General features: G+C 39.9%; 5 protein-coding genes across 9 annotated transcripts in view; all 5 read right to left on the reverse strand.

Annotated features, from left to right (window-relative positions):
- Positions 1 to 16,503, reverse strand: part of LOC121871326 (mucin-5AC-like) — a 99,850-nt gene extending 83,347 nt beyond the window's left edge. Inside the window, 9 exon segments of the mRNA XM_042373546.1 lie at positions 8,462 to 8,641; positions 8,644 to 8,904; positions 8,906 to 9,076; positions 9,079 to 9,449; positions 11,020 to 11,213; positions 11,516 to 11,870; positions 12,862 to 13,110; positions 13,307 to 14,606; positions 16,369 to 16,503. Coding sequence (XP_042229480.1) covers positions 8,462 to 8,641; positions 8,644 to 8,904; positions 8,906 to 9,076; positions 9,079 to 9,449; positions 11,020 to 11,213; positions 11,516 to 11,870; positions 12,862 to 13,110; positions 13,307 to 14,606; positions 16,369 to 16,422 — 3,135 coding nt within the window. The 5' untranslated portion in view covers positions 16,423 to 16,503.
- Positions 16,504 to 31,420: 14,917 nt separating this feature from the next.
- LOC121871478 (XK-related protein 7-like) lies at positions 31,421 to 73,123 on the reverse strand. Of its 5 annotated transcripts, none has more exons than XM_042373828.1 (11): positions 73,076 to 73,123; positions 56,342 to 56,706; positions 54,278 to 54,381; positions 50,168 to 50,348; positions 49,060 to 49,222; positions 45,947 to 46,092; positions 41,621 to 41,824; positions 39,848 to 40,011; positions 35,172 to 35,270; positions 33,805 to 34,022; positions 31,421 to 33,456 (listed from the first exon to the last, which is right to left on the reverse strand). In XM_042373828.1, exons 2-11 carry the CDS (start codon positions 56,583 to 56,585, stop codon positions 33,312 to 33,314), a joined length of 1,668 nt encoding a protein of 555 aa, XP_042229762.1. In that variant the 5' UTR covers positions 56,586 to 56,706; positions 73,076 to 73,123; the 3' UTR covers positions 31,421 to 33,311. The 5 variants fall into 5 exon arrangements, with proteins under 5 accessions (XP_042229762.1, XP_042229761.1, XP_042229763.1 ...); XM_042373827.1 differs by having other exon boundaries at positions 73,025 to 73,111; XM_042373829.1 differs by lacking the exon at positions 73,076 to 73,123 and adding an exon at positions 71,912 to 71,931.
- Positions 73,124 to 77,934: 4,811 nt separating this feature from the next.
- Positions 77,935 to 90,013, reverse strand: LOC121871479 (G patch domain-containing protein 3-like). Its single transcript, XM_042373831.1, has 8 exons — positions 89,005 to 90,013; positions 86,529 to 86,733; positions 84,413 to 84,620; positions 81,838 to 81,939; positions 81,105 to 81,237; positions 79,095 to 79,259; positions 78,668 to 78,842; positions 77,935 to 78,245 (listed from the first exon to the last, which is right to left on the reverse strand). The coding sequence occupies exons 1-8, from the start codon at positions 89,756 to 89,758 to the stop codon at positions 78,017 to 78,019; spliced, it is 1,971 nt and encodes a 656-aa protein (XP_042229765.1). The 5' UTR covers positions 89,759 to 90,013; the 3' UTR covers positions 77,935 to 78,016.
- Positions 90,014 to 93,259: 3,246 nt separating this feature from the next.
- Positions 93,260 to 108,013, reverse strand: LOC121871327 (putative methyltransferase DDB_G0268948). Its single transcript, XM_042373547.1, has 7 exons — positions 108,008 to 108,013; positions 107,514 to 107,674; positions 107,124 to 107,248; positions 105,962 to 106,047; positions 98,554 to 98,657; positions 93,869 to 94,009; positions 93,260 to 93,739 (listed from the first exon to the last, which is right to left on the reverse strand). The coding sequence occupies exons 1-7, from the start codon at positions 108,011 to 108,013 to the stop codon at positions 93,640 to 93,642; spliced, it is 723 nt and encodes a 240-aa protein (XP_042229481.1). The 3' UTR covers positions 93,260 to 93,639.
- Positions 108,014 to 122,151: 14,138 nt separating this feature from the next.
- Positions 122,152 to 130,000, reverse strand: part of LOC121871480 (ras-associated and pleckstrin homology domains-containing protein 1-like) — a 71,736-nt gene continuing 63,887 nt past the window's right edge. The window contains exon 2 of the mRNA XM_042373832.1: positions 122,152 to 126,139. Within this exon, the coding sequence (XP_042229766.1) occupies positions 124,829 to 126,139 (1,311 nt within the window). The 3' untranslated portion in view covers positions 122,152 to 124,828. The remainder of the gene's footprint in view (positions 126,140 to 130,000) is intronic.

Consider the following 130,000-nt stretch of genomic DNA (forward strand, 5'->3'; position numbering starts at 1 on the left):
AGGTCATCGTAAATGGCGTCGTACACCCAACGACTGTTTTTGCAATTGGCCCTTTGGCCTAATGGCACACCAACACCTCCCTCCCTGCCTAGACGACAGCGCATATGGCAGTAATAATCTAAATGAACTAATATTGAATTACCATTGTATTGTAACAATTAATAATAAGAAGTAACATTGAGCTGTCAAAGTAAAGTTTAAATTTAATAATTTGAGTGTCAACGTGTTACAGTGACGTGACGTTTGGTGAGCTTTTCAGCAGTGAGAGCGGCGAGCGGCTCAAAACTAAGAGTCCAGAAATGTTTACACGACCGGAGCGAGTACACCTTCGCTTTCGCAAGCAAGAAATTGTGTTTTACTTATCGTTCCGTTTAGCGCCTCAACGTAACAGTACACATATCCGTTGAGACACTGTTACATAACTATTTGACAAATTTCATAACCGAATGACAGAACACATATCGAGTGACAATCTAAAATAACTGTTGGTGGTATGTCATTCTCCAATTGTTCCATTCTCAAACTACTGTATATGTAGACTGTCGGTTTATTGTTCACGTCTGTCAACCTCATAACTTATGTCAATCACTTCCGTTAGCATGAACGAACAGTTATTTTAGATTGTCATTCGATATGTGTTCTGTCATTCGGTTATGAAATTTGTCAAATAGTTATGTAACAATGTCTCAACGGATATGTGAAAAGGTGTATTACAGACTGGCTTAAGTCTTCGGAGAACGTCATTAAAGATTCATAACCCCGTCCTATGAAAAGCTAAGTATATGAAAGTACTGTAGGAGAAAGGTGATTTCATAGGAGAGGGTGGAGGAGGAGGTAAGTCGACATTCTTCAAGTTATCATGTTAAAATTTTTATTGTGTGTTTTTTTCTGGGGGGTAGACGGCAATTAATCTCAACTGGATTTTTCCTTTTTTTCCAGGTAAGTGTGAAATAAAACAGCTCTTCGAGGGACAATAACACACCATATCTCAGGTACGTCCAAGTTATCATATTCAATGGCAATCGTTTTAGTCATCTGTTAAGTCTGGAGTCCCTCGCATCCCCAACAGCTTTAAAGGAACGTTTCGCTTTTCCCCTCCATCTTTGAGGTCGTCGATGTCCCTCCCTTATCAATGAGACAACGTGATGCCCCCACTCGTTTACACGGACGTCGGACCCACTCCTCCTTACACTGTCTTTGAGGTCGCCTGTGGTCCGTCGCTGTCTATATAAAAGTCTCCCCTTCCCTCACGCCGCCTATGAGGGGGTATCGAGAGTCCTCCCCCTCCCACTTTCTTCCCGTCAGAACCTCACTTCTTCCATTCAAGTGGGTACAGTGATCACACTCACCTGTTTTAGAGACATCCGTATCTCTCCTGGAAAGTTTTTGCTACACTGAGATAAAATAACCCTCACCATGTTGTCATGGTTTCATTATCCAGCTTTACAGGCTGTTACCTAATCGGCTTCGTGTTTTGGAGGCGTCATGTCCTCGATCAACCTATTGATTCATCAAACAGGTCCCAGCCTTAATTGGTAACAACCTAACCTAACCATTGGGACTGGAGCATAGTAATAACGAGTCCTAATCTCAGTAAGTACTATTTCCAATAGATCCCAATTTTAATGGGCTCCACCCAATGCTCGCGACCGTAATGCCTCAGGAGCATTAAGGATTAAGGTCTTTTTGGGTAGAGAACCATTTGATCTTGAAGTTTTCACTGTTGATCCTATCACAGCTTAGCATCAGAGACCAATGTTTTCGGTGAGTTGGGTCTTTCCTCTTGTTTGAGATGTGTGGGAGCGTCCTCACACTCATGCCTCAGGAACGTCCTCACACCTCGTGGGGATCATTAGAACACCTCCTCGTGTTTCATGAACATCAAAGTATTTTACGAAGTAATTTTTAGGGACGCCACGTTTTCCTAAGCTTGCATCAAACACCATTTTTTCTAAGTTTTATGAAAATAGAAAGTCATTCGTTTTACTGTACTGGAAGCGTCAGTCCTTGTTAACCGTCTGTCCATTAATCCGTCCGTTCACCCGCTCGTCCGTCCGTCCATCTATCCGTGCGTCCATCCTCCCGTCCGTGATAGATTTCGTATCCACTAGGTAACTCGTAACAGACGTGATGGATTAATTTCAGTATCAGTGTGAGAAGTAAATTATGGCAGTGTCCTTCTGGACGTGTTTTGTTACTTCAGGGACGCCATAGATCAAGCTAGTAATTCAAATATTCAATGTTATCTTATTTTTTTTTTCTTGGGGGGGAGGGGGGCAAACTACTTATATTGTTTTATTATATTTATATTAAGATTCTAACCACTTATAAGCCATACGGACTGGCGGCCTCGAAATTCCTAACTGGTAAATTCGCTACGTGCATCCCTTCCCCTCCCCCACCTCCAGAAACACACAAAACCAAAGGTAGAAATTTTATAATAATAAACTGTTCATCATTATTTTAGATCATGAGAATCTTCCAAATTTCGTATATTTTTTTTTTAAATAATGAAGAAAATTTGATGAGAATCTTGTGGCAGCTGTGGTTGTAGTTGAGTAGCCAATTAATTATCTTCATTAATTATTTAAACAAATATACGAAAATTTGGAAACTTCTCATGACCTTAAATAACAATGAATAGTTTATTATTATAACATTTTTACCTTTGGTTTGTTTAATAATTATCCTGACAGTGATACAGCCGAAAACAGATCCACCAATCACAGTCACCTTTACATACAGCCTCCCTTTACCAAGTATTACCAGGCACAACTGCGAGCACAAGACCCAGGGTGGGGTCGTTGGATGACTGTACATGAAAGGCTATAGGTAGGGAGTCTTCCGACCAGAGATTAGATTGTTCTAGCCAAATATCAATTGAGAGATAAAAAAAAAATCTGACTTCTTTGCATGCTTACAGCTTTTGCTTTAAGATGTAATATGAGAAATACATTATAATATATGATTAAGAAGTGTAAGGTATAGTGGTTACTGTTATATAAACGTAAAACTTCACAGGAATACCAACCAACTAAACTGTGCCTTGTGAGCCACCTGCTAGACCAGGGGTTCTCAACCAGGGGGGAACTTACCCCCTCAGGTTTTCAGGGGGAGGGGGGGGGGGAAACTGATACTAATATGGAAAAAATAAAGGATTTTCAGTAATATATGCATATTATTTGGAATGCACTTTTTGAGGCAGACAATCTTGGAAAGGAGGGGGGAATGACATTCTGACATATGATGAAAGGGGTGCATGGGGCAAACAAGGTTGAGAACCACTGTGCTAGACAATAGCTGGGATTGAAGGTGAACGTGCTGGTACTATATATTTACTAAAGTGGTAAGACCAATAATATATGCTATGGTAAATATTGTATAAACGCTTCTCATTATCCGTCCACCATTAATCTGTCGGTGCTGTGAGATATATGCGACAGGGTTACAATACAGCTGCTGTGAATATTGTCATGCGGTGTCCTTTTTTCTTTGGATGGGAAATGTTTATATTCATCTAGTAATTCGTACACCAATGGGATTTTGGGATGATATATTGTATTGACACTTGTGTTTCTCTGTTTATGCATTTATACATATCAGGATAATTAATGTACACGTACACATTGTTCACTGTACTAGAGTGTTTCCTAGATCCACGTGTCAGCACTGATAGAGTCAAAAGGTACTCATGCTTAAGACAATATAGGATAGAGTTCTACCAGTAACAACAGACAGTGAAGGCAGGCAAAGATCCTTTAGAATATATGTTGATGTATTTTGTTGGTGTGCTGTATACTGTATAACACACGCCTTCGTTCATCTGTTACCGGTCAAATATAGAGTGTGGATTCTTGAGACTACAGACTAAGAGACCGGGATCCTATTTAAAAAATTTCTCTAAAACGACGTGTGAAAATATGTGTGTGTGTGCGTGTGTGTGTGCGAGCGCGCTAGTGTTCTTATCATAAGTTATCATGTGTTTATTTGTGTGTGGGAGGGGTATATACTCGTACACACATATGCAAGCGATACATTCAGGAGAATCAACAAGTTTTATATGAATATAGAAATCACCTCATCAACTTCGAATCATACATAAGGTGTAAACAAACCAAAGAAATTACAAAACTCGCGGTTATTTGGTAAGATAGATATTTCTGGTTATATGTTGCCCAGCAGATGGTCCATGGCACGAGCCCGTATAACATTATATGGTAGATTCATCACCCGTCGCTGAACAGCTGTAGATACTAGGTACATACAGCCTAGTGTTAATGGTGATATAGGGCGTACATTATATATACACACACATATATATATATATATATATATATATATATATATATATATATATATATATATATATATATATATATATATATATATATATATATATCGCAACCACTAAGAATGGAGGAAACTGCAGCGGGCTTATTGAGGTCCGGACAAAGCACCCGCAGGACAAAACCCCCAAGGACAATAACCCCCCTAGGACAATAACCCCCCTAGGCCAAAGCCCCCCTAGGACAAAAAGCCCTCAAGTAAAGTGCAAAATAGGACAAAAACCCCTTATTGAGAGTAAAAAATTTGACAAAAGTCCCCATTATTTCTATTTTCAGACTACAGTAAGTCCATTTTAATAATTCTAAACAGGTGAAGAACACCATAAAGTCAGCTGCTTTGACCAACAGAGTCAGACCTGCACAAATCGTTACAGACAACCCCCAACTCTGAGGACAAATTATAATAAGAAATATTTAAATCATAATTTTTTTTATTTATAGTTCATGAGCACTTCTCTTACATGTAAAATATTACATTTATTATATCATAAGACTACAATAAAGAAGGCATTATAAGTATTATACAGTAGAACACATTAACACTTGCATTATAAATTTATAGCTCATTCTTTTACAGGAGCACAAAATTATTTACACATTCATAAAAATCAACATTTTAAAGGTAACATCATATCACATCGAAGAAAAATCAAACAAATAAAGCACAATAGTGAACATTTCATTAAGTAATAAGGTTCATTTAAAGTACCACCTCAACAACCTCAACAAGTACCACATCAACAACTTCAACAAACACCACCTCAATGACATCAAGAAGTTTAAGTAGTAGGATATTAATCTCAACAATTTCTCCCACGAACAAGCTCAGTATGTACGAGTGCATCTTCCTAGTGACTGCTTTGGGAAGGAAATATTGGTAGAATTTTATATAATGGGTGTATTATTTTGTTTTTCATTTATAGTTGCCTCTTAAGAATCTCTAAGGATTAACTATTTAACAACTTATAAGAAACACCTATTGGAGGATTGTGAGAAGTACTTTCAACAACTTTGAGAGAGAGATAGAGAGAGAGTGTAGGAAGTACTCAACTCTCCTTTCATTTCCAGTTGTTGTAGAAGCTGCAGAATGATTGGCTGTCATTCTTCCATTGTAGATAATGAGTATTGTAAGAATAGGTGGCGGGAACTTTTCCAGCGGTTGTTTTCAACCTTTTTTTAACTGAACGCACCATCGACTCATATCATATTCCCAGCACCCTGATCCCAGTATCTATTATTGCAGTTACCTAAAGAAGGCATATTGAAATATAATAAGCAGCCTTGATATTTGGTTACTTTTCATGCATGTTTATCACTATAAAGTACTCTAATTATTATTGTTTCTTTTTCACACACATATTAACCTACGTCCATCTTTTTAACATCACCGCTGTTCATTTTTTTATGTTCTGAATGATTATCTTGTTCATTGGAACTTTTAGGAAAATATTGTATGTATTTTACACTGTGATCATTACAAGTGAAAACTCCAATATTAACACATCAACTGACGTGAAACGTTTGGCTATTGTACAACCCGTGAACCTATATGTAGTAAAAATCTGTTTATAGGCATTTTTATACAGAAAAGGACCAGTACTGTATATGCAAGTACTGTCACATTTCTGTGACACCTCTGGGAGATGTCTATTCTACCCTCATTAGAAATCACTTGATTTTCATCTTTGTTTTTGTTTTTCATTTGGATTGTTGCGTGTGTTCTTGCACCTGTCATATTAATCTTGGTCCGTATAATGCAAATTGGTCATAGACACGTAAGTTTTTGGTACTACGAGGAAAGTGATTGTTTACTAATGGACTTTATTTTGTTTGTACTTCCAAAATATTAATGTCTCTAGCTATACTATATATGAAAACAATATAGAAAAGACGAGAAGATTAAATGGGGTTTTCTCTTTTCTACTAAGTAAGATTATTTAAGTCACGACATTGGCAGAAAACTGTAATGGGTTGGTGGTTTTGTTGTCAGTAAAAATAACATGATGAAGCGGTTTTCCAAATGGTAAAATTGAACGTATATAATGATATTAAGACATTAATATGAAGAAAATTTGCTGAAGATATCAATATGAGATGAAGGGTTGTGTTCCAAATGAGATTATGGTTAGCTGAGTATTCCCCTACAGTAAGCGCTATAAAAGTAGTGAAAGAAGCCTCGTATGGACTACAAATCTGCGAATAAAGGGGTGGAGCAATTGGGAAAAAATTGATATTGAATGTGAATTGTGAACTGCATTAAGTATTGAAGATATACGACAAAAATGACAAGGGGAAAATAGTGATAAGGTTAATGGAGAAGAATGGAAGAATTGAAGTATTACAGATACCTGGTAATTACAATCTAGAAATGGAATCATAGAGTACCGGAAGAAAGATCTGAAGACCGTAAAGTTACTGAGGGGTGCGTAAAGGATGAACCGTAACAATGGAGGCAAAATGGAGGTGCGGAGGAGAATCGATCATCTGACATGTCTTGATTGTTGTAAAAAATCAACTGTGGGTGCAATAACGTCCTTCAGAAAATAGCTGAGGATAACACATTGCACAGAATAAATAACAAAGACAAGAGGGAAGATGGGAAATTAAAGAAGTGTTGGCCAGAAAATAGAGCAGAATTTCTCCAGGTGGAGTTGATATACTAAGAGAATGAGAAGTGAAAGATTGGTGAAAAGATTATATGACCAAAGAGTAAGAGGGTAACACTAAGAACGCGATGGACAGTGGGCGCTAGAACTGAGGGAGATGGAACACTGAGGCAGCGACATTGTACAGTGCGTACTTCATTAACTGGATAGGATGACGTTGATTGTCTGTTGTTTGGGTTTTACTTTTCTCTTATTTTTGAGAAAACGACAGAAGTAAACTTGATGAGCGTCAAGGGCATTGTTCTAGTAGTTAATCACCACAGCAGAAAACATAAATTTTATTAATAAGAAAGAATGATTGACAGAGAAGAAGAGGAATCTGTGTGTTCGATTTATTTCTGGGTTACTGCCACCCTACAATAAGCAGTAGGGAGACCGAAGAATGGAAATGTAAGATATATTAAGATTCCATTATTAACTGCAGAGAAAGATGTTTCTCTTTTTTTTTCTTTCTTATGCCATGATATCTTGTACTTTAAAATAAAACACTCATTTGTGGATAGTTATAAACTTTTATTTCAGTGCACAATCGATGTTAATGCAAAATATAATTATAACAAACAAAATAAGATTCTTATCTTTTAGGTAAAGTGTTTGGTTAGGCTACTTGAGATGATACAATAAAGCATATTTTTTTTTTCAGGCTAAAAACAAAAATAAGCAATACTTTGCTTCTAACCCTATTTTGGAAAATCGATTTGATCAATAAATAAAACTTGGAATTATATTATTTCCTTTTATATCCCTTTTATTTCATTGTAATATTGACAAAGATTACTATATAATTCCAAGTGCAAGAAAACACGTAACAATATAAAAAGATAAATCAAACGAAATTCAAGCTAGGCTACATAATATGACAGATATTCGTGTCACCATTCTTGAAACTTCAAGAGCAACTGGAAGTGAGAAGATAGATAGAACATCAATAAGGTACAGAACTTTCTAATATGACTGCATACATTTTCCTTAAAGTACTTGAAAAAGGACTTCTTAAAGTTATTAAAGAGGTAATTTTAAAATTGTAGAAGACATAATTGTTAAAGGTGCCGAAGATGAACTTAATGAAGTTGAAGAGTAAAAACAAACTTTACAAAGTTCTGTAATATTTGCCTCAACAAGTTGAAAATGAGGCACATGAAAATACAGTGTATTATGGGTAAGTGTAGATAATTCTACGTTACTTAATGTGTGATGAGTGATCTTAACCTCTTCCCGGCCACTGGAAACATCCTGTTGATGTGGTACTTGTTGAAGTTGTTTTGTAGTACTTGTTGAAGTTGATGTGGTACTTGTTGAAGTTGTAGTACTTGTTGAAGTTGTTGATGTGTACTTGTTGAAGTTGTTGATGTGTACTTGTTGAAGTTGTTGATGTGGTACTTGTTGAAGTTGTTGATGTGTTTGTTGAAGTTGTTGATGTAGTACTTGTTGAAGTTGTTGATGTAGTACTTGTTGAAGTTGTTGATGTGTTGAAGTGTTGGTACTTGTTGAAGTTGTTGATGTAGTACTTGTTGAAGTTGTTGATGTAGTACTTGTTGAAGTTGTTGATGTAGTACTTGTTGGTAGTCTTGTTGAAGTTGTTGTAGTAGTGTTGAAGTGTTGATGTGTACTTGTTGAAGTTGTTGATGTGGTGGTTGTTGAAGTGTGTTACTTGTTGAAGTTGTTGATGTGGTACTTGTTGAAGTTGTTGATGTGGTTGTTGAAGTTGTTGAAGTGGTGCTTGTTGAAGTTGTTGATGTGGTACTTGTTGAAGTTGTTGTACTTGTTGAAGTTGTTGATGTGGTACTTGTTGAAGTTGTTGATGTGGTGCTTGTTGAAGTTGTTGATGTAGTACTTGTTGATGTGGTGCTTGTTGAAGTTGTTGATGTGGTACTTGTTGAAGTTGTTGATGTTACTTGTTCAAGTTGTTGATGTACTTGTTGAAGTGGTGCTTGTTGAAGTTGTTGATGTGGTACTTGTTGAAGTTGTTGATGTGGTACTCGTTGAAGTTGTTGATGTGGTACTTGTTGAAGTTGTTGAAGTGGTACTTGTTGAAGTGGTGCTTGTTGAAGTTGTTGATGTGGTGTTGAAGTGGTGCTTGTCGAAGTTGTTGATGTGGTACTTGTTGAAGTGGTGCTAGTTGAAGATGTCGATGTGGTACTTGTTGAAGTTGTTGATGTGGTACTTGTTGAAGTTGTTGATGTGGTACTTGTTGAAGTTGTTGATGTGGTACTTGTTGAAGTTGTTGATGTGGTACTTGTTGAAGTTGTTGATGTGGTACTTGTTGAAGTTGTTGATGTGGAACTTGTTGAGGTGGTGCTTGTTGAAGTTGTTGATGTGGTACTTGTTGAAGTTGTTGATGTCGTACTAGTTGAAGTGGTGCTTGTTGAAGTTGTTGATGTGGTACTTGTTGAAGTTGTTGATGTGGTACTTGTTGAAGTTGTTGATGTGGTACTTGTTGAAGTTGTTGATGTGGTACTTGTTGAAGTTGTTGATGTGGTACTTGTTGAAGTGGTGCTTGTTGAAGTTGTTGATGTGGTACTTGTTGAAGTAGTGGTTGTTGAAGTTGTTGATGTCGTACTTGTTGAAGTTGTTGATGTGGTACTTGTTGAAGTTGTTGATGTGGTACTTGTTGAAGTTGTTGATGTGGAACTAGTTGAAGTGGTGCTTGTTGAAGTTGTTGAAGTCGTGCTTGTTGAAGTTGTTGATGTGGTACTTGTTGAAGTTGTTGATGTGGTACTTGTTGAAGTTGTTGATGTGGAACTAGTTGAAGTGGTGCTTGTTGAAGTTGTTGATGTGGTACTTGTTGAAGTTGTTGAAGTGGTGCTTGTTGAAGTTGTTGATGTGGTACTTGTTGAAGTGGTGCTTGTTGAAGTTGTTGATGTGGTACTTGTTGAAGTGGTGCTTGTTGAAGTTGTTGATGTGGTACTTGTTGAAGTTGTTGAAGTGGTGCTTGTCGAAGTTGTTGATGTGGGCACTTGTTGAAGTGGTGCTTGTTGAAGTTGTTGATGTGGTACTTGTTGAAGTGGTGCTTGTTGAAGTTGTTGATGTAATTTACTTGTTGAGGTGGTGCTTGTTGAAGTTGTTGATGTGGTACTTGTTGAAGTGGTGCTTGTTGAAGTTGTTGATGTCGTACTAGTTGAAGTGGTGCTTGTTGAAGTTGTTGATGTACTTGTTGAAGTTGTTGATGTGGTACTTGTTGAAGTGGTGCTTGTTGAAGTTGTTGATGTGGTACTTGTTGAAGTGGTGCTAGTTGAAGTTGTTGATGTGGTAGTTGTTGAAGTGGTGCTTGTTGAAGTTGTTGATGTGGTACTTGTTGAAGTTGTTGTTGTGGTACTTGTTGAAGTGGTGCTTGTTGAAGTTGTTGTTGTGGTACTTGTTGAAGTTGTTGATGTGGTGCTTGTTGAAGTTGTTAATGTGGAACTTGTTGAAGTGGTGCTTGTTGAAGTTGTTGATGAGGTACTTGTTGAAGTGGTGCTTGTTGAAGTTGTTGATGTGGTTCTTGTTGACGTGGTGCTTGTTGAAGTTGTTGATGTGGTACTTGTTGAAAGTGTTGATGTGGTACTTGTGGTCCTTGTTGAAGTTGTTGAAGTGGTGCTTGTTGAAGTTGTTGATGTGGTACCTATTGATGTGGTGCTTGTTGAAGTTGTTGATGTGGTGCTTGTTGAAGTTGTCGGGGTGTTAATTGTTGAAGTGGTGCTTGTTGAAGTTGTTGAAGTGGTGCGTGTTGAAGTTGTTGACGTGGTGCGTGTTGAAGTTGTTGATGTGGTACTTATTGATGTGGTGCTTGTTGAAGTGGGGTTTGTTGAAGTTGTTGATGTGGAACTTGTTGAAGTGGTGCTTATTAAAGTTGTTGATGTGGTGCTTGTTGAAGTTGTTGATGTAGTACTTATTGATGTGGGTCTTGTTGAAATTGTTGATGTGGTGCCTGTTGAAGTTGTTGATGTTGAGGCTCTTACTGGTGTTGTGGTTAAAGGTTGTGTTGTGGTGCTGGGCTGTGTAGTAGTGGTGCTTGTTTGTGTCTGTACTGGTGTTGAGGTTACTGGGGGTTGTGTTGACGTCACTGAAGGTTGTGTTGGAGGTTGTGTTGACGTCGCTGGAGGTTGTGTTGACGTCGTTGGAGGTTGTGTTGACGTTACTGGAGGTTGTGTTGACGTCGCTGGAGGTTGTGTTGACGTTACTGGAGGTTGTGTTGACGTTATTGGAGGTTGTGTTGACGTCGCTGGAGGTTGTGTTGACGTCACGGAGGTTGTGTTGACGTTACTGGAGGTTGTGTTGACGTCGCTGGAGGTTGTGTTGACGTCGCTGGAGGTTGTGTTGACGTTGCTGGAGGTTGTGTTGACGTCGCTGGAGGTTGTGTTGACGTCGCTGGGGTTGTGTTGACGTCACTGAAGGTTGAGTTACCACTGAAGATGGTGTTGGAGGTTGTGTTGATGTTACTGGAGGTTGATTTGACGTTACTGGAGGTTGTGTTGACGTTACTGGAGGTTGTGTTGATGTTACTGGAGGTTGTGTTGACGTTACTGGACGTTACTGGAGTGTGTTGACGTTATTGGAGGTTGTGTTGACGTCGCTGGAGGTTGTGTTGACGTCACTGGAGGTTGTGTTGACGTCGCTGGAGGCTGTGTTGACGTCGCTGGAGGTTGTGTTGACGTCGCTGGGGGTTGTGTTGACGTCACTGAAGGTTGAGTTACCATTGAATATTGTGTTGGAGGTTGTGTTGATGTTACTGGGGGTTGTGTTGACGTTACTGGAGGTTGTGGTGACGTCACTGGAGGTTGTGTTGATGTTACTGGAGGTTGCATTGACGTTACTGGAGGTTGTGTTGACGTTACTGGAGGTTGTGTTGGGGCTTGTGTTGACGTCACTGGAAGTATTTCTGAAAGTATATATTTTGTGACAATTTAATCGTAACAAGTCTTTGTCCCTGAAGTAGTAAATGCATTTACGGTGTTACCTCACACACAGAAACACTCAATTTATTTCTTAATTCAGGTTCTTAACATCTCTAATTTTAGCAAGAAACTAAGGATTGCTCTTTTTTCTTCGTAGGCTATCATATTTTTTTCAGTGTGTATTTATGCATGTTTGGGCGAGTATACCAGATATGACGGAAAATGCTCTCTCTACAGGTGATATCTGTACTTCTTCAAAGGGTTACCTTTACGAATATTTAGCAAGCAAGTTTGTTCTATATATAGTGCATAGTTTTTTCTTACATCTTAGTATTTATGCAATAATATATATTTTTTTTATCCTCATTTTGAAAAGGGCATTTATTAGCAATTGTCATTCAGCAATTGGAATGCTTACATGAGGCTCGACCTTAAATAGAATAGTAATTACAGAAGCACAAACACAAGCGAGATATATTAATTTAAAAATTATAGAAGCAGAGTCCGAAATGTTAGACGGAAATAATTTAGATAGAACTACAGCGCATAAAGTGTTAAAGGTATCGTCTATGTAAATTCGTAAAGAGGTTAAAAGGCTAACAGGAACTTCCTAAATGATTCACGGTTACTGTACAAACCCTAAAAGATAAACGCTTAAAAGATTCATAAGCTACAACGAAAAATTTTATCTTTACAAACTACACTTTAATACCTTGGTCACTTCACGTTAGACAGATACAGTGAAGGTTCAAAGTATACAGAACATTTTAATTGAGTTATTCATCTTCCTTTGAGGAGAATCAAGGTGGAAAGATTATGGGTTGGCAGACAAACTACAATTCTCCTATGGCCCTGGTGACCCGAGAGATAAATATGAACACACTGATTAGGTTCATTGATTAAAAAAGACAAAATGGTGAAGAATAGATCATTACAGAAACAAATAAAGAAATTAAATTATGGACAGGCACTTACTCGGTATACAACAGAAACATTGGGATCCTTTACACCAACTCTTCTTCAACTTCCCATTGCAGTCACGCTTACTTGCAACACAGCTTCCTTTTGCATTCTTGCAGTTCTTTTTTGGCTTACATTGTTTGGCGCAGCAGAGACATTTCTTGCCCTTACATCCGCCAGGTATCACTCGGTCTTTCGAGCCACATTTGCTTTTACATACGCCTTGGAACTTATTACATTTAGGTCTGATCTTTACTGCACATGCTTGAAGAAAAGAGAGTTAGGTTATATATATATATATAGAGAGCGCTGAGGCCTAAAATAATATTTTAGTTATAGTAATTAAAGTCGGACTGTAATGTCTTACTTGTTGCAGTAATATTTTAATTAAATTACACTGTTATCTTATTTAAGTTAGCTTTAGTAGGTGTAGCACTATATTGAATCATTTCACACTTACCAGATAAACAACAGCCACAGGAAGCTCCCTTACATCCTTCGACCAATTTTGTTTTGCATGATTTTGTACTCTTGCACTGTCCTCCTTGATTCGTACATTTTTTAAATTGTTTTTTACATTTTCTTTTAGATTGATCAGCTTTCTTGGCTTTTATAACGCTTTGTATCTGTTTTGGTTTAGTATCGATATTTTCCTTTTTATCTTGTTTATTCTTCGTGTCTTTCTTTTCCTTTTTAACATACTTCTTGCGGGTTTTTTCATCCTGCTTTGACTTTTCCTTCTCATTGTTCATTTTACTATCGTCGTTATTCTTGCTCTCCTTTTCCTTTCCCATTTTCTCTAACTTTTTTCGATAATTGCTTTTCTTTCCACCTTGTACTTTCTTTTTGTTTCTTTTCTTCTTTTTCTTTTCATCTTTTGCTTGGTTTTCATTCTTACCAGGTTTCGTTTTTTCTGAATTTTGTTTACTTGAGCCTTTTGATTTTTGTTGTTTGCGTTTTTTCTTGGACTTTTCTTTCTTAGATAATGATTTTGTGTTTTTGCCTGTAACTTTCTCTCCGTTGCCTTCCCCCGTTTGTTTCTGTCTATTTTTATCTGTTTGTTTTAGTTCTTTATATTCGTTAATATTAGTTGGATCTTTGTATTTACTGTTGTTTCCATTATTTTGTTTTTTGTTTTTCCTAACCTGCCCTTTTGTGTCTATTGCTTTCTTTGGACTTTTATTTATTGCTTCCTTATTCTTTTTGTTTGCATATTTATTTTTTTCTTGATCTCCACGTGTTTTTATTTCTTTCTTTTCGCTTTGCTTTTCTCTGTTTCTGTGATTTTTGTTTTGTTTTCTCCTTTTGCTATTGCTCTCATGCCTTTCCTTTTTGCCTATTTCATTCTTGGCATTTTCCTTTGTTTCTTTTATGTCCTTTTTCCTTTCAAGTTTTTTATTCGATTTCTTGTTCATGTTATTTTTATTTGGGTGTTTCTTTCTTTTCTCATCTACCTTTGAAAGTCTTTGTTCCCCATTTATCTTGTTCCCTTTAGTAACCACGCAACAAACAGGTTGAGAGATGGGGCAGGATGCATCCCGTCGAACTCTCAGGCATGATTTGCGTTCCTTCTCATCAACACATTTTCCACCACCAGACAGACACGGTCCCTCTCTCATTGTCCTCGTTCTTTTCTTATCGCGTCGGCCATCTCTTCCACCACCCTTGATTGGGTGAGATGTTACGCCATTACTGTTGCCAAGCTTGCCATCTTCATGACCACGTTCAACCTTACTTCTTCCTTGCCCACCGGTACTCCCCTACAAATATGAAATATTTGATTGATGTTTATATATGGTTAATGAATGTTTGCCATATAAGGTTTCACACATAAGTTGCGGCAAAAAATTCTTAGTCCACTCGAGGTGGAGGATGCGAGTCACAGTCTAGACGCCACCTAACAAGCAACAGTGTAGTTAATAATTGGTTTTTAGCAATTTTAACTATGCAGAAGGCCTTAAATAAACATAAACTTATTACTGTTGAGGTATGTGTCTGATGATGGGATAATAATTTGAAAAAATGTAATCATACAACTGATTGTATCCACATTGCTCAACACTCCACCCCGTATACACACAGACACCCTTTGGGGTTTTGTGTGTGTGTGTGTGTTTGTTTTGATGGAGGGGGCAGTGGTAATAGTCGTTAGAACATCAAGTGTGACATCAACAGTAACTCGCAGTCCACTGTAGTGAGGGTGGGACAGGCTCCATCGCGTCCAGCTCGGGTGGATCACGAAATTCTGGCCGCAACTGTACGTACTGTATGTTACATCTAAAATCATACACTCATTTGTAAATTATTGTTAGTAACAGCGTGAAGGTTATCGTTCAGCAGGTCAACACCAGCTGACTTTTTTTATAATCATAGAATAAATTAATTTGATTATTGTACTGCACAACCTGAACATATTGTTTACTTTACAAGAGGAAAATATCAACTTTATTGTTTATTACAAAAGCCCTTATGGGTCAGCATCTCAATGTTTAGACTCGTTTTACAAAGGTGATATTTTCTACAAAAAAAATCATACAATAAATATAAATATATATATATATATATATATATATATATATATATATATATATATATATATATATATATATATATATATATATTATTTATATATGCAAGTAAATCACTGTAGGTGCGTGTGATATATATGAAAAAAAAAACACGAACTTCGTGTTTTTTCTTTTTCCTTATATATATATATATATATATATATATATATATATATATATATATATATATATATATATATATATATATATATATATATATATATATATATATATATATATATATATATATATATATATATATTTTTTTTTTTTTTTTTTTAATAAATAAATATTCATATCCCTAATATATTCTGTACTTGGAATCAAGCTTTGGAGTCGTGAAAACTTCCTATTTTCCAATTTAAAGTGAAAAGAGTTTTCCAACTTGAGACACCCTAAACAAATAACTATGCTTTACACCAAAATTTATTAACAGTTCAATTTTGTTGAAAAATTTGCAATACAATAGTTCCTTGAGAACATGCTGATCAGAGATATGGTTTTAAAAAAACTATGTTTTCTCCAATATATGCACTAACGCACGTTTTAAACACTATTATAAACCGTTTTCCTCCGTGCCTTCCAGTATGTGACAACATGTAAGCTTTGGTATATTAATAATCACTTCTTCACATACACACTAATCTTTTTTTTCATCTGATGATCTTCACTCCGTTTTCGACACTCTTTTTTTTATTTTATTGTTTTGTAAAATGGTAAGACATTCACAGTGGCAACTTTCTTTGATTTAAAAAAATATCCATCAATCGGACTTCCTAATAACGTTAGTCTAACACTGGTTCTCAGAGAGACCAGTCTCTTACCATCAGGGTCAGATATTTTTCCTAAAATGTTCCAGATATACATTGTACACGTTACTAATATGCTCTAACTGTATCAACGTTTAATATCTATCCAGTTTTACGTAAGAAATTAAATACTAAAACACATTTACTTGAGCAAGGATGAGGACGACGAACACCACGACAACAACTATGACTGCCCTCATGGCGGTGGTTCTCCACAGTTGTTTGTGTTGCTACAGGTGTAAGTCACTGGTGCCGCACTCCCTCACAACCTCTGGCTGAGGCTGCTCAACTGGTAGTGAGGAATAGGACTGTTACTAAACGCTAAGACAACTACCACTATAATCAAAGGGTCGACCAGCTGAGCGTCACACAGTACCTGCTGTCCATTTTGTTTATTATGCGCCACATACCTGTCCCTACCATAGTAAGTGTAGCGACACATGATTATCTTTGTGATTTATAGAAATCATAAATAGTGATGATTATCATTCATACATGGATATAATTTCTAGTGAGTTCAGTCTACTGCCTCCCGAAGCCATTTCAGTACTAATACTGAGAGGAATAGCAAGTGTAGATAATATAAAACGTGGAACATAAAAAACAAATCTGTAATTTTCTTAAAACAACGACCCACAGTACTATGCGTGTTTAGCTAATATGTACACTATCAACAAAAACTTATCGAATACATGGGCACGATTGATGTGAGAATGAGCAGAATGGGGCTTGTCATCTCGGAATGGTTTCAGATTCTTCTTTCGTTTTTCAGATTGTACAGTGCTTATAGCGTTCGAAAAGTTTTTGGTGAGAGTGTACGTGACTTTTATGTTTTCATAGGACATAGTGCCTCAAGCACTGTGAACTGTATGTGAAGTAGCAGTGTGCTTGATATGAACGAATCGGCCCACTTCTTTAGTGATCTCCACAACTCGTATTGACCTTCTCTATATTAAAAAGCAAGTGTAAAAGTTTTGTTTTCCATGGGCGACAGTAGATTGCCAAAGCAGTTACTTTATACTCACCTAACGAATTGTAAACGTAATGCTGGCGGTCAACGGAAAAGGTATATGGATAGTCTTAAGACGAACCTGAAAAAGTGCCAAATCGACCCTCTCAACTGGGAGACGATCACTCCACACCGTAACACTCGGAGGAGCATACCGACTGCATAACGAGGCAGACGAGCCGCCCCACCGCACTAGATGTAGCCCTCCACACGTGCAACATCTGTGGACGGCCCTGTCGATCCCGTATCGGCCTCTTGAGTCACCTCGGAACTCACCAACGAAGGTGACAAACTTAACAACTCATATCATTGTATCATAGCTGGATATCCGTCATACTCGATTCCGAGTGACAACAAAGTATTATTTGATGTCACCGAAAATACTGGCATTTGTCATCCTATCTTCCCAGCGAACTTGGAGGATGGAACGTAGACTACGTTGGTGAAAGTTTTCAAGAGACTTGAAATGCCTCCTTTATGTGACCCCTGTGTCGCTGCCATACAACAGGGTGAGGAGGACCTCTGATCGATATATGTGCAGCTTGTAGATAATTTCAACTCCTTACAGCTGAAGACACGGGTACCGAGTCTGCCAAAGGGTTAAGATGTACATCTGATCCGATGTTGAATCTCTTCACTGATGTTCGCGGTGGTGGACAGGTGGGAGCCAAGATACTGAATGTGGATAACATTAGAGAGGGTAATACCGTTAAGCTGGATGGATGGTGGAGGTGTGACTGAACCAGGGGCAGGCTGAAAGATAATCTGATTCTTACAGACACTCACCTCAAGGCCGAAGTGTGTATACGCATCTGCAGAGGTGTGAGCGACGAGGGTGAGGCCATCTTCATACTAAAGTTCAGTGATGGAAGCGGCTGACACCATTGTTCCTGCCTGGAGTAGCCTTATGTTGAAAAGTATTGGATGTCCACCCTGCCGACTAAATTGGCACTGGCATGAGTAACGAAGGCAGCCAAGAAAATGGAAAAGAGAACTGATGCTAATACGCATCCTTGTTTTACCCCCGTTTGGATGGTGAAGAACTCATGCTGGGTGCCATTGTGCAGGACACTGCCGTTCATGCCATCGTGGAGTTGCTTCACAATGGCGATGAATATTGGTGGACAAACGAAACGGCTGAGGGTCCGCCAGAGGGCTTCCCTGTCGACCGAGTCGAAGGCCTTAGTATGGTTGATGAAGTCCATGTGCAACTTGTCGGCCTGTCTAAACAAGGTGTTGCTGATAGTGAGGTTGTGTTCTCTCTATGGTTCTCAGCCATAAGTTAGCATCTCTGCCAACTCTGGCATTGACGTCACCTAGGAGCCCAACCTTATTTTCTCTGGAGTTAGAGGTTAGCACTCTGTCAAGGTCGGAATAAAAGGCCTCCTTGATGTCATCCTCTGCATCCAGTGTTGGGGGCGTATGCACTGATGAAGAAGGCATGACGTAAGTAAATCAGTGGGACTCGGAGCGTCATGGGGCACTCGTTGACCCCATCAGGTATTTCAGTTACCCTGTGTAGGATGGATAGGAGAATGACAACGCCATCACCATAAAAGCAGTTTCTCTCCTCAGCAGACTTGCCTTTCCAGAAGAAGGTTTAGCCAGACCCCAGTTCTGTGAGTCTACCCTCGTCTGGTAGCTGGGACTCACTAATGGCTGCTATCTCGATGTTATACCTAAGCAGCTCTTTTGCCACAAGGGCAGTTCTTCTCTCAGGATGTTCATTCGTGCCAGTATCCAGAGGGTTCTGATATTCCATGCAACGACCATAAGAGGCTATATAGTTTGTTTTTGCTTTCATCGATGATTAATTTTGTTTTCGACCGCATTAGAATCCCCTTACTGGGTGTGGTTACCCAGTCAGGTTGGTTTTTAGGCAGGCAGTGTTTATGGCACATGGGGATGAGGGTGAGCAGAGTGGCTCCTGGAAAAGGCTGCTCAGTCGCACAAACAGGAGTGGATTGCACTGCTGCCTAGATCTCAGTGCATAAACGACCATCTTATCTATGCCGCCCATGTGCAGAGTTGTGACTAGAAACTCCCAGCAGTCACCTCTGCCTGTCCCATCGCCACTCGTCTGACACCATAGATCTTTTGGGGGCTTAGGGTTTCTGGCGAAGATGAAAAGTATAATGAGCTGGATGATGGCTGTGCAGAGTTGATTTATGTGGTGAGGCAGGAGCGCAGGCTGCATCCATATATCTTGGTTCTCCCTTTTCCTGATCCAGTGGTGCAGGTAGCTGCAACAACTGGGGAAAGGGAGAATTGCAATAGACTGCCGATAGCCCTGTTTGTTGGGTTTCGCCTTAGTAGCCTGTCCATCTTACATTGCCTTCATCCGCCGGTGTAGTCGTTGAGTACCCGTGTTGGTCACCTCTTCCGCCTATACCGCCGTTGGGGTCTTACTGGAGTTCTGTAAGCATGTCTGCCTGATGCGGGGCTCCATCGCAGATTTTTCGTTCGGTTTTACTCCTGTAGCCTTATACCTACCAAGGTTAATCCGCATGGCAGCGGGGCAGTGACTGGTAGGCGCACAGGCGTGTCCACATGCCGGTGGGTCTATGCTTCGTTCCTCTGTGGCCCACTGCTGTACTGAGATCCCCTGCTGGTCTAGCCTGGGCCCACGAGACACCCAGTTACTGTGCGTTGCCACGAGAAGGCACAGCAGGAGTCTTGATAGTGAAAAGACTGTGTACTGGCAGGGGAATACTTATGCAAGGCTGCTTCTCTGTTCACCACGAGGGCTAGCACCTTAACACTAACATAATGCTGCCACACTAGACACATTACACTACCCTGTGCACACACACACACTGTCAGTAATTTGGAACTAATGATTTATGCATACACATAGGTGGTAGTGTAATGGTCATGATAAGAGCTAACCTGAAAACCTTAAGGATTCATATTACGCTCAAACGTCCACAAAACCTTCCGAGTCCCCCAGTGGAAACGTCCCCCGTTTTCTCTGTTTCCCCCGCCTTTGTCTATGGGAGCAGACGCTGTATGCTGGGACCTGTTGCCATCCATTCCTTTGTAATCAATTTAATTCTGCTTTCGATAGCTGAGTCAGAGCATTGTTAGTGAAGATAATAGTAGAGAATGAAAAGGAGTTCATAGTCTCAATTTCAACGTCAGAGGGTACCGTAAATTAATTCATTGGAATAGGAGTAGCTGGACTCCCTGGCCTAGTTTGAGTGAGGGCGCCGCGGGCATTTTAACCGTTAGTAAGTGCCCGTCCCTTCATCCATACAGGTATGCCATTCCACGCTGTGTTGTAATTTGCCCTTCTTTAAGTGATTTGACCCAATTAATAGTTGATTGTGCAAGTGTTACAGTAACGTAGTTGATATGCTCTGAGTAAAGTCATATTTACGTCTTTAACGTCCCCTGAAACGTGTTGTTGTTGTCACCAGTTAGTAAGTGCCCGTCCCTTCATCCATACAGGTCCCTAACGCAGCCTAGGCCGTGTCTGTAGGGTGGATGTTGTATCCACTATGTCTGGGGACATGTCCGAGGTCCAGTAGGATCAGTTACCTTCGTGAGACCCGGCCGTCAGACACTTCAGACCACCTATAGCCCCCATAGCTGGCTCGTCTGGCCCTAACGCTCGGTCCACGAGGTGACCCTGGACCACCAAGCCACACACCACTACCAGCCCCCATCATTGGTGGATGAAGTCTACCTCAGTAGGGCTATATTTGTGTGGTGGAATTAACCCACTGGGATCTCCAGAGTTCGTCGGATAGTACTCCATGGTGGCTGGACCCCATGGCTGTTGCTTGAGTATCACTCCTGACGACTGAGTGTTGTAGTGGCAGTTGCTCTAATATGTATGGTGCTAAGTGACTATCCTAGTTGTGCTATTGAGTATGTCCACCCAGTAGGGTTGGAAGTGTATTGAATATGTCCACCCAGTAATGGTGTGAGTATGTTGAGCCTGAGGGCCTAGTAATAGATTTCGTCTGTTAGTACAAACCAATTTTTTCTTCTAATTTCATATTCATGTTTAAATAAACTTTGTATCGTATAATTGTGTATATTATTTACCTACAGTATCTACCGTTATTTCTTCCCTATTGCTTGATACTATCATTACACCTACCCACGAGCCTCCTATCGTCACGCTACCAATGGTGATATATAAGAGTAAAAGGAATTGTTACTGGCACACAGGCCCTCATGAAGGGTGGCAGTAGCAGCCCTCATAAATGGTGGCAGCTCAAGCCCTCATAAATGGTGGCAGCGGTGGGATGTAATGAACATAGTATCGAGTTGGGAGGAATGACTGTGATACTGTAGTTTAACTGAGTTATAACCATTTCTCTGTACGGGTATTTAATAACCATTCCACTGTAACTAATGAGTATTTCAGATTGCTAATAATTTTGTTCCATATTTTTCCGAGGTACAGCTTTTTGTGGTGGTTTGCAGAGAGAGTGAAATAAGTTCAAAGAAATACCTTGGAGTTAGGTTAGAAAAGTCTTGTTTAAAGTAAAAGGAAACCTGCAACAATAACTTGTAGAGTGTGAATAAGGTTCATTAATAGTGGAAGAATTTTGATATGTAACAATCTGCCCAAATTTTTTTTTCTGTTGTTAACTCAGTATTACTTACAGACAGTGAATACATGTTTGGGCCGTGGCACTAGTTGTGAAATGTTCCATCGTGGGAGTGCCCAGTGTTTTAATTCTGAGTGCTAACAGAAGCATTGCACTATATCTCGGGGCATTTTACAGTTCCTACTATTAATATTCCTATGTATACGCTATAATTTAAAGTTATTTTAACCAGGTGCTAACGGGTCATTATTTTGTGTAACGTATGTTATGTGAACTCTAATGCCAGTATACTTTCAGAATACAGTATTATATATGTGAGGACCTTATGGTGATACGGTATATGGAAAATGTTATACAAGTGTATGGACCCAGAATTGTGAGTACGGAAATTCGTGAAGTGTTCACGCAGTGTTGCACCATACTGAGTCTGTGAATGGCAAAGTGTCTAAGTGAATTTTTGATGCCATAATATTATCTTTGGGGAGATTAATAATCTGAACAGTAGTTTGAATAGTTGATTCATGGAGTGTTAGTCGTATTGCAGAAAATCCGTACCAGTCCTTGGGTCTTGAGTGAGCACTGTGCATGTATTGTATTTACAGTGGGATATACCTGTAGTATTGATTTGTTGTAACACAATGGCAGATGCTAACGCAAATAAGGGGACCATGACGGCCAAAGCCGCTGTTGATTTAGCAACAAAAGTCCCAGCACTTCTGGCTAAACTCGCTAAAGCCATGGGTAAAGGAGGAGAAAACCAGTGGTTAGACTGGATCTTTAAGAAACAGTGGGCTTTGTAAGTGAACCTCCTTGGTTGTTGATGGGTAGTGAAGTGCACAATCTGTTGTAGGTAACTTTTGGTAATTGAAGAAGAAAAAAAAAATGGAGGATGTTTTTTTTGGGGGGGTTAAAAGTATTTTGCAGAGGAAGGGTCAATTTGCAGTAAAGACAGAGATTGGAAGATGTATTGGCAGTTATGCAATCATCTGAAGGGTATCTGTTACTAGTATGAGTAAAGATACCAGTGGTGAATTCTCAAGTTCCGGTTGGTAAGTCCTACGTAGGCTGGGTGTTGTTGGTATATAGGTGTAGAGTTCGTGACTTTCAGGGAGTATTCGGGCATATAAATATGGTGCTATTACTTCTACATGGCAAATGCCATAAGTACAGACAGTTTTTGGTTTGGTGGTGTTCTCATGAGGACCGTTTCGTTAGCATTGAATTCTTGGGAATACCCGCTCGTTCGGAGTCCCTTGAAGGGTGCTGCCTCTCGCGAGTGCGACATAACTCTTAAGATTAAGGGCAACAAATCATTCCTTTGACTTGATGGGGTCCGTTCGTCTATGTCCTAGCTTGAGAAATCTATGTTAAATCTCAGTGTGTCCTGTCAGCATTTGACCAATCGCGTAAAAGAAACTTTCATAATCTATGAACATTGAAATTTGAGTTCTGTAAGGAATTTTGAGTGTGCATTTTATCTACCGATGTGAGGGTGTATTTTGTAACATGTAACACCATTTATTATTATTATTATATGATATGAGGTATCTAACTCAAATCATTATTATTCTATGATGATGTACTTGACCCCATTTATTATTATATGATATGATGTATGTAACACCATTTATTATTATATGATATGATGTATGTAACACCATTTATTATTATATGATATGATGTATTTACCGCCATTCAGTATTATTATGACATGATGTACCTAACCCCATGTGCTATTATTTTTGGTGCTATTTTGTAATATGTATCCCAATATATTTTTTATGAAGGTGTGTCACATTCTAATTGTATGTTAACAGATTTCCATTTCTTGTACCTAATCCTGACCACCGGTAGGGAATTATTTTTCTATTTTTATTGATATAATTTGTGCAATGTTTTGTATGAGGATTTATACTTTATATTAATGATTTAATATGCATGTCACTACTTACGTGTTTTCTGAACGTTACCGCATAATGATGAATCTTGGGGAAGGAGGAAGCTTTGTAATGGTCATGATAAGAGCTAACCTGAAAACCTTAAGGATTCATATTACGCTCAAACGTCCACAAAACCTTCCGAGTCCCCCAGTGGAAACGTCCCCCGTTTTCTCTGTTTCCCCCGCCTTTGTCTATGGGAGCAGACGCTGTATGCTGGGACCTGTTGCCATCCATTCCTTTGTAATCAATTTAATTCTGCTTTCGATAGCTGAGTCAGAGCATTGTTAGTGAAGATAATAGTAGAGAATGAAAAGGAGTTCATAGTCTCAATTTCAACGTCAGAGGGTACCGTAAATTAATTCATTGGAATAGGAGTAGCTGGACTCCCTGGCCTAGTTTGAGTGAGGGCGCCGCGGGCATTTTAACCGTTAGTAAGTGCCCGTCCCTTCATCCATACAGGTATGCCATTCCACGCTGTGTTGTAATTTGCCCTTCTTTAAGTGATTTGACCCAATTAATAGTTGATTGTGCAAGTGTTACAGTAACGTAGTTGATATGCTCTGAGTAAAGTCATATTTACGTCTTTAACGTCCCCTGAAACGTGTTGTTGTTGTCACCAGTTAGTAAGTGCCCGTCCCTTCATCCATACAGGTCCCTAACGCAGCCTAGGCCGTGTCTGTAGGGTGGATGTTGTATCCACTATGTCTGGGGACATGTCCGAGGTCCAGTAGGATCAGTTACCTTCGTGAGACCCGGCCGTCAGACACTTCAGACCACCTATAGCCCCCATAGCTGGCTCGTCTGGCCCTAACGCTCGGTCCACGAGGTGACCCTGGACCACCAAGCCACACACCACTACCAGCCCCCATCATTGGTGGATGAATGTCTACCTCAGTAGGGCTATATTTGTGTGGTGGAATTAACCCACTGGGATCTCCAGAGTTCGTCGGATAGTACTCCATGGTGGCTGGACCCCATGGCTGTTGCTTGAGTATCACTCCTGACGACTGAGTGTTGTAGTGGCAGTTGCTCTAATATGTATGGTGCTAAGTGACTATCCTAGTTGTGCTATTGAGTATGTCCACCCAGTAGGGTTGGAAGTGTATTGAATATGTCCACCCAGTAATGGTGTGAGTATGTTGAGCCTGAGGGCCTAGTAATAGATTTCGTCTGTTAGTACAAACCAATTTTTTCTTCTAATTTCATATTCATGTTTAAATAAACTTTGTATCGGTATAATTGTGTATATTATTTACCTACAGTATCTACCGTTATTTCTTCCCTATTGCTTGATACTATCATTACACCTACCCACGAGCCTCCTATCGTCACGCTACCAATGGTGATATATAAGAGTAAAAGGAATTGTTACTGGCACACAGGCCCTCATGAAGGGTGGCAGTAGCAGCCCTCATAAATGGTGGTCAAGGAATGCGGATCCTGTGGTATTACACGAGATAAAAACACGAGACCCTACCCCATAGCAGTTAATAAACTTACTACGGCTACTCTACCCAAACTCTAAAAGATTACGTGTGATTGCTGTCTAATTATAATAATGGGAGTAACCTATGCATTAATACAATCGCTATCCTGGTATAAGAGAATAACAAAGGTATTATAAGATTTAAACCGTGCTACTATCAGTTAATGACAACTGATGATGTTGTAAGTCGTCTCAATACATGTTTTCGCTCGAGTTTTCTTTTACACCATCATAAGATGTATTGGCCAAAACATTGTCCCAACTAATTGTACCTGCGCATTAACACAGTCGGAATTTATTAGTATAAATTCTACTTTAAGATTTAACAAATATGTGTTTCTTAGCTTGATGATGGTTGAGACGGAGGATCATGTGGACCACGGGTGCTTCTTGATATAATTGCGTCATGATGATTTCTACGTCTTGAGATTCACAACTAATATAAACTGAAATGGTGAGTATAAATAGCTGACAGAAGTTACTACAACATCTAGAAGTTTTCAGGTCTTTCGCTCCCGAGGGTTGGTGCTGGCTCTCCTCTAAGAAGGCTGGTGTTTGGTGCTCGTCTGGGTGACTTACGCCACCCAGTCGCTCAACTTGGTGTTACCACCACCGGCGATAAGTGATTGTTTACGCAACGCAAACGATCCAGTCCTCACTAGGCATTGGTAACTGTGGTTTTCATTCGAAATAATTATGGAAATTGTTGATTATTACAATCGACGCAAACTGATACGTAATAACATGCGCCAGAGGTAAAGGTATGTATCAACAGTAACATCAGGCGAGATAATATACTACGAACATTATAATAATGTGTGTTACGGAGAGTTGTCAGGTGAGTCTGGTCACCCATACAGGTATGTGATTTATTCCCCATCAAGTAACACGAACCTCCACATATCAATAAATTCTGATACGTTCATAGATAATGTATTCATGACATTAATATATTCAGGGAGATTACTGCCGCTATCAGTATTTTTGTTTATGACGTTATGAGAGACAGAAGTAATAGATTATATATATATATATATATATATATATATATATATATATATATATATATATATATATATATATATATATATATATATATATACAGTATCTAAGTCTTCATTAAACATACCGAAGCATTCAACATGAATTTGAGTAATGGCCTGTACAAACTGGACAATTTTGTAATTAAGAAGATTTGTAACCAGGTGAGAAAGTTGGGTCACCTTACCCTCTGACCTGACCACCAACCGTTGTGTGCTATTTAAAGATTAGTAGGGTCATTACCTAATACCTGACCATTGTGGACCTGGTCTCACCCTCCTCTGTATATATACACCTTGGTTTGTATTTCTCTTTAGTCTGTACTCACCCCTGAAGATGTGAATTACACGAAAGCGCTTGGGAACTTCGTGTTTTCTTCTTTCCTTGTGGTTATCAGCATATACCTAGATATACAGTGATTTACTATATATATATATATATATATATATATATATATATATATATATATATATATATATATATATATATATATATATATATATATATATATATATATATATATATATATATATATATATATATACCCCGTTTCCTTCTCGACCTGCTTTACGCTGTTTCTGTATTTTTTTCGTGTTCTAATTCTCTGTCAAGCTTGACAAGCTTATACAACCTATTAGACGTGAGCATCGCTTTGTTAGGCAGCTACTTCTGCAATGCCATCTTCTAAACCCCTGTCCATCGTAGATACCTACTCTGTGCGATAACTATTTCCCGAATACTTGGTTTTTCCTGAAGAACATCATCTGGTTTAACACCACCGAAGCTCACAAACTCCACTTGATTTCGCGCAAGTTTGCATTTTATTCTTCCACTCCTTGCACAGTTGCGGAAATGTGTTACTCGGGGCCGGATCCAGATCTCAAATTTGACAAATGTAATCCGCCAGTTTTTGTGGTGCAGCCAAGATTTCAAAAAGGTCTATGGAAATTTTACACCTCAATCCGTAATGCTGTACAATATTTTAATCAATATTTAATTAATATTTACTTGGATAAATGTATGTTTAGACAGATATTTCAGTCTATGTTTTGTCATAAAATAAAACAAAGACTGTATAACGTATAGTGTTATTGATTTATAATACAGTGTACAATATGTATACAGACACTGACACACATACACAAGAGGAAGTTGTGTCTTACTGCTGTTGTCTGTGGCCTCGTCTGCCACAATTATTGCTGCTGTCTGTGGTCTCGTCTGCCACAATTATTGCTGCTGTCCGTGGCCTCGTCTACCACAATTATTGCTGCTGTTTGTAGTCTCGTCTGCCACAATTATTGCTGCTGTCTGTAGTCTCGTCTACCACAATTATTGCTGCTGTCTGAAGTCTCGTCTACCACAATTATTGCTGCTGTCCGTGGCCTCGTCTACCACAATTATTGCTGCTGTCTGTAGTCTCGTCTACCACAATTATTACTGCTGTATGTGGCCTCGTCTGCCAGAATTCAGAAGAAACGGTTTTTTATGTACCTTCTACCAGCTTGGTCTGAATATGTTCTCCAATTCCGTTAATGATCTCATTCTGAATGATCATCTCGGAGTGCAATGTTCTGCTTTGCACTCAGTATCACAGTCTTAACCAAACACACCATCTTTCTTTTCAGCAACTCATGCACTCAGTGTTGATACAATCTTCATGTGCACTGGCTGTATCTCCCCCCCCCCCAATAAAGCAGAAACCATGAGCTGCCAGACAAACTCCTGCCTCCACACATGAAAAAACATATCGTACGATGGTACTCCATCTCATAATCTCACACCTCCCCCCAAGTTAAAGGGAAATGACAATGCACATTTGAACTAACGAAAGGAAAGCAATGCAGTCATAAAAAACAATAATGCAAGAAAAAAACCAGTCAAACAGAAAGACAAAAAAACAAACAAACAAAACTCTAAACTAATTTTACACCATATAGTCAGCCAACCAACCTGGGGACCTGTGGCCTCTCCTGGACCTGGCCACGCCCGACTGGGAAGAGGCCTGGGGGTGCGAGCGAGGGCGCGGGTATGGAGGGCACCGCAGAAGGGGGGCCAGGAGGCATAGCGTGGTGCACCACAGGAGTGGTAGGCACAGGGGTGGCGCCGCATCGCAGGTGGCATCTGTTGCGGATGGACACCCTGCCACTGCCAGTCAACCTGACGGCATACTGCCTGTGAGGGCGGGCTTCCACCATTGTGTCCGTCCTGTCCCAGAGCTTGGTAGCGGCGTCCTGCACACGCACCTGCGTGCCCACAGCTAGGGGAGCCAGCTGGTGGAACACCTCCCCCCACAACAGAAGGATCCCGTCCTGGGTTTCAGCCAAGCGCACCTCCCTCATACGAAGCGCTCGCCGCCAGTGCTGCTCCACCTTATAGTGCAAGTGCTGTCTGGCCATGGGAACGCCGTCACGGAGCTGACGGCAGGGGGCAAGGTGGGCTGGCGACTTGTTTACCCCCCGCAGAGGCGTGTTCAGGTACTGGAGGAGGGCCTGGGATGTCATATCACAGTCCAGGCTACCCCCGGGCCCAGTGTTATCCCTGAGGAGCCTCTTGGCGGCCTTGACCCCAGCTTCTGCCCTGCCATTGGACTGGGGAAGTGGGCCGACGAGAGCCGCACCTCGACCCCCCATGACTTGAAGAAATCCGTCATCTCACCGCTGGCAAGGTTGGTACCTCCATTTGTGGAGATCTGCTCAGGTGCCCCCACCTCGTGAAGTAACCCCGCAGACGGGCGATGATCTTGCCAGAGGTGGCCTCGTTGGGGAAGTGGGCGATCTACAGCAGACCTGTGAGTTGATCAGCATATGCTAGGTACGTGTGGCCCTGCAGGTGGAGCAAATCGGCCACCAGTTGTTGAAAGGGATAGTCCGGCGCTGGGGTCAAGACCAACGAATCCAGAGGCTGGGAAGGGGCGTGGGTCTCAAGCAGCACACCGGGACCAATGATACTGCAGGTCACCCTCCATGCCAGGCCAATAGACAGACTGCCAGGCCCACCTGAGCATGGAGTCAAGGCCCTGGTGCCCCACATGCAGGTTAACGGCGACCCGGTGGCGGAGGGAATCGGGCATGACAAGACGCACGTAGCCCTAGTCAAGGTGTAGGTGACCAAACCTCTGAACACAGCCAACCTGTCCCTCACCGAGAAGTACGGCCGCAGACAGGCCACCTCCTGTGACTTGTGGAAGCGCCAGTCGCCCGCCAGCACCCTCGACACTAGAATCTGGTACACTGGGTCGTCCGCAGCCACTTTGCACACGGTGTCTTCGTCCATAGTGATGCACCCATCCTGATCCAGTGCTGCGATTGTGACCGAACACACTGCAGCGCACAGGTCCTCCTCTTGGTCCATGTCCTCCGTGTCAGGCGCCACCCTGAGGGAGAGGAAGCGGGATAGGGCGTCAGCTGCACAGGTCCGCTTCCCTGGCAAGTACTTGACCGTGAACCGGAACTGCAGGGTCTTCTCCTTGAGCCTGAAAAGGTGCGGATTCGCCTCATCCATGAGGTCTTTGTCCCCTAGCAAGCCAACTAAGGGGCGGTGGTCTGTCACCATAATGAGGTTCGGGCAGCCAAGGAGGAACAGCCTGGCCTTGCGCAGGCACCATACCACCGCCAGGGCCTCCCCTTCTACTGCAGCATAGCCGGCCTCGGCCGTGCTCAGATGTCAGCTACCACACAGAGCCAACCACCACCCTACCCTGCAGCAGAAGGGCATCTCTGACAAGGCACAGGCACAGTATTGCTGCAGGACGACGAAGCCGATGCCCTCCCTGCTCCAATCCGTGACAGCTGTCGTAGGCCTGGATTTGTCGTCGTACGCCAAGCCGTCCCGGGCCAACTGACAGATGGTGTCCTGGGCCTGGCGAAACTTGAGCCGCAGCTGGTCATCCCAATACACCCGCTTGCCCACTGGCTTCTTGAGGAGCTCACGGAAGAGCTCCATCACAGGTGCAGTGGCAAGGAAGGGAGCCAACTGGTTAACCAGGCCGTGCCAGGACCTGATGTCAGTGATTGATGGCTGATCAGGCATGGGGAAATCCTTGAAGGCTGACAGACATTGGGCAGAGGGCCCCATGGCGTGATGAATGTGGTCAGGTGTCTACTCTCCTCCTCCAACTCCACCTGGTGAAATCCCCAGTAAGGTGCTTCCCCACCTGCAGTACTGTCACCTTGTCTGGTCCCTGAGATGTGCTAGTGATTGTCAGTTGACTGAAAATGTCCAAAGGAGGGCCACCAGACTGGTGCCTGCACTTCAGCACCTCAGTTATCCAGAGAGATTAGAGTGCCTGCAACTACCTAGCTTATACTACAAACGGACAAGAGGTGACCTAACTGAGGTGTATAAACATCTCAGAGGGCACTACTCAGTCAAGTGTCCATACCTGGAGCTGGCAGATGCCCACCCCACAAGGGGTCACAATTCAAGGTTGAAGAAGCCACAAGTCCAGAAAACTGTGAAGGCAAACTTTTTGGGAGTAATAATTGTGAACTCTTGGAACAACCTGCCAGAGTGTTACTTTTACTTTACTTTTATCGTCTTTGCCATTGATTGGCTCACCTTAGGAATAGCCCCCTGCTTATTTCACCTGATGATTAGCCACCCTAATACTACTTGGAGGTTGTGTTACCATTAGGGTGATTAATCTTAAGGTGATATAAGAATAGTATAATTAATCAGATTCATTACCTACTGCAAGTCGTAATCCTCTTTCATAAACTGGTGTTATTCAGGTTAGTACAGTACAGTATTATACTTTTATCCTCTTTGCATCACCAGTAATGTTCCCAGTTAATATTTGTAGTGATTTAACAGCCTTTTCATTGAACAACTGTCAGTTAAATTGCTCCTCTACTTTTTTAAGCTGGGTCATTTATTTTACCAATTTTAGAGAATATTTTCCAGTGATAGTGTCCTTCATTGACAACTATTTACTGCGACAATTGTTTTCTAGTGAAACAATGGCAATTTTGCAGAGTTACTAAACTTTATCAGTAAAGTTTGTTCCAACATTCCTGCTGGGGGGTTGTCTCTCCTACTTTCTGGCATTCCTGTCTACCTACTGTATTAATCTATCCTATGGTAGTTAATGATTTACTACACTAAATGATAACTATTTTCTAACCAAAATTCACATGTTTGGTTACATAAAAGCAAATAGTAAATTCAGATTAGAATTTTATTGGACTATGAGTAAATTTTATTAACAATTTAAATTTAAATAACTTTCTTTTAGTTATATCTAACTACTAATCCAAAACAAACGGACCAGCCATATAAGTTCATTCTGAATAAGTAGCGAACCAAAAACCATGAAACTAAGAGTATAGTACTATATATATTTACAAGTACTGTACTGTACTGTACTGTATTTGTGTGTAACATCTTGCCATCAACCGTGCGAGATCATTACCACTTTATTACAGGTTACACATGAATCCGCAGCAGTGAGGACAGCTAACCTACATCACCAACACTAATGAGAACTGAGTTTTAAGGCAACGGTATGCTGGGCACTTTCCTCTCAACATGTTGGCCATTTTTGCTGGTCACTGGCCTGACGGCCCAGCAAGGAGCAGGATTTAGCCTACTGAGAAAAATGGACAACAGTTTGGAGGCGAGCTTTGCTGGTCGAATTAGTGCAAAAATATACAGTACTGTACAAGTACTTCATATTAAGTGTTGAATATTTAAGTAAAATTGAAATAAATCATGAAACAATAATAATTTAAAATATAACACAAAACAATGACGTGTTTCTATTTATCTGTCACTTTAAAGCTTATTTAGTATTATCAAATTATTATTCAGGGTCTTCTTTGACTAGCCAGCCAACACCACTTGTAACAAACTTCACGACGCACCCATTGTCTTTTTTTTAGCTTTTACAGATGCCTCACTTGCTTCAGCAATTGAAGAACTAGAGCATAATCATGCAAGGCCTCAACTGTTGTAACGGGATCCATTGCGAACCTTAACTAGACGCCTTGTTATTGTTTTGTTGTGTTTTGGCTGACATGCCAGTATGACAAAAACTTCGCTTTGTTTTGCTATCCGGACCATGTTGGCCCAGCACAGTTGGGAGGAAAAGTGCCCAGTGTGCTGCTGCCTTTAGACTTATTACAGAACCATCATCTGTTAACTGAGTTGTATGTGTCCAGTTCAGTCATTATTTTGCCCAAACTTTACAGCTACATGTATTTTGCTATGCATGTAACCCACACAATATAAAATATCGTGTAATAAGTGGAATATTTGTCAGTAAGTCCTTTAAACAACAATGTAACTCTCTAAATATAACAACACTAAAGAAACTTGGTTATACATATAAAAAAGTATGTGTTGCAATTGTTGTATAAGAACTGAAGAAATGTATCACTGAATAATTCTTACATCATCCTTGAGAACCTTAACTTGAGAATATTCCACCATTTAAATAAGACTACACACCTACTACTGTACAGACTACACCCTCCTCCCAGTTTCTGAGAGTTATTCCTCATAATATAACACAGGACAGGAATCTGTTGCTGACACAATTCAGCAGATCAAAAACATTATACAATATTGTCCTGAATATATTTTCATAATAGTTCTTCATACTGTCATATCTTCTTTATTATCAGTAAGGAAAGTTTATACCTGTAACAAACAATGTTCAGAATTAATTGTTTCATTTGACTGATTTAAGGCATGGGTTAATCTTTCTGTTTTTTGCTGTACAATATAAAACCTTAAACTGTGTGCCAAGATGAGTGTATCATGTCAAAGATGATCATTTACCTGCAGCATAAAAAAATAACTAGGTTGTCTAAGATAACAGAGTCCATGGTTTTTTTTTGGCAGCAATCATTTAATAACACTGGACAAAAAGACATTCATAGTTCACATGTCTAACTGGTAGGATCATTGTTTGGTACCCAATACTGTACTTACTGTAATGCTTCAGTAACACCTCTACCTAATCTGTATGATGCTGAGACAAAGAAATTCTTTGAGCAAAGATCAAATGTTACTTCATAATTCCCTAGCTAGCCAGAGCTTCCTGCCATCACACACTAAGGTATCGCCTGTCACGGTCTGGGTTAACACAGCAGTAGTAGAGCGAGAAGAAGATGATGCCCAGAACACAAGAGAGAGACACCAACACTAGTGGCAGCCAGTGGTACCACATGTCACCATCTGTGGCAAGATACCTGGAAGTACACATATTATGTCAACCGATAATGAGTCAAGAATTGTGAGTTTACTATACTGTATACCATTACTGTATTATAAAATCATGAGGAAAAAACGATTATATATTTAACAGGTAGTATTGGAAAAATAAATTCAAAAAGTCAAATTGGCATGTTATTAAAAAAATAATACACGTACTGTGCTGTACTGTATTACCGGCAGTATGAATCTTTTTATACTGTGTCACCATTACATCCAGAATGCCAGCGACTAAAATTGCTATGTCCGTTACCCAGGTCAATAACTACTGTATATCCTCCAAAGGTAGAACACCACCACCACCTGCCCTCCAGTACATTACTCACCAGAATGCAAGCATACAAGCCTCCTCCACCAGTCTGAAGAAATGATACACTCCAAACTGGATCTTAGGAGCTCTCCCACCAACATTCATAAAGGTATAGAGTAAGATCAGCCCAAAGACTGCACTGAAGGCTATGTCATCCAGCCTGTTGCACGGACCCCTCTTAATGTCATGGCTGAAGGTCGTTCCCATGAGACGTGGGTCTGGACTGCAGACGAGCTATCAAGAAGAGAGAAACTGATTAACTGATTATTGTCATGAGAGACAACAAAATAGATGTGGCAGCCACACAGCCTCTAAAACTACTGCCTCTCACATACTTACTACCATTTATCCACTTCACCACTAGTCGGCTTTCTAGCTATTCAATCTCACTCTTATCCTCCAGTGGTAATTTCTCTGTTACACACTTTTGGCAAGTACAGTACTTGTCATGCACAGATTCTTGAATGTACAGTTGCCCACAGGTATAGTGTTCCAACCCTCAACAGCCTTTCCGAACATATGACCAACAACATATTTTTTCGGTAATATTTGTACTCGAGATTTGTGCTAAGAAATTGATAGATGTAATATCTGTAAAGAGGATTGGACTATGATTCCAATGTTGCTACATGTTCAGAAAGGCTACCAAGGGGTGGAACACTATACCTGAACAATGACCAGCATTGGTCAAGTTTAGTCTTTATGAAACAGTGGAGAGGTCTTACTATGATTAATTTTTCCAGCAATGTAAAATGATTATAAAATATTGTATGACATAAATATAACTAATGGATACATATACAGCATTGACGATGATTCTGAAGAGGAAAATTTAGAAGGTATTCACAGGACTGTATGCAAATAAATAAAAGAGAAAACCACTAAAATGCAACCGGCCCATGAAGTCATACCACTTGGTGGCCTTAGCTACCCCAAGATCCTATGCCAAATATCTCGGAACCCAAGTACCATACAGAAGTGAAATTGTGTTTATTCATTCTACCCTATAAGAGAAACACATTAATTTTACAACTGTTATCTTCCCTCAAAATATGCCATCTGTGAGAGTTGATTAGCTTAAACCCTGTAGGAGTGTAAGGGTTAACTATCTCATATGCACTGAGTGCGAGCTTATTTAAGGCCAGACTTGACAAAAACTAGCATATGTTCAGGTACAAACAAGAGACAGTATGTACACTACAGTACATGCCCAGTACAGTACGTGTGAACAGTGTGTATCAGAGAAATGAACAACCACCCAAACAGCTGGCATGTCAACGAAAGACAAAGAGAATAAAGGATGACCTACATACATTACAATGTCTCATTTGATCCATGTAATACTGAATATGTAAAATAGGAATAATTAACTACGTACTGTACCTGTATAAGGATGAAGACACTACTAGCCAGCCAGTGACAAGACACCAATGCCAGGAATACTATCAGGTATTTGCTGGCAAAGAGGGCAAAACACAACACCTGAAAAAAAAGTTATTCCAGTTACCTCTGTACATATATCAATGAGTGATACCAGTATATATTAATGAAAGGGATACACACATGAAATTACTGTATATGGTGAGTGGTATTAATTATATGATATTTTGGAAACTTAAGAACTTCTGTCCATTAACATCAGCAATTAATTATTCAACTTTATTTGTATTTTGTAATTTATTTATCATTTCTCCACCACTTATCAGCTTACTAACCATTTAGGCAATCAGTCTCTTCTTTTATGACCTTTTTTGCCCAGTGTTAGTACAGGAGGAAACTGGAGTCCTAATAAATCTTAAGGCTACCCCTGTCAAATTTTACTAATCACACCTTAAATTGTCTAGAGAGCATAATTTAATGAAAAGAACCTTAGGATAAAAGAAAAGGAAAAGTAATCAGAGACGTGACCGATTGCCCAAGCGGCTAACGAGCCGATCAGTGGTGAAGAGGATAAAAGTAAAAGTTAAAACCTTCTGCAGCTCACCATGTTGAGTATCACCCAAAAACCAAATTTGGGTTTCAGACTATACGGGAGTGATGTGGCTACAGTGACAACTGATGAGTTGAACTGGCAACAATGCTACCAGCAATGTAAGCAGACACAAACAAAATAACATTTACCAGGGCAAACTTTTTGGGGGTTAATTGTGAACTCTTGGTGTAAGAGGGCAAATCTTTAATGTTTGATTGTTGCCACTTTATTGTATATCTTCCACCTTCTTGGTTATATCTCTCTTGGTTCTTGTTGCTAAGTTTTTATTTTCTTTAATTTCTAATTAATTTTCTCAAAGTACTTACTGTATTTCTTTGAGTGTCTCTTACTTATTTGTTTATTTCTATCTTGTTTAATTAGATTCTTTCTGGAGGTTAACCTGGGAGAATCACATACTTGTCTATTATTACATACTCCTGTAATTACTGTACTTACATCTCCAAGCTTCCACCAACCAAGCCTTATTTTTAGAATTTAACATTCGAAATGAACCTCTCAATTAAGTTGGTCGCGTGGTATACATGAGAGGTTAGGCATAGGAGTTATCAAGTGTATTTTCAGGGATGGCCATTGTTAGAAGGAATGAGAGGCGATACAGTATGCACATTATACTGAATCAATATTTATTAAAATCAAATATGGATACTGTGACAATTTGAACTTTCACTCACAACAACAAAACTTAGGTTCAATTAAGACTTTTTTTACTTTTATCCTCTTCGCCACTGGTCAGCTTGTTAGCCGCTTGGGTCACGTCTCTGTTACACACTGTTGGCAAGTACTGTACTGGGCATGCACTGGCTCCTGAATGTATCTAGACCTGCTCCACTGCTGGTCAAGTTTGGTTTTGAAAGAGCTCACAGTCAGTGCCATCACAACACTCTCTGGCAGGTTGTTCCAAAAGTTCACAACTCTTAACTCCAAAAAACTTGGCCCTCACAGTTTTCTGGACTTGCAGCTTCAACCTTGAGCTGTGACCCCTTGTGGGGTGAGCGTCTCCCAGCTCCAGGTATGGACACTCGACTGAGTAGTGTCCTTTGAGATATTTATACACCTCAGTAAGTACCCCCTTGCCAGTCTGTAGTATAAGCAGCATTTTAATCTATCTGGGTAGCTGATAGTGCAGGCACCAGTCTGGTGGCCCTCCTTTGGAAATTTTCAATCAATTGACAGTCCCTTGCATATTTTGGAGACCAGATGGGATAACCGTACTCCAGGTGGGGAAGCACCTCACTCTTGAAGATCAGTACGAGGGATGGACCGTCTAGATATCTGAACGACCTTCTTATAAGAACTAATAATTTGGTTGCTTGATTCACCTTCTTCTCACAATGGCCCAAGAACTTCAGTTCATTGTCAACATACACACCCAGGTCCTTTTTGCATTCAATGTCAATTAATGCAGTTGATTACTTTACTGTGACACTTAGAAAAATAGAACTGACCAGAATGTCTTACTTCCTGGGTAGCAAAATAAATCTTCAGTTAACATTTACAACACTCAATAATTATACAACCTTCAGGGTATTATTACACAACATTGACAATAGTGAAGGTCACTCTGAACACTTGTCAATAGCACACAATGATAGTATTATTTTGTGTACCATGCTATTACTTGATTAACTAACATGAAAACTTACACCAGCATATATCAGCTGTGAGTACAGCTGGTTCACTCGCATAACAAACACAAATACTATACTAGTGATAGTAATATTTACAGTCTCAATGCTCGACCTGGGACAATTATATTCCCGATAACCCATCCACAATAAGGCACACAAGAATCATTAGCACATAGGCAGGATGATTACACCAGGCTTACATTACTGTTATTCAAAACAAATTAACCAGGGTCTTAAACATGAATCGTCATTAGTAGAACCGTCATTATCAGAGGCTTTCCTGTACTGGTTCAGATGCATTCTGGAGCCAGTCCAGGTATGAACACTCAACTGAATAATGTCCTCTGAAGAGATTATACTTTACTTTTTACTTTTATCCTCTTCGCCATGGATTGGTTTGGTATCCGGTAAATTTCTCGAAATCAATTGCTCGAAATCATTTGCGTGAAAAATAATATCTCGAACGATCAATTGCTCGAAAGGCAGATTGCTCGAAAATAGTGGTTTCGTGAAGAAAATCCAAAAATAAGATAAAAAATACAACTTTATTATTGTTAATTGAACAGTTAAAATTAAGAACGGGTACATTTCTATTATACAACAGTTCTTAAATATTCTTCTACATTGTTTGTTTCGTCATAGTTTATAATAAGAACGGGTCTATTTTTACTATTTTTGTTGTTCTTCATACTTAAAAATATAAAAAAATAAAAATGTGTGGCAAGTCAGTCCAGAGAGAAAGCCCTAGAAGACTGACTGCTAAGGTGAGTGTTGAGGCTCCTTATATAACCTGCTACGTTGACGTGTCGTTAGACGGCGCAGGCGCAGTGCTCAACTGACGTGGTGCTTCGAGCTTCGAACTGCTACAGTATTCAACCGTTAAATAATTGATTTCGAGCAATTTACTGTCGAGTTCGAGAAATTATTTCGAGCAATTTACTGTCGAGCAACTGATAATTCGAGAAATTATTTTTCGAGCAATTGATTTCAAGCAATTTACTGTCGAGCAATTGATTTCGAGAAATTTACCTAGATTCGATTGGTTTGTTAGCCACTTAGGCAGTCGGTCATGTCTCTGTTATGCACTGTTGGCAAGTACTGGGCATGCATTTGCAGTACAGTAGAACGTCGATATAACACGAGATATGTTCCAAGAGAGGTCGCTTTAAACCGAATTCGCACTAAATTGAAGTGTTGTTTCAATGGAATAATTTAGTTTGGTACTTGAAAGAAACACAAAATACTAAAAAGATTGCGGGTCTACCCAGATGCACCTCAGCCCATCTCCTATAATAAACAAAACATTGTTTTTTGTTGTATTATGCTAAAACAAGCCCTCATAAATCAACACAGCTAAAATTAAGGGATGCGAAATGGTCTGTTTACTAGCAATCAGCTGATGTGAGAGGGTGGTCACGCTGGCGCCGTGTACCACCTGCCTCTCGTCCAACTCGCCAAGCAATTTCACTTTCCTCTCAACTTACTTTTTTAATTACTTTATATTATCTAAAATAGATTTTCACTCAACTTTAGTTAGGCAAGTCATCCTCTGAAGATGCAGAACCCAACTAGACCAGCTTATTATCCACATCACTGTCCAAATTGGCGCCCCACACTTGAAGCACCATTTCCTCACTACCGTGCTTCCAGCACCTTGATTTTCTGATTCCAGTGTAATTGCTTGCCTTGATTTCTTGGTCTTTGGGGTAGTTAATGATGTAGTAGCTGGCCTCTTGGACAGTGGCGATGGTTAATGCACATGGTAGGAGATAGCGTCAAACAATATGTCCGTTTACTAGAGCATCAGTGAGAGAACTGAGGATACGTGAGGGCGTGGGAGGGTGGCGGACAGCCGTGTAGTGTGCCCAGAGACGCGTCTAGCGGTAAACATTAGACGTGAATTTTAAAATGGAGTGTATTTCCATATGATGTACCAGAATGACTCTCGTAAAATAGGAAAGATTTGCTTTAAATTAATACATTGTCCTTAATTGTGGGTGTCACTTTAAATCAATAATTTTAAATCTAATCGCTTTAAATCGACATTCTACTGTAATGTCTATTAAGTACAGTACTGTAATGTATAAAATAGGCAACTGCAGGCATTTTTATATCTCTTGAGTACCTTGGTACCAGAATACAGGCACCAGAGCGGGTGGCCCTCTTTTGAAAATTTTGGTCATGTTGGTGGTACAGTTGAAGTACACTTGCTTCTCACCATTGTAGTTAGGGTTCAAATCCCTGGGTCAGATGTGAGGTGGATATTATCTAAATGTGACCCTTCCAAACATTGCAGGTTTTCTCTGGGCACCTGTACTTCAGTCTCCTCACATACTAATGCTGAACTGTGAAAGTTTTAGTAAAATAGCCAATTAGCCTGACTGGCTGATAAATGGTGGAAATGATAAATTAAAATTAATAATTAAGTGTGTCCTTACCTGGGGGGCAATAGAACAGAAGTGAGATATTGAAAGGAAGAGGAGGCCTGCAAGACTCAGATTTCCTAAAGATGGATGAGCCAAACGTATTGCCTTTGAGAAGGCTCCCACAGACAGTGCCATGGCTACCACAGATGCTGTCACTGAGAGTATCTGCATCATCACTGGCAGAAAAAAATTATGGTACAATAATACAGTAGTATCAAATTTATTGCTCTGTCAGGTTTTGAATAATAACAACTTATAGATGTACCAGTATAGTTACTCTCGACCAGTAGGCCAAATATGCACATTAATGTCCAGTTTAAAGTTCTTTCTTTTAATAAATTTATAATTCATCAAATTCTGATACTGGCTACTCCTCAACAAGCTGATCAAGTTGAAATTTAGGAAATACAATATGTTGTGGTAATGAACCTTGACAATTCTACCCATAGTTAAGCAGTAATTACTTACTTCATGCAGGTTTTGAGGTAATTTTTAGGTGTTTGTACTGTATATTCAACTCAACCCATTAAATCAGTCAAATATATTTACATCAAATGTTTCCTGCATTTTGATTAAAATCTCAATACTGTATACTGTACTGCACTGTATACAGAAAATACTCATTTTCAAACTCGTTTAAGATACTGGTTTCAAAATTTTGTCATTGTGCTAAAAGCACTAAATATTTTCACCTGATATCAAACACTAATTATTTCTTTCCTATGTGTTTACAAATTGTATTACCTGTACTTAGTATTATGATCAACTCAAACTACCAAACCATATTAACACAAATTTTGATTTCATCCCCAAAAAATACTATAACTAGCTCCTTACTTTTCAAGAAATCCAAATTTTATTCAAATTTTATAATGTATACAGTAGATACTGTAGAGTATTGATTGTTTTAACATGTTCAATGGATACTTTTGGACTTGTTGCTGATTAAGGATCTGAGGTCAAAATTTATAAATCTCAGTACAGTACATGGTGTTAATTAATGACTCTTCAGATAATTCAACCCACTGTACTTTCACTAACTGTTTCTTATGTTTTAGATGCGACATTTATTTGATAGTACAGTACTCATATTTTGGAGTCATTTAAACCTTTTAATTTCCAAATTGAAGATACTGAATTTGTTTTTACAGGTATTTGTGAGGGGGACAAAAAATCTCCTGACTTAAAACCTTGCTTCTTCACTAGTATTTTTCAAAACTTTAAGTAGTACAGTAGCTCCAGAATTACATAAACATACTAGAAACAACTTCAAAAACAATACAGGAATACAGGAAATATCAGCCAATTTTGTTTGTGTGTAACTAGCACAATCCATTAGCAAAAGTATTACATCTTGACCCTTGATCCTTAATCAGCTGACATCTTCTGTGCCTATAATGCAAGTGTGAAGGAAATCAGATTGAAAAAAAAATATGGCAAGAATGTGTTTTTTATGGGCAAAAAATCTTTGTTTTGATTTCAAATAACATTTTTATTTATTCTAATTGAGCAATTCTAGAATTAGAGAAAAATGAGCTTCAAAAAAAATACTGTTCAGTACAGTAATCACAAACCATCTGCAATAATGGCTATCATATACTGTATCTAGGTACTGTACAGTAAAATTAATTCATGAAATGCTCAGTAAAAATGATCAAACTACAGTATTAATATACATAACACCAAATTAACAGATCATCTTGGGACAATAAATCATACAGGTATTCTGGTATACTGTACTGTACATTTTAACTGGACAAACTGACATTCAGAAATAAAACTTACATGTCTGGCTGATGTGACCTTGTAGTGCCTGATCTGGGATAGTGTGAGTCATGATATAGAGTTGCAGGATGAGCTGAGGAGCATCCTGCAACATAGATGACAAAACATCCACATTTGCAGCATCTCGTTCTGCATGGATCCATCGACTATGGTAGGAATTACATAGGGGCTCGATTGTAGGGGCAGGGTTGATGCTAGAATTACCTGATGTTGCCAAAAAAATAAGTACAAGTATTAACAATGACATTAAATGGTTATAAATCAGTCATAAGTGGCACCAATGTGTAGGCATGTCAAAATTGTTGCCTCAGGTCGTCAATCAGAACTGGAATCCATAGAGCTTTCTGGTGCAGCTAAAAAAAAAGAAAAAAAAAAATTGGTGTCCAGTAATAATCAACCTGTCTCTATCACTCTTCCTGCCTCTGTCACTATTCCTGCCTCTCACTCATCCTGCTTCTGTCACTACTCCTGCCTCTCACTCATCCTGCCTCTGTCACTATTCCTGCCTCTCTTACTCTTCCTGCCTCTCACTATTCCTGCCTCTGCTACTCTTACTGCATCTGTCACTATTCCTGTCTCTGTCAATCTTTCTGTTTCTTCAGCACACTTTGTTTGGAATCTGTAAATGTTAGCCCAACTTCTGTGGTTACATTTTGGCCATACTATTTATCATCTTCCGCCTTGTCTATGTGTAACACACTCAGAACTTCTTATCTGTACTCACTTACAGATCAAACCCCTTTTACTTCTAGCAGCCTTAACTAAGTATGATTGCTGGTATCACAAACAGCTTGTAAATCTTCCACTGTACAGTACAGCTCCTCCCCGACTTACGACGGGGTTAGGGATCCAAATCCAGGTTGTGAGTCGAAATGGTCGTGTCGAAAATGCTTAAATAATACATAGAATATCTAAAATGGGTGTCTCTTTTTCTTCTCAGCACCACAAAACTCTCACTTTTAAGCTTGCCAGCCATTTTAAAGTGAATTACAAAAGAAAATTTTCTCTGTGTACTGACGTTGGGAATCGAAAATACGTAATTTGACAAAATTTGGGTACGACTGAGGCAGGTCGTAAGTGCAAGTGGTCGTAAGTCGAGTAGGTCGTAAGTCGGGGAGGAGCTGTACAGTGATCCCTCGGTTAACGAGCGCCTCGGTTAACGAGATTTCGGTTAACGATTTACCTTCCATAAGATTCTTAACTTCGGTTAACGAGCAATCCCTCGATTAACGAGTTTTTTACGAGCCGACTTCAACATGTTTTCGCTTGCATTTGGAGGTCCACCAGCTGTAGTATTAGTCCGCCAATACAGTAATCGGTTTTAGGGCTTAAATTCCTTACTATTTTGGTAAATATCAAGAAGTTTATACTATTCAATGATTTTAAAAGTTTAATATTAACTTTTTTAGTAATTTTAACAATTATTGAACATAATTGAAGGTAAAGAAACTAGTTTCTGGCGTGCCATCCAGCCTGTTAACACACCAGACAGGCGTTAGTCTCTCTCTGTTTTCAGTGGAGGTAACATCTTGCTTGAGACTCTCTTCAACTAAATGCTTTTTTCTGTGTTTCCAAGCAAATTATTGGTCATTTTGAAATTTATTTTACAATTTGACAATATATAATGCAGTGCAGTGTTGATTTAAAGAAAATAAACTTGAATTACAACAAGAGAACTAAAATTTTATGGGTGAAATGGTGCCACGGGCTGACTTCTCTTCCACCCCAGTGCCTTCTCTTCTCCCTTCTCCTCCACCCCCATTCTAATTCCCATCATCATCATCATCATCATCATGCAGGAGCCTTCTACATACACACCTCAAAGTAAGTGTACTTTTCTACCTTTTTTGTTGAATTTAGGCAATTTTCGGTGAGCTGGAACCAATTACCCAAAAACCTATTGAAACAATGGTTTCGGTTAACGAGTTTTTCGGTTGACGAGCAACCTGCTGGAACGAATTGTGCTCGTTAACCGAGGGACCACTGTATATACAAATGTGACAACCTTATCTGAATACAGTTATCACATACATTGTTGAGTTTTCATATGGCATTAGCTGCTTAAAGGATGTAAATACCTGTATACCAATCACTGAAGCATTCTGTAGGCAAAAGTACTTGGCTCCTTATCAGTGTTTCACAAAGTTACAAGTATATATCACCTGTGACTGGCTTTGTCATTCAGTGCTCACTTAGTAAATTCAAGGAAAGGTGTTTTTATACCCCCATTCAAGACGTGGCAGAGTTGCAGCACCTAATGTCTTATGGATTTCACTTCAAGTCACCCCTGCAGTCATATATGGATATGGATTCATGCATGATATGTATCTTGACTGGGAATATCACAGGTGTATAGAAAACCCTTTCCCTCTCTGTACAGTACCAACCATATGTTGTGCTATGGTAGAAGCTCACATTTACACTTGAGTACAGGTATTGTACTATACATAAACACAACCGATGTCAAAACTTAAAACAGTTTGTCTAGTGCATAATATATTTCTGGTTCAATAAATTTTTTGGAAAAATAAGAAATTGTGTTATTCTATCACATGCTCTTGTTTCATTGAACTTTATGAAAATTATAACCTACATTAAAATTAATGGATGCATATGGTTGCCTCTTTGGAATATGCTGAATTTATAAATTAGGTAAATAATGAATGTTATTACTGGCAAGTCACACACAGGGCATCAACACAAACATCTTTCAAACACTTGTCAATTTTATTAACCAATGTTATCTTTCAACATCATAATCCCTTATATATTGATACCTTCAGGTGTGATTTATGATAATTAAGTTACTTACACATCTATACAGTATTGTGTGTGTTTTGTATTGGCTGGTTCAACTACACATTTTGGTATTTCAAAGAAAACCTCCACTAAACACATCCATATCCTAACACTACTCTATCATACTCCTCCACTAAGGCACGTTCCTCCCACACATGTACTGTGCAGTAATCATAGCTTTGGCCATCTTCCATGTACAGTATGAATTTCTATTGATTTTACTCAAATACCTATATACTGTACTCTTCTAGTGATGCTCTTGCCTTTATTCTGCAATAATCCACAACACTCCATTTTTAAGTTCATCCATCACTCTCTGTGTAGGAAACTGATACAGTATATGAAATATCTGTGATGAATACTTTCATTACACAACATGTTATCATTCAAAGTGTTGTTTCTCAAATAAGTGAAGTACAATACATGACCGCAAGCAGTTTGTGGTGATTAATGGCACTAAATCATCATGTGTACCCGTCACAAATGGGGTACCACAGGGCAGTGTATTGGGTCTACTGTTCTTTGTTTGCTTCATAAATGACATGCCTGACGCTGTACATTCCTCCATACAAATGTTTGCAGATGACACCAAGTTATTTTGGGAAATTGAGAACCAAGCAAACTGTGAAGAGCTGCAGAAGGATCTCTGTGAGCTTCAAAAATGGTCGAAAAAATGGCTGCTAAGATTCAATGTCACGAAGTGTAAGAGGATGCATCTGGGACATACCAACGGCAAGGAGGCATATCATGTGCCCCAGCAGGAAAAGGAACTGCATTAATTGAGACTAAATGTGAAAAGGACCTAGGTGTGTATGTTGACAATGAGCTGAAGTTCTCGGGCCATTGCGGGAAGAAGGTAAATCAGGCAACTAAATTATTAGGTCTTATAAGAAGGTCGTTCAGGTATCTAGACGGTCCGTCCCTCATAATGATCTTCAAGAATGAAGTGCTTCCCCATCTGGAGTACTGTACTCTCACCCCGTCTGGTCCCCGAGATATGCTAAGGACTGTCAGTCGATTGAAAATGTCCAAAGGAGGGCCACCAGACAAGTGCCTGCAATACGGTACCTCAGCTACCCTGAGAGATTAGAGCGCCTGAAATTGCCTAGCTTATACTACAGACAGGCAAGGGGAAACCTAATTGAGGTGCATAAGCATCTCAAAGGGCACTACTCAGTCGAGTGCCCCTACCAGGAGCTGGCAGATGCTCGCCCCACAAGGGATCACAGCTCAAGGTTAAAGAAGATGCTAGCCCAGAATACTGTGAGGGGTAATTTCTTCTGAGTGAGAGTTGTGAACTCTTGGAACAATCTACCAGCGAGTGTTGTGACAACACCAAGTTTGAGCTCTTTCAAGACCAGACTTGACAAGCACTGAAGCAGGTTCAGATACATTCAAGAGCCAGTGCATGCCCAATACTTGCCAACAGTGTGTAACAGAGACATGACCAACCGCCCAAGCGGCTAACGACTCTATCAGTGGTGAAGAGGATAAAATTAAGAAGTACAAAAAGAAGTTATGATATACCATTAGTGCGAGCTGTATGGTCTTCAACTTGATTCTTCTGGGCACAGCTGTTGGTTTGATGGTTGCCATTGCACCTGTAGTCATGGTTGGCAACTGATGACTCTTTCCTTTTAGTCTGAATCCCACTATAAAGCAGATCTATGTACCTGTAAGACATGACCCAGCTATAAACATTCTGCTCAAAACTAACCAAAGACTGAAATACAGTCGGCCCTTCACATACGCGGGTTTAGCATTCACGGATTCGCAAATACGCAGATTCCCCAGTCGAAGGAATATTCTGTACATTGAAGTAATTGAAATACATTCAAATCGCGCGCGGCACCGAACACTGCACACCGCCCGCTCCCGCTACCTCACACACACTCATAGCTCTCCCTCACTCGGTCAGTCTCGCTGTAACCACGCTTGTGTTGACATCAGCATTGTAGTTGCAAAAATATTACATTTCCGTGAATGTATTATATCAAGCACAGTATGAATAGAATATCACTAATATAACAGTATTTTAACCGAAAACTATTGAAAAAACGAGTAACATATCTTGAACATCGGAAGGTTAGGTAAAGTCTTTTGTTTTCATGTAGTTTATCCTAATTTACATTGAAATACATTACGTTTCAGCAAAACTACTATTTATTTCTGAGAATATGGAAATGTAATATTTTTGCTGAAATGACGTACGTATTACAGTGGAAAGTGGGATAAAATTGTGACGAAAGCAATGACTTTCGCTTTCTTTCGTTCAAAATATGTTAACGTAATCGCTTTTCAAATGGTTTTCAGTTGTGGGATTTTGAGGTTAATGATAGGATAGAATATTATTGTAATACAGTACAACAGTTTTTAACTGAAAACCATTCGAAAAGCAATTACGGTAAAATCTTTTGAACAGCGAAAGAAAGCGAAAGTCATTGTTTTCGTCATGATTTTATCCCACTTTCCACTGTAATATGTATGTCATTTCGGCCAAAATATTACATTTCCATATTTATTTCTGAGAATATATTCATTCAGTCACAGTTAAGGTAAAATATACTTCTGATATAATATTTTAATGAAAATATGGTATCGTAGTTTTCTTTTGTTTCAAATTTAATTAACAAAGATTGATGTTTCAAATGTAATGAACAAAAATTTATGTACAGTATCTATAAATAAACTTTAAAAAATTAATACTTTATGTTTTACCTCGTCCTGTGCATACCATACCATGCATTTGGCTACTTTGGGCTTGCTATGATGACGCAAGAGATCTGCCCTGGCAACTGTACCGACACTCACAGCTGGTGGTGCGTTGGTGCTTCGTTTCCATTGTTTACTGGTAGTTACTGGTAAATATTTTCAACCTAACAAAACTATTACCCATTTAGAGGTTGACCCCGAATTTTTTGCCAAATAATTTGGTCTTAAAAACTCGAACTACACACAGGTATATACGGTAAATAAGGACATGGGGGGCCAGGGTTTTTTTAGGGGGGGGGGGGCGGGGGCAGCAATAGTACACGGATTTTTAACATTCACAGGTATCTCTGTTACCTAACCCCCGCGTATGTTAAGGGCCGACTGTACTCACCTTGGTTGCCACCTGATCTAGAAGGTTTATGTTGAGATACAATGAAGGACAGAGACATGTACAAAACATAATGATCATCCCACTCAGAGTAATACTGAGATTAAAGTACATTTCACACTTGTTGTCTGAATACACCGCAATACTGTACCTTTGTTCTATATTTCTGAGAAAGAAGTAAGTCAGGAAAAATAGGAAAATGGTAAAAATGATACACTACACCAGACCCATGCCTCTCTGGGAAAGGTAGGAACGCTACAGAAATATAACAGTAGCATTAAAATGACACAAAAATACACAATGACTGGTAAAGTTAAAATTATGGAGAATAGTAGTTTCCATGTGTATTCAATTGAACATTCAATAAGTCCTTTAAAATTGTATCCAGCAATTAGTAGTTGAACTATAATATTGTACAGTACTGTAGTGTACAGTTACAGTATAATGTTGAACCTGTAAAGAAGAACTGAGAATCATTAGCTAAATATTAAATTCAACCTCAATTTTCTAAAATAAAAAGTAGTTGAACTAAGAACATCTAAACTTTAATTTGGAATGCATTAGTAAATTACATAAATAAGTGATATCCTTGATAGCTGGAACAATTGGTGCAGAGCACTTCCAGGAATGAGAGATTTCTGGGTAACAAGACGTCTCTCTCAAATGTGGAAAAAATCCCATCCCCGGAAGGGATTTTTCCCCGGTACTGTACGTACTGTTTAAAGTTTCTTGGATTTTTCTAGAAATTGCACATTATTTCATCCTCAGAATTTGCTCCCAGAACAGGAAAAAAAAATTAAAAGAGTTTCAGGAATTTTTCTCAGCATTTTCCAGAAAATGCACCTGATTTTCAACCTTGAAAAATCATTCTCAAAACTGGAATTCAGAGAAAGTTCCAGAAAAATTCCAAGCAAATTTCAATTCTGGCTATCGTAGAGTTCTGGCTAAGAGGGATTCCGGCCACCAGAGATATTACTTACCAGGAAAGACCTTTTTCATATTAACTCTGACTGAGCTACAGTATTACAGCCTCTAACCTGTAAATAGTACAGTACAGTACCTGTATTTACAGTACAGGTTGTACCTCTCTAGTCCGGCATTCTGTGGTCCGGAAACTCCCGTAGTCTGGAACGATTTTAGTTTGCCGAATAGCCAACATCCCTGATGTAGCTCAAATGTAATTTGAGTTATAGTACCCTCACTTCACTTTGGAAGCAGAATTATGGTAGCATTAAAGGTAATTGAAATAGTATTTTAACAGTATTACTTTGTCTTATTTATTTATTTCCTGTCTTATGTTTTTAGGCTTTATGTAGGGTGTTTCGAGGGTGAATTTCCATGGTCCGGAAATTACCATGGTCCGGCACCAGTCAGGTCCCGAGGTTGCTGGACTAGAGAGGTACAACCTGTACCTTTACCCATATGGCTGGAATAAGTTAATACCCTGTATTTGGATATTATGACTGAGCTCCATAGGCAGAACAATCTATCATTACCCTGAGATGGTCTTATACAGGTATTCATGACCTGCCACACTGACCTGAGAACAGTTCCCTGCAGCAGGAGGTGGGTGATGATCCTGATGCCCCACACACAGGGTGAAGCCTTGGGCAACATGTAACACATCTCCTCCGACTCACACACATGTTCATCAAACCAGTACCAGTATATGCTGAAGGCATTCACCACTAACAGAGGTATGACTGTGAGGAATGAAATGATAATTATAAAAATGTTAAGACACAACGATTATTTATACATTTTGCAGATCATTCTGAAGATTACACACCCCAGCTTACTTCACCTGAATATTAACCACCCCAATGCTATCTGTGGGGATTGGGTTCAATTACAGTAGCATTAGTGTGGTTAATCTTCAGGTAAAATAAGCTGGGGTGTCTAATCTTCAGATTGACTCGTTTTATATTGGATCCAACAAAGTAAATTTCCAGAGTTACACCTTCCCGATTATACAATAGTTTTCTTAATCTTGTAGTAAAAAACTTGCTGGTCATATCCCATTAGCGTACATACATTATATTGCCATTTAAAAATACCTTTGATGTTAGAGGAAGAAACACATTGGAAGAGATAGAAATTATGTGTTTGAGAGCAATGTGTCGGGTGAAGACAACGTGGAGATTACGAGGGTCAGATATATGAAGATGTAGAGGTGAGAGGAGTGTTGGAGAACAGCTGACTACAATTTGCTCAGATGGTGCTGACATACTGAAAGAATGAGAAATGAAAGATATGAAAATGTGTGCATATTTCAGAAGTGGATGATGGGAGAAAGAGAAGAAGTCCATGAACAAGAAGGGAGAAGGAAGGATGAGGTCAAAGAGACACAAGATGAGAGGTGAGATGGATGTCCAGAAAGCAGTGTCATGATGCCAAAGGGGTGATGCTAGCACATGAATAAACAACAATGCTAAACCTGAGGACTTTACCTTGGAAACTTGTCGTGGAAGCAAGAGGGGAAACCGTAACAAAACACATATGTTACATCACAATCAGATAATGAATGGCAGTGTATGAATAAAAATAATACATTTTGATTCTGGATACTCTTTATCAAAACACGTTATGGGATAATAAGAACGAAAAAAAAATTAGACACATACAGTAGAGTATATACATTTCCTCACCTAGGAATAGAACTGTAGAGCGGAACCAAACTTCAGTTTCAGGGTCGTCGTACATGTAATACGCCACAAAGATGTCAGATACCACATCGAAGTAGAACAACCCAATACTGAAGAGAGCCATCAGGGCATCAAGCCATCCAAACTTTGACTTTTCCATTGGCTCCATCAGTGTCTTAGTGCCCTTTAAGAGAATAACTTGAAATTATATTACTCCATAAGAGGTTGAGGGGTTGTGTATATTGTCCTGAGAAAAGTGTGTGTGTGTGTGCGTGTGTGTGTGTGTGTGTGTGTGTGTGTGTGTTCTCCAGGGGGTGAAAGAAAGCAAGACAAGACCTGACATCAGTTTATTCAAAAAGTATTAAAAAGTATAATTGAGTTCCCATATTTTTTATTGCTGTAGGATGAGCAATATCACTTATTACAGCTATCACATATTCATTACTCCCTAAAATTATCAGAGGGTTGACCTTAAGCATTAAAGACTAACGATAATTAATTTTATATCAATAATCCTGATAAACTAGGGATAGCCAATGCTAGCTACCTGTCACGATGGTAACTTGCTCAAAATACAGTCCAGGTATTAGCAACATAACGTCAATGGTTAAATAAATACAATACTTGTACTACAGGCAGAGCTTATCAGATCCAAAACGATCTATCACATCTTCAATGAAGGCTTCCTTTCTATCTAACACCTGGCATTTCACACTGACCATGCACAATCCAGACAAGCATTCATTTGGCATTGTTAACTGAAGCGGTGTCATGACACGACTCAGTGTGCTAAATGACTGCTCTACTTCACAAATGGAGGCCTGAAGTGTCATGGAGATCAATAGGGCTTCTCAAATAGCAGGAAACAAATCACACTGCTTCAGAAGATTTGTCAAGTATAAGGTTGCACTTTGGCACCTCAGCTACCCTGAGAGATTGGAGTGCCTGAACTTGCCTAGCTATTCTGCTTACAGATCTGCAATGTCTGTTCAGTCATCACATGCACTAGCGTAGCTAGGGGGGGACGGGGGGGGGCGGTCCGCCCCGGGCGGCACTTTTGGGTCAAATAGATCACGACCACGACGACATTGATAAAGAGGAGTTCCTCGTTGAGAAAAAAAGACTTCAGCATTTTGTTGCTGTTGCTGCTATAACTATTAAAGACAGAATACAGACGTGGAAAGAAGGCCCCCTTGAACTTTTGCAGTTTATTCAAAAGTATAACCTTGGGAACTCGGTTCCAAATATAGTAATAATGCTGAGGATTTTCCTCACAATTGCTGTTAGTGTTACTACCTGTGAGAGGAGTTTTTCGAAACTAAAACTGATCAAGAATTACTTAAGATCTACTATGAGCACCTTGCGGTTGAGAAATCTTGCCATACTGTCTATAGAGCGACAATTGACAGATGAAATAGTTTTTGACAATGTCATTGAAGAATTTGCCAACAAAAAAACAAGAAAAGTTACTTTGTAGAAAGTTGTAGTTTTCATTTCAGAAATAAAGATGGTCCTAATTTTTTACACTTTTTTACTTTTTTCCCTATCCTATATGTCGTTTTTGCTTTTTGTTTAACTGTTACTTATAAAGTTTAAGTATGTTTGGTGTGTATTTAAAGCATACTATATTTGAGTATGTGAAAGTACAGTAATATTATAATGGTACACAAACTATTTAATATATATATATATATATATATATATATATATATATATATATATATATATATATATATATATATATATATATATATATATATATATATATATATATATATAGAGTGAGTCACTGTGCAATATGTATTTTTTGTGGGGGCACGGGGGGGCGGCAAACTCAAGGGCCGCCCCGGGCGGCACACACTCTAGCTACGCCACTGATCACATGTCATGTACCCCATCTGGGACTTTGGTACAGAAGAACAGAGAACAAAATATCTTCCCAGACTTGCGAAAGGAGAAGTAATTGGATGCTTCGGGTTGACTGAGCTCAACCATGGGAGTGATCCAGCTGGTATGGAGACTCGTGCAAAATACGTCCCATCAGATAAAGTTTATGTTCTCAATGGTTCCTATACTACAGTCGGGCAAGGGGAGACCTAATTGATGTGTATAAGCATCTCAGGGGGCACTACTCAGACGAGTGTCCTTACTTGGAGCTGGTGGACACTCGCCCGACAAGGGGTCAGAGCTCAAGATTGAAGAAGCCGCAAGTCCAGAAAACTGTGAGGGCAAACTTTTTCGGAGTGAGAGTTGTGAACTGTTGGAACAATTTACCAGAAAGTGTTGTGACGGCACCAAGTGTGAGCCCTTTCAAGACAAGACTTGACCAACACTGGAGCAGGTTCAGGTACATTCAGGAGCCGGTGCATGCCCAGTACTTGCCAACAGTGCGTAACAAGAGACGTGACCGATCGCCCAAGCGGCTAACGAGTTGATCAGTGGTGAAGAGGATAAAAGAAAAGGAAAAGTAACAGAGACGTGACCGATCGCCCAAGTGGCTAACGAGCTGATCAGTGGTGAAGAGGGTAAAAGTAAAAGTTCAGATTAGCTCCTAGTTGAAGTTAGCCCTTAACTCATGAGACATAAAGGCAAGCATGAACGTAGCATGCTTCTCTGTTGGGCGCTGTAAACGCTTCTGCGCTTCACCTTACACAAGGATGTAGGGGGGTGCCCAATAAAAAAAAAAGGACACTCGAGTGAGTAGTGCCCTTTAGGATGTTTATAAACCTCAATTAAGTCTCTCCTTACCCGTCTGTAGTATAAGCTAGGCAATTTCAGGAGCTCTAATCTCCCAGGAACCTGCCCCAGTGTTGGTCAAGTCTGGCCTTGAAAGAGCTCACACTCAGTGACGTCACAGCACTCTGGCATTGTTCCAAGAGTTCACAATTCTCACTGTTAGGCACTATTGGCACTGTCGGTGGTTCTCTGTTATGTACTGTTGGCAACTTGAGTGTGCGGTCTTGGGGGAGTGGAGGTGTCGAGTGTGGACGTGGGAAAGTGAAATGTTGAGTGTGTGGTCGTGAGGGAGTGAGAATTTGAGTGTGTGCTTGTGAGAGAGTGAGAGGTTGAGTGTGTGATCGTGGGGGAGTGAAAGGTTGAGTGTGTGGTCGTGGGAGAGGATGAAAGACTGATAGCATCATGTAGAAGGTTCATACCAACATCCAATGTTCTTTCACCTCTCGTGCTAACGTTATAGAACTTATTATAGTGACCATTGATTCCATGGGAATTAAAGGGTTAGTTGTTGTTCTAATAATGTTATTACTGCGTTTCAACAACAAAAGCCCTTAAAACACCTCACTATGTTTGTAACACTAGGACATCAAAAATTATATCTGAAATTTTCTTTAGTTTGTAATATTAGTATTAGTGTAATGTGTTATTTTATAGTAAATGTGTTTTAATTTAATAATATAATTCATTAATACAATAAAAATATGAAAAGTGGGGAATTTAAAATGCATGATGTTATATTAGCCCATGATGGTAAGCGATTGAAAACATGCCCATGAAGAATGAAAATAATTACATGCAGTGGAGTTTTTTAATTAATACATTTTTAGCCATGAGTAATGTCTATAATTGTTTTAAAGTTTTAATACTCACCACAAGAAGAGAAGATGGCTGTTGAAAATGAAGAACATGCTTGTTACAGTGTGTTAGTTTACGTTGCTAAGTGATAGAAAACGTAGCCGTAAATGGGGGAAAGGACAAACTTATGAAATTAGTGGAGTTTGACGCACTGAACAGCTTTTAGTGATAAATAATTTTTAAATCACCATATTTTTATCCATTAGAAATATAAATAAAGTTATACAAAAGGTTTGCATACAAATATTATAGGATAAAGCAGCCTACGATTGTATGTATGATACACAAACAGACTGGAGAAAGACTGACAAGAAATATAGATTGTACTGTACAGTAGAATATTGTTGAGTACGCGCGTGGGGTTGCCAACTCTTATTTGTCTGTCATTACCATATGTGGATAAGAGTTTGGGGGAGTTTCAGCTAAGCCTGCGGGAAAGAGTTGGGGGTCATCTTAGCTAAGGTTAATGAATTTGGTGTTATTTTAGCTGAGGGGAGAGTAAGGACATTATACATAACTCACCTGTGCAGTCAAGTTCCTGACCCCAGCAGCTAACACTTTGCCAGCTCCTGAAGTGGCGGTGGCCAGCTGCGTGGTCATCTCCTCAACACGAGGTCCCAGCTCCCCTGTACAGTACATGTCCGCCGTAAACACCAAGTGTGGAACAGTTTTTTATGTAAATAAGCATTAATCCTTCCAATTGTTTAATAATAATAAAATTTGCCATTAATTATACTAATACTAATACTAAATAATAATAATAATAATAATAATAATTATTATTATTATTATTATTATTATTATTATTATTATTATTATTATTATTATTATTATTATTCATAGTAAATAAATTTATATTAAATGCAAATTTTAAAATAAAATAAAATAAAAATTATAATAACACTAACAAAGAACCATAAAGAAATACAAAACTGAAAAAAATCAAGTGAGAAACATTATATGTATGTTGTGTTGTCAATAGTAAGAGAAATAATTGAGACCCTGCAATTGTGTGTAAATGAAGCAGAAAGTCAGATCAGCAACCTGGGACTTGGTCACAATTTTCGTGTTGCCATATGGCAGCAGGGTCTACCATTAGACAACACATTATGCTTCCAATATCTTCCCAGGCGGTAGTACCTCCCTGTTTGGTACCTGCTTACTACCTACTATCCATCTATCAATAAATTTATCTATCTATCTATCTAACTGCAGCTTTCCACCAATGTGCTTCATAAGCGTCATGTTGTGGGCCCGATCTGGCCAGCATTAAGATATGCTGAGTTAAGTACTGAGGATGTCTCGCCAGCATGAAGATGTTGTTGTGTCATAAGTTCATAATATCTACTGTAATAGCTCTTCCGTATTGAGTTAATATAACGGATCGCCTGAAGATTACACCCCCTAGCTTATATCACCTTAAGTTTAACCCCCTTAATACTAACCTAACTTAACCTAAATTAACATAATTTATTAACCTAAACCGGTTTTACCTGCACCAACTTAACCTATACTAAACTAACCTACAGTAACCTACCCTAACTTTATCTAACACACCCAGGTAGCGATATGGTGGTTAATCTTCAGGTGAAATAAGCGAGGGTGTCTAATCTTCAGCTGATGCTAATCGTTCCAGGCGCATAAGACGAGGTCAGGGAAGTCACACACACAACAAGCTGGCGAGTGTGAAAATAATAATAATAATAATTAACTGTTTATTGAAAGAGCTTGGCTGAAAATATACAGTTACATATTTGGGGAATGGGTTTCGAATTACAAATAATATACAAGTAACGTAAGTGATACAAATAAGATATATAATAACTAGATGGGGAAAAGCTCAAATTACAGGGCATTTCAACATAGTGACAGTGCAAGAAGTAGTATTTACTGGGAGTGAATACACTGGTTTATTACAAGTTATTGATAATTTTTACAATGGTTGGGACTCGGCTGTTCTTATAGCGGTCAGTTCGTGCACGTATGGGCTGGATGCGGTTGTGGTGTCGAACAGCAATTCTCGGGCTGGGGATCTCAGGTGGTAGTAGGAGCCGGTGTCGAGGATTGATTTTGATTTTGCCGCTAGCAGAGGATGGTGTAGTGGTGGTGGTGGTGGTGTGTGTATGTGATAATTATCGATGACTTGACAACTTTGTACCCAAACAAGACGAGGTCAAGACGAGTTCAGACACAGGTGATAGCATGCTTCGCAGATGGGCGCTGTAAACGCTTTTGCGCCGCTTCACCTTGCACAGGATGGGGGTGCCCAATAAACTAGTCCCCTCGTGGGCAAATAAAAAAAAAAAATATATAGAGGGGAAAACAAAGGAAGAAAGATACAGGGAAGAAACGGGAGGACATTAATACAAACAAGACTAGGGGACAAAAAAAGACATGAATACAGATATAAAAGAGAATTAAAAGACAGATAATAAAGAAGGGGATAAAATAGAAGAACGGGATAATGAAGAGACGGGAAGAGAATAACAAAAGGAACTAAAAATCACAATAACACAGTTGCTGCACGACGCACCCTGCCACGTCTAGCTGTCTGCCCCGTGATCCAGGGTATTCATGAATACTCACGTAGGCGGCGCGCTGTGAGGGGGCTGAGGGGTGCGGTGCTGGGAGTGGCCATGCCCGTGTCACCGCCGCTCTTGTTGGTTACATTGCTGCGACGGGAACCTGGCGGTGTGCCGAGGTTCATGTTCTCCAGACAAGGATAGAGGTTGAGGCTGCCTTCATTTTGAGAGGAAGCAATGTTCTTCATGTTAGGGTAAGATTGGGATTCCTCACCCTCCCTCGTTGGACCACTACGGGGTGAGGTCATACAGGTCGGAAGGTATCTCAGGTCAACGTAAAAAACTTGGTGACACCGACAGTTCTCCCGTGGATAAGTTTCTCATATCTTCCTCACTCCATTACTTGACACATTCAGCCTTGTGTCGTATCTGAAAGGTAAATTAATTAATCAATAAATAGTTATCACAAGACTTTAAATATTACGGTTTATTTTGTCAAGGAAATGCGCTACATAACTCTTGTAAAACTTGACCATGGCAATATTACTAGTTTGACCAGAGAAAGATTTTCGCCACCGCACACCGCCATCACACACCACCATCACCGCACACCGCCATCACCGCACACCGCCATCACCGCACACCGCCATCACCGCACACCACCACTGCACACACTTACCCAGGCTCAGGCAGGCAGCGGCAGGCACCATTTGTCACACCACACTACCCAGACACCATCTGTTACACCACACACGGGACTTCACCACACACAAAAAAAAAAAAAACCATGCATGAAAGTAAGACCAAATTGTAGCCTGACCAAATCATGATCAATACAAAAAATAAACAAAAAAACAATGCGAAACAAATTTACATTCATTTCACTATAACTCGTCATAGGGGGTTATTACGAATCGAAAAATTTTCATAAAACACACGAAATTGTGGCTTATTTAACACAAAATTCATAACGATTAAAAAAAGACAATAAAACCCTAAGTATCAAACATCTTCGACAAAAATAAGACTGGTAAAACGCAGATAAAAACTTAATTTGTTTCTACACTGCTCCGCGTCCTGAGTCCGCCCGCCCCTCTTAGCCACTCGGTAACTTGGACATGAAACGTTCAGAACCGAGAATGCCCAGTTTGCCCACCCTTGGCGTACGAGTACCAGACGCGTCTCAGTGCAACCGGAGGCATTATTTATAGGTCAAACATATTTTCCTATTGTCGGTAATCCTTCAATTTCTATGGAATTAAAACTGAACAGCAAGTTTCAAATATAATTACTGTAGTTATTTTTCGTTTTAAATCTTCAAATACAATTACTGTACTAAATATTATGCAATTAATTACAATGCGCTTCAGTTATATTTTTTTATCAATCCAAGCGTTCCACACACCCACACCACCACCACCACACACCCACACCAGTTCACTCACACATCCACACTATCACCACCACCACCACACACCTACACCACCACCCATACCACCACACACCCACACTACCTACCACACAATCATACACCTCCACCCGCGCCACTACACACCCACATCACTATACACTACCACCACAGTCACCACTACACAGTCACACTATTACCACCACCATACACCCACACCACCACCACCAATTCCACACACCCACAACACCATCACACAACCACCACACACCCACGCTACCGCCACCACACACCCACAGTATACCACCACACACCTACACCACCACACGTCCACACCACCACACACCTACACCACCACACACTCATACCACCACGCACTCACACCACCACACACAATCACGCTAGTTCCTTAAACGGTACAACATCCGGGTGTGGACGTGAGCCAGTGTAAACAGACATTTCGTTCACCACCCACACACACACACACACACACACACACACACAAGTAATAATAATAATAAGAGATGTGATCTATAAAGTACAACAATAATAACGTTGAGAAAGTAATGTATTAATTATCATAATGATAAGCTGGATTATCTTAAGCTTAGACACCCCAGCTTATTTCACCTGAGGATTAAACACTCTAATGGTACCCGGGGAGAGGAGTTATGTTAGGTGGTGTTATGTCAGGTGGTGTTATGTCAAATCAGGTTATGTTAGGATAGGTGATGTTAGGGTAGTTTAGGTTGTTAGGTTAGGCTAGGATAGGTTAAATTAGGTTAGGCGAAGTTAGGATAGGTTAGGTTAGGTTAGGTTAGGTTAGGTTGGAGCTTATTAGGACTGGAGCCCGTTTGGCCAGTCACCAAGTATATAACGGTGAATCATATACTCTTGGTGGAACATAAGTATTTATTTGTGTATTGTATCTCTCATACTTGTGTTGTTAAATTTTACCTCCTGACTGTGTACTGTACATTAATATTCTCAGCTACGTGTTATAATAATGATATCAGCTAAGCGGATATTAGTCGTGCGGAGAGGGGTGGGGGTGGGTGGGAGGGAGGGAGGGAGGGAGGGAGGCTGACTGACTCATCCGTAGCAGGAGAGAAGAGGCCCCTTGTCCACCACGTACCCGTCCACTTCGGTAAACACAACACACACTGTTTATATACTCAGTACACGCCACGTAACTTTATTTTAATATTTTTTCTCATTTTTTTTCTGTATTCTAACCCCCCTCCCCTCCCCCAAAGAACGTCTCTCCATTCGGTACAATAGTCCCATGGTAATGTTACTTCCACTGAGGAGGTTATTTTTGTAGTAACAGTTAGGTGCCATCTTATATCTCCAGTAGTGAGAAAAATTTAACGCTACAACTTTTGAGAACTCCAACATCGACCGTAATCAGCGAATTACTTATTTCACTATATTTTCAATGCAAAAACTATACACACAAACTATACAGTATACCTTAAATTGGTAACTATATAGATTTTTCAAATATTATTATTATTATCGTGGTTGTTGTATCCTCAGGTGAAATAAGCTGGGGTATTTAATAGTTAATAAGATGCGGGAGAAAGGGGAGAGCTGTCAGTCACTGTGTGTGTGTTCAGGTGTGTGGGGGTGAACGTCCCGGGTCGGAAGATTAGCTAATCCTCTTCGTTAACATCACGTACTGAAGATCTTGAGTGTCTGAGTGTTCTTATATAATGTATTTATTCAATGTGTAAGTTACCTTTAGATTCCCCCTCCCCTTCTCCCCGCCCCTCCCGTCCACCTCCCCCTCCCATCCACCACCCCTCTCTGTCCCTTCCCCTCACCTCCTCTCCCAGCTTATTTCACTTTAAGATAAAACACTAACTCTACCTAAACCTAATCTAACTCACTTTATTACGTAACTGAATCAGACTAACAAAATCAAACCTAACTCTAACCTAACCCAACCTAACTCACTCTAACCTACCATCTCTAAGCTAGACTAACCCGACCCAACCTAACTCACTCTAACCTACCATCTCTAAACTAACCCGACCCAACCTAACTCTAACTCTACCCTAACCTAAACCCCCTAGGTATATTGTTTGAGTGTTATTAATCTTCAGGTGATATAAGCTAAGAATGAGAGACAGAATCTGAGGAGGTGGTCCACATTATGTTCTGCCATGTGCCCTAACTTGTGTGGGTCATCGCTCTGTACTAACATCATACAAGTGAGACTGAAAATTTGTCTTCTATAAAATCCCCAAAATTATTATTAACGTTATTAACTGTATTGTTTGCTAATTTGGAATCGTTACCAATCACCATATTATAGTCAGGAAGATTAGGCACCCCCAGCTCATTTCTCCTGATGATTAGACACCTTTACGCTACCGAAAGGGGGGGGGGGTGTGTTAGGTTAGGTTAGGTTAGGATTTGGTTAGGTTAAGCTAGGTTAGGTTGAGCTAGCTTTAGGGTGGTTTATCTTAAGGTGAAATAAGCCAAGACTACCATCGCCGTGTCCAAGATTAGTTTGTTTTATCAAGACTCGATGTTGAATATATTGTTTAATAACCTTTATGTTCTCGATCCGCTACATGAACCTTGTGTTGAACCAAGACGAATCGCTGTATGCTAAGGTGATGTTGGCTCATATCACTGTTTGTTGTGTGTGTGTGTGTGTAAACAAAAGTGTGTGAGTTGTACAGGTGTGCGAGCAGTACAGGTGTGCGTTGTGAGGGAGAGATACGAGTACAGTATAAGAACTGTAGAAGTATGTTAACAGTACGGGTACTAAATGTTCAGCAGTAGCCAACAGGTGTATCAACAGTACAGGTATGTCAGCAGTACAAGTGTGTCAGCAGTACAGGTGTCAGCAGTACTGGTGTGTGAACAGTACAAATGTGTCAGCAGTACAGGTGTGTCAACAGCACAAGTGTCAGCAGTACAGGTATATCAACAATACAGATATGTCAGCAGTACAGGTGTGTCAGCAGCACAAGTGTGTCAGAAGTACAGGTGTGTCAGCAGTACAGGTGTGTCAGCAGTACAGGTGTATCAACAGTACAAGTATGTCAGCAGTACAAGTGTGTCAGCAGTACAGGTGTCAGCATTACTGGTGTGTCAGCAGTACAGGTATGTCAGCAGTACAAGTGTGTCAGCAGTACAGGTGTGTCAGCAGTACAAGGTGTGACAGCAGGTACAGGGTGTGTCAGCAGTACAGGTGTATCAGCAGTACAGGTATGTCAGGTGTGTCAGCAGTACAGGTGTGTCAGCAGTACAAGTGTGTCAGCAGTACAAGTGTGTCAGCAGTACAAGTGTGTCAGCAGTACAGGTGTCAGCAGTACAGGTGTGTCAGCAGTACAGGTGTGTCAGCAGTGCAGGTGTGTCAGCAGTACAGGTGTGTAGGTAATACAAGTGTATCAAGAGCACAGGCTGTACACTAATAATAGACGAGTAATAACTAATGAGTAGGCTTAGGATAATTATGCATTTGCATATGTGCATATGCAAATGCATATTTAAGCCATTTTTGAGCTAAAGTGCATATTCATAATGTTTTGTTTTATAAGGCATGTATTTGGAAAATTCCAAAATATTATAAAACATTCTTCAACCTCAAGGGTCAAAAAATTCGCGAGCATACAAGCAACGCTGGGGCAGAAATTACTGATATTTGAAATATAACAGTCCATTTATTGCACTAATACAAAATCGAAAATACGCGATTTTGTTTTAGCGTCATAATATCCAAAAGGAACATACTTAATTGACGTTTATTTAGCTCAACATCAGGCTGTGGTTAGCTAGGCCGTGATTGGCTGGTCAGTGGACATGAACTGTACGTGATGGGTTCGTGTTCAGCCAGGCAGGGTATAGATGCACGGGCTCCATTAGTTCCCTCCTGACACTCTTTTGTTCTTCTATTTTCTTAAAAGGAAAACTTTTCCAGAATTGTTAATTAAATTACTTTATGTCAGTATATTGTTTTTTGTATTTAATCCTTCTTTGAAAAATCCTACTTCGGCGACATCTGTCTGGGAAAGTAAATTCACTGAGAAAATGTACAGAAAAGGAGTTATTAACTTAGTAGTTATTATTTATTAACTTATTTTAAAGTGCATATTTAAGTGCATATTTTCTCAGTTTTTACTGCATATTTGCATGCATATTTAGCCATTTTTAAATGCATAATTATCCTAAGCCTATTAATGAGTGTTGTTGATGTTTCCAAGTTGTGTGTTGTAGAAACATTGACACTTGGTGAGTAATGGTCAGTAACACTGGCAGTGACACACTCAGTGACAACAACGAACTAGATGCGATGAGACTCGGGTGGCACTTGTGGTAAGGGCAGATGTCTCGTGTGTGTGTGTGTGTGTGTAATTTAAATGTTTATGTGTGTAGTATGTACAGTATATTATAAATGAAATAACTAGGAACAACCATAATTAAAAACCGACAAAAATTATCCTCGTACCGAAAACAGTCACCTGATTATAGTGGGGTCCGGCAGAGAAACCTGACGGTTTTGAAGAAAAAAAATAGATTGACTTTTTACCTAAATTTATTAACCAAACTGCAGTACATCTCAAAGCATTTTATTCACAAGAATCACTTCTTAAAAATTACATTAGTGAGATGGCGTCCATTGTTATTTACACATTGTTGCAGTCGGGAGTGAAAATTCCCAATTACTTGATGTGTCATTTCGAGAGGTATTTCTGCCACGTCATCCCTTTATGTTCTGTTTCAACTCAGTTCAGTTGAACTGCACGTGCGCTCAAGATCACTTCCTCAACTCCAATGGTTTCGAGCACAGCCTTGTTTAAAAACCGTCATGTTTCTTTGCCGGACCCTGTATATATATTAACACCTGTATTACCTGAACCACTTCTCTGTGAATCTCAGTATTAATTCCTCAAATACATCTATCAGTAAATAGAGGCAGGGAATGAACACACAAGTAATCCATGAAACAGATGAGTTTTACATTGGTTAGATAGGGGAATTCTTGGAGCGATCAGTACGATACAAGGCGTGTGGATATACAGTATGCCAAAGCGTGAGTGTTTTTTATAAGTATTGTGTAAACAGTACATGCATTAACTCATGACACATACTATACAGCAGGTACCGTTTTCCGTGGTCGAGGTTGTTGGGGTCAAACTGGTTTCCTTGACTGGGCCGAGGCTGGTGATGACCAGGAACTGTACACAAGATAATAACCCTGTGTGGTATTACTCTTTCTTACATCTAATCATAATTCCTCATCATAAGTACCAGTACAATGCTGACGATATTCTGTACTACAATTGTGGCAGCTTGTGTGTGGGTGTTAATTCCTCTCTTTATGAACTGTGTCTGTCAGTTCTGTGAACATCTTTTCTGAGTGTTACACTGAACACCACGCTGAAGATTATGATGTAAGAAAAAAGTTCGTGATTAAATGCCAAGCGGATGTGCTCACTATTGTCTGACTACCAGCTGACGCCCTCCACATAATAGTAGCTTGGGCGGGTCTTTGTTTTACCCGTTTTCTCTCAAAAATGAGATAGGTAGACAAATAGTTTTATAGACAGGGTATACTGTAAAGATATTCAGTCAAATCGCCATACAAGTTCACATTGATTCATCGTGCACATATAGACAGTGCAACTATCCAAACAAAAGTTAACAATAAGTTGATTTAGCCAAGGATAACTCAAGAGAGCTCACGTACAGCATACAAGTGTTAACCCATGTGCATTTTTCCACCACAGTTATTTCTGGACTCGTTTCACACAGTGTCCTCAAAAACAGTGATGTGGTAGGGCCAGTGTTGTGAGTGTTGTGGCGTGCGGATGGAGGAAGGTCCATAGGATGGGTGTCGCCGGATGATAGTTTTCGTCACTGGTGTTTATGTCACGGGTGTGTTCTCTCTTACTGGCGGAAGTTACTCCACCTATTCCACTTTAACCCCGGGAAAAATAAAATAAAACAAACAACCTCTATACACGATGAGGGGCATTTTTTTACATCATCCTTGATTGATGAAATAAGGGGGGTGACTCATTCTTACAAGAACTAATGGTAAATGGGCCCACTGTCATAATAGATTCTAACCTAGCCATTAAATTTGTCTATAGAATGCTAATGGATTCCAGTCTTTAACCCCTTGAGTACGATGGCTTAACCCCCTATGAGCACGATTTAAATTTACTGTATTTTTCAGGTGCAAGTAATGCTGCTCCTACCCTAACTTAGCTCATCCATGTTAATATTGTTGATATTGTTAACTTTGTACCTGTATTTTTCTGGTTAAATAAATTTTTGAACATTAACCAATATCAGCAAAGGAGATTGGCAACCTCTCTCATCATGGAGTCATGTTCACATCACAGAGCTGTGAAGAAACATTATAACGGCACTTCGGGATATACGAACCAGGCGGTGAGCAAACAAGGTCGTCTGACTCACGTTCACCACTACTGGAATATATTCACAAAGCTGAGACTTGGACAATACATGTCACTCAAAAAAAAAAATACGTGACCAAGAAAAGATCGCTGATTACTTCAAGCCGCACTTGAAAAATAACCCTCACAGTGAAAGGTAACCTGACAAAAGATACAACGCAACAGTTGGAAGGGGTGAACATACACAGACGTGTCAAAAGTCATAAATTTTCAAACAAGTACTCGTACATTGGGAGCTGCAGGAATGTTTCCCAGCCCTAATAGATCCCAACCTTATATAAACCATTGCCAGTGGGTCTGATCAGGTCTAGACCCCAGTACAAAGAGTCCACTGAACCAATAAGCAAGCAGCTGGTGGTGAACGACACGTCACCCACAGTGACTGTCATCAACGTGTGAAACTGAAAATTAAGTGTGTGAACGTCACAAAGCAAGGACGACAAGTAGCAACCAGTGGAGTACAAGAGACGAGAGGGCCGCGGCGTTCTACACACAATAGCTTATAACACTGAAGAAAACATACGAGGTGTGTGATGAAAATTGGTCAATATTAAGATAATAATAATTAACGGATTATTAACAAATACAGTAAAGTAGTTATCATCTAAAAATATACAGATGACATAAGTTGTACATATATGATAACAAGGGAGGAAAGGGGTCACTTAACAAGGAATTTCAGCACAGTTAAGTACAAAAGTGAGATTGGCAAGGCGTAAACACAGAAGTTCACTTGATATTTTTTTACAGTGGTTGTTCTTATAGCGATCAGTACAGTCAACGTCTCTAGTCCGTTCGCCTCTTCACCTGAACCACGAACCTCGAGATTCAGACTCGTGAATCCGAAGCAGTAGAATGATACATTATTCTGTCCAAAAAAATTTCGAATTCATGAGTCTGAATCTCTGTGTTCGTGGTTCAGGGGGAGAGGCGAACGGACTTTCGTTGTTGACTGTACAGTTCAAACATGGCCGTATGAGCTGAATGCGATTGCAGTGTCAAACAGCAATTGCAATGATATATTTTTTTATTAGTATTCAGCATATTTTTCAAAACAATGATCACCTAATTACCAGGTGGGTGTGTCCCTCGAAATTATAAACACTCAACAAGAAGACGCACAGCCGCGTATTGGAAATTTGGAACATTTCACGTACAGACATGTAAACATAGTGAGTGGTGGGAATATACTCAAGTTTAAGCAGTGAAAAACAATGTATTTTTGGTGCAACACTAGATATTTCTTATAATCAGGGGACTGTAACTGAAAGTATAACATTGAGTTGCACGAAGAATTTATTTATTATTATTTTTTATTATTAACCTATAATAACTAAGCTACTCATGCCCCGGCGAGCAAGAGTGTGGCTTGTTCCGTGTTTGGGTATACTGTATCACTCGCTTCCAAAGCAGAAAAATATTAGGATATATGGGTGCAACGTTATCGTACAAGAGACTAAATTAATATGAAGAAAGCAGTGATATGTGAATAACTTTTTAGTAGAGAACAGAAAGTTAGAAATCTAAAATATGGATTGCTGGGTTGTGATCCGGCCAAAAATTACCGGGATCGGAAGCTAGACGCCATCAATCTACTAGTTACCAATCACTCAGGATTTCTGATGATGGAACACAATGCTAAAAGGAGTTTCATCAACAATAAAGGTTGGTATGATTTAGTACTTTATTAGATAGCTTATAGTTTAATATTATAAAAATCCTACTTTTGCATTGTTTAATATTTATCCTGACAGTTATACAGCCAAAAATAGATCCACCAATCACAATCACCTTTACATACAACCTTACTTTACCAAGTATAGCCAGGTAAGATTACGAGTACGAGATCGAGGGTGGGGTCGTTGTTGCATCTTTGGCCGATTACCTTGTGCTTGTTGACTTGATTTACTTCGTGTGTCCCTCGCCACCTTGATCTGGTATTATTTTAGTTTCGGTCATCCGGGAATCTGTTAGGTTAGGTTAATTTGGATATCTAAATATAGGGATGACCGAAGCTAAAATTTTACAGTTTGACCACAGAAAGCTCGTCTGTATCTCTTCTTATCACAAGCACACTTACAGATACAGGTATTATAGCAACGGGCTGTTCCTGTAATTTATTGAGTCTTATATAGAGAGAAAGAGAAAACACTAAAAATAGTTTATTCTATAATGTTTCCGTTGGAAATTTACATTTTTCGAATATTTTAACCGATAAAATTACTCACAATATTACTTGTTCAAAGTGGGCAGGGCTTTGAAGTAGATGGAAAATGTGGGGTAAAATACTATTAAAAAAAGAGAACACCAAACAAACCTTACCTAACGTTTCCTAACGTGTAAAAATGTTAAGAATCACTTTCGAGATGTGGATCCCGCCTCATCTGAACACCGAAAACAACACATACTTAAAGCCGAAAACAACACCATCATCGAAAACATGAGCGAGGTAAAAAAAAATAATAGTTTTAGAATTTTTAAAGGGTAAGAAACATAAGGTCAGATTTTCAAAAGTTTAGTGTTTGTTTTTTGTATTTTCCTCCACATTTTCCCTTTATTTCAAAGTTCTTCCAGTAGCAGTCTGCCACTATAAACAAGTAATATTGTTCGTAATTTTATCGATTAAAATAATCGAAAAATATAAATTTCCGATGAAAACGGTATAGAATAAATTATTTTTATTTTTTCTTTCTCCCTCTATAACACTCAATATATAAGTAGGTGGTGGCAACTTCTAAATATTTACCCTTTTAACTCTTTCATTGTGGAAACGCTACTTTTAATATTTTATTTAGCTAAAGCCGTACACAAGGGGTTAGTAGACTATTTCCACTGAATTTGCGGTAACATACAGTTCTAACACTGAGCAAGGTGAGGCACGGTTGCCCCTCATAAAATTTAGGTGACAAGAGCTAGTACAGTAGATCATGGGTAAAATTTTAGTTTCGTAATTTATTTCGTGTTTTCCTCACCACCTTGACCTGCTAGCTATTGTCATCTAAATGTTATGAGGAACAACCGTGTCTCACATTTGCTCTGGGTGTTAGAACTGCATAATTTGTCTCAAAAGTTGTGAGGCAAAATTAATGTGGAGTCGTGGTGTAGGTAGTGATGTCCGTGTGCTTTGTTTTTGGCTACAAGTTCGCCTGCAGTTCATGGAATCCGTGTTATTCCTCAAAAATAATCAATGTTAATTATGTTAACCGACATTGGGTGGATGTTCCAAGGTTAAGGGCGTTGTAATAATGTTTAGTCACGACATCGTCAGTATCGCTGTATTTATTCAATACCTCCTTGTGGGAGTTTCCTACAAATTTTGCTCTCGCTGTTTCTCGCGTGGGCCGCGGTTGCCTGGCACCCTGAGCTTTCAAAGCCACTGTGTATAGGCAGCAGCATTCCAGTGACTGAACAATGCTGGTCGATCACGATAAGTGTTGTTTTCTAGACGTTCAAGAATATGTACATTTCTAGTGCGAGAGTTGTTTATTAATATAAAGAAATATATACATCAAAACAAGCACAAATATTATTAATGCAAAATGACCCCTCCCAAAAAAGATTTGGTTTATTGTTATCTGAGTCACGTGAAAATTGCCAGGCAGTATCCGCCAACACCATGCTTGAGCGGCTTGAACAACACAACCGATTATTACACGGAGTTTGCGCGAAGGAAGGGTGAGCAGCACACAGTGTTTATACCTTGGGTAGGTAGATGGAGCAGGTTAGGTTAAGTTATAATCCTCGCATTACCTGAAGAGTAACCTCCCTAAGGCTACCTGGGGGGGTTAGGTTAGATTAAAATCCTTGTATCACCTGAAGATTAACCACCCTCAGGATCCTTAGGTAACATTAGGATGGTTAATCTCAAGGTGAACTTACATGGGAACGAATCTTCAAGTAAACCAAATCCTTCGCCACACATTCTGGTGAGGAGAGATAAAAGATTCTACGGTTCTGCCTTAGGCGAGAGTTGCCAGGTGTGACGGCGGCCATGGTCATAAACGTGACGAGGTAGCAGGAAGGGTGTCATCCGCCACAGATCAATAATTTGGGCAGCTTGCAGCCTGAACTAACATTACCTACACACGAATCTGCACTTTATGCTATTTCTGTTCCACTTATTGTTCATTCTTATGTTTTAATGGTAATATGCTACAATACCCGTTATCTCTTGACATATATTGTTAAATGGTAAGTCTAAACGTGTTACAATATACAGTATTTATAAATTAAATTTATTAATAACGTCGATATTTTTTTTATAAATCAATAATTACAGCGTAACTGTAACTCCGTAACTACTAGATGTTAAAAGAAATTACTCGAAATAAACGATGTACTGTATCAACGATGCATTGACTTCGTAAGATTACCTTTTATTCAGTGCATGAGTTATTGCAAGAGTAACTAGATTGCGCAATAATGGGTAATGCTTTACAACATAAGGACCACTTAACTTATAGGTTTTATAATGCTGGTTCTAGAACGTTTGTTACGAGTATATTGCTTAGAGAGCACGTGTTCCTCAAATATTACAGTTAATGGATCCGGTCTTGGAAATGAGAAAAACTAACTGAATTAGTGAATTTACATACAATGTTAATAGCGCGGTGGTAACACCCGTATAGTACTTCTAGCTAACATAAGAACATAAGAAAATAAGGAGTCTGCAATAGGTCGGTTGGCCTGTGCATGGCAGCTCCTGTCGAGAGTTACTACCACTCTATCATCCATGAATCTATCTAGCCTCCTTTTAAAACTTTCCAGCGTTCCAGCACTTACTACAAAGTTGCTAAGCTTGTTCCACTCGTCCACCACTCTATTTGTGAACCAGTTCCTTCCTATCTCCCTCCTAAACCTAAACTTATCCAACTTAAATCCGTTGCTACGAGTCCTATCCTGCTCGGATATTATAAGAACTTTATCTATATCGCCTTTATTGATTCCTTTCACCCACTTAAATACTTCTATCATATCTCCCCGCACTCTTCGTCTTTCTAGGGAATGCAAGTTTTGTTTCTTTAACCTATCTTGATATGGAAGGTTTCTAAATCCCGGAATCATTTTCGTCATTCTTCGCTGCACCGACTCCAGTGAATTGATTGATATCCATTCTATAATAAGGGCACCAGAACTGAACCGCATAATCGAGGTGCGGCCTGACTAACGCAAGATATAGTTGCAATATGACCTCTGCACTCTTATTACTTACACTTCTAGATATAAAACTCAATACTCTGTTTGCCTTATTTCGAACATTAACGCACTGTTTTCTAGGCCGTAGGTCCGGGCTTACAAGTACCCCTAGGTCTCTTTCACAATTCGACCTCTCTGGGTTGATGTTGTTAAGGCTCTATACATTGACAGTATTTGTTCTTCCAATATTAAGTACGCTGCACTTGCTGGTGTTGAATTCCATTTGCCATTTCTCTGACCACTCTTGCAGTTTATTTAAATCCTCCTGTAGTGCGTTTGCATCCTGCCCTGAATTAATCTGCCGCCCTATTTTGGTGTCATCCCCAAACTTGCTTATGTCACTGCTGATCCCAGTATCTAGATCGTTTACGTAGATTATGAACAAAAGTGGGCCCAGTACTGACCCCTGGGGAACCCCACTGGTTACACAGCCCCACTCAGATTTGACACCATCTACGCTGACCCTCTGTGTTCTATCGGTGAGCCACGAATTTATCAAATTTAAAACTTTCCCCTCGATACCATGAGCCTTAACTTTTCTCAGAAGCCTCTGATGTGGTACTCTGTCAAACGCTTTGCTAAAGTCTAAGTAAATATCATCGTAATTTTCGTCATTATCTACTACCTCGAAGACTTTCCTAAAAAACGTCAGCAGATTTGTTAGATAAGATTTTCCCTTTGTAAACCCATGTTGAGAGTCGTAGATTAATTTGCTTTTCTCTAAATGCGATAGAATGCTATTTACTATAATTGATTCAAGAAATTTCCCCATTACTGACGTCAAACTAATCAGCCAGTAATTTGACGCTGATGCTCTGTCTCCCTTTTTTAATTTGGGTACTACATTTGCCTGTTTCCACAAGTCTGGCACAACTCCCGTGTCTAATGATTTTGTAAATAAATTTACGAGGGGTCCGCTAATCTGTTCCTTACATTCTTTCAAAACTCGAGGGAAAATTTCATCCAGCCCTGGAGATTTTGTCTTCTTTAATTTATTTATCTTCTTAAGAACATCCTCTTTTCTGATAGTGATATTCTTTAATTTCTCTTCTTCATTTCCCCTAAATATCAGTTTCACGTCTGGAATTTCCTCGTGAATTTCTTCTGTGAAAACTGATAAAAAGTAGCTGTTCAATGCTTTGCTTATTTCTCCATTGTCATCGATCACTTCCCCCCTCCCTGACTTCAAAGGCCCAACTTTGTCCTTGACCTTTGTCCTATATACCTGGAAAAATCCCTTGGGATTCGCCTTGGATTCTCTCGCTATCCTGATTTCATAGTCCCTCTTTGCCTTCCTTACATTTTTCTTAACATTCCTAGATAGTTCATTATACCTATTTCTGAGCTGCTAATATCCTTTCTGCATTCAAACCCTGGGACACCGGCCTGCGACACATGGGAAGGGTTATGCAGTGTGACCCTTTCAAACAATTGCAGATTTTCTCCAGGTATTCTGGTTACCTCCTGTACTAACACTGAACAATAAAAATAATAACAAAGAACATACCAACTGCCCGAACGGCTAGTAAGCTGGTAAATGGTAAAGTGACTAATAGAATAAAAAATTAAATGAAACAAGTAGGGTGTAACCTCGACACCTTTGGCGCTTAATAGGATTTTGTATAAACCATCACTAAAGTATGTCTGAATTTAGTTGGGATGAACAGTTTAGAACAGCCCAAATTTAGCATATATTGCTCAATGGCTCGTTCCTGCTAAAATCAGATACAACTCAGTAATGGTTTTTGTCAACTCGCCGAAACACGAAAGGCACTGAGAGTACTGTCACCCCATCTGGTCCCCGAGATATGCTAGGGACTGTCAGTTGGTTGAAAATGTTCAAAGGAGGGCCACCAGACTGGTGCCTGCACTTCGGCACCTCAGCTACCATGAGAGATTGGAGCACCTGAACTTGCCTAGCTTATACTACAGACGGGCAAGGGGGGACCTAGTTGAGGTGTATAAGCATCTCAGGGGGCACTACTCAGTTGAGTGTCCTTACTTGGAGCTGGCGGACGCTCGCCCCACAAGGGGCCACAGCTCAAGATTGAAGAAGCCGCTAGTCCAGAAAACTGTGAGGGCAAACTTTTTCGGAGTGAGGGTTGTAAACTCTTAGAACAATCTACCAGAGAGTGTTGTGACGGCACCGAGTGTGAGCTCTTTCAAGACAAGACTTGACCAACACTGGAGCGGGTTCAGGTACATTCAGGAGCCGGTGCATGCCCAGTATTTGCCAACAGTGCGTGACAGAGACGTGACCGATCGCCCGGGCGGCTCGCGAGCCGATCTTTTGGTGAAGATAAATGAAAAGGAAAAGTAATCAGAGACGTGACCGATCGCCCAAGCGGCTAACAAGCCGATCAGTGGCGAAGAGGATAAAAGAAAGATGAGACCATGAACTTCAAGTTACTGTCACTTCATAGGTATACCCAAAATATTTTTCCTTGTTCCCAAAAAGAATTGAGTGCAATTTTAACATACACTTGTTTCACTAGAGTAGAACACTTGATTAAAAAAAATAAACTTATTTCATTATACAGGCATTACTAAAGTTGTTCCACTTCAATAATATACTTATTGCACTTACATAACACATTTGGTTTAACTGTAGCTGTGCTCGTTTCGCCACAGACAATAGGTATGTTTCACTGTAATAATAAAGTAGTTTCACTTCACATTCTTTTTCACGTGACTCAAATGCATTCGTCTCACAGTGACTGTCATTCCACCAACAGCGATCAAATAACAAGAATTATGATTTCTTAATGGAGAATAATTTTCACACTTGTTCTGCATCAACACAGGTTCATCACTCATTTACTTATCATTTCACCAGTGAACGGGCTACTAGCCGCTCGGGAGGAGTGTCCGGAGGAAACCTGTGATATTTGGTAGGGTCACACTGGATAACAACACCCTTCTCACGTATTCGGGTTCGAACCCTGTACGTATTAATGAGATACGCGCGTTACACCCCCTCATGCAGGTGTCAAACTCGGGTTCCTCCATGAGTGATTGAACAATTTATTATCCCAAATTACCAAATACAAGTGCACCCGGTCGTTAATGGATACCTAACTTTACAATTGGGGAAATAAAGGCAGTTCTGTCAAAACACCATTGAAGGCTTCAGGCGTGAAGAGATTGCCCTTCAGAATAAAAGGTTAGATTAGGCTAGATTAGGTTAGATTAGTTTTGGTTAAGTTAAGTTAGTTTGGGTTTGGTTATGTTGTCACGGAACTGTGCATACCCAGAACATTTTCAGCGCGGTTGGTACAGTAGCTAAAACAACTATATGTGCATACTTTATGGGAAACAATATGAGACCATGGACAACAACAAAATTTGGTATATGAGGACTGTCACTAGTCACACGTAAAATTTCGGAGCATATCGGCCCCCCAAATGCAGATAGTTATTTTAGCTACTGTACAATCTCAGCACGCCACATCAGCCACGATATTTCGTTTCTTTGTGTTACGTCCGTACTGTCTCAAATGGCCTTTAGCTGCTGAGATAAACGAGCTCAACCCGTAAACGACGACGCCAGGGTGATGATAGTTCTTTCTTAACTAATAAACAAATACGCTCTTGGAATAGATGTTTGCTAAGTCTAAAATAGACCAACGTATAAAACGAGCCAGCCATAAATGATTTAAAGCACTTGAAAATACACATATACGTAAGGTATATATTTAACCGTGGTTCAGTTAGCCTTCAACTGGAGCAGCAGCTACACTCCCGTTCTTACACAAGTCACACGTACACTGAGCTTGAGGCTTTCAGCCACTCTGCCACCGCTCAGCCACCTCAGTCTCACTCACCTCAGCCCCCCCCCCCTTCTCCCCCTCCCTTTACAGTTACCTCTCTCTCACACACACACACGCGCCTGAGTTGGAAATTAGACTGAACGATCATTTCTGAAATATAAACACTCTTGCCTTAGCGACACTTCAATAAAATACATTGGATTTTTTTTACAAATAGATAACAAGCTCAGGTATATCTACACCATCAGTTAATAGCATATTGTCACGAAAAAGCAAAATATGTGAAGTTTAGGGGGTGCACTGACTTAGTCGAGGTTCATTGGAATCGGATCCTTCTCTCGGGTCTTGCAGTTCCAGCTGATTCATGATATATTCATTCACTTTCCCAGATTTATGTTTTACTTGACAATTCCCGGAGTGTAATAATGTTACTTTAACACTGTAACAGTACACTGTGCATGAAATAACCCTCATATACACGCTTAAGTAATTTATCATTTCAATGTGGTTTGTGCAGCTGCCTTTACTTTTATTATTTCACCACTTGTCAGTCGTCCAGGCACTTGATCTTTTTAGTGTTACAATAGGAGGAAACCGGAGGAAACCGGAGTATCCGGAGGAAGCCAGTAATTCCTGGTAGGGTCACACACTGGATATCACTGTGGGGTTCAAGATGTTTGGTTCACACTCAGGATTGGATGGAGAAAGGAAACTCACAATGTGCTCTCTATATACATGTTGTATTGGATGTACAATGCAGCTTGGTGCTGGGAAGGCAGCATGGTTACAAGCGTGATGTAGAGAGAGCTGGTTGGTGAGGACGCTCAGAGAAGGACAGCTTGTGGGTCGCCATGCTCGCCAGCGGGAGAGAGGACCGCCAGGCAGGCGGAGGAGCGAGGGCCGCCAGGCAGCGGCAGAGGAGGTGTTGCTGGCTGCGGCTGTAGGTAGAGAAAGAGAGCAGATCACCACGAGGTCAGGTCTTAAATAGCGGGGGTAGGCGTGGCTTAGCAGTTGACCCCCGCTCCGTGGTGTATGGCGGCGCTGGTTGACCTAGACCACGAGGCATACACTGGGGAATTGGTGGGGTCGGCTAGGCAGCGACAAACAGCGTTTGTAGGGGAGAATTCCACTACAACACCCTCCCGCGTGTGTCCGGACCAAACATACGTGCGTTAAGGTACTAGTGGTACAGTATTACCACTTGAGAGAGTATAAACCTTTCACCCTTGATATTCATGATTCTAAACCACTAGAGTGCTCATCATATATGCTGATATATATGCCACAGAAACTCTAGCATATTCACCCATTTGTGGATGACCTTGCTGATATTATGAAATTTAAACAGAGCTGTCTCTCAGAGTAATTCCATGTTGAATTGGTTGGTTAAATTAGGTTGATTTGAAAATGAACCATTTAATTTATTTGAATTTTTAAACTGAGGATGTTCTGAATAGGCAACTTAGCAGCCTTGGGGAAATATTCCTTGCTCATATGTGACAAAACAGCTGCAGATTTGCAGTGGAATATGCTGCAGAGTTCTGGTAAAAACAGTTACCGCTGAAAGATGTAAATGCAGAACCAAAGTTCCTCAATCTCTCTGAAGTAATAGGATTTGTCGTAACACTGCCACATTCTAAGGCATCTGTAGAACGAATCTTTCGTCATTTACGACTTATAAGACGGATATAAGAAGTTCTTTAAAGGGTACAAGCCTGGTGAGCTTTATTACACACTGAATATGGAATTAAACAAAAGGGTATATCCAGTTATCAGTTGTGTAGAGATGGGAAACTTCAGGCAGACCTGGGAAATGTAGTTAGTAATGCAACATATGAGGAATGTAAGGAAATGCTACTGAAAAAAATTTAGTAGCCCCTTTCTTTTTCAACTCAGCGCCAAACACGGAAGCATGCTGATTTTTCATTATTGCCTTCATGACTCATGTATTAAAGACAATCTGTTGGGACCGAGTCAGAGGTTGATACTCTTTGTAGTGGCTGTTGTCATCACTGGTTACTGCATCATAATGGTGTATTGTGTGGCACTTCCCTGATCTTTCAGGTGTGCCCAGTGTTCATCGAATGCCTCTCGTTGCATGGTGTGTAAGCGAGATTTGAGATGGTTGAGGGAGAGGGCGAGGGTGGCTTCAATGTCCTCTTCTTGTGTCATTTCTTTGGCAACAGTGTCACAGGCAGCTACTGTATTCCTATTTGTGACGGGATCCAAATAAACTTGACACAGATATCATCAGTTTGCTCTAGCCCAGCGATGGCGGTTAGGGTGTGTTGGGCGGCAGGGGAGGAGGGAGAGGGGTACTCAAGCCTCTAGCGCAGAAGTGCTGTCACTGATGATAAGGAGGCTCTGGCGTTCAGTGCGGGCATAGGTTGCACCTTCAAGAACACCCAGGAGGATGACTATGCTCTCATTGGAGGAGGCCCAATTATGGACCCTGATTTTCCTGCGGGCTGGCGCTTAGGGATCCACACAGCTGCCCTTGCACTGCCCCATGTGGTAACAGACCCATTACAGTAGACAAGGAGAGGGGGTGGGAGGTCGTGAGAGAAGAAGTAGCATCGTCAAAATGCTCAAGGCATCTAAGTTTGAGTATATATTGTAGTTGGGTGGATTTATGACCAGGGAAGGTGTCGACAACCACGTCAACACTAGGGGAAGTCTATAGCGATAGAGGCAGATGAGTGTACTAGGGGGGGGAGAGGTCAAGGAGATGTAAAGATGATAACGCAGGATGTCAGCAGCAGTGTGGCCGGGCCAGTGTCGAGAGGAGGAGGGAAAGGTGGTGTGGCCAGGCCGGCACAGAAGAGTAATAATATGTGAGTGCAGTGAGCGCAACAGGGGAATCAATTGCTCACTGCAAAGGAGTTTGACACTAAGGATGGCATTGAGGGCAGTAATTCGATCACAGGGAGCAGGAGCAGTTCCCGCTGCATGACTTTAATTCTGGTGGTCATAGGGAAGCTGAGGATAAGTCTCATTGCTCTGTTTCTGGATTTTCTCTATTTTTTTTTCCTTGCACTAGGAGGCAACTGCATGGACGGGAGAGGCATAATCTATGACAGCCCTGACGATGGCAATGTACATGAGACCATGGGTGAGGGACTGGAGGGTCAGAGGGGTCTGATGCCGGGAGTGCGAGATGAACTTGGTTTTAGTGTGCGAGATGACAAGCCCGAGTATTTGCCAGGTCCTGGCGAACGTGGAGAGAATAGGTTGTTCATGTTGCATGGAAGTAATTTGGAGATCATCAGCGTCGCTATTGAAAGCGAGCTCAGAGTAGGGCCAAGGACAGTCCTGAGGATATGCCCAAAGCAAGGGGCCTGATCAGAGTAGTGGCCCTGGAAATGGAAACAGGTCAGCAATCTATGTGAGGAATTTACCCTTCATGTCCACGTGAGTGAAGCCCTCAAGGATCACTTCACCATTGGCACCCTTGAAGTCAACTAAGAGGGAAGTTTTGGCAAAGGTGTTCCTCATGTAGTGGGCAATGCAATGAGCAGTACTGTTCCCAGGGCATAACCCATATAGGTCAAGGTGCAGGCGAGCTTCAATTTTCCAGTGAGGTGGTGGCAAATCATGCATTCCATCATCTTGGAAGAAGCAGGAGATGAAGGAGATTGGACGATATTCATCATGTCTGCCTAGTTTAGGGACAGGGATGGTGGTGACAGTCTTCCATGCATGGGGCAGCTATCCAGTATCATAAGAGGGGTTAAAAAGACAGAGGAGGGGATCACCAGGGGTGGCAACAAAGGCATTTAGCACATCATATGTGATGCCGTCTTCACTAGGGTCAGTGGAACAGCCACACTTAACAGCATTAAGTAATTACACCGAGTGAAAGGCACATCAATGTCTGCAGGTAGGTCTTGGTACTCGGAGATGCATTGTCAGTATTGTGGTTGCAGAGCGAAGGTGAGGTCACGTACAGCAGGAGGCAGCCTCCTGCCATGTCTGGAAAAGTGCCTCAGCACAGCCAGCAGGTCTAGGGTAAAGCGTGGGCCTGGCATTGTTGCCCATTGTGACACCCCTGCTTAAGAATATTCGCATTGTTTAACCTGACAGTATCCATTGAAAATGTGATTTCCAAAGCATTCCTCGAGTGATTATTTTACAATATTGCTTTCTCCGATTCTGGACCTACACCTTTTCTCCTGTGTGGTATTACTCTCCCTGATGCTGGACCTACACCTTCCCTCCTGTGTGGTATTACTCTCCCTGATGCTGGACCTACACCTTCCTTCCTGTGTGGTATTACTCTCCCTGATGCTGGACCTAAGTTATACTAAAAACTGGAATTGGTGGTATACTGGACTGGGAAATATTGTGAAAAATAAAAACCATAAGATTAACAATAGAATTACTGTACTACAACAAATTGGTAAAACTAGATAGGCCCTTTGTGAGTGGGAAAGGACAGCATAATATAATTTTTTGTTTTTAAAAAAGTTGTAACTAAAATAAAATTGCTTTGTCAATCATGTATGGAAATTGGTCTATGACTGTGGGCTGTGTTGGTGTTTAAATTGATTGATTACCTTTTCCTGTCAAGTTTAAATTTTTAAATATTTGAGTGATTTTTTTATAATATTTGTACCCTGTATTTCTATATTCCTGGAATATATGGAGGTTGCCACAACATGAAGATCCTTGTGTTGCAAAACAAAAAAATATATATTTTCCGATATAAAGATGAATTTCTGGTGGTTTGTGGGGTAGGTGGGACAATGTGGAGGTGGGTGAGAGACATTATTAAATTTTCATACAAATATATATTGGTTCATGATGAACACAGACAGTGCAGGTATATAACACACATAAGGACAACCAACCAATAGTTTTACTATTATTTACATATACTGTACAGGCAAATTATATACAAAAAATATACTGACATTATATAACTATAACTTTGAATCTGAGGCTTTATTAAAAGAAACGTAATTGTGACGATGAGTGAGAGTAGTGGGTTCATGGGTGCGGAGAGTGGGTGGAGGAGGATCCTCTTCCTGGGGACGGTCAAACACAGTAGATATGTGGATATCATTTCTCTGTTGCCGTTGAGGTCTTTGTGACTGTTGTCGTATAGTTGCAGAAGTCTGTCCCCAACCTTGAAGTTTTTTGCCATAGTAACTGTAAAATGTAAAGTTTTTCATGTTAAGTTACATAGGGTAGTGTCATCTTCAGTTTAATGTGAAATACTGTACAGCAAAAGTGAAAGAGGGTCTCATGGACCTAACAATATGTTAGGGGCAGGGTAAATACAGTACACTGCATACTAGGCTTTCAGTATTGCACTTGACTGCCTTCACTTTGCCAACTGTAAAGTTAGGTGCCCATTCAGAGGTGAGTGGACTCGGGGTGTCCTGGGCATGAACCAGTGACCCTTAGGACACGAGGTGAACACCATATCCACTTAGCCAATGCACCCCGAAAATACAGTAACATGCATCAAAGTTGTGCTACTGTGATTTGTAAGCCTTATTTTCACAACATATTAAAAATCCTTTTGTTACCATATGTAGTTTCAATAACCAGTTGAGTAAAGAACTTACCCAAATCCTTTTTTATCATGAGGATGTTGTCCATCATTGTCCAAAGCATAGGGGAGGCCCACAGCATCCTTTCCTAATCCCTGGCCATCCTGCCAACCCTGTGCTTCCAACAGTCGGCGACCAAATCCAAGAGTGTGTGCTTCAAACTTTCCTATTGGTGGTGGTGCTGCAGGTCCTGTAAGGCAAGAAAATAATGCTTTACTTCTTTTTGTTTTATTGATCCAATAAAATTTTTTATTAAGGTAAATTTACACAACACCAATACAATGCAGACTACAGTAAGCAGATAGATGATGAACAAATACTGTATAAGTATACTGAACTGTATACCTACATTGTCTATATAAAGTTCCCTAATTAGTTTACTGCAATAAAACAAACATTGATATTCGTGGGAACTATTTCTTCCTACCACGATGAAACTTACCAATTTTCCGACTTCTTGCTGATGACGATGATGTGTTCTTCAATTTTCTCTCTCTTTCATTCTGACAGCCAGTTTTTGTGAAGGCTGAATGACTAAGTTTCCCCGACCTAAGTTTATGACTGTGCAACATTGCAACACTATCTTGAGCATCACGATCACCAGCACCTGAAAAATGGTGTTCTGTACTCTTTATATACAGTAATCACATAAACCAAAAAATTATTAGGATAATTTCACTCCATAACGGGTATTGTCATAAAAATGCATGGGGAATTAAGTTATCAATGCCAGATCATCAACACACTCCCTTTCCCAACATTAAAAGGTTCTGCTGAATCCACGCCACCTTGTGCCATGCCCTTGTACCATGTGTCACCCACTACACTCAGTCATAAAATGGGGTTACAGGTTACAATTCTCCATTTTTGACAATGGACATTAGCCAACCAGATGTTGAGAGTATGTGGAAAATTACTTTTACATGCCAAGTTAAGATCAGAATATCTAGCTACTGTACATGAAGCTTCTGAACACATTAGATACTTCCCAGTGCCGAATACAGTACAGTACTAATTTTTTTAAATGTCCTCATTCAAAAGTGTACTGTATATGAAAATACAGGATATATAAAAAAAATGTAAACACACTGCCTTATGGATTTTGGTGGCGATTGCTTGAATGCTTGGACAGTTTTACAACAACAACATGTCCTCACTTCTTCTTGTGCACATCAATAAGTATTCATACAATTGCCATGAAATTCTGTCAGTCAGTATATATATACATTTTTTGAGACACCCTGTATATGGATATCATCTCTAATGACCAAACACCTCTTTTCAGGACTAATATGATAGATATTCTCTTCCAAATTTAGTAAAAGGTATGATGCCCTGGAAGGTGAGGTGATCATATGAAGAGGGGAAGTATGCAAATGTTTGTGGGAAGATGAAAAGGTTACAGTGAAACATTTAGAGATTAAGTGAAGTTTGATGGATAGGTTCAAAAAGCTTTAGTGGAGATCAATGTTACTTTACATATATTTTGGTGGCCAAAAGCATGAAAGATGTGAAGGTATTCTTGTAGAGCAGAAGCTGAGTACTTATGTAAAAAGGTGTTGGGCAGTGTCAGGCAAAGTTCTGTTAATCAAGTGAAGCCATAGACTTAACAATAATTCAGAGTTATGTACCAATAACTCAGAGAGGATGACGATTGAGAAAATATTTTAGAAACCCCAAAAGGAAACGAAGCTGTAAAATTCAATAAACGTTTATAACAGAAACAGGGACATGGAAATAAACACAAAAGCATGGGATAGTTAATAAATAAGGAGGTGAAAGGTTAGTTGACTTTTGTAAAGAAACCAAGCTGATTGCAGCTGATCATTTCAACAACACCCAAAGCTGCAAGGCATCTCCACCTTTCATAGATACCACCCCAAGATAGAAGAATGATACTCAAGAATGAGACCTTATTATTATTATTATTATTATTATTACTATTATTATTATTATTATTATTATTATTATTATTATTATTATTATTTATTTATTTATTTATTTATTTTTTATTTTTTTTTTTTTTTTAGAAAATTTCAAAACCTGTGTAACTCAACTGAACCCCTACTATGGCACAGCCAATGGGTTGAACCACATCCCAGAAATTGAGTATCAATGCTAAAACCTAAGATATTAAAAAGAAAAAAGTCAAATACAGTAACATATGAGTGGAAATCGTATGACATTGAAATCAAACACAATTTGAAGTATTGTTCAAGGATTGGATAGGATTGATTTAGATACATAGCAGTACATCTGGCAATATAACAGTTTGATTCATGTGATGCCATACTCAGTTAACCCTCAACTGGTGGCTAAGGATTCTCTACAAAAATGGAAAGCAAGGAGCATGAATATCCACTCATGATGGCTGCCATTTAAGAGAGGAGGCTTTTCTGTTGTGGCCCAAAGAGATCCCATGAGAAATTAGGTGTAGTAGATGTGAACAAACCTTCCTCGTAGTAGACAGACATATCAACATCCCACTCGTCAGCTGTCTGTTCATCGAAGTCGCCTTCCTGTTCTCTCCAGTATTGAGCATCTGTATAGAAAACAAGTCCTGGTCCTCCTTTCTCCCACACTAACTGTAGTTAAGATAATGAACATCATTTAAAAGTGGCATCTGACATACAAGGTCTTCTGTATAAGAAATTCTACTAAAATTTTTTTTTTTAAAGTTAAGGGAAAGATCCAGTGCAACAGTTTACAGATCTTCGAGCCAAGTCTGTCTGATAGGCATACTTGCCACCCAATTTTAGCTGACTCACCCAGGAGAGGGAGGGAAGGTATCGGAACCACCTAGTTATGGACTCCACTAGAAAACAACATTTCAGGATCAGTCCTCCATTTCCAGCATATGACCTGAGGTCAGGCAGCTCTTATGATCAAAACTCAGCAATACAAGATCAAGGAAGTGCTGCTATAAATGTTCTAAGGTTTAGACAGACATTTATCCCATACAAAAGTAAACCCTTTATATGGAATATATTAGAGTCAGAAAGGTACAGCACACTTCCTCTTTTATAATACAATTTATTTGGTGTTGTCCTGGGACCACCAGAAAAGGAGTACCCAGAGCACCAATATAATCAGTGGAGAATATGTCCTAAAGACGAGTTAGATGAAATCCTCCCAGTCACGAACCATGTAGCTACACTCACACAAGATACAAGAATAATACCTACCTCTATTTCTTTCTCGTAAAGTCGCTCCTTTATACGGTCTTGGCTCGTTACATCATCATGAAAGGCTTCGTAACGTTCCCACTCCTCTATTTCAGCACCATCCTGAGAAAGTCATATTATCAGTTCAGTACTGTGAGGCATTACAACAACTAATAATACTATACATACAAAAATATTTACAACAGTGGCAAGTGCAGGTACAGTACTGTATACAGTTCATCATGTGTATAGACAACACAGGTGTACATAGACGTGCAGGCATACAACAATACTATAATAAACAGTAAGGCATTTTGACCGAGGACAGCCGACAAAGCCCTTAGGTTCTTATTTCCAGTTGGGTCCTTTGCTTAGGCTTGGTTACTAATCAATAATAGTATATTTACAGGAATAAAAGTGAAAGTTGGTTGATAAATACAGTACAGTACTGAATAACAAGTATTACACTGCACTACAACTATCCACAATAATAGTATATTTACAGGAATAAAAGTGAAAGTTGGTTGATAAATACAGTACAGTACTGTATAACAAGTATTACACTGCACTACAACTATCCAAGACCGACAGATCACTTAAGAAATACAACATTCTGTGGTTAATAATATAGAAGCTCACTCTCTTCTTTTGCTGTAGCTTCATCTATTATGCATTCTTTAGTTTTAGTTTTTAATTGCTTGATAACATTCTTGGTTTTAATCCAGTCAGGTAACTTGTTTCAGTCAGTTATATCTGTAAAGAAGAAACTGTTTTTCACTTGACTGCAAACACCATAAGATTGTGTCTCCTTCCTCCAGTACCCTGTTGGTTCATATCCCTAATCCTTACAAAGTTTATTGTTAGATACTCTAGGAGTCCATTGAAAATCCTATAAGCGTGATTCAGCCTCAGTTGCTTCTCTCTTATCCTCCACAATTAACACGTCCAGTGATTGAAGAACTTCGTGACCAATGTTATCTCTTACATTCATATCAAGAAGGAACCTCACCATCATGTTTTGAACAATTTGTAGCTCAGCTTTTAGATTCTGTGTTCAGGCAGAGTACCATGAAGAGCAGGAATAGTCCAAGTGACATTATGAAAGCCAAGCAAAGGTTCCTACAGGCATCAGCTGAGAGGCATTTGGCATTTTTAAAAAGGGATTTTAGCCTGGCATTGCTCTTATTTTACTTACACTGAATTTGTTTACTCTATTGAGTTTTCTTTTTACCTAAGCAATAATGCTTCAGTCTTTCCAAGATGTAAAGATAATTTGTCTACCAGCCCTTGTTTGTATGACTCCGGCTCAGATGATAAACTGTTAGCTATGTCATTTGGAATTTTACCTGACACTAAACGGGGAACTGTCATCAGCATACAGCAAAGTTTACAATTAATACTGTACTAATTGGCATTTCAATTACAAGGGGATATCCTATCCATCATTCTGGTCAAGAGTAGAACCCGTGAATATTTACTTATGATATGAAAACTCTGCCAATTATTGACTATGACTACTACCAACAATACTAGATATTTTGTAGTAGTATACAGTATCTATAGAGTACAGTACAGGCAAATGGTGTATGAAAGATCCTGCAAATACAAGTGAAGTACAAGTGATGAGAGAGAGATCAACATAAGGTGGATGAGAAAATGTGAAAGCATTTCTTGCATGAGGAAATAAGTACCTGATGGCTTTGTTGGCTATCCTTAGTTGATTGCCTGACTGTTTACCATTGCTTGTATGCCCACAATGTCTAGGTATATTGGTAATTGTATAAAATTTGCACTTAAAAAGTCCTAAATGATTGGGACGAAAGCCATTTCAGCTAACAAAATTTTTTGGTAAAGATTAATGTCATTATAAAAAACCCAAATATTTCATTAAACACCAAATAAAGTACTGTACAGTATGATAATTATAAACTGATACAGTATATAATACAGGTATATATAACTGAAATTAAACTTGGTAACATAATAAATAAGGTTAATAATTCCAAAAACAAGTACAGTAGTACTGTACAATACTGTATTTCAAGGCATAATTAGGCTTTAGTGAGGCCAATATAATACTGTACTGTACCATAAATGCATGAATGGTAAAGATAGCTTTGTTTATTTCCCTCTGCAGTCAGCTGAGCATGCTAGAATGTCATCGCTCACCGGCTCAGTAAACTAGTGCAATCCCGGTAAATTTAAAATAGTGAAAAATGCCACCACTCAATTTTTTTTCTTCAGATTTTCGAAGTTTTCAGATAAAAGACGTTTGGAGTTTTTAAGTGCAACCTGTACCTGCATGGTCTATGTACACTGTACACCTGCATTATTTATATGATGAGCCATTAGTAAACAGGTACAGGGGGTATAATAATTTTTAAGAATAAATATCTATCCATATATCTATGTAAGAAAAAACCAAGAGATGTAGACTAAATTCAGTGTCTGGTAATAACTGTACAGTATATGTTAGTGCAGAAAATGAAATATGGACTACAGATATTTTGACAAAAAGATGAGTTTATTCCCTAAGTTTAAGAAGTAGCAATCATGGACTTATAAACATGTTAAAAATTCATTGCAAATAGCATACCTCTCTTTCACTTTCTAACTCAATTTTTGGTCCTTTAATTCTCTGCTTTCTCTCTTTCTTCTTCCTTCTCGGTTTTGTGAAGTCAGCCGAGGTTGGTATAAGATCACCGGCAGCTGTGAAAGTGATACCTTCGGCATCTTTGCCCATCTCTCTCTTGGTTACACTTGTCCCATAGTTGAATGGCACCTGACTAAACCGCTTCTGTCCTCTGGTAAATATTTTGTGGTTACTTTTATATGTATTATAACTTTTAAATACAGTAATACCCCGTTTAGCACTTCGGATACATTCTTGGATAATAGAACGCTATCCAAAAGTGTTCTAAGGGGGTCATTATCCCATTGCATATATGGAGATAAGTTCCTGATGATACAGGTACAGTGTATTATGTTTTACCTATAAGATGTATACTGTATTGTATATGAAGGGTACAGATTATTACACTTACCGGGTACATATATTTAGGCATATTATTTACTGTACTAATTAATGAATAACAAACTACAGGTATATTGTATCATGAATGACAGTCCTTTGATGAATAGTAGTGAAGATTGTAGTAGATTGAGTGAGAAATGCAGAGAGTAGGTGGGAGGGAGGAAGGTGGGAAGGAGTAGGGAGGCAGTGGATATCGTACGGCTCTGCTCTGGTTAAAGCTAATCAATTTCTGCATCACTGAAATAATGATTTATGTGGTGATAATAGAGGTAGTGGTGATGATGAGGGTGGTGATGATAGAGGTGGTAGTGAGGAGGTGATGCATCTTTCGGTTTCTTTGGTAACACTGCCAGATACTATTGAACAGCTTATACCTGCCCCAAAAAATTTAGTTTAAGTATAAATGAACAACGTTGTATCCGATCAACATTACGTTACATAGCATTTTAAAATATAGAGTGAGAAAGCAGAAAGGTGGGGTGATTAGAGAGGTGGAGTGGAAGGGTGTTGTCAAGTGCTCTTCAGCAGCTGCTCTCCAACCCACCACCACACATAATGCTTCAGTTAACCACACACAATTTTATGTCATACAATAAGACCTACACTTAATATAACAACTTTGTGGTTTTCATGGCTGAAGCTTTTATCTAGTTTACATTCTTAATAATGGTTCTAATAGTCGATGTAGCCAAGTTAAAAGCAACACCGACATCCACCAGATGCTTACCAGCTTCCAACTGCCTCAAAACTTGTAATTTTACATCCAAGAAGATACTTTTCCATGGCACTTTAGACGCACTAGCATCTTTAAAACTTACTGGCCGTGTAAGCGCAGCAAATTTGTACTACACTGTAAACAGAGCGCTTGGCGCTGACTGGCCGAGTGCGTAAAAACAAATAGAGTTTGCTCTTTGCCTGTTGTGATTGTTCAGACTCATGACTTTTGACTACAAGTACAGTACTGTACTTTTTCCCCCTGCAGCTCCAAGATGCATGGAAGAGCGCTATAAAGAAACAGCGCTCTATGGGGAAGCGTTAACCGGGGTATTACAGTCCTGTAATATTCATATAATCTATACCTGTACTGTACTGTTTTCATCTCCTTTACAATTCTGTACACTGAATGTTGCTCATATAAAGACAAATGCAGTAAATCATATGAACACATTATTAAAATACAATATACTATACTGTATACTTAAAATTTCAAGCAAAGAAGAAATTATTACTACAAAAAGTAATACAGTACATGAAGGGGACCATTTATCCAGCATCCCAGTACAGTAGATAAATTGTTAGAAATCTTAGAGGAACTCAATAGGCACAAGGAAGACCATAGACAGTGGAAGCACACAGGAAGACTCTCATCTATCTATTTATGGACAAGGCAACAATGGATGATAAGAAAGAACGATAGAGTAAATACAAGATTATTCCTAAATGAAATTCCAATGTACTGTATTAATACGTGTACTGAAACCTTTTTTTTTTCTCTTAAAATTTTGAAACATTAATATGGCACCACAAAATATTCTTATGATCATTTTAAAGTACAGTACAGTTCATTTCATTTCATTAGCCAAAAGTATTAGTAAATGATATTATAGCTTGTGCAAATTCTAGATATTAATGTTTTTCTGAACAGTTTCCATTTACCTATTCCATAAAGTATATTCACCTGCTTTTTGGAAATTCCAAACCAAGTTTTTTAATTATGGTTCCTGGTAACTGACACGTCCTAATCAGATTCTTGAAGTAGGAGGTTGGAGTGCCAACATTCCCCTGTGGCATGATGGGAGGAGGACAAAACTCAATCAAGTCCAGTGACGTGTCCACAGAGAGACTTTCTGAATCCAACTGTCTTCTTGTCTTGTAGTTTTCACCTGTTGGAAAATATACAGCAGTAAAGATTAAGGAGAAAGATGTGACCTTATCTTATGATAGTATTGTTTGATGGAAAATTAGTATGGAGAAAAGCCATCAGCAACCTAGATCTGATTTTAACAGAAAAATCTAATTTGTTTCTACTAAAATCAAATACTACTATACAGCACTATAATAAGTTTTGTGATATTTTTTGTCAGTTCACCATGGCCATCTTGCTGTTTTAAGGTAAAATTCTAAATTAATTTATCAAAGTTCCATTGAAGTAGTAAAGATCTTATAAAAAAAATCCTCAAAATACTGCTAGTTAAGTGGCATCCTTGTTCTTAATATTTGTAGCTGTTTTAATTATGTTTTCCCACCCACTTAATTTACATTCTATGACTTAAAATAAACATATCAAAAAAAAACTCCATCAAAAAATATCTATAAATTTGGTGAAGTCAATCTCATTGCCAAACAAAATACCTGTACTGTACGCCAGTAAAAATTTTCAAGAAAAAATATCCAAGAAATAAAGTGAGAAACCACCTTCTTAACATTTATCAATCATAATTTACTTGATTACAATATGGATACCATGACATGTAAATTAATGATAATATTCTATAAAAGGTTGTAAAACAATAATCGTGATAATACAGTACAGTACAGTACAGTACAGTACAGTACAGTACTGTGTTTCCATGCTCTTACAATCTGTCTCACTTTAAAAAGCTGGTTTTCCAGCATCTTCGTGGTGTAGATTAATACAGTATAACCTTTTTTTCTATATTTTCAATTTCTTTCCGTTCTTTTTTTTTTTCGCCCCCCAAGCTCCGTTGTGGGTCGTTTGACCTGTGCCCAGGTGGGCTAATTCCCGTAAAAAAAAAAAGTCTATAAATAACTGTAAAAAAATTATGATGATTTTTTTTTCATGGTTTTCTGGCCGGATACCATGAATTCAACCATCGCCACGCTGCCAAGTAAAGTTACCAGTGATCCTAATCTTTTTCAATAATTAATAGCCTTTATTTAAGTGCATAGTCAATAAAGACTTTGATATACCCTGTACTGTACAGTATTTTATTTTTTACATACATACTTAATATAGCCAACTTATTTAACATAGTGAACTAAGCATACAGAATAAAATAAAAACGTACTGGTACAGTGCTGTTTGTTAAGATTTTTTATGAAAACTTTTTATACAATCAGCTGCTCTTACTCTACTACATTGTCATTTATTTACCAGTAAGATGACACAAATCAACCAAACCCAACTTCCCTTTAAGCTAACCTATCTTGAGCCTTCCTAACTTACCTTTAACCTAACTAACTTACCTATAACCAAATCTAACTGTAGCCTAACAATCTCATATGTATTGTAATACTTCTTAGTTATGGAAAATTAGATAAGGCAGGGATGGGTTGGATTCTGTAATACGTAGTTAGATTAGGCTAAGTTTTAATAGGTTTGGTTTCATCATTTGTGTGTGTGTTTTTTTTTCATGTTTTAACCCCACAATTTCCCTCTACTCCAAAGCCCTGTCGACTATGTGTAATCAAAATGCATTTTATAAGTGAAATAAAAAAAATAAAAACAATTTAAATACAGTATACATTTCTGACATATTAATAAAGAGATCCGTGGTTGACCTTTTCCGAATCTTTTTAACCGGTTTTGTTCATTTTATATGTGAACTTGGAATATCTTTGGAAGAAAACCATGGAAAACCAAAATACATAAATAACAATTCATGTGGTGGATAAAAGCTGTTCTAAAGATATACAGTAGAACAACTTTTCTCTTATACAATACGGCAGTGGACATTTTGCCGTGGCCGGCAAAGTTCCTACTAACGCTATTTTACTGTGCGTACACTCTGATTGGCTAATTGTCCATTACCGGCAAACAACACGATAACTTTATTTGAACAGGACTCTGACAGCATTGACATTTATTTAACCGTGAGTCGATTATTGTGTAACTATAAACATATTGAACCATATTTCTGTTGTGCATGGGAACTATCATTATAAAAGAGGCAACATTTACTTGAACCTGACCTAACCAACCCCCCAAAAATACCTAATCTTACCTAACTTTTTAGCAGGGGGGGGGGAACCCCATCATATTAAACAGAAAGTACTTGGCCAATCAAAGTACTTGGCCAATGAGAGCGCACTCACAGTAAAATAGCGTTAGCAGGAACTTAGCCAGTCACGGCAAAATATCCACTACGATACAATAAATTTCCTAAATGGGAAAGTAAGAACAATAAACATACCATGATTTATATTTTTAACAAAGTTGATCCTAAATATGAAGCATCTTGCTACTAGTACATCACCAGCACGGTCAACCCAATGTTTTTTATTATATTTAACAATAAATTTTTCCACATATTTGTCTTTTATGTTTAAGATGCAACAAGTTCTCTTGTCTGCTTCTGAACGTTCTGTCAGAACCACGTCATCCTCTTGTGACGGCGATGGCTGACTACCTTCACTAACACCGTGTTCTTTTAACATACTATTGTCTTTTATTTCACTACGACAAACAGGCTGTTCTCTTTTGTATATAGCCTGTAAATTCTGCTTCATGTCTGTTTTGGCCCTTTGCTTTTTTTCACTTATCAGTGTTGAGAGACCAGACAGTCCTGAATTCAACCAATGTGTCTTTGCAGCCACACCACAACCATCGTCTTCACTGTCTCTGGCTACTGACTCCTCTAGAATTAAATTTGTCTCAACATTTTTCTCACTGCCGTCCTCCTGTTGCGTTTCACTGCCGTCCTCCTGATGTGTTTTATTTCCTTTCAAGTTGGTTGTAGATGATGAACTTGTGCTGCTGGAAGTCAAGTCAGCTTCAGCCTTGGGTACAGATGAGGCACAATCCTTCAGCAGCTGTGAGAGGTGAGATTGTGGACGATGACGGAAGTGGAAGCAGGAGAATGTCTCTTTTTCAACATATTCAGAGAAGAAATTCCTCAAATCAGATGATCGAAATGATGACGGTATATTGGTGACCACAAGATGCATCTTCTCCTGAACCTTCACTTTACTTCACTGACAACGTTGGTCTTACGTTTCACATTTTCTCATTAATATACGACACTTAAAGAGACATTGAATATCATTATGCGGTGATACCAAAACTTTGTTCACGTAAGTTTTTCCTTTATTATACTAGGTGGATTATTACAGCGATTATATTGCCGTTTTATTCATCTACTTCCAGTTCCTAAAAAGATCATTATCGTCCACCCGCAGAGTAATTGTTTGTTGACATTAAGATACAAACCTAAAGTATTTATAAGTTTTATATATATTTTTTTTTGCCACTTATCAGCCGTTTAGGGCTACTTTGGGCGCTCTATCCAGTGTTAATACAGGAGGAAACATGTGATGTTTGGTAGGGTCAGACTGGATAGCACCCACGTGTGTCCAGGCCGAGGCTCGAACCCTTGACACATTATGAGAGTAACGCGTGTTACCGCTGTACCACCAACATTGAAAGCTTATATAAATCATAAAGCAGTTATTATTTTTCATAAAATAACGAAAAGCATCATTATTTGTTTGTCTTCCAGACATTCGTAGTGGTGACCAAATCTCAATTACTGTTCTACCAGAGGATTCGTTGTAATTGTTTAGAGGCTATTTCCTGAATGTAAAATTTTGGAGCTGTGCAAGGAATTGGACACCTTTTTAGGGTGGAGGATGAAGAGGTCATAGGGGCTTATAGGTTGTACCAACTCGCAACAAATTGTTGTTATTATTTGTACTATTCATATTTTTTATTATAAAATATGCTACTAGCTTCTTGAATCGTTTAGTAGTTGGTTGAAATGTTCAAAGAAGGGCCACCAGACTGGTGCCTGCACTTCGGCACCTCAACTACCCTGAGAGATTGGAGCGCTTTAACTTGCCTAGCTTATACTACAGACAGGCATGTGGCGACCTAATTGAGGTGTATAAGCATCTCAAGGGGCACTACTCTGTCGAGTGTCCTTACTTGGAGCTGGTGGACACTCGCCCCACAAGGGGTCAGAGCTCAAGATTGAAGAAGCCGCAGGTCCAGAAAACTGCGACGGCAAATTTTTTTCAGTGAGAGTTGTGAACTTTTGGAACAATCTACAAGAAAGTGTTGTGACGGAACCAGGTGTGAGTTCTTTCAAGACCAGACTTGACCAACACTGGAGCAGGTTCGGGTACATGCCCAGTACTTGCCAACAGTGCGTAACAGAGACGTGACCGATCGCCCAAACGGCTAACGAGCCGATCAGTGGTGAAGAGGACAAAAGTAAAAGTTATACTACAGACGAGCAAGGGGTGACCTAATTTAGGTGTATAAACATTTCAAAGGGCATACTACTCAGTCAAGTGTCCATGCAAGGAGCTGGGGGATGCCTGCTCCACAAGGGGTCACAGCTCAAGGTTGAAGAAGCCCCTAGTACGGAAAACTGTAAGGGCAAACATTCCTGAGTGAGAATTGTGAACTCTTGGAACAACCTGCCAGTAAGTGTTGTGACGACACTGATTGTGAGCTCTTTCAAGACCAGATTTGACCAATACTGGAGAGGTTCAGATACATTCAGGAGCCAGTGCCTGCCCAGTACTTAACAACTGTGTGTATCAGAGACGTGACCGACCCCCCAAGTAGCTATCGAACCGATCTGTGGTGAAGGGGATAAAACTAAAAAGTAAAAGTATGGGTGGTGTGACTGAGGCATGTGTTGTGTGACTGAAGCATAGGTGGTGTGACTGAAGTATGGGTTGTGACTGAGGCATAGGTGTTGTGACTGAAGCATGGGTTGAGCGACTGAAGTACAGTTATGTCCTTTGGACATTTCCAATCAACTGACAGTCTCGAGCATATCTTGGGGACCAGACAGGGTGAAAAGTACTTCAGGTGGGTAAGCACCTCAGTGTTGAAGAGCGTTACAAGGGATGGACCGTCTAGTTATCTGAACGACCTTCTTATAAGACATACGGTACTAGCTTAGTTGCTCGAGTCACTTTCTTCTCTCATGGCACGAGAACTTCAGTTCGTTGTTAACATATACACCCAGGTCCTTCTAACATTCAGTCTATTATTGCTGTTTCTTCATCCGGTAGGGATCTGTGATACATCTCTTTACTATTGGTACAACCTAGGTGCATTCTCTTACACTTCATGACATTGAATCTTAACAGCCATTTCTTAAACCACTTTTGAAACTGACAGTTCTTTCTGTAGCTCTTCACATTTCATTTGGTCAAAAACGACTATTTGATGATTGTACATGCTGAGGCGATGTAAACTTGGACGATGGTTTTTATTGAATAAATATCTATTAGCTCAGCTATTAAATGAGGTTAATTGCATCCACCTTCTATTTTCCTTGATCTTGTACAGGTCAACTGGATGAGACTTTTTTCTTTTAGTCTTTAGTGCTTCAAATACCAAGATTATTAATATATTTAACCCTTGGAGGAGAATACAGTGATCCCTCGGTTAACGAGCGCCTCAGTTAACGAGATTTCGGTTAACGATTTACCTTCCATAACATTCTTAACTTCAGTTAACGAGCAATCCCTCGATTAACGAGTTTTTTACGAGCCGACTTCAACATGTTTTCGCTTGCATTTGGCAGTCCACCAGCTGTAGTATTAGTCAGCCAATACAGTAATCGGTTTTAGGGCTTAAATTCCTTACTATTTTAGTAAATATTAAGAAGTTTATACTATTCAATAATTTTAAACGTTTAATATTAACTTTTTTAATCATTTTAACAATTATTGAACATAATTGAAGGTAAAGAAACTAGTTTCTGGCGTGCCATCCAGCCTGTTAACACACCAGACAGGCGTTAGTCTCTCCGTTTTCAGTGGAGGTAACATCTTGCTTGAGACTCTCTTCAACTAAACGCTTTTTTTCTGTGTTTCCAAGCAAATTATTGGTCATTTTGAAATTTATTTTACATATTGACAATATATAATGCAGTGCAGTGTTGATTTAAAGAAAATAATCTTGAATTACACCAAGAGAACTAAAATTTTATGGGTGAAATGGTGCCATGGGGTGACTTCTCTTCCACCCCAATGCCTTCTCTTCTCCCTTCTCCTCCACCCCCATTCTAATTCCCATCATCATCATCATCCAGGAGCCTTCTACATACACACCTCATAGAAAGTGTACTTTTCTACCTTTTTTGTTGAATTTAGGCAATTTTCGGTGAGCTGGAACCAATTACCCAAACACCCATTGAAACAATGGTTTCGGTTAACGAGGAACCTGCTGGAACGAATTGTGCTCGTTAACCGAGGGACCACTGTAGTTAAAACTACAGTACAACCCATTAGAGGACAAAAGGTGAAACTATAACCCATTTGAGGACAATGGTTAAAGGAATAACCCCTTTAAGGAAGATGGTTAAAGCTACAGGTATAACCTTTTGAGGATGATGGACCATATGTTAGTCTGTAATTCTCAGGGGGTTAAAGAACCATCATCCACAAAGGGTTATGGATGATATGAGGATATAAATTCTTAACATGGAAAATCAAATCACAATTTTATTATCCACCAGAGATAAATTGATAAAAAAGTAAAATGAATTGAAGATACATATGGTAATAAAATTTTCTTCTGCTGTCACAAAGAAGTTTACATTATTTTTAAATCCACTACAGTATTGTTACGAGAAACATTCTACACTAAAAAGATGCATGAATTAGTAAGACTCATGTAACCATAACAAAATTCAAAGGTAAATTCTAAAACTTATTTCTCCTTAAAATATAACTATAACTCACTGAAACATTTATACAGATTTCTAATTTTACATTTCAATATAATAAAATGACCAAAACTATTAATATTTCATTTAAGCAGAAGATTGTGCACTTGTCTTATTTCCTACAAGAGTAAATCAATTCTAACTTAGAGGTTTTCTGCCCATAATGAGGAAGAACTTGAAGCGAAGGCAGAGTTGGGTATCCTCCGGACTCGTTGTTAAGTTGAGGGTCGACATGATCCTGACAAAGTAAAGCATGGATTAGTTTATAAGGCTATACTACTCCTTAATCTAGTCACTTAGGTCAATATATATACTGTAGAGTATTGTAGAATGTTTAAGGTCACAACACACCTCTCTTGTATCATACCTGTTCTGGAACCTGTCAAGAATCTCCTGGGCAGCAACATCACCATTTTTGGCTTTAAAGTTCTGGAATCCTGACCAGCTTGTTATGTATCCAGTCAACTCAGCAACTGTAGCACTTTTATCCACATAATGAGTGTCATCTCTGTAAGAAAAAAGTCACTAATCGATCGATAGTTCTGGATATTATAATAACATAAAATATAAATTTCTGTATGCAACTCCAGTTGGCCCTCTTATAATCATGCCTTAATTTTTATGTTCACTAAGTTGTATCTCACTACCGATCCCGCTATACTGCCAGATTCTGGGGTCACTAAGTCTAAGGGGATAACTTAACTCTCCAGTATTCTTAATTTCTAAGGGTTGCTGCCACCAGACCCCCTCTGGGCAGTAGCTCATTAGGTAGCGGGCAGAGTGGACTAGGCATTGGGTTGGGTTTTTCATTGACCAGATCGATACGGGGAAGAAGGGTGAAACGATAACATGTCTTATCTAATTTATTCCCTATAAAACACACTGCATTCCGTTAAAACACAAGTGAGTTGGCCTTCCTCAGAAGAACAACGATGATCTTGGTTACCTTGCTCGACAACAGACGGCTTGCATTAATTGCGTGTTATCCACATACTTATAGCATAACAATCAGTGACCTCCCTACTTCGGTCATCCCTTCTTACAATAACCCACAACACGTCGGACTGCTCCACCTATATATGGGGTATAGCACCTTAGGTTATCATACATAGTAGCATCACCTCACCTCCCTGTAGCATCACCTCCACACCTGTTACACTCCACATCTGCTACACTCCACATCTGCAAGTATGGGACTCCTTGTAATTTCTAGGTACACATACAGTGGTCCCTCGGTTAACGAGCACAATCCGTGCTAGAAGGTTGCTCGTTAACCGAAAAACTCGTTAACCGAAACCATTGTTTCAATGGGTTTTTGGGTAATTGGTTCCAGCTCACCGAAAATTGTCTAAATTCAACAAAAAAAGGTAGAAAAGTACACTTACTTTGAGGTGTGTATGTAGAAGGCTCCTGGATGATGATGATGGGAATTAGAATAGGGGTGGAGGAGAAGGGAGAAGAGAAGGCATTGGGGTGGAAGAGAAATCACCCCATGGCGCCATTTCACCCATAGAATTTTAGTTTTCTTGGTGTAATTCAAGATTATTTTCTTTAAATCAACACTGCACTGCATTATATATTGTCAATTTGTAAAATAAATTTCAAAATTACCAATAATTTGCTTGCAAACACAGAAAAAAGCATTTAGTTGAAGAGAGTCTCAAGCAAGATGTTACCTCCACTGAAAAGACAGAGAGACTGGCGCCTGTTTGGTGTGTTGACAGGCTAGATGGCGCGCATAAAACTAATTTCCTTACCTTCAATTATGTTCAATAATTGTTAAAATGACTAAAAATTTTAATATTAAACTTTAAAAATTATTGAATAGTATAAACTTCTTGATATTTACTAAAATGGTAAGGGATATAAGCCATAGAACTGATTACTGTATTGGCGGACTAATACTACAGCTGGTGGACCGCCAAATGCAAGCGAAAACATGTTGAGGTCGGCTCGTAAGAAACTCGTTAATCGAGGGATTGCTCGTTAACCGAAGTTAAGAATCTTATGGAAGGTAACTCGTTAACCGAGGGACCACTGTATTAGGCACCGCCCTCGGTGGGTAGAGACGAGGGCTTCACCAAGAGACATACCAGTACTGTTTCTACGCCTAGTATTATAGGTCGCTCCAAATGCCGACCGCGGAGTTTCTCAACATTCCGTTATGTATTTCCACGCCTGTGTCGTGGTATGCCGGGAATCCACAGGTTCACACTGGATTAGCATAGCTGGGAGTAGTCATCTCACATGGTGGGACGCTCACGGGGGTAATGGCCGCCGTTCTGGTGAGTTCAGAGCGTGCGGGGACCCGAGTTGATAAGAGAGTAGGTGCCACTGAGAAATAAAGCCTGATGGGCCGTTATCACACACTTTATACATCAGGCAAAGTTTTAAGGTATTATAACTGCTATAAGTCTTGTTTTAGTGCTGAATACAGCCCGATGAAGTTCACTGACCTGAGTTGATGAGAGAGTAGGTGCCACTGAGGCATGAGGTCCCGCACCTCTCACCGACGTAGGCCTACAGTTTCCAATCTTTAATTTTTACTTTGATTTCTTATGGTTCTCACATGAACACTTTCCCGTTTATTGTGACCTGGTGTCTTATAAATACATATTTTAATCCAAGCTTACATACTAGAATACGGTTCGAGTTGGACAGTTCCTGGGAAATTAATTGAGCTATATCAACAACTCACACCTATAGGCCGCCACCCTGAAACAAAAGCTGAATGTTCATAGCATGGGTATATCCACTTCACTTAAACTGTAATTAGGGATCCTCCCCTCACACATTGCATTACTTGAACACAGACATAAGATTCTCTGATCACTGTACATGTCGTGGGTATACGTCACCCGAGGATACGAGGTGTATTAAGTTCACACCGATGCATACAAGATATTTCCTTTCAAGTATAGTTTCTGGGTCACTTCCAACACCTCACATAGTTCTGATACATTTATCCTTTTTCCAGATCATTGTTCTCATGTATTTTCATATGATATCTGCGGAAGGTATGTTTGCTAATTGTTAACAGACGTAAATAGTATGACCTTCAAACCACGATCTACACTTAGTCCTAAAGTACACGAGTCCGGATCAACTGGACTTTCCCAATCATCTTATAGATACCTTGAGTTCTCCTTAATGCTATGAATACATACAATTAATGTTACATAACCGTACCTGGGTACAATTCAACAAATGATTCATTAACATTGAGTAGGTGAGTTATTCCTTTATCAATGTTTCCCGTTTTCTGAGATTCTACAAGCGCGGTGGATTTGAATGTTATGTAGCGTAATATGAATTAGAGGGTTTTTTTAGGAATGACTATGATGTGCGCAGTACACCGCTGATATCCATCAACTAACATTTGGATTAATGTGTTACAAATACAACCCCAAACCTTTATACAATATACTTTTTACACTTTCACCGTCCACCAGCATTTTCTCTCATGTTTAAAACTTGTCAGCAGTGTACTGTATACTGTATATTCATATTCAAATTACTTATTAAAAAACAACATTATGTACAAGTAGAGAATATAGTGATTTACATAAGGTATGGTACTGTATAGGTACAGAATTCTAACAGTACATCAGCCTGGGATTTGCTTGTGCATTTAAACTTACAGTATATACATATTTACTGTACAGGTATCCCCTGTTTTACAATATTTCGCTTGAACGATGGTGATGTATTAAGACCACCCCCTTATTTATGATAAAAAATTGCATGAATGGTCATTGTCCGGCCAAAATCGCTGACGAGCGGAATATGGAATGCATCTCTTGCTGCACTTGTCAGCTGTGGTTTACCTGCATGGTGCCACCTGGTGCACTACAGTCCCAAGCTTTGTTCCATGGTAAGTGCACATGCCCGTGATTGTGTTGCTTAATGATTATTGATTAGTATCGATGTTGGTACTTACCATGGTTTTTTTTTTTTCTTCCCCTCAGTGAGGGTATATTACTAACATTTCACATTGTACTATGTTTTGGTGACTGTTAAGTGATTTTGTCTATATACCGAGAACGTTAATACCACTACTATCACTGAGATTTATATATAAGGATTATGTTGGGGCTGTTTTACTGTTCATCACTCTTCTCTTTTCAAAAACAACTTTGAGTCTTCTATTCTACTTTGATGAATCTTCTTTTAATGTCTCCGATATTTCAAAAGTACGCACTTGAAAAATATTGATACTGTATCAGGTTTCTCCTACCAAACTGTTTTTATACTGCCTCAATACAGTATTTCCTTCCCTGGGATGTCACTTTTTTTTATATCAAACTTTAGTTTTTGTACAACCAGCAATAGCCCAAACTACATACACAGTACAATACATAAATATTAAACCTTAACCAGCAGCAACTAAAGATCCCACCCCCTCCACCCCCAGCAAGCACAAAAATGGTATGCAAGGAAAATGAAATAGTCTACTGATGATGGCTGCTTTTTAGGATTAATGCTGAAATGCTCCACAGATCTTTTGTCGACTTGTATCCACTTTCTATTTCAATGACCAAAAACAACTGTATAAATAAGAGTTTAATTAAGCAAATCTACATAACAAACTCTCTTAGCTATCTGCTCAATATGTTTCCACTAAATTCACTCAATACCGTACTACAGAACTTAAATATCACTTTCACTCTCATGTATCTTACACTGTGGTTGTACAAATCTTCTAATATATATAATACTGTACTCATAAAACTCTTCCTCTATCCATCTATTACAATATAATTTTCTGTCACTCCCTTCTTTCAATAACACAACAGTTTCTTCTCCCTGTAGGATATACAGTATTAATTGTTTTGTACAGGTAAATCCATTGAACTTTTTACTTCTCCTGGGGTCAACATGCATTTGAACACACTGCTATGCTTCTAAAAAAACTACAGTCCTTCTTTTCATTATTCATTCCCCATTTGACTCCCTCCTCTTGACTAGCATTTGATATTGGAAATTCCAAAATTTTTGTATTGTATCTGTAAACTACTCACTACACATAATAGCTACGGTAAGTATTCTAACCTTGTATTACTTGAGTAAGGTATGCTGAACTTTTGATGGCTATAAGCAGCATCAACATCTTTACGACCACTTCCCCAGTAGCCACCCGTGTCTTTTTCATACACCTTCAGAAAAGAAAAAGGAACTATAATTAGAGATGTGCCGAAGTATTGGTATTGGTGGTATCAGCTAATTTTGGGGATATCAGTGAAAAATTGGCTGATACCAGTCAATACTTTTATCAAACATAGCTTCAAACAGGTTAGATGGATATATGAGCGATAGGGGTTGGGTGTAAACGAGACTGCCCAGTATGGGCCAATAGGCACGCTGCAGTTTCCTCCATTTTTATGTTCTTATGTTGAAGTACAATAATTAAAAATTGCAAGATAAGAAAACTAAACAAATTAACAATTACGTACTATACAGTACTGTATCTACTGAAATACAGTGATCCCTCGGTTAACGAATTACCTTCCATAAGATTCTTCACTTCGGTTAACGAGCAAACCTTCGGTTAACGAATTCCTTACGAATTTTTCCCAACATGTTTTCGCCTGCATTTGGCTGCCCACCAGCTGTAGTATTAGTTTTAAGTGAGAATGAAATAATTGTCTATTGTTTGTTTTAGTAATTGGAGATAACAAAACAACCCACCAGCCTTCCTCATGCCCTATTTCTCTATTATGTAGAGTGTAGCAAAGTGTACTGAGACGTTCTCCTTGTCTGATGGTTTAATGAAGATTTACTCAACTCCATGAACTGGTCTATCAACAAATTTTCCATTTCTAATCATTCTTAAAAAATTTTATTGTTTCTTCCAATATTTTTCCTTGTAGTAATTTGTTGTCAATTGTTGGTTTTCCCATTGTTAATTAACCTCAAATATCCGAGATCATCTGCATGCAATCTAAGTATTTCGTTGAATAATTACAATTCTCTATATCCCAGGTACAGTACTTTCATTTTATCTCAAAATACTTCCTTCCAAACTTCATCAAAACAATGTGTCATTTTTGTCAACCTTAATATATGACTGGGCAAACATAATGGAACAGAACACATGCAGTAAGGTAACTTCAGTACCCAGAATAAATAAAACCATATTAGGGAGAGTCTTGATTGCTTAAGACTCTGACCATCTACTGCAGTAATCGGAAATTTTGTGAAAAGTAAAGGAAATGGGGTATTGATCCTGTAATTCTATTTTCCAGTTGAGTTCATAGTCAGTTGATTCTCTTTATTGTGCATGGCCAGGTGGGGAGTTTATTTATGAATCCTTTGATTCACATGTTGTCTTCTAGAGGCAACTGGTGTCATAGAACTCATGCTTATTAAGTTAGTCGACTGCCAACCCTCCTAGATGGGGCAACTGTTATCAGAATCTCTACTTACAGTATGTACAGTACACTTACTAATTAGGCTGAAACAATCAATAAATGGACATAAAATACTCCGGCCACATTTCCTCATATCACAACCTGTTTATTTCTATTATTTTGTTACATTGTTTCTGTCACCATACCCTACCTTTCTTGACACTTCTGTTGCTCTTGTTCTAACCCATAAAGAGGTAGAGGAGTTAAAACAATAGACAGACAGAAGCAGATTGATGGAGGATAAATCGTAGACATTATGTAGCAGGGGGGTTAGCATTTTGAGGGTTGTGTCCACCTGATATACCAAAACATAATATACAATTCCCTTTAAAAGCATTTACACAGGAAAATGACAGATTACTGTCAGTGTGGGTCAGTCAATATAAACTGGTAAGTGCCATGGAATAAAAATGCAGAGATCACCTTAAGATTAGCCCCTACCCTTTACTTATTTATTTTGAAGATTACTGTAGCCCCTCAAATTATTCAACTTATTTCACTTTAAGATTAGCCCCCATCAACTAATTTCACTTGAAGATTAATCACCCTAATACTACCTGATGAGTTAGTTTAGGTTATTTTAGGTTAGGTTAGTGTGGTTAATCTTCTGGTGAAATAAGCTAGGGGTAAATTTTCAGGTGATCTGAATGTATTATGTTGTACTGTACAGTGTATGACCATGACACCTCACAGGTAACTCAAAAGAACTGGGCTTAAAAGCAGTCAAAATACACCAACCCATCCACTACCACCACACACACACTTACAATATAAACATGTTTTATGAGGTATCTCAGATCAACACATACTGTAAGTGCCAATTTAAAATGTTACCTATATGTCTTTTGCACATGATACAGGTGTGTAGATATTAGGAGAGAGACACATATACTGTACTGTACTGTACATACTGTAAACATCACATTTCTACATGAAATGAAAAATAAATTAGTGTTTGATAAAAATGTCACCTGAGTTTGGTAGGAAAGGGTGTTTGCACTGTTCCATATTCATCATCCACCATTGTAATTTTGGTTCCCCAGTAAGGACCTAATTCCTTGCTGTATACCTGAAGTGGAAAAAATACACAAAACAATTATGAAATGAATCTTATACTGTATTCCCTTTTTAATCTCTGAAGCCAAGATCCTTCTTGCTCAATGCACGGTGGTCATAAACATGAGTACAGTAGAGTACAGTAAACATACACATAAGCATATTTTACCTTCATTCAATGTCATTTATTCATTCTTATTGCTGTGAAACATGTGTCCTGCTATGGTATCGTACAGGTAAACCTTGAGATACGATATCCTGATCAGTGAATTCCTCTTTAACGATGGTCATAAACTAAGACTATTTCGCTATATGTGATAAAAAAAATTTGCTTAATGATATCCATCGAATAGCCATCGATATCCATTTGGTTGGATTTTTTTTTTTATCTCTAGTACAAACTGAGGGTTGTATATACACTGGACCCTCACTGTATGTGCACATTCACTATATGCGAATTCACGTTTATGCGGCGAGCCTATTTCTACCCATAATTCATTTTATGCGGAAAAGATTCCTTATTATGCGTTCAGTGGAAGATATGTCACACTAGTTTTATATTATATTATCTTTATTTCTAAGCCACATTAGAGTATGTGTGTGTGTATGTGTTGTCTCAGAACGTAACCAGAGCATAAAGTGAGGGTCTGGTATACAGTACTCAAATTAATCGCTGCCGTGCAAGAATTCCAACAATGTAAATTATATTTTTCTATATTAAGTCAGTGACATTTTATAAGAAAACAATATCTAACCCTATGGACCTTACATCTCTACCTTCATTTGTAAGTGTTCCCATCCACCACCACACGGCCAACCCACACACTAAAGCCAAGTGTTTGGTTCTTTGTCGATCGTAAACCCGTACATTGCATGGCTCCATGATTATTGGCCAGCATTGTACAACTGTGTTTTCTTTTCTTATTTAGTGAGAGGACAGCACTAACATTTAGACTGAACTGTTTTATAGTGATTATGAATCGATATTATCTGTGATTTTGTGACTGTAAGGTACGTCAAGTCTGTTGTTTTGAAAATATGAGCAGTGTTGGCCGCTATCATTGTTTTTTGTTATCACCGTTCGCTGTGTTTTTGTGTCAAGTGCTTTTGCTCTGTTTTTGTGACTGAAGTGAGCAGTTTAACTTTGAAAATGTCTGGGCAGGCCAAGGCATCCAAGACAACCGTGTCTCTGAGGTGAAGCTTGACAATGTTAAACAGCACGAGACTCCTCAGAGGCTGTAGGGGAGTCAAGAGTGACATCTCTCCACTCCACCTACAAGAGTCTCCTTAGCTTCAAAGGGGACATGTGATGATGACCAGGCTTATTCTTCAGGATGTGGTGAGTGTTGTTTTATTGTATTGTACTGACACTGTAGGAGTATGGCAGGAATTATTTTGTCGGTGATACATGTGTGTTTGGGGACTGGCTGGGAATGTATCCCATTGAACCCCATGTTATAATGCTCCCTATCTATGATAATTCACCTAGCGATGGGTTTTCAGGAACCTAACCCCATCGTATCTCGAGGTTTACCTGTACAGAACAGGTATATATATACAGTATATATATATATATGTGTGTGTATGTGTTTGTGCGTACATGTGTGTTTGCGTGCATTTTGGGTGATGGTCAGGAACTATATACCTGTTATACCTGTACACTACAGTACGTATACTATACTATATTATATTCTCCTCTACAGTAAATGGCAGAGGCATAAAACAAGGACCTAGATGATGGCATTAACATCTTACATCCACATCTCTAATCTTCATGTAGTTAACTTGAACTGGAAAACAATTCAAGATATTCTATTAAACAGATCAAATAGTCATTAGAGACAGCTGGTGACGCACCTGTATTCCAAGTGTTCATCATATATTAACTTGTATCTTTCTGCTTGGTACCGTTCGAGGTAGACTTCCTCACTCCCTCGGTAAATATAACCATTCAGTTCCTTTTTATACATCTAAGATTAGAAGAAAGGTGGACATATGTAATGAGGTGAAAGAAACTTTATCAATCTAAGCTTAAAACTCAACCCATTCAACTAAAGTCAGTCCACATTCAGGAGGAAATATTTTTTATTATAGTTACCTTATTTAGGACAAAGTTATGGCTATAATGAAAAAACTTTGGCATAAACAAATACTGTACAGTGTATTAACTGTAAGAAGGGAAGTTTATTACAGTTACACAAAACTGATGTTAACACTTGAGAGTGGCTAGAATACAGTATCATGCCAAAGATATACTGGACTGTACTGACCTTTTTATATAATTTTTTAATAAATTCGCAGTCCCCAAGTTATGACCATCTGACTTACGATCATCTGCACTTGCTAACAGGATTCCCATATTTTACATTATTTTCATTATTCTATGTTGTTTAACATCAGTTTATTTACTATAATTACATTAGTTGTTATGTATGGGATATTATTGTTGTTTTGTATGGGGAGGGTTGTACTTTAACATAACCTAAACTATGGAATGAACACTTCTGACTTACAAACAAATTGACTTACGATCAGGGTTGAGGAATATATCCCTGTCATTGTCATTCACAAATCAAATGTCAAGAAAGAAAAAGTGATAAATACAGTTCGTACTGTATTATAAAACCATTGCCAATTAAGGTAGACAAGTACTGCACCACACCTCTGATTACAGTGTATTGAATATAACTGAGAGCTTATTATGATACATCCACAGAACATATCTGATTAAAATACACCCGTTTGAGTTATCATAAAATATTTGTGTGTGACCATTTTGGGATGGCTGGGGGCCAAAATGATCTTCAAAAGTGAGGTGCTCCCCCGTTTGGATTACTGTTATCCCATCTAGCGGAAGCCCAGCTCACTAGAGGTCACAGCCTTAAGTTAAAAAAGACACTAGTACAGAAATTTTTCAAAACAAACTGTTTTGGAGTTAGGGTTGTAAACTCTTGAAATAACCTGCCATAGATTGTTGTGACAGCACCAAGTGTGAACTCATTTAAGACCAGACTTGACCAACATTGGCATAGAATCAGGTACATTTTGGAGCAATTGCATGCCCAGCACTTGCCAACAGTGCATAACAGACATAACATATGACAGACCCAGGGATGAAGTAAAATACAGTAAGTCCTTGTTTAACGTTGTTTCTTTATAACGTCACTTTTCTTTAGATACCCATGATTCGAATAACGTCGCGCCGATTCAGTATAACATCGTCGCGGACAACTTTGTACGGCACATCACCCACTCTCATCTTGGCACGCTACACTCTCACCCGCAGAGTGTCACGGCGTCCCCAAGCGGCGCCAGTCTTTGTTAAGCTTCCACAGCATTCATGTGTGTTTAAGTGTTTTTGCTCTTAATATTGTACTCTGACCATTCAAAATAGCTTCCAAGCGCCCATCAAGTGCTACCAAAGCTAGCGTTGAGAAGAAGCAACGTAAGACCATTAGCCTTGCTATGAAAATGGAGGTTTTAAACCAGGAGGAGGAGCCACCCGCCGGGTCTCAGTGACTCGCCACCCTCCTCCTCCTCTCCCGCCCTCCTCCTCCGCTCCACTACCCACCACACACTCGCTCCACCACCTCCGTCCATCAGTGAGTACAATACAAAATGATTTAGTTTATTAATATATATAATATTTTCTATAAAAATGCCATTGAATTTCTGTATATGTAATGTATTTTGAGGAACAGAACCAGGACATTAAGTGAGGACTTACTGTGATACAGTACTGTACAGTATGTATTAAAACATAGAATGAAACATCATGCCACCAGACAAATTGGCTCCAGTACACACAGGAGCACTAACTGGTTTTTCCCCTACTGGTAGTACTGTACTGTACTCCTCTTTAGCCAGAATGTCTCACCAACACCACTCAACACTCTACCACACCTTCCATTATCCTTTTAGTGACTGCTATTTTTCTTATAAGTAAGGCTATTGAAAATATGAATCAGTAAGCTCATATAAAGTATGATAAGAAGAGCCTGATGCCAAACTCTGCCAAATCTGTCCTTTGTATTTCACCACACATCATTGTGTTTTCCTTCACCACACCCACACGAGGGAGGTCCCAGGAGAATCTTTTAAATTCACTTCACTCACTGACCACTTCTACAACATAAGCCAGACAACCTGTATCAAAACTATTAACATTTACTAAACAAGCTAACACGGTCCTCGAGTTAAAGTGTTAGGGAAGAAGTCAGTAGTTGCTTGAAATATTTCTAAGCAAATAAAATGACAGTGGCTCAACAAATAAACACAAGTAGTAACCTAAAGAAGAAAGTGTTTAAGTCAGAGAAAACCCAGGAAAAAGAATACAGTACTGTAAAAATACAGAATGTCCAAAATAGAGTACATTACTTGACAGTATTATATAAACCTTAATTCCTAAACACTGGCAACATAAGCACAGTACAAATATTTCAAATATCCTATACAGTACTGGTCTACATTTTTTCTGAAATCTGGTCATTACTTGACTTCAGAACACCTGGTCATCATTCCGAGTGTTATTATTCTGTGGTTGTCTACACTGTCACTCATACAATGTTTACAGTACCTGAGGTTATGATGGCATGTCTTATGTTATTTCACTGACTAATTCTGAGTGTTTTACCCTCATAATGGCTTCTAATGGTGTATGTGTCACCTTCATCTTTGTCTGTTTATGTTAAAAGCAGAGATTTTTTGATAAGTATAAACTGTCTGTAAAGATTTAAGTTTTTAACACTAATTTCTTTATATGCTGTTATTATATTTACACAGGTCATGTAAAATAACTCGTAAAAGTTTTATTAGATAGATAAAACATCATTGGTAAAGTGACACAACACTAAGCTTCCATCCTTCTCTCCCATGCACTTTTAAGTTTCTGAAAACCAGCAACTGCTTGGTCCTAACCATACCTGATTGTTTTGTTTCAATGTACTGTACTGTACTGTATAAGGAAGATAAACAAAAAAACAAGAGATACTCACATAGTTAATAATGTCATAGAGTTTTTCTGTAAGGTCTCCATAGATGGGCTGTGGGAATGCGTAGCCATACAGTGCCAAGACACCTCCTGTAATGTGTAAACCAATAATATGAACCATTTTTACACTAGTTTTTCAGAGATGTAAGCACAGTAATAAAAAATCTATTACCTCTTAAGTTTCCCCATTTGAATGGCAGCTGCTCTAACTATTTTTAATTTTCAGAACTCATCATTTCCACCACTTGTCAGCTTACTAGTCGTTCAAGCAGTTGGCCTGTTCTATGTTACAACCTTTATTGCCTAGTGTTGGTACAGAAGGAAATTGTAGTACAGTACCTGGAGAAAACCTGCAAAGTTTGGAAGGTCACACTGGATAACACCCTTCTCACAGTCTGACCCGGATTGGGGATTGAATGTAATAGGAAGGAAGCTTACAAAATTTCTATCATGAAGTGATGTGTTTCACTCCTACAACCCGTCCTGTCTCAAAACCTGGTAGCTGGGATCAACTGCTACACAGATTGTCTCTCATTTACTGTCTATATTAATTTTAGCTGACAATGGAAAGTACTGTATTCATCTAAATCATGTAATTAATTTATGTGTCTTTCTATTCATCATCATCAATATTTTACAGCCCTGTTTATATAACCCAATGATTAAACACCCAAACCCCAAATGGCAATTAGGTTAGGTTAGATATTGTTGACATTAAAGAGTTTAATCCTCAGGTAAAATATCTATTGGTTCCTAATCCTCATGAAATTCTTTAAATTCTCTGTTGAAGAATCTGTCATGAAACTACAATAATTGCCTTGTAACCATATTAGTTCTGTGAATGTTTGGTGCCTGGCAGAGTGTTAGGTCATAATATGTTTTGTAAATGTTTCAAGATATCCATCTGTTTTTAGTAGTGTTCATACCAGAGGGTATCATTAACACAAACAGTAATGCAATATACATAAAGGATGGTACTGTAACACTTCCCTTATAGTGAGCAAAAAAAAAATATATATACATACCTATACAAAAATTCTAACCTATCACTGTTTACTCCAGTCACTCAATGCTTCGAGGGTGATTAACTCTCTTCAGTCATTTTTCTTTTCCAACACAATTTCATTACCATTATTAATTTTCTATACCGTTATTAATTTTCTTACCTGGTACAAGAATACGATCAACTTCCTCATAGAACTTTGGCAGATCAAACCAGTGACAAGCTTGACCAGCAGTGACCAGCTGCAGGCTACACTCTGAGAAAGGCAGCTTTTCAGCACCACTCACTCTGAACAAACATAAATTCTAGATAAAACATTAGTTCAAGTTCATCATATCTGAAGAGTTAAACGTAAGTTCACAACCTAGGACTCATGGCTGCAATTCATGAGTTGCCAAGAAGACAATGGCCATATGAACTATAGTTCAAATAAATCAAACTGTAAGAGTGTGTTGAACTTGAACACTTGTGTAATACTATGGGCAAAGAAAAAAATAGAAATAAATGTAAATGAAATACAAATGTAAATAAAAATAATAGATACTGTACTCACTTGAAGAAAACATTTGTTCCTGTGCCTAGTTTAGTGGCTTCAGTAATCTGGGCCTGAGAAATATCAAGACCCGTGACAGAGGTAAAATGTGGGCTGAGGATGTGTGTACTTTGACCAGAACCACATCCGACATCAATAGCAGCTGTGAAGGGTCCTTGATACTAAAAAAAAAAAGGAAACAAAATATTAGAAAAACACATTCTGCTGAAAGGTGAGTTCAGATTGAATGAAATGAGTCACACCATTTGAAAATTTTAGAGCCAGGAGGAAGAATATTGCAGTGGAATGCAACAAGTGAGCAGGATTTGCTTTTGACACAGAGTACTGAGGTGTAGCAGGACGGCTTACACAAGTGAAAAAGAAGAAAATCAAACATGAAATAAAAGAACTCTCTAAGATGAAATAATACATCGTTCTCTATGCCCTTGTCTTCCAAACTAACCATCAACAGTACTGTACAGTACTTCTATACATCTCTGCCTTTCTTCTCTTACAACCATACCAACTTAGTACCTCTCACTTACCCTCAATAATTCATACCTTTATCCCCTGCAGCCATTCTGATCATGTTATACACTGCAGTATGCATACCGTATAAAAATGGACAACCTTGCTTATTTCAATAATGCTAACCTAACCTACCCTATGCAGGTAGTGGTAGGTTAATCTCCAGGTGAAATAAGCTAAGCTACCTATTATATACACTTTATCCAAAAATCTGGTATTTCTCATCAATAATGATATCATACACTGCACTGGGTTTTGAAAAGCTCAAATTATCATTTCTTAATTTATTATGAATATGCACTCACCTTCTTTAAGGAATGTCAGGACTCTATCAATAAGAGACGCAGGAGGCTGAGGCCTAAATTTGGCATATGAGGTCGATGTACTGCTCCCTCAAAGAAGCGGTTTATGCTTCTCTGCTTGTGCTTATACCTGTAATTTTAGTTAACCCTAAATATATATACCGGTATTTTTTGCTAAAAGTCACTGTAAAGTGGGGTTTCTCACACCTGAGGTAAAATACACCCAAAATGGAAGACAGTAATGGGTTTCAATGAAAATTTAAAACATTCATGTTCCTTTCAGCCTTACTGTTTGTTACTGATTATATGTCAGTTCTTGAGAAATTAACTAAATTATTTTATTGTAAAAAAATATATATAAACCCACATATTTTTACACACTTGTACATAAAATATCGTTAAAGAAAGATCAGATCGAAGGGCAGCTACTAGGACAACATGGTAAGTTTAGTTAGGCAAAGTATGGAAAGGCTGCTGGGAAGCACTTGTTAACGTTGAAGTGTCACATGTTGCACTCTTGGGTGACGGAGCATGTTATAACACGAACTAGGTAAAGCAAAAATTACGAAAACTGCAAATCTACCACCTGTTTTGGGGTATACCTGAAGTAAATAAGAAGTTATCTTCTACAGAAATGTTTTTGAAAAGTTGTTGGTTAACCCAGACCTATTCAGGGTATTACCAAACTAAGCAATATATACCTGTACAACCAAAATTAAACAAACTTATTCCGATTATTTTCCTTTTGCTCAGGTTTTGGTCCACTATACTGTATAAAATATTTAGATGTTTTTAATTAATTTTCAACATTTTCTTTAGGGTAAGTTTGTTGTCAAATTACGAAAAAGCTGTGGGAGGTCTTATGTAAATTTCACCTATACAGTGTAATTGGATGATCCATTTCACATGCTGTCAGAACTAATTTGGTCCCCAGTCAAAGACCATAATGGAAATAAGCTTCAAAAGCCACCCTAGGACACATATTGTTTTTCCCTGTTTGTACGACTTCACTGTTTATGTCCATGCTGAAGCACTGTGAACTTGTAAGATGATTTTAATTAGTACTGTACTATTAATTAGTACATATTCATCAAAGGATCACCTGAGCTGTTACCAAGACTTAAGTGCAGGTTAGGTTAGGTTTTGATTTGTTTGATTAGGTTAACATTAGGTGGTAAATCAGGTGAAATATGCTGGGGTGCCAATCTTCAGGTGACCTCTGAGATCACACCTGCAACACGACTCACCTGAGCTGCTGCTAGGACGAGAGTACAGGATGATAACACCTTTACCTCATTATATCACCACCGCCATGACTCTATGATGCCGGTTCTAATATTACAATGTAGAGTTAAAACACCATAGGTTGATACATTTTAAGGGCAAGTTCAAGTAAAAGTGATGAGCTGCAATAAGTTTGTTTACTTCACAAGAAAGTCTTTGTTTACCGGATGTGGCAACACCTTTAAGTTGCCAGCTGCTGTTTGTGTCCCGGCGAAAAACAATACTGTAATAGATAGCTAGATAGATATAAAACATTGATTGATATACAGTTTATGTTTATATAGATTGATGGGTAGATAAAGAGATTGGTTGATGTAAAATTGTATAGATCCACAGTCAAACCGCCCTACAAGTTTACAAATTAATAATAATGATAATATAAATAATTTCACTTATTGAAGAACTCAGGTGAAAAAAATAAAACGTCCACAGGCTTCGACTCCGATGGAGATAACATACATCAATCCAGCTACTTGGCTGAAATTTCTTAAAACTTTTTAAATAACTTTTCCATTTATTATAGGATACAAGTAGTTGTATAGGCACGATCTCGCCTCATTATCCGTTTTTTTTATTCACGATTTTTGGTCTTAGTACAGAGAGTGTAAATCCCGTGCGAGCAAGGAAAAGATTATGATTGAGATAATGATGGTATACATTGGCCATGACCTCCTCACCTACAGGGACGATCTGAATAAACTTGGCTCGATAAGTAAATATAGGCCTGCTTAATTATGGATTACCCAATTAGATTAAATCGACTAATCAAATCTCAATAATTAATCTTTCGTAAATAGTTCTAAGTAGAGTATTTCTTTTGTTCTAAGATAACTGCAGTCCATCTTCCGTTCATCAGTAGTCTACGTGGAACACAGTGGAAATAAGGTTTACTGATACTTTGTGTTATCCTCTGTAAATTTGTGTATGGGTAAAAAATCTGTTTTATCCCAATTTCCATAATTGGTATGAGATATTATTTGTATAGTTTATTTTGGTGTTTTTTAATGACCTAACAAAAAAGAATCCCAGTGATAATGGTAAAAATCCGTAATACCTAGTGGGATAAAACGAAATTAACCTTTGTGTATGTGTGGATGTAATGTATGAAATTTTATCCAACTAATTTATATCAAATCAACTAACAGGACAGTGTGTGGCGGCGTCTCCAGCCTTCATAGTGACAATTGGTGATCAGGAGGGAATGTAGAGCACAATGGGTCGTGTGTGAAGTAACCCCACGTACTTGGAAGTCACTTTTATAAGGTGAGTCACTGCCCTCAGGAATTCTCATTATACAGGTGTCTATAAATTATCTGACGAATTGTAAAACCTAAATAACCTTAAATATATTACAGAATGAGGAGGTCTACTAATACAACAACAAAATTTTTCGTTCATCCAGCCCAATAAAAACAGTTTGTTCTAACCTTTAATGCTTTTGAGGTTATTGAAATTTAACATGGCTCAAATGATTTATGGTCACCTTTTCATGTCATAATGTAAGTAGAAAGAAAAAAAAACTTATGGTTTGCGTTTATCTGACGCTAACACTAAACTTAATCTAATCTAACCTAACTAGTCACCCAGGTAGCAGTAGGGTGTTAATTAATCATCAGGTGAAATAAGCTTGGGGATAATCTCAGGTAATACGAATGAAGGTGAATTAGTGAGTCTAGTGAGATGCCGAACACAATTAGTCCAGTGTCCTCCTTCCACCACTACACACCACCTGCCTCCACTACTAGCCACCACCACTTCCCTCCATTACTAGCCACCACTACCTCCCTCCACTACTGCCGTCACCCTAACCCTCACTACTAGCCACCGCTACCTCCCTCCACTACTAGCTGTCACCCTAACCCTCCACTACTAGCCACCACAACCTCCCTCACAACTAGACACCACAACCACAACCACCCTCCACTACTAGCTACACCTTCCCGCCACTACTAGCCACCACAACCACCCTCCACTACTAGCCACCACAACCTCCCTCCACAACTAGCCACCACAACCACCCTCCACTACTAGCTACCACAACCACCCTCCACTACTAGCTACCACACCTTCCCGCCACTACTAGCCACTACACCTTCCCGCCACTACTAGCCACACACCTTTCTTCACTACTAGCCACTACACCTTCCCGCCACTACTAGCCACTACACCTTCCCGCCACTACTAGCCACTACACCTTCCGCCACTACTAGCCACTACACCTTTCCTCCACTACTAGCCACCACAACCTCCCTCCACAACTAGACACCACAACTTCCCTCCATACAGGCCATTACAACGTCCCTCCATACTAGCCACCACTACTTCCCTCCACTACTAGCCACCACAACCACCACCTCCACTACTAGCTACCACAACCACCCTCCACTACTAGCTACCACACCTCGCCACACTAGCCACCACAACCACCCTCCACTACTAGCCACCACACCTTCCTGTCACTATTTATTAAACTTGTGAGTATTGTAATTAAAGTTTTCTAACATACAAAAGAATTAATAAAACCTTCCTTTGATGACCACAGCACAACGCATTTCACTTATACCTAACCTAACCTAACCTCTCACGTTCAGACTTGGCTCATTGTCACTGATGGTAACATTATATCATTATATAAGTATAATTCGCCCTCATTCTTCTCTTTCTTCTCCACTCCTTCCCGTCCTCCTCCTCGGCCCCCCCTCCTCCTCCTCCTCCTCCTCCTCCTCCTCCTCCTCCTCTTCTTGCTACTTCTTCTCCATCTCCTCCCTCAGTGTGAGAGTGTCAGTGAGGGTGTCAGTGTGAGAGGGAGGATGAGATAAGTGTCAGTGTGGGAGGGGATGAGATAGGTGTCAGTGTGAGGAGGGATGAGGCAGGGACGTGGGTGTCAGTGTAGTGCGAAGGAGGGTGTCAGTGTGAGGAGGGAGGATTCAGCAGTAATGCCACAATCGTGTCTTCTCCACCAGTGCGCCTCTCCACCACCCTTAATCACACACCTCATATTGGCTCCTCCCTCCGTGAACCATTCCTCCTCCTCCGTGAACAATTCCTCCCTCCACCGTGAACCATCCCTCCTCCTCCGTGAACCATCCCTCCCTCCCTCCCTCCCTCCCACCGTGAACCATCCTCCCTCCTCCGTGAACCATCCTCCCCCCACCTTGAACCATCCCTCCCCTCCTCCGTGAACCATCCCTCCCTCCCCCGTGAACCATTCCTCCCTCCCTCCGTGAACCATCCCCCCCCTCCTCCGTGAACCATCCCTCCCTCCCACCTTGAACCATCCCCTCCTTCCCCCCCCCTCTTTGTAGAAAGAAGAGGTGGAAGAAGAAAGTTATAGTTTGGATTTTGAGAAATTTAGGAGGGTAGGAGAGGGGCGGGCTGACCTGCTGCTGGGTTAGCTAAGCTAATAGTGTGTTAGGGTTGTGTCATGGGTTAGTTATTCCCCCTCCCTCTTTCCTCCACCTAGACCATCCCCTCCTAAAAACAGCTAGGTAAATAGTCATAGAGAGAGGGAAAGTGCTAGATAAAGACAGACATGGTTAAAACGAAGTTAGTGAGAGAGAGAATCGTTATCTATAGGATGGGATGTCTTCATTTTACTACTAGAATGAATATTTGCTTCCATGACGGCATCGTGTGAAGGTGACAGAGGGATCAGCCGTGTTTATAGTCAGTCACTCGCATCATCTCTGCCGGCTTTATCCGGTTGGTCACTCCCTCGTCTTTAACAACATTCACTAATGCCAAAAAAACTAAAAAAAAAAAAAAAAAAAAATTAAATAAAAAATAACAAGCTAAATAATATTAATCAATTTTTATATCCTTATAATTTATTAAACTGTAAATATAAACAGAACAACAAGTCTGTAACGTTCGTATGTCGTTATTTATATTTCTTAACGTCATACTGAATTGTGTTTATAAAAGGAAGAAATATACATATTTTTTGCCAATATTCAGAACAGTAATCATTGACTTAATTACAATGATTTGAAGACAACAATATTATATGCAATTCTAATCGCGTGAGATTTTTTTATAAGAGGAGAAAAAAAATGAGGAGGAGGACGGAGAGGAGGAGGAGAAGAGGGAGGAAGAACAGCGAGTTGGAGGAGAAGCTTAACAGTCAAACCCGCTTGTGGTGTGAGAGGTTCCAGTGATCCAAGGTCTTATATGGATTAATGTTATGAGATAAAACTTTCTCAGTATCACCGTGCGATTATTTTGTTATTAAAATGTATTTCGTTTTTGTCATGACATGTGCAACTCAATCTTCTTCTTCTTCACTATCATCACCATTACCATCATCACCACCACCACCATCACCACCATCACCACCCTTGTAGTATGAAGACTTCTACACATTAACTACCTGCAAACACCTCTCATCTCTCACCTTTTCAACTGGTGAAGGGTCGTCTTTGGTCTACCGTGAGTAAACATTATAAAAGGCATAATAATCCTGTAGCTTCCCGCCCACCTGACATATCCTCTTCTCTCCGCCCACCTGTCATATCCTCTTCTCTCCCGCCCACCTGTCGTATCCTCTTCTCCTCCCGCCCACCTGTCGTATCCTCGTCTCTCCGCCCACCTGTCGTATCCTCGTCTCTCCCGCCCACTTGTCAAATCCTCGTCTCTCCGCCCACTTGTCAAATCCTCGTCTCTCCCGCCCTTGTCAAATCCTCGTCTCTCCCGCCCACCTGTCGTATCCTCGTCTCTCCCGCCCACCTGTCGTATCCTCTTCTCTCCCGCCCACCTGTCGTATCCTCGTCTCTCCCGCCCACCTGTCGTATCCTCGTCTCTCCCGCCCACCTGTCGTATCCTCTTCTCTCCGCCCACCTGTCAAATCCTCGTCTCCGCCCACCTGTCATCCTCGTCTCTCCCGCCCACCTGTCGTAACCTCTTCTCTCCCGCCCACCTGTCAAATCCTCGTCTCTCCCGTCCACCTGATATATTTTGTCAAAAACTAATGTTAACAGTATCTTTCTTCATTTTCCTTTTCCTTTATAACTTGTGATCTCACCACCAACCTCCCAGATTTATCAGCCCATAAGTACCTCAACCATGCGTCATCCCCCTACCACTCTTCTCAAAGAAGATTAAATTGTAAGTAGAAAAAAAAGACAGGAGGTTCGAATCCACACGCCAGCCGAGCGTCGATCCTCTTTGATAAGGCAGCATTCGTATTCATAATGGCTCCCCGGATCACACCAGGTGGCGCGAGCTTCTTTCCCACATATACGGCCCCACTCCCTCTCCACCCAGCCTCCTCTCCCTACCCGCACCCCCCTCCTCCTAGTCCTTCTCCCTCTCGCACACCTCTCTCTCTCTGGCCTCTCCCCCTGCCCTCTCCCTCCCCCCCTCCCTCCCCCATGGCTCTCACACACACACACACACACACACACACACACACACACACACACACACACACACACACACACACACACACACACATACACACTTATATCGCCACCCACCAACAGTCTCAATATTTTATGGAGGTATATATATATATATATATATATATATATATATATATATATATATATATATATATATATATATATATTGTGTGTGGTCTGGGCTCAAACTCTTTGACCTACAGAGGCTTCACAGCAGCTGTTTACCTCTCCCAGTAGCATGGACAGGTAATGTGTTTGTTTACTTGACTCTCGCAACCCTCGAGGAAGTGTTAGTCACGTTATAAAACTAATTTGATCATGATAGGACTCTGACCTTCACACATACACATGGTGGCACCAGCAATACTTCCACTGTACCTAGCATGGTGGCACCTAGCAATACTTCCACTGTACCTAGCATGGTGGCACCTAGCAATACTTCCACTGTACCTAGCATGGTGGCACCTAGCAATACTTCCACTGTACCTAGCATGGTGGCACCTAGCATTACTTCCCTGTACCTAGCATGGTGGCACCCAGCAATACTTCCTGTACCTAGCATGGTGGCACCCAGCAATACTTCCACTGTACCTAGCATGGTGGCACCTAGCAATACTTCCACGTACCTAGTGGTGCACCTAGCAATACTTCCACTGTACCCTAGCATGGTGGCACCTAGCATTACTTCCACTGTACCTAGCATGGTGGCACCTAGCAATACTTCCACTGTACCCTAGCATGGTGGGACCTAGCAATACTTCCACTGTACCTAGCATGGTGGCACCTAGCAATACCTCCACTGTACCCTAGCATGGTGGCACCCGAATACCTCCTGTACCCAGCATGGTGCACCAATACTTCCGCTGTACCTGCATGGTGACACTAGCAATACCCCACTGTACCTAGCATGGTGGCACCTAGCAATACTTCCACTGTACCCTAGCATGGTGGCACCTAAAATACCTCCACTGTACCCATGGTGGCACCCAGCAATACTTCCACTGTACCTACCATGGTGGCACCTCAAATACCTCCACTGTACCCTAGCATGGTGGCACCCAGCAATACCTCCACTGTACCCTAGCATGGTGGCACCCAGCAATACTTCCACTGTACCTAGCATGGTGGCACCTAGCAATACCTCCACTGTACACCTAGCATGGTGGCACAGCAACCCTTCCACTGTACTTAGCATGGTGGCACCTAGCAATACCTTCACTGTACGTAGCATGGTGGCACCCAGCAATACCTCCACTGTACCTAGCATGGTGGCACCCAACAATACCTCCACTGTACCTAGCATGGTGGCACCCAGTAATACATCCATCATACCTAGGATGGTGGCACCCAGTAATACATCCATCGTACCTAGCATGGTGGCCCAGTAATACATCCATCGTACCTAGCATGTGACACTTAGCATAATGACACCCACAATGCACCTACAAATCCTAACATGGAGGCCCTAGCACCCGCCACCGCCAACCACCAACCGCCTCGCCACATTACCAGCGGCAGCAGCAGCAGTAAGACGACCAGCTCGCCTCACAAAACACAAACTCTCTGGAAATCAATATAGCAACCTCTCCCCCTAAAGATGTATTCACCGCCATCCACAAGTTTTCCCGCCTCGGCCTGGCCCGCCACAACTTCCCGCGCGCGGACTGCCGTGTTTTGCATGAATTGGCGCGAAAAGACTCCTTCTTTTTTCTTTTTTTTATGCGTTTCCACAAAAGGGTGAAATCTGTACCCACACCCACTCCCTCTGCTCCTCCTGCTGCTGATACCCCTCCTCCTAACGATCCTCTCCTCCTATCAATCCTCTCTTCTTCCTCTTTCTACTCCTCTTCCTCTTACTAACCTTCCCTTCTCCTTTTGCCCCTCCCTCATCTTCCTCTCATTTCCCCCTTCCCCTCCTATTTCACCCTCCCTCTCCTCCTCCTACCAACACCCATTCCTCACTTGACTCCTACCAACATTCTCTTCTTCTTCCTCTTCCTATCCCCTCACCCCACTCCTCCTCTTCCCTCCCATTTTCTTCCATCAAAAAAGCTCTGGGGAGGAGGATTCAGATGTATATACCTGCAGATTATTTTCGCATTGTCTCGTTTTTTTTTCAATGTAAGGTATACAGTACAGTATATATTATCAAATACAAGTATACGGCGGGTAATCGATTTCCTAGACTTTCTATAGTAATTATTAAGTTATTTATTCTGTATTAATTTATTGTTATTTTTTCATTTTTCTGGTGTAAAATAGTTTTCTATGGGTATATGTCGCTATAATAAGGTCATTAGCACGATTTAGGTTCTTTGCTTCCTTATATCGTATAAATATTCACTAATTATTGAATTAGTTATTCATCTTTATTCATTTATTGTTATATATATTCTTTCTTTTGTGATAAAGTTTGCCTGGTGAAGTTGACAAACAAATTACTTTGGGAATCCGAGTGTAACCTAATTTAAGGATGTATCTTGCCACTGATTTGTCGACAATGGAGCCATCTGCATGCTGATTGGTCGGTGGGTGGGTACGGTGGCGGCCAGGCATGATTCAGTAAGTACGAAGGCGTCCCTTTATCACTTCCAACTACCACTTGTCTACAACTATCACTTATTTACACCTACCTCCACTTATAACTACCACTTATTTACACTTACCACCTCTTACAACTACCTTATTTACAACCATTTATAACTCACTTATTTACAACCACCTCTTATAAATAATCACTTATAACTATTACTTACCTCTTATAAATAACCACTTATAACTCCCACTTATTTCCAACTATCACTTATAACTATTTGATGGATGTGGACAGACAGACAGAGGCTGATATATTAGTGAGAGAAATGGGTAAAAATAACAATGGCAGTATAATAACGTCTGTTGGCCTGTCTGTCTTTGCATGTCTATCATTCATAATAATCTGTCTTGAGTCTCTCTCTCTCTCTCTCTCTCTGGAGATACACAGCAGTTGAAGGTGGCGGTCCGAGATGATACGAAGAGAGGAGCCACTTTGTGTGTGTGTGTGTGTGTGTGTGTGTGTGTGAGATTAGTAGCCTCCACCATATCAAGTTGACCTGAAAATTAGCTCCACCCAGTTTATTTTTCACCTGATGATTAAACACCCTGATGCTATCTGGCGAGTTAGGTAAGGTTGGGTGGTTAATTTTCAGGTAAAATAAGCTAGGCTAATCTTTAGGTTATCTCAATGTAACTTCTTATCTTAATGGACGTAGTGATTAGAGACTTGAGAGGAAGAGGTTATCAGTTATCAGTTTTCAGTTATCGTGTGTGGGTAGCAAAGGTCCTCCTAATTTGAGGGTAAAGGAGGAAGACGAAGGGGAGGGGGATTTATCTTTCTTATTATTAGTAACGGGGAAGTGGGAAGGGGAAGGAGAGGGAAGAGAGGAAGGTGACTTGTCTCATTAACGTTGCCTTCACCTGACACCTTCACCCCTTTTATGTGTTATACAACAGACTATCACCATCCCTCACCCTCCCCCCTCTCTCTATCTGTCGGGTTTTTCCTCTTGAGTGAAGGTTAGGTGAGGAGCTATCTGCTATCCTCTTTATATGCCACCTGTCACTCGCTACCTGCTATCTTCTTTTAATGCCACCTGCCATCCTCCTCTTTATGCCACCTGCCATCCACTTTATGCCACCTGCCATCCTCTTTATCCCACCTCCACATCCTTATGCCACCTGCCACCCTTTTACATGCCACCGATAACCTACCATCTTCGGGTTAAGAAATACATTGTAACATTCTCTGTATAACTCTTTTTTGAAAGTCTCATTCTTGGCCCCACCAGAAATCGAACCCATGTTAGTGGTCTGGGAGGCGAGAGCGCTACCCTTCACGATGTCCGGTTCTCGTAGGAAAATCTTTTCTTCTGAGGAGTCGTCCTTCTTCACGCCCGTTGCTCCCAAAGTATTATACCAGCAGACATTATTGGAAACCTGAGTGACTGTTTTTAATGATTTACGTTAGGCTCGCGCGCGCTGGGGATCAGGGAAAATCCGATGCGCTTAGCCTCCATTACTGAGGATTGGGCCAGACTTTAGAGTCGTCAGTGGATCTGATGTAAGCGACCTGTCTGGCGGGAGGCGCGAGGCTTATTATCCCCAACCCACTGCTTCTTTACTTTTTTCTTTGTGTTCATTCATGTTACCTATATACAGTACATAATATGTATGTATAATGCTGTACACGGTTGTAGAATAATGTAAGCTGTAGATATGCTGTGCATTTTATTGTGTATATTGATAAAGTCTCATATAGCGTCACTGTACTACTGATGTACAGTACAAAAGATTGGGTCCTGATTGTATACATAGCGGTGTGTACTACTAATGTACACAAGGTAGAAGCCCTGCTGGCGTACATGGTTGTGTGTACCTGCCGTATGTACCTGACATTTATCGGTCATATGTACTGTACCTGTCATAGGTACCTGTCGTTACGTCATATTATCTGTCATGTATATGTAATATTTACCTGGCATATACCTGTCATGTTACCTATCGTGTTACCTGTCATATATACCTGGCCTACGTACTTGCCTTGTAGCGTCATATACCTGTCATATGAACCTTTTCAGCGTACCTGTCATTACTAAAAATGACAATAAAAAATAATAAGTCCCTAATTCCTCTTAACTGAAAATATATAAAAAGACACTTAAATGATTAGCTCTAACTAGACTCAACCTTAATTAAACGTTTACAAAATTTTTCCAATCTTAACTTTGTCTCCTAACTGATACTAAAGTTAAGGTAGACAATTGAGTTAAGGTTGATTCCCAGTACATAAATCATAACATTGACATCCCACTGTAGGGAAGATAAAAACAGAGTAGGTGACGGTATATACAGTGCTCTTGTTCTTCCGTTTTATTTTCTACAGTGAGTGGTAGTTCTTATCTGTTCAGTTATGTTTATTATTCATCGTAATAAATTGAACTCTCAGTTAATATAAGTTAGCTTACGGCTGTACTTTATGTAGAGGCCTGTAGTCTCCGTTGTAAATTACTAAAACAGTTAATGGCTACTACACTGTTAGATGACTGTGCAGTCTCCTGTTGTGATTTACTATAACAGTTAATGGCTACTACACTGTTAAATGACTGTGTAGTCTCCTGTTGTCGGTAAATATAACAGTTAATGGCCACATGTTACAGGGCTGTGTAGTCACCTCCTTAACTCCCCGATATAAGCCGCCGCCGACGCTGCCAACTTTCATCATAATTTTAATGGCCAATTGTTTATATATTTACTCTATTTTTTTTTTCAAATCTGTTCCCTCAGGCAGAATAAACCTAACTTCTGTACCAAGTATTTATTAACATTTAAATAGTAATATAGATAACACATATTAACATCTGTAGTAAAAGGATAGTAAATATTAGAAAATTCATTTGGCTTTTTAGGTGAGTTACTGGGAATGTATCTGAGTATCTTACTGTTAATATCTCTCTGTTTGTCAGTTACATTCCATTTTCCACTTTCATTATTCATCACACTTTATAACTCGATAGAGGGTTTATTTATTCACAGTAAATCGTGATTTCATAAGTCAGTGATCCTGTGTAGTTAAGAGAGCCTGCCTGCACAGTCGGTGGCTTTGGCAATATTTATCGTTATATAATGCATTCGTATTTATTTATATTTGCAGACTAAAGCTTTTTACACATTGAGAGTTAATATTTAAACAATGTCAAAATGTTGCTTGTAATCTAATAAACGTATTTCAAGATTAAAGTTTGTTTGAGAGGTTCTCGTATAGAAAATTAATGGCGGTATGAATATTTTTTTCTTTTATAATATTTTTCCGTAATGACGGTATACCTTTCTTAATTTGTGGTTTATGTCCTAACGTCATTTAGTTAACAAAGTTAACCTGAAAAATATTCGAATAAATATTAATTATGATAAGTTAACCACTATATGATTTATAAATGAAGAATCAGCACAACACATCATAATCACTTAACACTCAAAACTCACAAATAAAAAAAATACCTCCTATTTTATAAAGTAATAATAATGCGTTATATAGAAGCTATTTTAGTTGTATTTATGCTCGAGTGTTTGATTATAATTCTCTGACGTCATCATAATTCTCATTATAGCATTTCTTGTGTTGTCTGTGTTTTAGTGACAATTATCGTGTATAAATATTATATAAAAACGCTGCTGGGATTTTGTTATATTTATCACATATTTTTGCCAGCTGTTAACATTTACAGAAAAAAGCCAGTTCGTATTTTAAGAGTCAGGAAATTTACCTTTAATCGTGGCGTAAATGAAGTAGATACTAGAGCGTAGAAATGGCCAAGTGTATTAGTAGTAGGTGGTATTTATTATTTTATTATTATTATTATTATTATTATTATTATTATTATTATTATTATTATTATTATATGAAGTAGCATTTATTATTATTGTTGATATTTTTACAAGACATTACAGTTGATAACACATGCTAGGTAGTGTGTAAATGATGTTATGATATAAACATGGGGATGAGTACAAAATAAAACACAGTTCCTCAAATTCGTCTTCTGTTATTTACATGAGAAACAACACAACAATATACAGACTTTACTTGAGACACAGGTACAATCACTTACTAGTAAATTTGGTTTGTTTATATGCATAGGTGCCAATACCAATGTTATAGCATATTGATATCTTGAACATTTCATTCACTATGATAAATTTTCACATGTTGAGATAGAGTCCAGTAGTTTTGATTTGGAGATACAAGTACAGTATTATGACCAAGCGAGCGTTGTCAGTCCTCTTATCTCTTGCGACATAACAGAAGGATTAAGAGTTTAACTTATGGATCTATATAGCGTCAGATGTATAAATCGAGGTGCTGCCTAAACGTGGAGGTTGACAGTCACCTATGTGAACACAGTTTCAATGACTGGAGAAGACGTACACACACAAGCCAGTCTACTGCTGCCTGAGGGTCGGGGCCACCCAGTAGTCTTGACGTCCTCACTGCAGCAAAATGAAACTGACACAACCACTATAAACATATGACGCTGACTGTGATGAACTAGACTGACATGCATGTCCACACTGGCCACTTCTGTGTTTCATTCATTGCCGGTGTGTGTGCAGCTTTTATAATTATTTTAAACTTTTATGTAAGAAACGTATACCTGCCATTAAAGGGGAAAACTACTGCAGGATAACCAGTAACTACAATATTATGATGCATCTTATTAAGGAGAGGTGATATTATATGTGCCATTTGTAGTGTGGCTCAACGTGGGCGAGAGTCGGAGTCGAGTCTTTGCCTGCCCCGGTCAGTATAGTAGTCCCGACAAAACCTGTACAAAATGAGACTGTCCACACGTTCGCATCTTTGATAATTTGTTTAAGTTATCAAGATCATCACTGTTCTCTTTTGCAGTTTAGTTAACGAGCGCGAAGGTTGTATTAATAACACGTGGAGGTAGTTTAGCACCATCTCAGACAGTCCTCCAGTAGATGTGCGGGGGTTCAGTGTGACCGTGAGTGACGCTGTGGTTCCCGGCGTCACCCGACCCTCAATAAGCGGACACACTTGTGGGCCATTATAGAGACATGGAGAAGGTAAAGGCTATATACATACTGAAGAATTATTCACGAGACCAAGTTGCTATTCGAATATGAGGGATATTTCGCTTTCCCTTAAATGTAACAACCCGTGTAAAGGTAAGGTGTATCAGGATTGTGAGCCAGGTGCAGGGGAGCAGGTGGGCGCCAGAGACGAATCCTGCCACCTACAGTCCCCTGACCTCACCCACACCCTCATTCACCGGTATTATTTATCATGAGGCAGTTGGTGGCCGCCCAGTGCGTGATGTGTCAGCGGTACAGTCTTCCCTCAACTCACGTGGACATTTTTGCCATGTTGTGAGTATTGATCTAAACAACTTACTGTGATACTAAGTCTTGAATCTCATTTTACAGTTTCTTGAGGTAATTTTTTGGTGTAATTGAATACGCATATGTTCTTTTGTAGTTTTGGCACTACTTGTGTAAATATCTCGACTAGGCTTCGAACAGCAACTTCGTTCTCGTGTTTACTGAAGTGAAAATTCTTGAAACATTTGGAAGCCTGTGAGAACTGATGATTGCAAGACACTGATTGTCTTTACGTAGACGTTAAGCTGGTAAATTAAAATAAACTTTGGCGTATTACGCTTTGGCGACCGCTTTCCAGGACTGATCTTAAGAATACCTGTACAAAGTAAGTATACAAATTAACGTCTCCTGGTTTGGAGAAGATAACGCTCCTTTCCTATTATGTCAGACAAAAATGCAGCATATTGACCAGCCACAGGCATAATGCATATCTGGATACAGCTGTTACTTGTGGACTATGGTAAACACCCGTTGTTTGTAGTCATGAAATAATGATTCGAACACCAGCCGAGAAACGAGGACTCGGACACTGAACCATCATGTTGCTGTTGTAAATATTGCATCACAATAAAGGGGAACAACATGATGCTAAATATTATGTCATTGCCAATCAGATTATAGATCAAAATTTTGCATAAATATTATTGCTATATGGTCCATAAAATATTAATAGCTTCTATACTTTAAAGACTTAGTCGTCTAAATTTTACATTAGCTTCAGTGCCAGACAGTCCAAGAAACATAACCATTTACTGTACTAGTTCGCTTACTAACCGTTCAGGCGGTCGGTCTGTTCATTGTTACACACATATCCCGTGTTTTGAAAAATTACAAGTCCACTTTTTACATTAATATAACCTTGCCAGACAGCCGGAGAAACATTACCTTGTATACTTTATCAGAGGGACCTCAACACCTCGGTACTTCAGCTCACTTGGGTCGAGGACTCAAACACCGGTTCACTAGGACGAGGCTTTGTTGATTTCCCCAGAGGATAATAGGAACCAGGTGGAGTGTACGTGTGAGGCTGAGGACCGGGCCTAGTGTAGGGTAGGAACCAGTCCCAGTACAGCAGAAGGCGCTACACACGCCCTCATCACCACGCCTGGCCAGGACGCAGCGTCACATAAACCCAGCCTAACCTAATATAAAGATTAAACCAATATAACTTAGGTGATATACGACCTCCGTTAGGTTAGGTTAAGTTAGGTTAGATGAGGTTAAGCTAAGTTTGGTTTAGCTAAATAGGTTAGGTTAAGCGAGATTAGGTTAGGCTAGATTAAGTTCCTCTAGGCTAGGCTAGGTTAGGTTGTAAGAGATTTAAGCGTGCATCCTGCCAGGACTTGGGTAAACTGTGTTCACCCAAGTTTCCTGTGTGCAGGATGTGGCATAGCCGGCCAACCCTGGTGGTGAGGGTGTGTATGTAGTGCGTGGTGGTGGCTGGGCCGTGAGCTGAGAACCTCCCGCTCATGGAAGGAGACAGAATCCATATACACAAAGATCTCTATACAACTACACTACCTTTGGCATCTAAAGAATTGTCAAAGAATAGATAAAAACAATAAAACTGGACATTTAGTTGTCTTAGTGAACTATACATTGAACACTGAATGACTAGCGAGATTGTTCAAAAGGGGAGCGTTGCGTCAGAGACGTCACAAGACGCCGGCAGGAGTAACTGAACATAACAGAAGCGCAAATCATCACAAACAAGAGTATCACATAGAAGGTGAGAAAGTGAGGTTGTATCATAAAAGGCGAGCTTTGGCTCCGGTTTTCTTTTGGCAACATTATGTATTATACACCGGTGGGTGTTGAGGAGGGTGTGTGACCCCCCCAGGTGGGTGTGGGGGGCCACAGTGCTGGGTCACCTGGACGACCATCAACCCTCCTTGGTGCGGCCGTCGTCACGACCCACATCTGGCCGGGGGTCGTGCAGGGGCTGACCCTCCCCGCGACACTCACCCCTGCTGCCACCCCTGCTGCCGTCAGGAGAGCCTGGGGGCGCCTCCTTACGCCCGTCATCATGGCGGAGGTCCTCCACACCGTCGCTACCCTCTACTTTATGACCGTCGATGGTGCGGTATATCTGGGTGAGGTGCTTGAAGATGTACTGAGGGCCAAGCCCCTCCCTGGCGCTGCTGCTGGCGCTGCCGCTGCTGCTCCTACTACAGCTGCGTCGTTCACCTGTGTCCTCGTCGCTGGTATCGGCGGGGTCTGGGTGTGGGCGTGAGGGTGGGTGAAATGCTGACACTCGGTCATCGCCGCCATGTAGGACTCCCATACTAGTCGGGGCTGACACGGGAGGCGGGTCGTCCCGTGGGGGGCGGGACTCTAGTAGTGGCGGTGAGTTGCGGGAGGAGAAAGACTTGATGGTGGTGATGGGTGAGTGAGAGGAGGTTATGGGGGGGTGAAACCCCAGCCCTCCCCCGCCTCCTCCACCTATAGCTGTGTCTTTATTGTGCAACGCCTGTGTGGCCGCCATAGTGCGCAGCTGCCCGGCCAGTCGCAAGTCCAGCAACAGACGGTAGGGGTCCAGGGGTGTGGGCGGTACATGGGCAGCCATGGGCACTTGTGGGCGGAGGAGCGACGCCCGAGTGGACCATGGGCTGAGTACGTCGTGTGGAGGGGGCACAGAGGTGGGCAGGAAAGGTGCCTGCATGAGGAAGGGGGCTGGCAGGCCCTCTGAGGGGTGTTTGTCAGCCTCGCGTCCTTCACTCTCCAAGCGGGGCCTCTTGGCGCCCACTTCGTCCTCGCTGGAGCTGAGCGCCGACACATCGGAGAAGAGGGAGCGTTTGATGCCCTTGTCGTGGTGCAGTTGTGGGGGCGCCTGGTTGCGATGGGTGGCGGCCGCCAGGTCCAGAGGGGGCGGCATTACTGTGGGTGGCAGTGAGGGTGGGGGCGGGGGAGTGCTCTTGGCCAGTAGAGCGGCCCTGATGTGCTGTTGTAAGGTCTGGTCAGGGGGCAGCCCCGGAGTGCCAGCACGAGGGGCCATGCGACGCAGCAGGTCGCTGAAGAAGTTGCCGGGGAAAGGTGCTGACATGTTGAACAGGTAGGGGGGCGTGGCCGACACCAGCTGAGACACGAACTGGAAGGTATTGAAGTTGTGGAGGTGTCTGGGAGGAGGTGCGTGGCCAGGGCTCACGTCTCCCGACCCCCGCACACCCGTCACGTTGGCTTCCGGTGTCGCCATCTGCCGGAAAAAAATCACAGTTACTAACTTTCTTATTCATCATATTTAATTTCTTATACGAGCATGTGCATCTGGTAAGGCTCGGCGTCGTACCTACAATATCTCACCCAGAGAAACTTACAATAAAACTTTACCTGAAAATAAGAAAGACTTCACGGCCAGTAACAAACATTAAACATTACGAAGCATCTTAAGATCAGCCCCACCCACCTGACGAGTAAACACCCTAACACTACCTGGAGGGGGTAAGGTTTTATTAAATTAAGTTAGATTAGGTCATGATAATTTAGATACGATTAGATTAGTATATGTTAAATTAGCATTAAGGTAATTAATCCTAATGTAAAATAAGCTGTGTGGGGGAGCCAATCTTAAGGTGATCTAACTCGATTACTATAACTTACATAAACAAGTCAGACAGCGTCACCAGTACACACTTAACCTAACCAAACCAAATCTAACCTGTCCTAACCTAACCTAACCAGTACACACAACAACAAAATACGTCCGTAGCCCATAGTATTAGTCCCTTACAGGTAAAACTGAAGAGGGGGTAGGGGGTAGGGGGGATTGTTGCTTAAAGTACTTGTCTCTCCACATCTCTCTATGGTCATTATTTTTTCCCTCGTCGTTCATTACACACAAACCATTGACGATTTTTTCCTTCATCTTGGTGCAGATTTAGAGGACATTTTTTTTTGGCTTTTATTATTTTTTTTTTATGTGGATGAAATTTGATTGGCTGGTGAAGACAATTCTTGTACGTTACTTTTTTTATAACATAACATAACATAACCTAGCTGAACTAACCTAAATTAACCCTTACCTAATCTAACTTAAACCTAACCTAATCTAACCCAACCTAACTTAACCAAGCCAAACCAAACCTAATCTAGCCAGCCACCACCCCCCCCCCCAGGTATCGTTAGGGTGTTTAATCATCAGGTGAAATGAACTGGAGTGTCTAATCTTCAGGTGATCCGATTATTATTTTTATTTTTTGGCTATTGGGGAGTTTATCACAGAGGACTATTGTTATTGTTTTTAAAGGGTTAGGGATTGGAAGCTTAGGGTTTAATTTCGTTATATTGAAAGTTGCGTCGTTATGAGAGACCCTCTGTGTGTGTGTGTGTGTGTGTGTGTGTGTGTGTGTGTGTGTGTGTGTGTGTGTGTGTGTGCTACCTCTCCATTACCCCTATATCTTTTCTAATCTATACCCCTATATCTTACCTTATCCTACCTCCTTACCCTCTCCCTATACCTCTTCCTCGCAACCACCTCCCTCTAAAGCTATAGGTAGGGGAGGGGGGGGGGAGAGACCGACAGAACCAGGGTAGTGTGAAATCTGTCCTGAGTTGGCGGGTTTCATATAGTCCCTCTAATCCACCAATTTGGCTGGGTATGTGGGCCACATGTCGGGGAAGGGAAGCCTTATTGAAGCCTTATTGAGCTCATCAGCCTCATCTACCTCTCTCCTCTATCCTCCTACCACCCTCCCTTCCTCTCCCCCCCCCCCCTCGGATGGGATTATTACCAGTCACCACTCCGATGTGATGAAGCTGCTCGTGTGTACTAAGAGGTATCCTGGTTCTCCATCCTTTTCCCTCTTTCTCCCTTTTCTCCTCCTCCTCCCTACCCCCTCTCTCTCTGCCGTATGTAAATTACCTACAGCTACACGTATACCGTTGTTCCCTGATGTCTGTTGTTAAGGTGCTTTATTCTTATCGTGGGTTATTAAGTATCCTTCATTAAATTTTAGTTTTAGGTGCTTCAGCTACCAGGGTTAGTTTTAGGTGCTTCAGTTACCAGGGTTAGTTTTAGGTGCTTCAACTACCAGGGTAGGTTTTAGGTGCTTCAGCTACCAGGGTAGGTTTTAGGTGCTTCAACTACCAGGGTTAGTTTTAGGTGCTTCTATTACCTGGGTTATTTAACGTCGTTCGCTAGGTCTTGTGTGTGTGTGTGAGAGAGAGAGAGACTACACGCATAATGCCTCTATGTCAGTGTACGGCAGTGAGGTAATGAGAGGGGGAGGAGGGAGGAGGGACTGAGAGGGGTAGGAAAGTGGGAGGCAGTAAATGAGCGAGAGACAGTAACATAGGGAGAGGCAATAAGAGAGTGAGAGGCAGTGAGAGAGTAAGGGCAGTAACGTAGGGAGAGGTAATAGGAGAGTGAGAGGCAGCTAGTGGGGTGAGTGAGAGGCAGGAGGGCGTGGAGGCAGCTAGTGGGGTGAATGAGAGGCAGCTAGTGGGGTCAGTGAGAGGCAGCTAGTGGGGTGAATGAGGGGCAGTGAGAGGAGCTAAAGGTGACTGAAGCAGGAGGGCGTGAGAGGCAGCTAGTGGGGTGAATGAGAGGCAGCTAGTGGGGTGAGTGAGAGGCAGCTAGTAGGGTCAGTGAGGCAGCAGGGGCTCAGTGAGAGGCAGCTAGTGGGGTCAGTGAGAGGCAGCTAGTGGGGTCAGTGAGAGGCAGCTAGTGGGTCAGAGAGGCAGCTAGGGTCAGTGAGAGGCAGCTAGTGGAGTGCCTCGTAACCCAGGGTAGTATTGGGGTATCGATCTGCTACCATCACTTAACATCAACTCTCTCCGAAGAGGTCGTCATTTTATTCATAGTGAGGATATCTGCATGTAGTGAGTAGTGTGTGTGTGTGTGTGTGTGTGTGTGTGTGTGTGTGGGTAGTCGATCACACAAGCACAGATTTGGAGAATGATGTACCACACACACACACACACACACACACGCACACACACACACACACACACACACACAACTATTTTAAGATAAGCAGAACCAAACTGCCGGCCAAATCATGCCTGAGTCTCGCAACATACACTGCCCCTGTAGTTTAATCCTTCCTGGGTGAGAGAGAGAGAGAGAGAGAGAGAGAGAGAGAGAGAGAGAATCAGTGTAAATATTCTGCCTCACCGCCCTCTCTTTTCTCTCTCAGTCATAAATAAAACAAAAAAAAACCTACTTAAATATACTTACTAAAACCAATCAAATGACATAAAACCACCAGTGTAGTAGAAGCTGCTGTAGTGAAGATGTTTGGTTGGGGAGGAGGAGGAGGAAAACAGCTGAGTTAAAGGGGTAGGGGAGGGAGGGGAGGGAGGGAGGAGGGGAGGGATATAATAAACAAACGGAGGGCTGAAGCAGGGGTTTACTTTGAGATGAAAGGGAATGATCGTTGTCCTTCCACGGTAATGGCTGACCAGATGAGCAAACTGAGTGTGTAGGACCCTAGTTGTCCCTCCTCCCTCCCCTTCCTCCCTCCCTCCTGTTGAATGGTTGTTGGTCGCGCTAAACTACCACTTGGTTGTTGTTGTTGTTGTTGTTTTGGTTGAAGCTTGTGGTCTAGGGAGTTTGTTTAGGTGATGGGAAAAACACACACACACACACACACAAAAAAAACACAAAAATTGAGGGAAAAATGATGGATGTGTTTGTTGTATTGTTAGTCCAATTCTCTTGCCTTCTCCTACCTTCCTTTATTCCTTCTTTCATTCCTTCCTTCCTTCCATCCTTCCTTCCTTTTCTCCTTTCCTCTTTCTTTATATTCTTCTTTGTATTGTTAGTCCAATCTCCCTATTTTTTCCTTCCTTTCTTCATTCCTTCTTTCATTCCTTCCTTCCTTTTTGTCCTTTCCTTCCTTCTCCTTCTTTATATCTTCCGACCTTCTTCTCTTCTCTATATTATTCCTTCCGCTCTTCCTCCTTCCCTCTTACCCTTTTCTATTCTCTCCTTTCATCCTTTCCCTCCTCCTCCCTCCCCCTCCTCCTTCCTTCCTTCCTTCCTTCCTTTACCTTCCCCCCTCACCTTCTTCCCCCTTCTCCCCTTCCTTCCTTTGTTCTCTCTTCTCCTCCCCCT

The sequence above is a fragment of the Homarus americanus genome, unplaced genomic scaffold (assembly GCF_018991925.1).
Source record: "Homarus americanus isolate GMGI-L3 unplaced genomic scaffold, GMGI_Hamer_2.0 scaffold45698, whole genome shotgun sequence".
NCBI classification, from domain to species: domain Eukaryota; kingdom Metazoa; phylum Arthropoda; class Malacostraca; order Decapoda; family Nephropidae; genus Homarus; species Homarus americanus.

What these genes read in the sequence shown, in the direction of transcription:
- LOC121871478 (XM_042373828.1), bottom strand. Translation starts at nt 56,585, where the DNA reads ATGACCTCACCCCGTAGTGGTCCAACGAGGGAGGGTGAGGAATCCCAA. An exon ending in CCTCACAGCGCGCCGCCTAC is followed by an intron (nt 54,382 to 56,341) that starts GTGAGTATTCAT and finishes TGTACTGTACAG; the next exon opens with GGGAGCTGGGACCTCGTGTT. An exon ending in AGGTCACATCAGCCAGACAT is followed by an intron (nt 40,012 to 41,620) that starts GTAAGTTTTATT and finishes TTTTTCTGCCAG; the next exon opens with TGATGATGCAGATACTCTCA.
- LOC121871479 (XM_042373831.1), bottom strand. Translation starts at nt 89,758, where the DNA reads ATGCATCTTGTGGTCACCAATATACCGTCATCATTTCGATCATCTGAT. An exon ending in AGTTAGAAAGTGAAAGAGAG is followed by an intron (nt 81,940 to 84,412) that starts GTATGCTATTTG and finishes TGACTTTCTCAG; the next exon opens with GATGGTGCTGAAATAGAGGA. An exon ending in TTTACGAGAAAGAAATAGAG is followed by an intron (nt 81,238 to 81,837) that starts GTAGGTATTATT and finishes TCTTAACTACAG; the next exon opens with TTAGTGTGGGAGAAAGGAGG.
- LOC121871327 (XM_042373547.1), bottom strand. An exon ending in TGATCGTATTCTTGTACCAG is followed by an intron (nt 106,048 to 107,123) that starts GTAAGAAAATTA and finishes TACACATTACAG; the next exon opens with GAGGTGTCTTGGCACTGTAT. An exon ending in TCTATGACATTATTAACTAT is followed by an intron (nt 98,658 to 105,961) that starts GTGAGTATCTCT and finishes TCTTTTCTGAAG; the next exon opens with GTGTATGAAAAAGACACGGG.